General features: G+C 42.2%; 2 protein-coding genes across 10 annotated transcripts; both read right to left on the bottom strand.

Annotated features, from left to right (window-relative positions):
- Nucleotides 1-24,065: 24,065 nt before the first annotated feature.
- On the bottom strand, nucleotides 24,066-121,207 carry pleca (plectin a). 9 transcript variants are annotated; one of them, XM_080484897.1, is made up of 37 exons: nucleotides 120,796-121,207; nucleotides 120,081-120,118; nucleotides 118,005-118,184; nucleotides 111,565-111,778; nucleotides 61,162-61,223; nucleotides 57,366-57,455; nucleotides 54,969-55,046; nucleotides 54,753-54,845; nucleotides 51,192-51,358; nucleotides 47,825-47,940; nucleotides 47,622-47,728; nucleotides 47,263-47,382; nucleotides 46,804-46,899; nucleotides 46,581-46,708; nucleotides 45,907-46,000; nucleotides 45,659-45,813; nucleotides 44,849-45,185; nucleotides 44,555-44,632; nucleotides 44,087-44,248; nucleotides 43,884-43,988; nucleotides 43,700-43,795; nucleotides 42,874-42,999; nucleotides 42,536-42,688; nucleotides 42,254-42,408; nucleotides 42,016-42,142; nucleotides 41,204-41,387; nucleotides 41,033-41,053; nucleotides 40,337-40,494; nucleotides 39,979-40,157; nucleotides 39,751-39,889; nucleotides 39,313-39,669; nucleotides 39,054-39,137; nucleotides 38,861-38,965; nucleotides 38,309-38,407; nucleotides 32,543-35,890; nucleotides 25,102-32,043; nucleotides 24,066-25,007 (listed from the first exon to the last, which is right to left on the bottom strand). In XM_080484897.1, exons 1-36 carry the CDS (start codon nucleotides 120,953-120,955, stop codon nucleotides 25,840-25,842), a joined length of 14,115 nt encoding a protein of 4,704 aa, XP_080341023.1. In that variant the 5' UTR covers nucleotides 120,956-121,207; the 3' UTR covers nucleotides 24,066-25,007; nucleotides 25,102-25,839. The 9 variants fall into 9 exon arrangements, with proteins under 9 accessions (XP_080341023.1, XP_080341030.1, XP_080341027.1 ...); XM_080484904.1 differs by lacking the exons at nucleotides 111,565-111,778; nucleotides 118,005-118,184; nucleotides 120,081-120,118; nucleotides 120,796-121,207 and adding an exon at nucleotides 75,579-75,918; XM_080484901.1 differs by lacking the exons at nucleotides 111,565-111,778; nucleotides 118,005-118,184; nucleotides 120,081-120,118; nucleotides 120,796-121,207 and adding an exon at nucleotides 72,605-72,950.
- Nucleotides 121,208-121,946: 739 nt separating this feature from the next.
- On the bottom strand, nucleotides 121,947-131,356 carry eif3eb (eukaryotic translation initiation factor 3, subunit E, b). The gene is made up of 13 exons (XM_080484908.1): nucleotides 131,236-131,356; nucleotides 130,680-130,797; nucleotides 129,601-129,718; nucleotides 129,427-129,469; nucleotides 128,588-128,692; nucleotides 128,050-128,175; nucleotides 126,872-126,996; nucleotides 126,481-126,607; nucleotides 126,293-126,394; nucleotides 123,447-123,556; nucleotides 123,112-123,214; nucleotides 122,782-122,916; nucleotides 121,947-122,296 (listed from the first exon to the last, which is right to left on the bottom strand). The coding sequence occupies exons 1-13, from the start codon at nucleotides 131,323-131,325 to the stop codon at nucleotides 122,258-122,260; spliced, it is 1,341 nt and encodes a 446-aa protein (XP_080341034.1). The 5' UTR covers nucleotides 131,326-131,356; the 3' UTR covers nucleotides 121,947-122,257.
- Nucleotides 131,357-139,715: the final 8,359 nt, after the last annotated feature.

Here is a 139,715-nt window from a genome sequence, read left to right as displayed (position 1 = left end):
CTAAAGGTTAATGTTCCAGCCCTTTATGGTGAGGGGCCTCAAAGAACAAAGATCGATGTTTTGTTCTTATTCTGGTGTTCGCCGTTTCTTTATCTTATTGGTTGTTGTGCACCGAATATGTAACTCACATGTTCAGCCGTTTCTTAAACGGTACATAAGTCAGCCTGGACTTTCACCGTGGGAGAGGCATGTTCGAAGCCGGCTTCTCCTGCAGACATTTAACCATCAGTCTGTGGTCTTTTTTTCTGACGCTGTTCAATATTAAACATCGTTATCCAAACTAAGAAGCATCGTCGAAGCAGTTCTTTATCAAACCCTCCATCAGCTGATTTCCCAACATTTATGGCGTCACGAATGCGACGTGTTGCGGAGGACAGCGAAGGACGTGTGTCTACAGGTGCTCAAACAGCTGGCTCTGGCGGTGAGATTTTTTTTATTGTTTTCTCTCTTGCCTGTGCAGCTCGCAGCGGTTCTCCCCCGCTGTCATTCGCACCGTGATAACCTGTTCAAGAGCTGGGTAGAGAGTTTGAAAGAGGCTTCTTCCTAAATTGGGGTTACAAAATAAGTGTTTTTGATTACTACACTTGCTGGGAACTGAATATATGCATATTAAATTGTAAGAATAAGGACTTGAGTTTAAAGTGTGACAGGGAAACTTACACTAATAAGTTGAAGAGTTGAAAATAATGAAAATGAGCGCTGCAGTTGAAGGTTTAGTAAGCAGTTTTAGTAACGATACGGAATGCTGGTTGCGCAGTGCGAGTTTATGTGGTTAGGCGCGTTTTACCGCATTTGTAACTGTGAGACACGAGTGTCAGCTTACTCCGTGATCTGTCCAATAATGAGTGATGAAGATACAACGCATTGTGAAGTGGAGTGTGCACTTTGCTAGAAAAAGGTGAATGCATGTATAACTATGAGAAACTGAGATGGTAGGAAGCCGCAAATTTGATTGAAAAGCCCTCTGCGTGAGGCTTTTTGGCAGCAAACATTTAGTGATATGTATGAGACTTTTGCTGGCGGCAAAGCATGCCAATAGGTTAAGTGTTTGTATGAGTCGACTATGTGAGTTTTTTGTTGTCTTGTCTTTTGCGTGGATATCTGTGTTGTTGTTTCACACCAAACTTAGACATTTAGTTGCAATTGTTACAATTTTTTTACATTTGGGAAATAATAGTACATATCTATTTGTTTATAGTCAACATTATCTACATTGGGCAATTTGAGGTGAAAACTTGGCAACAGACTGACGATCCAAACTAAGAAGCATCGTCGAAGCTTTATCAAACTCTCCATCAGCTGTTCTGTTCTGTTTCAGAAGGTGAAGCTTGTTTCACATGTTTTAATGATTTTAATAAAACAAGGAAGAATCCATTTGAAGACCTTAGCCAGCAAAACACACAGATTATCAATAATTTATAGTAACATGCATTGGATGGTTTACACGTAAGCGTCCCCATCTTCACACACTGTTAAAACCGGAAAAACTGTAGATCGTAATTCTGTCATCACACTCAACAACATGTCTAATGTTAAAGAAGAGTTGTTGTCACCGCTTGGTGCAGACAATAAAGTTTGTCTGTCGATCTAAAAAAAAAAAACAGGGTGGAGACCAAGGCCTTACTCCCCCGTGGTTCGACTTGTTCTAACAAGTTTCTTTAAGGTGTGTGTTTTCTTGAAAGGTCACCGTGGGTCAGACCAATGGAAGAATGCCATCATCACAATGGCATAGAATTCTATTGAAGTGCAATGGCTTGTTTTGGTAGCTCTTCTCAACGGGAACAATTTCTCCTGTGTTATTACATTTTCGGACCTACCAGGTCATCAAACTCGCTTCCTGTTACCAAACGCAGGAGCAAACATGCAGAAACTGATTTTAAGCACCAAATATTTGGAACAAGCTCCCAGACTTCTAACTTCTAAGCCGCTGTTCTGTTTTAATGTCGCACCGCTTTTACATTTCCTTGATGTCTATCATTTTTCTGCGCATTTATTGCCTTGTTGCTGAAATGAGCCACATAGAATCAAGTTGTCCTGCCTTACAGATAACTGCATATGTCTTTAGAAATAAAAATCTACTTTGGGTGGTATCAGTCCAGCTGAACAGCAATTATTGGCATTTATCAGCGCCATAGATAAGGCTTAATAGGTCATTACCCCATACAAACAACAGGTGAGACATGATCCCTGCAGCAGTCTCTTCACAGCCATGGGGAAGAAGCTATTCTTCAGTCTGTTGGTGCGAGCTCTCATGACTCTGAGTCTTCCAGAGGGGAGGGTGGAGAACAGAATGTGTCCTGGATGGGCGGGGTCATGTCGGATCTTTGTGGCCCGTCGGACGAGCCGGCTCGAGTAGATCTCCTCTAGGCGTGGTAATGGGGATCCAATGATCCACTGAGCAGTCTTGATGACCCGCTGCAGTTGTTAATTGTTAATTAATACAAATTACCACTAACTGTGTTTGATTTTTTCTATAATTAACTTAATGAATATTAAAAGTTTTGATCTTCAAGATATTTTAGTTGCCTGTGAGCCCTATTCATCTGATCTCATACAATTAATGACACATGGTATATTATTGAGGTCAGAATACTTTGGGTCAAACTAATCAAGGGCTTTTACTTTGAAACCATTTAATGCCTTCATTGCCTCGATAACTAACACACTTCCTTTATGATTTTTGTTAGACGATTGTTGGGTTTTCTTTGTATAAGTACCTTGAAATGACCAAGGTCTATTCAGCGCTGGATAAATAAAGTTGAATTGAATTGAATGATTAGTTTTAGACTGGTTTAACCATCTATACATGATACACAGGTTTAAAAATATCCAGCTTAACTGAAACGATTGTTCTCAATATGAACTTTTGCCAATTCTTCCATTATCTGTAAGCCATAATCATCAAAATTTCAAGAAATAAAAGCTTGAAATATTTCACTCTTCTTCCTGGGGGGGTTTGTAACACAAAATAACTGAGAAGCATTGTCGTACACAGCAGAGGTTTACTGCAGCAGTTCAGTCTAACGCTTGTTAAAGTATCTCGTCAGGTTGTGGCCGGCTCGACCAATTAGAGTCGTCCTCGCTGAAGTTTTCACAGTTATTGAGAAGCAGGTTCACGTCAAGCGTGAGCATCTCCAAAGTCGAGTACCTATAATCATTAGAAATAATTAGAATAAACTTTTTAATGATATTAATTTTGTGTATATATATAAAACACAGGTTTCCCACATTGCTTAAATGTCGATATGACAATCAAGTCCTCAGGTTACAAAAATAGGAAAATCTTCTGACCTCATGAAAAGTTCTATATTAAGATACTGTATTTTAGTTTGTGTAATACATGTTCACAGTTTGAATTAACCTATGAGAAAAATATCTACAATATATTGAGGGTTTTTTTGTCATACACTACAAGTCAATGTGCATAAAAACACACAATAGCGCACATATATTTTCATAACAGCACGTACTGGTTCTCAAGCTGCCAAGTCATTGGTCGTCCTGAGTTTTGGCTTTCTTAGCACAGGAGATGGCGCTGTCCGGGGAAGTGGACGGGCTGTCGTCTCTCTTTCTCTTTCTGAACTCATTGGTCCATTTCTGTTGCAACCTGCTGGCATCTTCCTCACTGATGAGCTCAGCATTTGGTTTTGTGTCGGTGCTCCTATTCCCTCCTCCACTTTCCTGAAGGACAGAGAACTCAAAAGATTGCAGAGGCACACAAAATATACTATTTGTTGCTCAAATATTTAGAGTAAGAGGCGCAAGAGTAAATACCAAACAAAAGAAAGAACAACTGTGTCAACAAGCACATACATACCTTCATGGTGCAAGCAGGACAAAGCCAGTCTCCCTCAGGTATCGTGAAGAGTTTAGGCGTATGGCAGTATGTGTGGCAGCCCCTTTCACAGCCGTCACAAAGTAAGAGCAGATCCTCGTGATCTCCCCTGTGGCAGAACTGGCAATACTGAAAAGACAAAGGATGCAGGCAAATGAGCATCACTCCTCCATATGTAGGGACAAATTCACATGAGAAACACATTCTGTGAATCATTTATCTTCCCAAGGAGAACACATGTCCCGTCAGCTACACATCCCTGTTAAACATGAGAAATGATGTGGATAAGTCGTTGCCGGAGACCAGTCAGGTGACACTCACCCATGACAAGATAACTGGTTCCTGAACGTAGAGCGAATGCTGAGCCGAGCTGTGAACTTGACCCACGGCTTCACGACACAGTCCCATCCCTGGAGCCCCATCCTCCTCGCTGCTGTCAGGTCACACAACGAAAAACAGCAAATAAGACAATGTGTGGAACATGACAGTGCCTCTACTGCACACAGGAAATGTCAGCATTCCAATTCGATTCTTCATGCAAAGTAGAATCTATTTATCTGGCCTGGTCTGAGGAAGCAGACCTCGGTATGTACCTTCGCTTGATGTCTCTCTCCAGCTTAGCTTGGCGGGTGACGGCTACGTCCAGGGGATTGGTGGGTCGTCCCAGAGCAGACCCGGGGACGTCCTCCTTGCAAAATGGACATTTCTTAGTGAACCACATTTGAAAATAACAGGTATATTGGCTCAGCTGCTGGCAGAGTTCAGCATTACTCTATGAGGTGAAGCAGATCTGCACTGTGCAACATCACCAAAAACATTTGACATCTGGTGCAACAAGTTAGGATCTTTACTTCTATGTATGTATTTTGCGTATTAAAACACTGGCCAAGAGGGGAAATAGATGCAGACTGCAGTTACCTACCTCTGCCTTCTGAGCCTTCGCAGCTGTCATGAGCATCATGTGCTGCTTGTGTCTTTCTTCCTCCTATTAGAGCACAAAAATATTAAAGTGAAACTCTGTAATAATCACTTTAAGAGACGACGACCGTGACTTCAACATAAAGACACACGTGAGAGTTAGTGATGCATACACATTGCAAAGCTAGAGCATTAAAGAGTAACTGCAATATTAATCTGAACGTGAGCAGCAGGCATGTGTTACAACTACAAGCAAAAGGATGATCGATTCAGTCCAATCGAGAACGACATGATGAGAAACCAACACAACATCCAACTATTATATATGCCCACACAACACAGGTGGATTTTAAGGGAGCGAGGGAGGGAAAGCCATGCAGACAAATGTTGTACGACTACAGACAACACGACACTTTGCCCATTGCTACGATGGCAACCATTGACCCCAAGCCGTTCACTTTTAGTTGTTAGAGGCACAGAAACGATCATAACCATACCACATCGAGTCTCCAACTCCTGGGAGAAACAGTCGGCAAAGGATTAAGAAGTAGAAGATAAGACAAGAACATCAAATTCCAACAACATATAATTAACTACAAACAAGTACAATTGCAGACAAATTCAAAGTGAACAATATGCTTACCTGTTGCATCAGGATAAACTCTTCACATTGTCGGCTCTTTCTCTCCTGCACAAACATGATGATCAACATTATTGTAAAGTCATCAAATAAAATAAAACAACCTTTTTTTTTTTAATCTTACTGAGCTGTTTTGTATCAAAGCCTCATTGGTGAATCGTTTCTTAAACTGCAATGATTAACCAACAGGGAGAAACAGTGCAGCTGAATAATAACAAAAGAAAAAATCTAAAGATTTTAAGTCTGGCAGGGGAAAAAAATCAAGAGAGGAAGTGTGGTGGACATTAAGGACCAACTAATGAAGTTTGAGACTTTTGGCTTAAAGTCTCATAAATCCTATCTCATTCACCTTCTTTCTTTTCTCAGCTTCCGTTGCTTTGGCAATGGCTTCTGCTTCTTTTTTCTTTCTTTTCTCCTGCATATGCAAAACAGGCCTGGAGGTCACTGTACAGAAACAACTGACACTCATTCGAAACACAAACAGGGAGCACACCACAAACCAACTACTCCAAAGAGAATCAACATTGAAACAGTGTAGTAAACGCAAACAGAACAAAATCTCTCTATCGATATAAAATATACAAAATATATATTATATGCAAAATACCTTTCGATTAATATGCATGTTTAGTATGTGTTGACCTATTGTACGGAAAGCCTATGGCTCCGTGATGATATCAAATCTCACATACCAAAGTCTTGAGTAATGAGAGGATTATCTTGCCCCCATTAAAACCGTAAGACAAAATGGCCAAAGTGTTTTAGAATGAATAACTTTCAGGACCAACCTTGGGAATTTTCTGTGCATGGAGTTCTTTCTCCATACGAAGTTGCTGAAGGAGCTCGATCTCCTGGACAAAAGATAAGATCAGATGAATTAACTGTTAACTCATGCATGTTCTAGGATGGTGGAGGGGAGCAGGCTGTGGGCAGGAGAAGTATAGTGGGTCTATGCAGGTGTGGAAGGGGCTGCATTCTGAAGACTGGAGAGATTCGGAGCTTAAAATCTTTTCACCTTTCCAGTGCATAAACTCTCCACATGAGCAGAGCAGCTGCAGACAGTTAAGAGGCTCTGCATGGAAAATTCAACAATGCATGTCAAAGAAAATCCGTACCCGCTCTTTTAAGATCTTGATCTGCTCCATCCTTATCTGGTGCTGCCCGGCAGCAATTAATGCTGGAAAACACAAGTTGAAACACAGTGAAGTATTAAGTATTAGAGAAATGTTTGTGGGGAGAGCAGCTGTCTACCTTGTTGTTTCTTTGCCTCCTTGGCTGCTTCCATCATGGACTGCTTCAATATTTGCATCACTTTCATCTGTTGAGCTATTTCTACAATATGATGAAATATAAAAAATGAAACATGATATCGCTGGCGCTGCCGAGTTCAAAGCTTTAATGAAAAACTGGCCTACAGTTAACACCCGCCTTAGGTCATGATTGTCAGTAAATATTTGAACCCAAAACTTGACTGATGCAAAGCAGAATCTTGTAATAAACTGTTTTTTTTTAAAAGGGATATATTTATATAACATAGAACTTAGGGTTCATTCATTGTGTGGCCCCTGGCCAGACTAATGTTTTATTTCTGTTTTGGTATGTCTTTTTTAAGCTTATATTGACTTAATTTGATTTGAACAAGCGCCTTAATTCTATTTCTTGACAGAGGCTTGCGTTTTAAGATGAATGTACTTATTAAGTGACTTCATTTTCTATGATGAAAACTGACCTTCAGCCTGCTGTTTACACAACAGCTTGGCATCACTGACGTCTCCAGAGGTTTTTTCTCCAGCATTTGGCGGCTGGGACGTCTGTCCGACCCCAGGGGCACCACCACGGGGCTGGACCGCCAACTTGGCGCCACGGTTCTGCCTACCATCCGTCGCTCTGACGAGGGGGTCAATCTCGTCCTCAGGAAGCAAACGCCATTGTAGCCCCTGGGAGATTTGATGTGAATAGACAAAAAGAAGAAATCAAACATACTTTACTCAATTACCGTGTTGGTGTGACAGTTTCATTTCATTGTCTTGTATCAAGCCCACAAATAGTTAATGGGACTTCCATCAGTGAAGTTTCAGTTAATTATAGAATAAAACATCACCAAAACAAAAAAATAAAGTGTGTGCTGGATACAATAGAAACTCTTGGCCATTAGAAATTCCCACAAGAAAGAAGCAGAATTTACCTCTGACCCTTCTCTGGCTTCGTAGAAGTCACTGACTTTAACTTTCATCCTGAAGCTGAAGTTATCCAGGGAGAGTTCTGTGAGCCCATTCTTGACCAAGTACTGCAGACAAGAGAAAAGTACACACTAATTAAAGCATAGGTAGAGACCTTCAGCTAAATGAAATGATCAACCACTAAACAGCAAATGCATAACGCTTCACTAATGCAATTAGTATATGCAATCAATGAAAGCTTTACGTTTACTTGAATAACAAAAGCACTTTGTGGATATACCTTCTTTACGTCATAATGCCGACACAGTTTCTGCCCGGAGGGAGCAAAGTAAGCCACCTCCCCCTGTAGACGACCTTCCACAGACTTGAACCGAGTCTCCCGCCGCCACCTACACAAAGACATTTCAAACAAAAATATTAAAGCTGCAGGCAGTGTTGGCCGGGACCTCGGCCCCTGGCCTGTCGGCCTCCAAACCTGGACGTGCTGCTTTTTATAAAAAGTTCTCACCCAAAATCAAGAGGCAATCGCAGGAGTCCCTCATCTTTGATCCGTCTTTGCTTCACTGTGCCTAGATTATGACTTTTATACCAGCTTTGGTTGTTTGGTCGTGGGGGTAAAGTCTGCTTCACAGGATCCTTAGGAAAAACAAAGAAACAAGGAAGTTATCACACAAACTGTCTATCACATTACACTACTGTGGGCTGTAAATGAAGAATTTACGGTGTGATAAGTTTTAACCCATTAAATATAAAGCTCACCTGTTTCAATTTGTAAATCTCTTCCTGGAGATTACCTCCGCTTTCCTTCATGTCATCATTAACAGGTCGTACGAGCCTGCTAGAGGGCATCACAAATGTTGGTTTGGTTGAGGGGTTGATTGAACCCGGAGGTGAAGGTTTAGGAGAGGAGGACGAAAAGAGGGATTTCTTGGGGCAAGAGAGGTCAAGAGGCTGAGAAGGGGAAGAGGGTGAGCTGTGCTTCGCTGAGAAGAATGAAGGCTCACGCTTCGCTGAAGCTAAGGGAACCTCGGAGAACCTGGACCGTAGAAGACAAGCTTCACTGTGGGATTGTGGTCGGTGGCTGTAGCGGACTGCCACTCCTGTGGCCTCCATCACATTGATGTGTGGCTTGTTCTCCTCTGAGATCCTGGAGCTCTGGAGAGACAGTGGTGTGGAGCGAGGCAGGCCAGCAGGATGAGAGCAGGTCTGGATGTTTGGAGTGGACGTCAAAGGAACGTCGTCACAATGACGGTCTTGAGCTGCATTTCCATCAGCAAGGTCACGTCTCTTCTTTTCTCTCTCGTCATGTGCCGGCCACTGAGGAGGAGGAGGAGGGAAACACAGAGAAGACAGAATGTCATGTCAGCTCCTGCTGGGAAAGCCTCACAGTGGCAGCTTAGTCAGCGAACACATACATTCAGTTTGCCACACGCCAGTAGACTTGCTTTATCAAACCAACGAGCAAACACTTAACAGAGTATGAGAATTTTTACTCATTTGTCACGTAAGAAAAAAATAAATAGAAAACTTCTCAAAAAAGTTGTCTCTCTTTCATTTTAAAATATTCAATACAAAATCTAATGGGGACACTTACTGGGGCTTTCCTTTTGACGCCTGTCTTTATCTCAGAGTCTGGGTCTTTACTGTTGTTGCTCTGATGGACGTCATCATCGACTTTATTCACCTCTGCTGGACATGAACTGGTGCTCATGACAGGTTTCACTGCAGAACTGGGAGCACTCCAGCCATTTACTGCTCCATTCATACCTACACAGATTGACATTGTGCTTTTTTTTTTCTGAAATAGCCACTCTTCAGACCAATCAACAAAAGTCAAACACAGTCCACATGAATGACAAAAATGAATTACACTGAAGTATAATAACTATTTTAGAAGCATTTTAAAAGTAAATCCATGTGCATATATAGTAAGAATGTCTCAAAATGTGGATTATTATTATAGAACAAGGCACAAAAGATCTTATGGAATTATTGTTGCTATATTTCTGCTTTGGTATGTCTTTTTTAATCTTATATTTACTCAGTTTGATTTGAACAAGCACCTCTTACAGATTGACACTGACTCAGTCATGAACATATGCAAAAAATTAAAAAAATAGATGTATTGCATTTTCTTCATACATTCATCTTAGAGCACTTGGAGTCACAAGCCAATTAAAGTGAATGAAGGGTGGGAGAAAAGGTTTCCCAGAGAAAGCCCAGATTCAGCTAAATGTGGTATAGCTATTATAATTCATTCATACTAAGGTGGGAAAATCTCTGGTGGAGTTCTTAATAGAGGCTTGTGTTTTAAGATGAATGTACTTATTAAGTGGCTTCAGAAAAACACTCAAACCTTTTCTATGATGAAAACTGACCTTCAGCCTGCTGTTTACACAACAGCTTGGCATCACTGACGTCTCCAGAGGTTTTTTCTCCAGCATTTGGCGGCTGGGACGTCTGTCCGACCCCAGGGGCACCACCACGGGGCTGGACCGCCAACTTGGCGCCACGGTTCTGCCTACCATCCGTCGCTCTGACGAGGGGGTCAATCTCGTCCTCAGGAAGCAAACGCCATTGTAGCCCCTGGGAGATTTGATGTGAATAGACAAAAAGAAGAAATCAAACATACTTTACTCAATTACCGTGTTGGTGTGACAGTTTCATTTCATTGTCTTGTATCAAGCCCACAAATAGTTAATGGGACTTCCATCAGTGAAGTTTCAGTTAATTATAGAATAAAACATCACCAAAACAAAAAAATAAAGTGTGTGCTGGATACAATAGAAACTCTTGGCCATTAGAAATTCCCACAAGAAAGAAGCAGAATTTACCTCTGATCCTTCTCTGGCTTCGTAGAAGTCACCGACTTTAACTTTCATCCTGAAGCTGAAGTTATCCAGGGAGAGTTCTGTGAGCCCATTCTTGACCAAGTACTGCAGACAAGAGAAAAGTACACACTAATTAAAGCATAGGTAGAGACCTTCAGCTAAACGAAATGATCAGCCACTAAACAGCAAATGCATAACGCTTCACTAATGCAATTAGTATATGCAATCAATGAAAGCTTTACGTTTACTTGAATAACAAAAGCACTTTGTGGATATACCTTCTTTACGTCATAATGCCGACACAGTTTCTGCCCGGAGGGAGCAAAGTAAGCCACCTCCCCCTGTAGACGACCTTCCACAGACTTGAACCGAGTCTCCCGCCGCCACCTACACAAAGACATTTCAAACAAAAATATTAAAGCTGCAGGCAGTGTTGGCCGGGACCTCGGCCCCTGGCCTGTCGGCCTCCAAACCTGGACGTGCTGCTTTTTATAAAAAGTTCTCACCCAAAATCAAGAGGCAATCGCAGGAGTCCCTCATCTTTGATCCGTCTTCGCTTCACTGTGCCTAGATTATGACTTTTATACCAGCTTTGGTTGTTTGGTCGTGGGGGTAAAGTCTGCTTCACAGGATCCTTGGGAAAAACAAAGAAACAAGGAAGTTATCACACAAACTGTCTATCACATTACACTATTGTGGGCTGTAAATGAAGAATTTACGGTGTGATAAGTTTTAACCCATTAAATATAAAGCTCACCTGTTTCAATTTGTAAATCTCTTCCTGGAGATTACCTCCGCTTTCCTTCATGTCATCATTAGCAGGTCGTACGAGCCTGCTAGAGGGCATCACAAATGTTGGTTTGGTTGAGGGGTTGATTGAACCCGGAGGTGAAGGTTTAGGAGAGGAGGACGAAAAGAGGGATTTCTTGGGGCAAGAGAGGTCAAGAGGCTGAGAAGGGGAAGAGGGTGAGCTGTGCTTCGCTGAGAAGAATGAAGGCTCATGCTTCGCTGAAGCTAAGGGAACCTCGGAGAACCTGGACCGTAGAAGACAAGCTTCACTGTGGGATTGTGGTCGGTGGCTGTAGCGGACTGCCACTCCTGTGGCCTCCATCACATTGATGTGTGGCTTGTTCTCCTCTGAGATCCTGGAGCTCTGGAGAGACAGTGGTGTGGAGCGAGGCAGGCCAGCAGGATGAGAGCAGGTCTGGATGTTTGGAGTGGACGTCAAAGGAACGTCGTCACAATGACGGTCTTGAGCTGCATTTCCATCAGCAAGGTCACGTCTCTTCTTTTCTCTCTCGTCATGTGCCGGCCACTGAGGAGGAGGAGGAGGGAAACACAGAGAAGACAGAATGTCATGTCAGCTCCTGCTGGGAAAGCCTCACAGTGGCAGCTTAGTCAGCGAACACATACATTCAGTTTGCCACACGCCAGTAGACCTGCTTTATCAAACCAACGAGCAAACACTTAACAGAGTATGAGAATTTTTACTCATTTGTCACGTAAGAAAAAAATAAATAGAAAACTTCTCAAAAAAGTTGTCTCTCTTTCATTTTAAAATATTCAATACAAAATCTAATGGGGACACTTACTGGGGCTTTCCTTTTGACGCCTGTCTTTATCTCAGAGTCTGGGTCTTTACTGTTGTTGCTCTGATGGACGTCATCATCGACTTTATTCACCTCTGCTGGACATGAACTGGTGCTCATGACAGGTTTCACTGCAGAACTGGGAGCACTCCAGCCATTTACTGCTCCATTCATACCTACACAGATTGACATTGTGCTTTTTTTTTTCTGAAATAGCCACTCTTCAGACCAATCAACAAAAGTCAAACACAGTCCACATGAATGACAAAAATGAATTACACTGAAGTATAATAACTATTTTAGAAGCATTTTAAAAGTAAATCCATGTGCATATATAGTAAGAATGTCTCAAAATGTGGATTATTATTATAGAACAAGGCACAAAAAATCTTATGGAATTATTGTTGCTATATTTCTGCTTTGGTATGTCTTTTTTAATCTTATATTTACTCAGTTTGATTTGAACAAGCACCTCTTACAGATTGACACTGACTCAGTCATGAACATATGCAAAAAATTAAAAAAATAGATGTATTGCATTTTCTTCATACATTCATCTTAGAGCACTTGGAGTCACAAGCCAATTAAAGTGAATGAAGGGTGGGAGAAAAGGTTTCCCAGAGAAAGCCCAGATTCAGCTAAATGTGGTATAGCTATTATAATTCATTCATACTAAGGTGGGAAAATCTCTGGTTGAGTTCTTAATAGAGGCTTGTGTTTTAAGATGAATGTACTTATTAAGTGGCTTCAGAAAAACACTCAAACCTTTTCTATGATGAAAACTGACCTTCAGCCTGCTGTTTACACAACAGCTTGGCATCACTGACGTCTCCAGAGGTTTTTTCTCCAGCATTTGGCGGCTGGGACGTCTGTCCGACCCCAGGGGCACCACCACGGGGCTGGACCGCCAACTTGGCGCCACGGTGCTGCCTACCATCCGTCGCTCTGACGAGGGGGTCAATCTCGTCCTCAGGAAGCAAACGCCATTGTAGCCCCTGGGAGATTTGATGTGAATAGACAAAAAGATGAAAACAAACATACTTTACTCAATTACCGTGTTGGTGTGACAGTTTCAGTTCATTGTCTTGTATCAAGCCCACAAATAGTTAATGGGACTTCCATCAGTGAAGTTTCAGTTAATTATAGAATAAAACATCACCAAAACAAAAAAATAAAGTGTGTGCTGGATACAATAGAAACTCTTGGCCATTAGAAATTCCCACAAGAAAGAAGCAGAATTTACCTCTGACCCTTCTCTGGCTTCGTAGAAGTCACTGACTTTAACTTTCATCCTGAAGCTGAAGTTATCCAGGGAGAGTTCTGTGAGCCCATTCTTGACCAAGTACTGCAGACAAGAGAAAAGCACACACTAATTAAAGCATAGGTAGAGACCTTCAGCTAAATGAAATGATCAACCACTAAACAGCAAATGCATAACGCTTCACTAATGCAATTAGTATATGCAATCAATGAAAGCTTTACGTTTACTTTTATTTTATAAAAAAAAAGCACATTGTGGAAATACCTTCTTTATGTGAGAACTCTGACACAGTTTCTGCCCGGAGGGAGCAAAGTAAGCCACCTCCCCCTGCAGACGACCTTCCACAGACTTGAACCGAGTCTCCCGCCGCCACCTACACAAAGACATTTCAAACAAAAATACAACGCCTTAATCACAGCCGCTTGACATGTCATTTTCGCCATCCGCTGTCATGAGATTCCTCAACAGTCATGATTCACGTGGGGAAACCCCCTCAGCAAGCCTCCAAACCTGGACGTGCTGCTTTTAATAAAAAGTTCTCACCCAAAATCAAGAGGCAATCGCAGGAGTCCCTCATCTTTGATCCGTCTTTGCTTCACTGTGCCTAGATTATGACTTTTATACCAGCTTTGGTTGTTTGGTCGTGGGGGTAAAGTCTGCTTCACAGGATCCTTGGGAAAAACAAAGAAACAAGGAAATTATCACACAAACTGTCTATCACATTACACTACTGTGGGCTGTAAATGAAGAATTTACGGTGTGATAAGTTTTAACCCATTAAATATAAAGCTCACCTGTTTCAATTTGTAAATCTCTTCCTGGAGATTACCTCCGCTTTCCTTCATGTCATCATTAGCAGGTCGTACGAGCCTGCTAGAGGGCATCACAAATGTTGGTTTGGTTGAGGGGTTGATTGAACCCGGAGGTGAAGGTTTAGGAGAGGAGGACGAAAAGAGGGATTTCTTGGGGCAAGAGAGGTCAAGAGGCTGAGAAGGGGAAGAGGGTGAGCTGTGCTTCGCTGAGAAGAATGAAGGCTCACGCTTCGCTGAAGCTAAGGGAACCTCGGAGAACCTGGACCGTAGAAGACAAGCTTCACTGTGGGATTGTGGTCGGTGGCTGTAGCGGACTGCCACTCCTGTGGCCTCCATCACATTGATGTGTGGCTTGTTCTCCTCTGAGATCCTGGAGCTCTGGAGAGACAGTGGTGTGGAGCGAGGCAGGCCAGCAGGATGAGAGCAGGTCTGGATGTTTGGAGTGGACGTCAAAGGAACGTCGTCACAATGACGGTCTTGAGCTGCATTTCCATCAGCAAGGCCACGTCTCTTCTTTTCTCTCTCGTCATGTGCCGGCCACTGAGGAGGAGGAGGAGGGAAACACAGAGAAGACAGAATGTCATGTCAGCTACTGCTGGGAAAGCCTCACAGTGGCAGCTTAGTCAGCGAACACATACATTCAGTTTGCCACACGCCAGTAGACCTGCTTTATCAAACCAACGAGCAAACACTTAACAGAGTATGAGAATTTTTACTCATTTGTCACGTAAGAAAAAAATAAATTGAAAACTTCTCAAAAAAGTTGTCTCTCTTTCATTTTAAAATATTCAATACAAAATACAATGGGAACACTTACTGGGGCTTTCCTTTTGACGCCTGTCTTTATCTCAGAGTCTGGGTCTTCACTGTTGTTGCTCTGATGGACGTCATCATCGACTTTATTCACCTCTGCTGGACATGACACTGCAGAACTGGGAGCACTCCAGTCATTTACCGCTCCATTCACACCTACACAGATTGACATTTTGCATTTTTTTTTTTTGAATAGCCACTCTTCAGACCAATCAACAAAAGTCAAATCACACAAGATAAACTGAAGCTAAAGGTTGTCAAAAGAAATCCACAAGGGCACGCTCTGTGTTCTTAAATTTCACCATAATATAGTTTCTAGGACTTTCTGCAACGTGTGACCAAAATAGCAAAATGCAAGTGAAATAATCAAACGTAATGAACTGAAAATGATTCACACGTTTAGTTAGATTAGAGCTTGGGTCCTGTTCAATGTATTTCTCAGTTAAGTATAATGTGATAATAATAGTAAAGTGTTTACATACCACTCTGTTCGGAGGCGAGTGCTTGAGGAGGGACCGGGGAGGAGCTGGTTGAAGAGGAGGCCATGTCAAGGAATTCCATGTCGATATGCAGTCTGATGGAGAAATAAATAAAAATACTCAGAGGCCACATCTCTCTGCAAAGCCTTTGAAAGACTCATACATAAATGACGTATCACATCATCTCATCTACTACAATGAAACTAAAGATGATTTAGCCAATACACTGCGGTCAGGGACATTTGTTAGAAATCTTGCAATTATCATAAAAATCCATCATACCTCAGGAAGACACAAGTGAGGCTTTCAAAGTCTTAAAAAGAGATTGAATGATTGTAATTGACAACACAATCTCGACTGTACGCAATATAACGCAGATTAACAAGAAAAACTAGACAGTTTGCGTTTCCAAGAGAAAATCCAAGTGTGAATGTTGAAGCTGAATGAAGCTGAACTGTAACAACTCTGATCCACTTTGCATGGGACATTAATTAAGATAAGAAAAAAATTGCCATCAATTTACATGGGAATGTTTTTTTAAATAAAAGTTAAACTATTTTAAATTGTCTAAAAGATTTTATAACGTTACAACACAGCAAGAATGTCTTAAAAAAGCTTCACATTTTGATACTTGAATGGTTCGAGCGGGTTAGACTGCAGGAGCTGAAGCGAGTCAAAAAAAAGCAAACAATTCTCAGAATCAGCATTCACACAATCAAATGTCAATATCTGACTGGGTGAACGTCACCCAATGTTTGTCTTCTAGGGTTAAGAATACTAACCTTGATGCTTCTGTGTCAGTCGGTGCTATGTCTGTGTTAATGGGTGCTATGTCTGTGTTAGTGGGTGCTATGTCTGTGTTAGTGGGTGCTATGTCTGTGTTAGTGGGTGCTATGTCTGTGTTAATGGGTGCTATGTCTGTGTTAGTGGGTGCTATGTCTGTGTTAGTGGGTGCTATGTCTGTGTTAATGGGTGCTATGTCTGTGTTAGTGGGTGCTATATCTGTGTTAGTGGGTGCTATGTCTGTGTTAGTGGGTGCTATGTCTGTGTTAGTGGGTGCTATGTCTGTGTTAATGGGTTCTGTGTTAGTGGGTGCTATGTCTGTGTTAGTGGGTGCTATGTCCTTGCTTGTCTCAATATCGGCACCGTTGAGATATCCGTGTACAAAATGGCCACGAACAGAAAAAACCTGATCCAACTTGTATAGTTGATGTGAAGTATTTGAAGTTAAAACAGGAATAGGCCTCTAAACATAAAATATGGTAATTTATGATGACATCAACCTGATCTCCTTTCATCTCACCACACTAAATTTCCTTATACATTGTCTAGTGATAAACAGTTCTAGAAAAACATGTCTAATTAGTCTTTTAGACTATTTTAGATAGTAAAAGAGTAAAAGCGATATCAAAAACTTTCAACACAGCAAGAATGTCATAAAAAAGTTCTCGCAAACTCAGGCATGCGGGAATATGTCCAATGTTTCAATCAATACTTTGAGACTTCAAGCTCTACATCAGCTGTTAATTTTCAACATTCTAAATATTTAGATATTTTCAAGCATTTTATGTGCAGTATTTACAATATAAAAAAAATTTTAAACCATAATTTTCATGTTTGCTCAAATGAAATATCTAACATCTCATATTATTCATATTCAAATCTAATTTGGATACTTTAGGATTGCAGATTTTATGTGTTTCTTGAAGTACGTTCCATAAACTAATTCCTGTCACTGTGACAGTTCGTTCCATTGCTTTGGAATTGAAGCTGGGTTTTTTAAAGATGTCTGTTCATTTCAAATTATAGTGACTCTTTTTTTCCAAACCTTTCTTGGATGTTCATTGGCATGGTTTTTTTTATCGACTTTATACAAAATCTGAATAATATGAGCTATTTCATTAAATTTTAGTGACATACGTCACTAATGCAAGTGCGTTAGGGCCAATGGTTTTAACTGTCTTTTGACTGATCAGACGTGGACTCTCATGTGTGACGTTTGAGCCAGATCCGAGCGTGTACACCCCACTTCCTCTTTCCAGCAGGTGGCGCTATGTCTTATGATTGTCATTGTGACGTAGCTGCGATGAGGGCCGACCACGTGTCAAGTTTGACGCCGATCTGACCATGTTCAGGCTACTTACATTGCACTTCCTGTTTTTACACTGCACTCAGTGTTTCGCTGCGAAACGTCCATTTTTGGCCACACCCCCAGATAGTTTGGTTCCATTTTGATTCTCTTTCCTCACAAAGTTGTATTCCATCACCACGCCAATGTTCAGGTAATTTGGACTAGTTCTCTCTAGAAAATTCAATTTGGTCAAAAATCGGTGTAAATCCAATATATATATTTAAAAATGATGGACTTCCTGTTGAGTTTTCAGAATGTGTGTAGGAGACTTTTTTGTGCGTCTTGGGGTGTTACATGTGTGTGCCGACTTCCGGAGATTCTGGGGCTACCTTTTTCCAATTTTACAGGTGGCGCCGTTAAGCCGTTTTGCAAGTCACACGTGTAACTCCCCCAAATTTGCAAACTCGTCAGGTCTGGTGAAAAATTTGATAAGTTTCACAAAAAGTTATGTATGTTAAGGCCCCTCAAAATTCTTTTTGGCGAGTATTAATAATAATACTAGGATATTCAATAGGGTCCTCCTGCACTTTCAGTGATCGGACTCTAATAAAGAATTTCTTACTGGTTCAACCTGTGCAAGTATAAAGCAGCAAGGAGCCTCAGGTATCAGTAAAATCAAAAGCCCCCCTCCGAGCTGCTTAGGTGTTCACATGCCAAGTTACATAACAGGCAATCATTTTTAGGTTCTGACTTCTTCTGGTTTCTTGACGGAGACACAAGCATGTGGCGTCTCTTCCACTGCAGGACTCATGTCTGGGTTCTGACTTCTGCTTATAACTTTTCACATTATAAAATCAAGTAATGGTTTAAAGATATTCTTGAGGACTCTGAGCATGTTTGAGCTGGCATATATCCAATAGGACGCCTCTGTGGAGTCGTTGCTCTTTGTGCAGCTCTTTCACTATCTGTAGGACGCCCATGTTGAAAGTGAATAGTCATTCTTGTGTGTGCTTGCTTTCCTCATGAAGCTTTGACAAACAGAACCTGTCAACTATAATGTCTGAAGGTCAAGAAGTGGGTAGAGGGTGGTTTCTTTACGTGTTTGTAGAGGAATCATTGCAGCTTAACATTCTGAACCTGTTCTACAGATTTTCATTTGCACAATCAGTACTGTTGACTCTGCATTTATCCTGTGCTGACAGACTTCTCGGAGAAATTTTCTCTGAACTTCTGTCGACAAAGTCACATTTTCAGTTAAAAGATCTGGAAAACTAAGTCACTAGAAGAGATAATCTTTAGTTCAGGCGCTTTGCATGTATAGATTGCATCTACTCTCAATTACTATCCTTTTATTCAATTTAGGGTTGAGGGTGCTGGAGAGTGAAGTAAGAGTACACCACATACACACACATACAGTTTAGTCACCAGTAGACCTCAAACACGTTTTTGAACTGTAGAAAAGAAGCACGGTTCCTGCATGCACAGGGAGAACATGGAAACACCACATAGAAAGGTTAAAATATCTTTACAATGTGTACCATAAAATTAAATTAAGGACATTAATGTTTACTTTTTTGGTGATAATCGGTTTATATAGTTCTTATTGGCTGGAAATCTCTGTGGCGCTGCCTCATCAGTGCAGTAAAAACATGGTCAACCAACACCTTTTAATTCAGCCTGTTTTCATTGTTTCACTGTCCCTTCCTGCGGGGATCTCATTCATGTGTGTGGCTCCCTCTTCTAAAGGAAGCAGAAACATGCCACTTCTGTGTGTGGATGGGATGAAGGTTTCTTTTATTGCAAAGTGCTATGGAGGTAGCGATGTTGGAATTGGCGCTTTATTAATAAACAAGACAATCAAAGCTGGTGTGACATTTTCCAAACTCTTTGTTTGTGATCATTAAACCCATCAGGGAAGCAGGAGGAGGCTGAGATAAGGTACTGGAGAACAATCTGAACCATCTGGTTGAACTTTTCTCAGGAATTTATTTGATGCCTCACCTCTTGGCAGCTGCACAAACCGCTGATGCCAGCATGAACCTGTGTGATGAAGTTTCCACTGGCATGTTGAAGCCAGAGGGAAGGAGTGTCGGTCAGCTCGCCTCCTCCTGGAATTCTTCATTAAGCTCCAACACACAAGTGCTGAATATCAGTAAGCAGCGATGAGTTGGAGCAGGGTGCGACAGCTTTCCCCCCTCTACAGCTTAAGTTACGTTAATAGGAGCAAACCGCTTGATAGGTCACAGCATTATACTTTAATAGGCCCTTTAGTGACACCGTCTTAACTTACCTGTACTTTTAGTACAGAAGATTCCTTCAGTTTGGTCTAGCCTTCAGCATTAATAAAGAGTGCATTAACTCTGCACCCTGCTGATCGGAGGTGCAGGAGGGATTGTAATGTGAGAAAACACTGTGGAAGCAGAGGTCAGTATTAAAGTGGTTTACCTTGTATTAAAGCTAATTAAAGTGAACCTTTTTCTTCAAACGATTTCCCGAAGAGCATATCATTTTCTAATCATTTTAATCTCGTCCATCCAGGTTTCACCACCTTCTTTCAGTGTTGCCACTTCAGATATTCTCCAGCTCCTGTGATAAAACAGTTGGTAAACCTATGGACCTTTATGAGTAGTGTCAGTTATTACTGTGATTATTCAGTCACTTTAAAATTGAGCCAGTGTCCACTGGTGACACCTGCTGGTAGTAATGGTTAACTGCAGCGCGATCACCGAGTATCATCTCAATAAATTGACCCTCACGCCCTCTTTTAGCTTTTCCTTGAGTCACTTTTCCAGTGTCCTGCATTATTCACACTCATACCTTTCTTAAAGTGCAGTGGTTGCTCCCTCCTTATTGATTGTGTATTTAAATTGTATGTTCATAATTAAACATTTTACACCTTTTATTTTGATTGGACTCAAAAAAAAAAAAAAAAAAAAAAGGGGATATGGCCTATACGCTAAACACTTTATTTTAAATGGCTTGAACACGTAAAGATTAACAGTGATTAATAAAACAATCAGGTCAAATTCTTCAAAAGACAAAATTTATTAAACTTGCTAAAACATTAAGAACTTGGTGAATAAAAAGTGACTTGTACTTTATCTTAAAACAATTTCTTTAACATTTACTATTGAAAGAACCATTTGTTTTTTGTTTTTTCAAACAGCAAACAGAACAAGTCATCAAGCCATCCTGCTACTTCCCAGTGGCTTGTTGGTTATTTTGAGGCAGATGTTGCGGCTGCTGTCTGGTCGGGAGCGGCCACTGCTGTCGCGTCGGCAGCAACCGCCGCAAAGTCCCCGGTTGTGGGAATGGAGGAAGGCCATAGAAGTAATGCCTATAATTCTGACAAAGATACAACAATACGCATCACCTCTGATTTGATATGAATCGCAAATTTCCCCAACCAAAACCAAAACAATCCCAACTGCTGGCCTGTAGGGTTTAGCAGCAAGACTGACTTACGGTTGTATATGCCAGTGGCGTTTGAGCTGCGTAGTGCATCGCCGGCTGCCATCCAGCAGGTGGAGGAGGAGGCGGAGGCGGCGGCATCCATGGCATGTTGGGAAGGTACTGCCCACGTACTGGGAAGCGTTGGGGGCAAATGTTGGAGTCCACGAACGGGAAAGGGATGAGAGGCAGATGACCCGTCCGCTCCAAATCAAAGCCAGAAGAATCTGAAAGGAGGAATTTGACATATGAGCGACACTGTAATCAGTTAATCCTCCCCCAATTAAATAGGAAATTGAAAGGTTTGAAAAGCCACAGCAAATAAATCCTTTATCAAACTCCCATGTTTCACTTGTCGGTGTATCAAACAATAAATATTCCAACTAGTCCATATGTGATGAAACATTATGAAATAATCTTGTTTCTTTCTAGATACACACATTGCCGGACTCTAAACTTTTGTGACACAAAGAATAATCCATCAAAATCTTAAAATGGTTTCAAATTTTAAGAAAAAAAAAAAAAAAAAAAAAAAAGCTCTTCATAAAGCTGCTTGTTCTATGTAACTAATGGCACGTAATACAGAAATGTTGGATACCAACAGTTTCTCTGACTATCTTTACAGAAACTCAGCATTGTTAAAGATTTATACATCTCTCACCACCTGAAAACATCCAGAAGTAAAGCCTCAACACCAGATCAAAAATTTTACAGAAATAATTGATGTTTTGGCAAAATTAAATCAAGATTTGAAGAGGACATTGAGAAAATGTCTAAAGAATGATTCTAAAGTTAAACAGGATCTACACAATCATCTAATATTGCCTCTGTTCAAACTCCGATATCACATCGAGCTGGGTGTGAATTAAATATTGTAATTAAAATGCTATTTTTGGCTCGAATTTCAATTAAAGTAAAAAAGAAAAAAGGCCCAAATCTATCTCTCTCTCTCTCTCTATACTTTGCAGGTCGATGACGTCACGCACCCGACATCGACCGTTAGTATTTTAAATAAACGGCTTGAGTTATTTTCAACATTTCTTTTTACCCGCGAATATATAAAACAGTGTTCTCGTGCGATAAATAGGTTTTTGTAATTAGGGAAAATATTTAGTTTCAAAAAGGGTTATTTATATCAGGATTGGAGTTATGTAAAACAATCAGTTGATATGTATATTAATATGTGAACTATTACATTAAATAGACACAATGCACAATAAACAATTTATCAGGTTTAGATCAATAAAGTACATCTTAAGAGGTAAACTGGGGGCCATTTATGAGTATTAAAGTTAAAAATAAAAACGGTAGCTCACCACAATGAATTCACTTTTAAGAAATGATATTATTTACTTATGAGAAACTGATAAGCAGGTGACTCACTCCGAGCCGGAGGCGGCTGCTCGCCGCTTTCCAAGCCGGAGGAAGGCGCCCCTCCTCCGTCAGTGGGGGTCCGGGAAGCACCGGGGCTCCCAGGGGCGGCCGAGGCCACGGTGCCCTCAGTCAGCGGCCTGTTCGTGGTCAGATCGACTACACCGATCCCGCCGCGCGCGGCCAATTTCTGTACTTCGCTTCGGACTTTGTTGAGGTTCTTCCGGTAGGCCACGGCCCCCCTCCGCCGGGCGATGACGGCGCACTTCTGGCACGGGCAGCCGAGGAACGGGCAGGACAGGTGGCCCTTCTTCGCGACGATTAAGCCGTGGTTGCGGCACAAGCAGCACTTCGGCCTCCTCTGGTCCCCCGCCTTCTCTTTGGACTCAGACATCGTAACGTTCCCCTCGAGGGTCGACTCTTCCACCCGGCTCGGTTTATAAGCAGGTGTCCGTGGAGTTCAAGCAAAACTCGGGTTCTCACTCCCGACCTCGTCTGACAGGTGACAAAGAGCAAGAAAAGTATCTTTCGGCCGTGGGAACAGACTCGTCGTCGTCACGGCCAAACGGCCAGCTGTGTGTCATTAGGAGCTGATTGGTCTGCACACACACTTTTCACCCCATTAACATCAGTTTTTAAAATTTAATCAATTTCCAATTGTTCATTTTTGAACACATCATCTGATTTATGACCCATTCTTGGGTAAATCCGTCAATTCCTTCATTTTGAATTTAAGCAAACGTGGAGACCTATAGACGTCCATTAAGGCCCACTCCCCTATGCTGCAGGCCACCTGTGCAGGCAGCAGTTGATTGGATGGAGGCGACCCACCTTGAGGCTGATCCAATTCCCCACTTATGTATATTTAAATTTGCCCCAAAGTCTGACCAATCAGAGGGCCCCTCCACACGTGGTGCCCCCAGGCTGCAGAACACGTTTAACCTTTAAAATGAGGCTGACCGTTTCTAAAGTTGCATAAGTTTTAATATATTAACATAAACTGTGTGTTATGCTGCATCTATGAAGGTAAGATTACAATCTAGGATGCAAAACATTTAATTACATTTGAGCTGTTTTTGTACCTGATTTTAGAGGTTCCAGCCTTATTTTTCTGCATTTTCAACACAAATCTTACACACAGGCACGCACTATTTTAAGCTTTATTTATTTTAAAATATTCTAGTCATTATTTTTAAAGCTGTCGGTACAGGAGCCACTCGAGCCAGAGCCACATATGTTTGAAGTATTGTAATTGACACATTTATGTATTTATTCCAATTTTAATTCATGAAACATTTAATTATTTAATGAATTAATTGACAGATTTATATATTTCGTGCAAATTTTAATGAATTGATTAAATTATTTAATGGTGTATTTATTTACTTTTGGCATTTAGTCCTCCATAGTGTTGAGTAGGCATATTGTAATAATCTGTGAACATGTGTCTGTATTTAGTTTGTTTTTGTTTTGTACATGGTAATTGTTCAAACAAAATGTCATATATAGAACTTAAAAACAAGCAGCGAAAAAATGCTTGTTGCAGCCAACCTTTTTACAGATTTGCAGTGAAATAATCAGAATCAGAATATCAACAATAAACATTTACTCAAAATGATTAGAGAAAAAAATTGATTATGCTTTTTTTTCCAATCACTGGTTGGACATTTTTACATCTAAACTTTTATACACCTATTTTTTCCATTTAATGTTTTCCTTCTTTATTGCCCGGTGCATGGGGTTCTCCAAATCTACAGGCGATGTCTTTCAGTTTGGGTCTGGTTTCTAGAAACTACAATGATTAAAATCAAGAAATCATTTCATTTCCATGTTTATTTACACAGTATAAGGTGTTACAATAAAATTCCTTGTCACCATTTTATTATAAATACACCATTTTAAACAAGGCTTGATAACCCTCACTAAAATACATCCTTCAAACCTTTTAAAACATAACAGACAGAAAAAAATCTTTAATGGGTACAACTATATAATTTGTCCATCTTTTAAATGTTAGTAAATCATGCAAAGCAGAGATATAGAATATGAAAATAAAATGATATAGATCAAATGTGCTGCTTTACAAAGGATAAATGAAATCAGAACAAATATATGTAGTGTAAAATACAAATACTGTGTCTGGTGCAAAGCTTTAAGATCTTTCTCAAAGAGTTAATTCATGGCTTTCAGCAATAGTTTTATATCATTAATATACAGTACATACATTACTTTTGTGTGAAACAAAAAAAAAAGACTTGTATAATGTAAAGTTCAGCTGATGAATCTTAAAATAAATCTTTTTTTTTTTTTTTAGCCCTATGTGACTACAACATTTCAGAACGGTTATGTTAAAGACAATATTGTGACAAACTGTAGCCGGACTGTAAAAGGCTCACGTGATAACACAGTAATTGTTACATCATGGGTAGCATTGCTTCTTCAGTCATGCATCTGTCAGTTTACAGTAGTACACTGCACCATCTCGTAAGACTCAACATCTCAGGTAAAGTGTTACACAGTATTTTGCAGGCACTTAAAAAGCATGGTTCTGGCCTTTGAATGACTTTTGGGTTAGATGCAAGTCAAAATGCTGGACTTAGAGGAGAAATCTGATGAAACATTGAATGCAGGAGTGTGTTGCAGTGAGGTTGCATAATATCATTCATTACAGTGAAGATCACAGTCCAAATTACTGCAGAGGGTCTCTGGAAGACATCTGAACAAAGAGCTGGAGATGTGGAACTGTGAAGGTGATTTCTGAAACATAAAATGTACAAATAAATATAAACAATACGCTACAAGACTCCACAAAGACAACAAAATAAACAATTATTTATTTTTCTGTATTTACCTATAAAAGAATCCAGAGATGCAGGGACTTGAACGTGTTGGTCTTGGAGTTGGATGTGTGAAGTGGAGAACTTGTCAGTTGGTGTCATTGGTCAGTCTCATTTTGCTGTATTAGTCTGTATTTTGTAGAAGTTTCATGTCCATTTCACAAGGTTAGCATGTTGCTGGAGTTACAGGTTTTTTGACGGACCACAGGAGATGGAGCAGAGTTCACGTGTAAGGAAGAGTATACGAGGCAGTGTAGTCCAGGCAAGGAAAGATCTTGAAGCTTGGCATCCTTAAAGTATTTAAGTGTCCATCTTAGGGAAACTCCATATTCTGCTCTGCAGAGTGGATTTTGTTATCTTTCTTTAGCTGATGGTTTTTGAAAAGGCTACACATGTACATAAACTAAACTTTGTACATCTAATTTGGTTCTCTTTAACAGTGGGGCTGAGGAGGTTTTTGAAATTATTAACAGTATGTTTGTGATATTAAACTCAGATAATCCCCCCCAGAAATATCAAGTACAGATTTGTGACGGATATGTCAGACGAGATAGCATACACAAAAGTAAATGTGAAATGTACAATCAACAAAATTATTCAACCTTTAGAAAATTAAATATTAATATTCCTGTAACAACCCCATGCAGAGCAGAATAAAGGTAGTCTTCATTCCACTGAGAATTAGGCATCTGGTGAGTATTGTGGTTTTATAGCATTTGCGTATCTTAGCCATTCTTTCTTTAACTTTCGGATCAGTATCGGCGGCTGTAGCTTGGTGAACCAAAGGAGGAAGACGAGAAGGTTGTTGTGAAACTCGATCCAGTGGCATCAAAGCTTCCTCTCCTGGAGCCTGACCTGGAACCAGTTCTTGAGCCAGACCGTGACCCACTAGCAGAGCCAGACCCGCTGATGCTGTAGGGACTGTAAAGGCCTTTGCTGGACTGAGACGAGGCTTCAAGTAGTCGCAGACCAGTTACCTCCTCAGTCATGCTTCTTTCCATAGCGTCCTTGTAGGAGATCTTAAGCTTGGTTTTGGGGCATGTGAGGTATTTTGAATATGCACTAACATCTCGTAACTTCTGCGCAGTGCGTGCATCGAGGGTGCCCTTCTTCACTGCCTCATCTATAGAGACTCTGCCCGTCACATCTGGCTCCAGTAACCCACCAGTGAGATACTGGACCTCAAGGAATCGTTGTCCCGCTTCATAGTACAGCCAGCCTTTCTTAAGAGCTTGCGCTGCTGACATTTTGGTTTTAGTTCTGGGATCTTCAAATCCATTGTATGCCTTCTGGGCTAAAGTGATGCGATCAACCATGATTTTATCCACAAGCCCCTTGTTCATTGCATCTGTAACAGTGAATTTCTCACCAGTGTTGGGGTCAATGATGCCTCCTGTGCAGGCCTGAGCTTCCAACAACCTTTGGCCAGTTATGTTGTCCACAAGATTCCTGTGAATAGCCTCTGTGACAGAAACTTTCTCCAAAGTATCTGTGTCCAAGATTCCAGCCACCGGACCAGTTTCTTCAGTTGGGTCATTCCATGTGGTTGCTGGTGTTTTTATTGAGGGCATTGGGCTCATGTTGTAGGAGGAAGAGGAGCCAAACGAGGAAGATCTTGATCTAACACCACTCATGTTTCCAGACAGCATGTCTGCAAATTCTGTGATGGACAGGGTTCCTGCTCGGTATTGGTCCAGGGCTGACTTGTCAATCAGACCACTTGCAATAGCATCATCGATATCATACTGCCTTCCAGACCTCCTGTCTTTGATTAAAGATTTCACAACTCCATCAAAAGAGGTAGTGGTAATTTCCTCCCACTCACACTCCTGTTCTGCAAGCTCAAGATAGGTCTGGTGGTCAATAAGTCCTTTCTGATATGCTTCATAGACAGACATCTCTTTTCCTGACTCTGGGTCCACAATGACGACTCGTCGTTTGCGAACTGAGGACTTTGATGATGTCTTCCTCTCTCGCTTCTTTTCCTTCAGCAGTAAAAGTGCGAAGCCAGTCTCTGGGTCTCTCATACATCTTTCCATGAGCTGCAGGTAGGTGAGGTTTTCCTCAGTGTTTGGGTCAAAGAAGCCCTTTGTGTCATCAGAGGGGTCAGTGAGAATCTCGTTCATTTCTTCATCAAAGAGGCCACGTTCATAGGCTGCCTCAACCGGCAGACGGTGGCTTCCCTCTGGGTCAATTATTCCACCCGTAGCAATTTGAGCCTCAAGCAGACGGATGCCATGGTCTTTCAGGATGAGACCCTTTTTCATTGCCTGGAAAAGTGAGATAACTTTGCCTGAATAAGGGTCCTTGTAGCCTGTGACAGCTCGTTCAGCTGAGAGGAGTTTATCTTTGAACTCCTGACCAACTACGCCCATTTTAACCGCTTCAGTGACATTTAGCTTAAGGTTTTTGATGGGATCAATCACATAACCTGTGGCAGCCTGAGCCTCAAGGAGCTCAAAAGCAGTACCTGGTCGAATCATGTTCTTCTTCATTGCTTGGTAGATTGAGAGCCGGTCTTTGCTGGACTCTACATACACCCCAGCAATACAACTGGTCCCTTCAAGGTATTTCTTCAGGTCTCTGCTGACTTCCTCCACAGAAAGGGCACCTGAAATGAGTTGGTTGTATGTTTTCTCATCTATAATCTGTGACCGGTAGAGTTCATCTGCAGTGATCTGCTTTCTGAGACCCTTAAAGAGAAGCCTTTTGTCTGCCAGTGAAAGTAGCTTCAGTCCACTCTGTTTATCTAATCTGCATCTCTTCAGTAGCTGGGCATAGGACTGTTTTTCATCTGTTGTGGGATCAGTGTATCCTTTCACGTCTGCAGTAGGTTCAGATATTCTGTCAAGTGTCTCCTTATTGATGTATCCACGTTGCATGGCAACATCCATGGGAAGATGGAAATAGTATTCAGGATCCATAAGACCTCCTGTGGCATTCTGGGCCTCCAAAAGTCTCAGAGCATAGTCCTCTGGTATGAGGTCTTTCTTCATAGCCTGGAAGAGAGAAATTACTTTTCCACTGTATGGATCCTTGTAACCTGTGACAGCTCTCTCAGCAGACAAAAGTTTGTCATGAAGCTCAGGGCCGACAAGCCCCTTACGAACAGCTTCATCTACTGTTAAAAGTTCATCTTTTACCGGATCAATCATGAATCCTGTTGCTGCTTGAGCTTCAAGGAGATTCAAAGCAACTTCTGGGTTTATCTTTCCACTCTTCATAGCCTGGTAAATGCTGATCTTTGGTGGACTGTCTGACATAATGCCAGCTATGCAGCCTGTGCCGAAGAGGTGCTGCTTAACTGACGGCATTTCCATCACCTCACGAACTGTCATTTTTTCTTGTTTCAGGAGGTTGTATGTGTGCAAGTCAATAATTCGAGCACTGTACAGCTCCTCAATGGTAACTCTTCTTCTGATGACATCACAAGACATGCTTGGTTCTGGTTGTAGTGTCTCCCTTTGCTCCATGATTTCAATAATGATAATGAGCATTCTTTCCTTTGTGATTTGCCCCAAGCGATACTGCTCCATGAGGTGGCGCCTCTCCTCCTCAGGCAGCATGTTTGAGTTCATGACTTCCCAAATAGTCATGCTCCTTCCAGCAAAGCTCTTATGTGGGATGTCTGTTTGAGTATTTGCTAGATCGGTTTGTGCTTGCTCCTCTGAGTACTGGTAATCCCTCTCCGCGGGAGCGGGAGCTTCAACATTAGACAGAGGCAAGTAGCAGAGGCCGGTGTTGGGATCTCTTGTGCAGTTCTCCAGTAATTGTTTGTAAGTGACACTTTCATTCGTGTTTGGATTTGTGAATCCTTTCACATCCCCTGAGGGTTCATTGAAAGATTTGCACATCTGTTTACTGCTATAGCCACGCTGGATAGCTACTTCATTAGGGACACGGTGGCTACCAGTTGGATCAATTATTCCTCCGGTTGTAAACTGAGCTTCCAAAAGAGGAATGGCATGCTCCCTCAAAATCAGCTCTTTCTTCATGGCTTGGAATAGAGAAATCTTGTTGCCTGTATATGGATCTTTGTATCCTGTCACTGCTTTTTCAGCTGAGAGAAGTTTCTCATGGAGCTCTGGCCCAACAACTCCAACCTTCACAGCATCATCCACAGAATATTTCAGATTTTTGACGGGATCGGTTATGGAGCCAGTTCCAGCTTGGGCCTCAAGTAGTGCAAGCCCAGTGTTTGGTTGTAAAATATTCCTCTTCACTGCTTGATATATACTTAACTTTTCATTTGTATCTTTCATAGTGATGCCATCAATACGGTCTGTGCCCTGCAGATACTTCTTGACTTTTTCAGTTTCACTGACTTCCTTAGGGGTCTTTTTACCCTGCTGAAGTTGTTCGAATGTAGCCTTATCAATAATGTTGGAATCAAGCAATGAACTAGCAGTGATTGGCGCCCTGAGACCTTCAAAGCAGGCGTCTTCCTTTGCTTGTTCTTCATCTTTTTCCTCAACCATTGTTATCACAATCTTTATTAACCTTTCAATTGTTACTTGTCCCATTCTATACTGGCGAATCAGTTGTATTCTTTGTTCCTCCGTGATGTATTCTGAATTTATGATTTCCCAAATAGTAACTTTTCTCCCTTTAAAAGGTCCATACTCCAGTTCCATTGTTGCTTGGTTAAAGGCCTCTTGTGTTTTTGCCTCTGTAATCTGTTTGTCTTCTTTTGGTTTTGGGGCCTTCTTTGAAAGAGAAAGCAATGGGAGTCCAGTCTCTTCGTCAGTGATGCACTTCTTCATGAGCTGCGTATAGGTTACATCCTCCTCTGTGTTGGGATCATAAAAGACCTTTGTTTGTCCTGTGTTTTTGCTCAAGGTCTTGCTGGTCTCCTCGTCAAAATATCCACGCTTGCAGGCAACTTCATGTGGGATTCGATAGCTTTTGATCGGGTCAACAATTCCACCTGTTGAAAGCTGTGCTTCTAGCAGACGGGTGCCATGATCTTTCTTGATTAGGCCTTTGTTGATGGCTTCAAATAAAGAAACCTTTTTCCCCGAATAAGGATCTCTGTAGCCGCTGACTGCTCTCTCCGCTGACAGAAGTCGTTCATGCAACTCTGGACCAACGAGACCCGACTTAACAGCTTCATCGACAGGGACCCTCTCATTCTTTACAGGATCAATTATAAACCCTGTTGCAGCTTGAGCTTCCAGAAGATTTGCAGCCGTCTCTGGAGAGATTAATTCCTTTTTCATTGCCTGATAAAAGGGCATTCTCTCTTTGGTTGTTTCATTCAATAGTCCAGCAATACTGGGAGTTCCATGCAAAGCTTTTTTCACCGAATCCATCTCAGAGATCTCTTTCACTGTTATCTTTCCATTACTTAATTTGTTGAACAAGTCTTTGTTAATGACTTTCGACTCGAGCAGTTCATTAGAAGAGACTGGGGCTCTCAAACCATTGAACACATTGTCTTTGTTCTTCTCTTGATCTTCCACAACAGTGATGACTATTTTGATGATCTTTTCCACTGTGATCTTGCCCGTCTTGTACTGGCGGATCAGCTCTCTCCTCTGCTCCTCAGTGAAATACTCTGAGTTAATGACCTCCCAAATGGTTACAGTTTTTCCTTTGAACTTACCAAAAGGCACATTAATGTTTGATCTACTCAATGCTTCCTTAGTCTCCTGATCTGTGTATGTTATCTCACTTTGGGGAGCATTCTCTGTCACTGGTAATATCAGCAGGCCAGTCTCTGGATCTTTGGTGCATTTCTCCAGCAGCTGTTTGTACGTGATTTTCTCCTGGGTGCTGGGTTCTATAAACAATTTGCATTCATCACTAGGCTCAGTGAGTTTTTTGTTCATGTCTGCGTCAAACTGACCCTGCTTGTAGGCTGTCTGAAGTGGCACTCTGTGGCTATGGATGGGGTCGACGATGCCACCAGTTGCAAGTTGCACATCGAGGAATTTGGTACCCTGTTCTTTCTCAATGAGCCCCTTCTTCATGGCCTCATAAACAGAGATTCTGGCTCCAGTGTAGGGGTCTTTAAAGCCAGTGGCTGCTCGCTCTGCAGACAGGATCTTGTCATGGAGTTCAGGGCCAATCAGCCCCTCCTTAACAGCTTCATCCACTGAGAGAAGTTTGTTTTTCACTGGATCAACAACGTAGCCAGAAGCCGCCTGAGCTTCCAGGAGCATCATCGCCGTGTTGGGAGTAATCTTGTTCTCTGTCATGGCCTGATAGATACTCATTTTTTCTTTGGATGGGGTCAGTACTCCTCCAACACAGTTCTGCCCTTTAAGAAGAGCTTTAATCTTATCTGTCTTTCCAAGGTCTTCCACAGAAACTTTGCCCTTTTTCAGTTTGTCAAATTCTTTCTTGGTCAGGACGCCAACTTCAAAAAGTCTTTCGGCAGGAACTTTTTCTCTTATTCCATCAAAGGCAAATGGTGAGTCTCCAACCTTCTTCACTCCATCTGCATCAACAGAGCCGTTGAAAAATTTCTTTGTCGTCGTTGCCACAGTCATGGAAACCAGCGGCTCCTCAGAAACCTTTTCAGTCTGAACATCAATTTCCTTTGTCTTGGATGCACCCTGCTTTGCAGCACCTTGTAGATTCTGAAGTTTCTCTCTTAGCTTTTTGTTCTCCTCTTCCAACAGCTTTTCTTGCTCAAGCCTTTTCTTTTCAAGCACTTCCATTTCGCTCTGCTTGTTTTTCATTTCCGCTTCGGCCGCCTTCTGCTTCTTCACCGCTTCATCCATGATCGTCTGGAGCTTCTTCTTCTCCTCTTCCATGAGCTTTCTCTGACGTTCTTGTTCTTCCTTGAGAGACTTGGCCTTGTTTACTTCATCCTCAAACTGTTTCTCAAGTTTCTTCTTCTCTTCTTCCACGGCTTTTTCTCTTTTCAACAACAGCTCCTTCTCGGTGAGGAACGACTGCTGAAGTTTAGCTTTCTGCTGCTCTATTTGTTCTTGTTGAGCATTTGCCATCTGTTGGGGGGAAAAAGAAAAAGAAAAAGTTAGTAAGCTGTTCGTGAAATATCACGACTGACAATTAACCTACATAAATCTTTGAAGGAAGAGTCTCTCATCTATGGAAACACTTGTGGGTTTTCTCACTAAGAGTCCAATAAGCTATAAAAGCACCTTTTTGTCTGAAGGTGACCATAAAGTGAAAACTACTAGTTTGATCTTGAACTTTAGCTTCACAGAAACAGCAGGACTATATATCAGTGTCTCGAAGCTCAGTGAAGTGTCGTGTTGCTCTCGTCTCATTCCTGACCGTGATCTCTTTGTGTAACTCTCTGACATTACATAATATACACATTTCAGTTTTGTGTTTTGAATTACTTTCATATAAATTGCTGGATGTTACTTCAAGGCTGCAATTTACATGAACAGTAAAGATATATTCTACAATAGTTAGTATGTTTGATTGGACTATGTTAATCACAAGGTTTTACAACAGTGTTAATCCGGGTCACAATACCTCTTTGGAATTTTTCTGAAGCTCCTCAGCCTCCCTTTTCAGTTTCTCTCGCTCTTTCTCAAGGTCAGTTATGGCTTTCTTTAAGTCGTCTGCCTCTCTTGTGCTCTGCAGCCTCTGCGTCTCCAACTTCTGCACAACAACTTCTGTCGTTTGCTTTTCTGTGGTTTGTAGGCGGTTTTTTGCTTCATCAGCTTGTTTCTTGAATTTCTTTGCCTCTTCTTCAGCCTTTGCCTGAGCATCGCTGAGCTCTTTCACTCTCAATTTCAGTTTTTCTGCTTCAGCCGAAACCTCCAGTTGCCTTTTCCTCTCGGCCTCCAACGACTTCTGGAAGTCCTGTGTCTCCTTGTCAAGGCGTTGTTGGATCTGTTGTTTGTCCTCCTGAAGTTTTTTAGCCTTTTCTTGCGCCTGGTTCTTCTGTTTCTGCAGCTCCTCTGCTTCTGCTTTCAGTTTCGTAGCCTCTTGGATGGCCTGCATTTTCTCCTTCAGCATTTTCTCTGCAAGCGCCCTCTGCTCTGCCAGACTGGCCTCAGCCATCTGCCTCTGTCTGGCTGTCTCTTCAGCCTCCACACTGAGTCGAGCAGCTTCCTCTGCCAGGCTCTTCATTTTCTCGGCTTCTTCCGCGAGGAGCTTCTGTGTGCTGTCTTTGTCTTTTTTCATGAGACGCTTATTCTCTTCCTCAATCTTGAGCTTCAGCTTCAGGAGCTCGTCCATCTGTTTCTTCACCTTGGCGAGTTCATCCTCGACCTTTGCCTTCTGCTTGACAGCATCGTTAACTTCACCTTTAACTCGCTGGAGCTCCTCATCCAACACAGCCTTCTGCTTGTCAGTTTCATCCAGCTGCAGCTTAACCACTGTGAGTTCCTTCTCTACCTGAGACTTCTGATTAAGAGCCTGCTCAGCCTGCTTTTTGTGTTTGGCCATCTCTGCGTCAGCCTGCTGCTTCTGCTTGAGAGCTGCAGCCTCTGCGGCAGCTCGCTTGGAAGCCTCGGCCTCTGCGTCCTTCTTCAGCTTCTCTGCATCTTTTTGAGCTTTGGCTTGTTTAGCAGCTTCGTCTTCTGCGGCTTTTTTCTGTTTTTCAGCCTCCTCGGCTTTCTGACGAAGCGACGCAGCCTCTTTTTCCGCTTTCACTTTGGCTTTCTCTGCAGCTTGGGCAAGTTTCTTTGCATTTTCAAACTCCTCTTTCAGCTTTTCCTGAGCAAGATTACCTTCTTTATTCTTACTGAGAACATCCTGAGCTTTCTTCTCGGCAGCACTACATTTTTGCGATGCCTCTTTGGCCAAAACGACTTGCTTCTCTGCATCTTTTTCAGCCTGTTCTTTCTGTTTATTCGCTTCGGCGGCTTTGTTTTTGAGTCGCTCAACTTCCTCTTGTGCAGCTTTGCATTGCCGAGCCGCCTCCTCCTCGGCGGCAGTGCTCCTCTTCACCTTCTCCTCAGCTTCTTTCCTCTTCTTCTCTTCATCTGCTGCAAGCTTCTTGAGTTTCTCAGCCTCTTTTTCAGCTTTGACTTTACTTTTCTGCGTCTCATCAGCAATATTTTTAAGCTTCTTTAATTCCGCCTCCAGACCTGATTTCTCTTTCGTAGCTTTCTCGAAGCTGATCCTGATGATGTGAATCTCTTCTTCAACCACCTTCTTCTGTTTCAAAGTTTCTTCTACCAGGGTTTTTTGTCTTGTCAGCTCAGAGTCTGATGAGCTCTTCAGATGTGTGATTTTCTCTTGAATATCGTGTTTGTGCAGTGCAGCTTGGTCCTCCAGCAGCTTCCTCTGATAAGCTTCATCCTCAGCTTTTCTCTTGAGCCTTTCATTCTCTGCCTCCTTGGCTTTCAGGGCAATCTCTGCATCAGTCTTCAGGCGTGTTGCGTCATTGATGGCAGCCAGTTTTTCCTTGAGAATCTTTTCAGCCGCCGCTCTTTGCTTTGCTGCCTCGTCCTCTGCCATCTGTCTCTGCTTCTTTGCCTCCTCAGCAACTGATCTCAGGCGAGCAGCTTCTTCGGCGAGTTGCTTCATCTTCAGCGCCTCAGATTCAAGAAGCTGTTTGCTCTTTTCTGTATTTGTCAGCGTCAACTTGTCGGCCTGAACTTTCTTCTGCAACAGAGCATCCATTTCACTTCGAACCTTCGCGAGCTCATCTTCAAGTTGCTTTCTTTGTTTTTCTGCTGCATTCACATCATTTTTCAAGCGCTGGAGTTCGTCGTCCAACAGGCCTCTCTGCTGCTCAGCGTGGTCAAATTCGGCCTTTAAACGGATATACTCTTGTTCTGAAGACAGTTTCTGTTGTGCGATTTGTTCAGCAAATTTCCTTTGTTTTTCAAGCTCCTTCTCTGCATTCTCTTTCTGCTTAAGAGCAGCTTCTTCAGCTTTAGCCCTTTTCTTGGCGTCTCGCTCTGCTTCGTTCTTCTGCCTCTCTGCTTCATCCTGAGCCTGACTCTTCTTCTGAGCCTCCTCCTCAGCTTGTAACCTCAGGCGGAGCGCCTCGTTGGCTTTTTGTCTCCATGTTTCAAGCTCTTTTTCTGCTTCCTCCCTGGCTCTATCAGCCTCTTCTTGTTGTTTCCTGAGTTTTTCAGCCTCCTCTTGCAGCTGGAGCACAGTGCCCTTCTCTCTCTTAAGAGATTCCTCCAGTTTTGTTGCTCTCTCATTAAAGGTTGTGGCTTTGGATTGCAGCTCGGTGGCAGCAGTTTTCTGTGCCACCTCCTCCACCACCTTGATTTGCCGCAGTTTTTCCTCCTCAGCTTGTTTCATGCGTCTTTCCGCCTCCTCAGCTTGCATTTTAAACTTGTGCAGATCATCCAGGGCCTTCTGCTTTTGCTTGGCTGCCTCTTTTTCTGCTTCGGCTTTACGTTTCAGTTCATCTTCAGCATTCTTCTTTTTCTGAGTCTCCTCAGCCACCTGCTTGCGAAGCCTCTCTGCCTCCTCCTGAGCGGCTTTCCTGAGCTTCTCAGCCTCGGCGGCTCTGTCTCTGAGCATCTGTAACTCGCCCTCAGCCGTGCCCCTCTGTTTTGTCGTTGTCTCTAACTGAAGTCTGATTATGTGGAGTTCCTCTTCAATCCTTCTGCGACTGACCACGGCCTCCTCCAGCTGCTGAGTTTTGGACTTGATCTCCTGCTCTGACAGACTCTTCACCTGGTGCAGCTCCTGCTGTATATTCTGCTTCTGCTTCTCTGCGTCCACCGCCACATCTTGCCTCTTATTGGCATCCTCCTTCATTTTCAACTTCAGCTGCTGGGCCTCTTGCTCTGCTTTGGCCACAGATTGAGCTTGAGCCTCAGCCAGCTGTTTCTGCTTATCTAACTCGGCCTGTATCTCAGCCAATCTTTTCTTTTCCTCTTCTTTGAGTTTTTCAGAAGCTTTCTGTATTAGTAGAAGCAAACAGGGAGTAAAAAGACAATGAGAAAATGTTAGAGGAGTTAGATTATAAAACGTCAATATAAAGTAGTTGTACTACATGTAGGTACATCAAAATGTAAATACATGAGAATATGTTACAGTTAAAAGTTTATTATCTACCAACAAAGAATGGAAATAACTAGAGAGAGATACTGTATTGGGAAATGCTTGTCATGTTCATTGAATGTATGGCACACAAAATGACATTTTACTTCACAACACAGGACAACAGTACACTTTTGCCGTCATGCATCTGAGGGATTTTAAATGATCGGTGTTATTCACAATCAGTCTAATGCTTCACAGCACTATTTGCTGTGTTTACATTATAAACAAGTGGAAATTAACACAAAACCCTTTCCCATTATTTTCTTCAGGAATTTCTAGAGGTGTATAATGAATATATAAAGGGAAAATTGAAGCTTAATTCAGTCATTGTTGGATATTTAGGGTTTGACCACTACTGCTCCAGTAAAACAGCTTTTAATGTATAGTGTAAAGCAGAAATAAGCAGGGGATAATAATTTGGAAGAATGCAAAATAGCTGTTAAATCCAAAGACCTGAAGAAGCAACCTAATATTTTACTGTAAATAATTGTGTTATTTGGGGTTTTCCATGTCGACCATTAGAGATACAGAGTATAGTCACTTTATGGAACAGTGTAGTGATGGAGCAAACACGGCATGATTTCATGAAAAACACAACATGAGTGAGCTTGGACTGACATAAATATGAATTCACGATCAGGCGGGGATACACCAGACAACAGATACAGCCTATATGGGGGGGGTGACTTCTACTGTCTCGGGAAAAATGAGCGTTTCATATCAAAGTGATGGGACACTTACGAGGAGGGTTCAACACTTCAGACACCTGTCACACTGATAAATAACTGAGCTTCAGTTCAGGACACAGTTATTTATCCTTAATGGTCAGGAATGCCAAACTCAGTTTAGTTCAAGAGCCACATACGAAACAGTTTGATCTCAGAGGGACAAGACAAGTAAAGAGAGCCTATCAAACTAAATACAGACAAAAAAGAAATAGTTTTATGACTAATTGAAATTTTCCTTAAAAGAAAATTCTCACAACACAGGATTTCTGCAACAAGTTGGAGAACATGGTTTCAAAACACAACACTGAGTTTTTGACTTGGTCTTATGTTCTCAACTTGTCCTCAAACCAGCTTTATCTCCAGTGGACTATTAGGAGCTGCAGTTTATTTGAACACTTTAATCATCAAGCTGAATTTGACTCTTTTGCAGGATTGTTTTGGCCCATAGTCCACGTGTTTTATGCCAATGGACTACTGCCTAAAAGATTCATTGAAACCAACATAATTCACTACTATCTAAGCAAGCGAATAAACAATTTTTCAGTCGTATTTTAAGGAGTTTTACGTAATTGTATACATTTGGATAAAAAAATAGGCAAACCTTTGTCTCAATTATTTAATCTTTAGGGGATGGAAAGAATTGTTAGTTTCAGTCAACACTATAAAGGTTCATATGCATTAATGTCTTCAATTGTTTACATCCTGACGCCTTAAAGTCTTTGAAATTAACATAACTGTTGGAAAATTTGATTGAAATGTGACATATTTGCTCAGTTTGTAAAGTTGATAAAGTCAGAAACACTGGCTTTATTATTGAAGTGAAACTATTAGGATTTATGAAAGATTTCTAAATGGTCTTGAACCTTCCCTTGTTCACAAACAACACAGATCTGACGAAAAGAGGAATGAAATGGACCAAGAGGGTTGTTTTCAAATACCTGCAGCTTTGGGGGAGTTAATTCATCTCTTAAGTGCGTGACTACTATTCATCATGACAAAGCACTGGTGAGCAGGTCGGCAGGATCAAGCACAACAGAAAGTTAGAAAAGAAGAAAAGTTGGGAAGGGAAGCAAAGGTAGATTTAACTAGATCAAAAAAAGAATGTGTCTGAAGGCCGAGTGAAACCTTCAAACCACTGTGGGTGATTTCAGGAGGACATAAAGAAGCAAAGGTCAAATTAAAAATAGCCGGAGAAGCGAGTTGAGCAGTTTGAAAATGTGACTGATATCTGGGCTGATGCCCGAGAATCTAGACTAATCCAAGACTCTGTGACATGACCAGTCTAAATACACAGTGTGGGAGAATGAGAGACACACTAGAGTTGGGATGTGATGTGCTGCGACACCAGGATGAAACTGTTTGCTTCACCAGTCTACACTTCACCTGATGGTATCAACTTAACAGCCTCATTCACATTAAGTGCCGACATTTCGGTAATATTGGATGACAATTGATTTCCCATACATCAAACTAGTTCACGGGCGAGGGTGGCATTGTTACAGTTAGTGGAGAGTTTACAGTCCGTGGTCGGTTTGCATGCAATTACCTCTTCGTCCTCCAGACGGCGCTGTGTGTCCGTGATGAATTTAATGTACTGGCTGGTGAGAGTCATCAGCTCACTGTAGCGTGTTCGCAGATCAACATACTGGAAGAAATGCAATGATATGGGGAGAATGGAACAATTAAGTTGCTAAAATGATTTCTTTTATGCAAAAATGTGCGAACAGAAACAGTCAACTAAATACAATAACTGAGTTTCTTTGAAGGGCATGGAAGTTCCAGAGCTTCCAATTGTATCTGAACAAATCAAAGCTGCCAAAGATAAAACAAATTAACAATAAATCCCAAAACATAATTCGGTTAAAAGTTGTAGGGATCATTAAGCAAGACAAAGCACTATTCTTGTAATTTTACACTTTGATTTAAATGTCTGGTGAGTCTGACATCGAGTTTACAACAGTCATAACAACTGTGGAATTCCAGTCAAACGTATTGTATATATTTTTAAAATGTATTCTATTTAATCCCATCGAGACACAAGTTCCCCTGGTAAATGAATACCAGTGACTGTATGACCTTGGCACTTTGTCAGTCCTACCTCTTGAATGATATCATCAGACGCACACTCCATCTTTTGTTTTTTCATGGGAGATGCGATGGGATCCTGCAGAGCTTTGTATGTCAAAAGCTGCAGCTCATAATCCTAAAAAAAAAAAAAAAAAAAACTTGAGAAAAGCTGCGAAATATGCATTTCTTTGGTTGTAAAAAAAAAAAAAAAGCTGTGTGTGTACCTTGACTGAATCGATGTAAACCTTTGCATTCTTCTGGCAGTCCTCGATCTTGTCCTTGTTTTCCTCGATCTCGTCGAGCAGTTTCTGGAATAACAACCGAAGCAAGTAACATTTAACTTTTGATCTAATCTTTTAGCTTTCAAAATAAAGCATGGCAGGTGATAAAGGAAGGAAACTTATTTCACTTTTGACCACCAGGGGGCACAATAACACATTGTTTTATTTGCCCCACACGACTCATTCTTTCCCTTTGTGGTACCTTCTCCTCTGCCAGCTGCGCCTTGAGAGCCTTGCTGCCGCTGATGGGCACAGCGTGGATCTTCTCCTGCCTCTTCCTCGCCTCCGTGAGCCAGTGGATGAGCCACTCGTAGCTCCGCCGGTACGAGTTCATGTTGCGGCCCAAGAGGTCGAGCTCCCGCTGCCTCAGGTCCATCTGGGCGAACACGGCCTGCCAGCGGTCCAGGAGGCTGTTGACCAGCTGGCGGTAATGCTCCAGCTCGGCGTCGCGCTCGCTGTGGAGCCTCGACATCTTGTCCGTGACGCTCGTGGCCTTCCTGAGTTCGTCCTGGAGCCGGTCGAACACCGCCTGGTCGGCTTCGGCCTCAGCTCGCATCGCCTGCCAGACGAAAGATTAAAGTCATCCCCTGAGTCCAATGTGAAAGAAAAGAACAAAATACTGAATATAAAAAAAAAATACCTTCAGTTGACTACGCTGATCATCCAGCTCCTTCTTCTCTGCTGGCACTTTATTGACGTCACGCAGACGAGTCTCGTAATTCTTCGCCGTGTCTTCAGCGTCTTTGGTGTTTCTGATCACCACGTCAATGGTCTTCAGCCTGAAATCAAGGAGTTTAGAAATGTATTGGAAAAAAAAAAAACATGTAAAACTTCAGGAGATAGCGCTCATGGAGGCTGAAAGTCTCACTTGTCCAGGTAGACGGAGGAGAGGCCGTAAACGTGGTCCATCTTCTTCTGGGTGATGTCCAGCTCGGAGCGCAGTATCGGGGCAGAATTGGACTGCTGAGGAGAAGCCAGGACCTCCTCCGTCTTCTCACTGATGGAGTTCAAGTCTTTCTTCAAACCCTCCAACTCCGACTGGACTTTCTGATTTAAAAAAATAAATAAATCAAAGATAAACATAATGATTGAGCAAATCAAGCATTTACAGCTGAGCATGTTCAATAAAGGTGTAACAGAACCACATACATATGACGGTCGGCAAGAAAAAGCTAAATAACTCTCCTCTAATTCAATTTAATTGTGCATCGTCCTCTGGACGTTACCATTTGTTCTGCAGTCTTCGTGGCGCAGGCTTTCAGAGGCTCCCTGTCCACCGGCTGGCGGAGACGCGTCACGGTTCGATTCTCGCAGCCGTCCAGCTTCAGACGCAGGTCCTTGATCTTGGTCAGGTAAGTCTTACACACAGTCTCATCCTGCTCTCCTGGTTGGAACAAAACGCACGGGTGTAAATGTTTTATGTTATAGCTTGGATTATCAAAGGTGATCGAAGGGAAAGTTTTAATTTCATCATATTAAGAGTTATTTTTTCTTTTCTTTTTTACGTTTTAACCAATTTAAAGAAATGATATTCCTTAATCACAAGGACCTTTAACAAAGTTACATTCATGATTTCTGATTGTGGCTGTATTATGACGCACACACTGACTTCACTTAATCATGCGGAAATTTTCATAGTTGACAATCAGGTGTTAATCAGCCGATCGATTGATCTGTTGAGCTGCAGTGGAATCCATGCACAGAAACAGGGATGCGATGAAAAGTGAAGTTAGGAGGAACACTAAAATCTGGGAGGATGATTAGGTTGATTTGAGTTAATGCACGATGATGTGGAAGTGACGTCACAGCAGCCTTCGGTGCACACACATTCACAAACATACACACAGACACACACACACAGTTTTGTCCAGCCAGTGAAAAGCACCTACAGCACATCGACCACTTTAACTGAAACACCTTACCTGCCCTGGGTGGCTCATAGCCTGCAATATGAATCCAACAGTCAACTTACACACGAATGGCCATGACTGCATTTCAAGAGCTTTGAAATGATCTCATGATAAAATGATAAATAAAAGAAAACGCATGTTCAGGCTGTGTTTTGGCGTCGACGGCGGTAACCCAGCACACACCTTGCTCTGCAGAGCTGACCATGGTGCTGTAGTGCTGGTTGGCTCTGTTGTAGTTGGACTCCACCTGCATGCGGTCCTCAGCCGCAAACATCTGCGAGTCCTGGCTGTCTCTCAGGAAGTCCTGGTAGTGAGTCTCCAGGTTCCTGAGCGCCAGTCGGTACTCCTCCACCCGCAGAGTCTTAAACTACACGAGGTGCAGACAAAAGAGGGAAATGGTGAATGAATGTGTGACATACGTGCACTGCCTTAGCAGAAGAATGTGTTTTTTGTCCTCTCGGCTGAATCATCAGCTAAAATGATGATTCATTCAATATAAAAACTAAATTAACAAGTGAAGCTACAATTAAATCACAGAAGCTGTGATTAAAACTCCTCAACAGACAAATAGGCCATATTCAACTCCTGAAATGGATTCACATCACATTGTTTTTTAAATGAATGAAATAATAAAGGAATTTACTAATGACAAGGCAACAGATACCTTAGTGTTACATTCGTATATCTTCCTACTAAATTCTTTTCTTTTTCATATAACATTTACCAAAATGCAGGACTTTCATAGACCAAACAAAATTTAAATAATTTTCCAAAATAAATTCTGACTTAATCATTAATGTTGTCTCAATAGTCAATGTTAATGCTGACAGATCGAAGAATAACATCAACTGGATCTTTGAGTGAAGGAATCAATTTACATGATCCTTTATCCTAACAATGTTATGATGGATGGATGGATGGATGGATGGATGGATGGATGGATAGATGGATGGATAGATGGACGGACGGACAGACGGATGTTTTCAAGCTGTTACCATTGTGACGTTCCAGGTTTTGATGATGTGGACGTCTCTCATCAGGTACTGCCAGGACAACAGGCTCTTCATGTCCACAAACATGGTCTGCCACATGGTCTGCAGCCTCTGGAGGTTTCCATCCAGTCTGAGGACGGCAAGGTGGAGGTCAGTCTTCAGTGTGTGTGTGTGTGTGTGTGTGTGTGTGTGTGTGTGTGTGTGTGTGTGTGTGTGTTGTATCAATGGTCCTGGAGCTCACCCGGCCACACTGTTCACAGCGTCCTTGTTGGTGGGAGGAACCAGGAAGCAGATGGACGGTACCAGCGACTCGCTGCCTTTATCGTTCAGCACCTTCCACTTGAACGGCTGCGAGTTGTTCATCAGAGCACATTCATCTCCTCTGTGGACCGTGATCTGAAGGAGGGGGGGGCATTCATTTACTGAGTGGATCAGTCATTACTTCAAAAGCCTCTATTTCATGTCTCAGGATATTTGTTTTCATCCTCTTAAGTTAAACATTCTTTTCAGTGGGTTTATTTACCTCCATCTGTTTGAAGTCACAAACAGCCTGAATGGGCTGTTTTCCTTTTATCGGGGTCGCCGGGTTACGTGGTTTCAGCTGGATGACGGTCTTGGCTCTCCGCTTTAGGCCTTCCAGGTGAGTTTTAAACTCATTCAGCTGCTCTTTCTCATCCTGTGAACACATGACATACTTTCATCATAAACTTAAAGAACTGTAGCCTAACGAGGAGTTTGCTCTGCGATCTGTGACCACAGTTTTACTAAAGTGTAGATTAATTTGCCAAAGCACCGAACAAAATGCACTCTTCAGCTATTGCAATGTATGTATTAACAGAGTGTTGTTGCAAGTAAACCCACAGCAGCGTCTTGCAGGAGATCTTCCAGCCGTGTGACCGTGATGGAGCGCTCGCATGTGTACTTCCTCTTCATTGTGTCATGGAGCTTATTAATCTTATCCTCGGCCTCCTTCACATCGGAGAAGAACTACACGGAGAAGAAAGTGGACAAGTAAAGTTCAAATGTTACTGTGATGTAAAAAAAACAACATTTGGCTTTATGTTGATAGACTGCCGCAGTAAGTCAAGCGAAAGGGCTGCAGGCTCAGTAATGGGTAGGAGTTTTGATCAAGTGAACTCTCAGTCACTAAACCGATTACATGAACTAGAAAGAGTTTTTTTTTTTAAGAGGGAGGCGGTACATTTGGCACACAGAATGCACAAACAGTATCCATTTAGAAAAGTTGCTTTTGCAGGGAAGTTGTAAAATGATGACAAAGCACATTTCTGCCCCACACTTCACACACTGCTTCACTCATAAACACTGTTGTAGTTTGCTTACTTCTTACAAAGTATTTAACTAAGTCAGTACACCTACTTGGTCACTTTTAAAAACATGAGCACAATCTCATTTAAATGATAATTTTAATAATCAAACCTTTTGATCTGCAAACCTTCAGTGTTACATCTCCATTACCTGAGAGTAATTTATAAATACTATATTGTTATTCATCGTATAAAATTTACCACCTGGAAGCATTTTTACTAACAAAGAAATAATCTCCCAATGAAATATTCCCTTCCTCTATTTGCCGATGGCATATAATGTTAAGTTCAAAAAAGAGAAGTCGTCCACGGTTACAAAGTAGTGGGAGGAGAAATCCTCATGTGTACATGGTTGATCGTACTTGGAAGTAGGCTGTGTTTTCTTTCAGGTGTGTTTCGATGCAGCAGCACAGCTGCAGGATCCAACTCCACTGAGTCTGCAGGGCAGCGGTGAAGGCCTGAGGGGGAAGAAGAGGAAGATGGTACTTTATCTCTACACTATAATGTCTCCAGAGAGACGAGCTGCAGCAGTGCAGAGAGTCTCACCTCTATCGTCTTCTTGGCCGGGTGTCCGTCTCTCAGCAGCTTGTCTCCCGTGGTCTGGACAGTGTTCACCTTCTTCTCCCGGAGCTCCAACTCTCTCATCAAACCCTGCTCACCACAAAGCAAAACAAAGACACTCATTATCGCCGTCACCTTAAAACGCTGAGGTCACAAAAAAACAACCCATGAAAACACGACATCTGTACCGAGTAGTTGTCTTTCTTGGATGTCATGTTGGTGTTCTTTTCACTCCAGTCGTAGTTGACCTCCTCCTCCTCCTTCTCGTTCAGCCACATCAGCTCTTTGGTAGCTGCAACGACGAAGGCGTGGAGCTGGTCCAGGAAACGCAGACGGGCCTTCGAGGCGTTCTGCAGCGACACAGAGACACAACAAGACACATCTTAACCCAAATGACGGGAGAGTTTCAATGTGGCTTCGTCGAAAAATGAACATGGAATTTTTCAGTAGCTTCTCAAAGGCTGTTTCAGTTTTTCTTTTCACTTTATTGACTCATGATTCATATATCAAAGAGACTAACATGACCTCGAGGACTAATTATTAAAGCTCAAGGAGACTTATGTGTGACCTGTATTTATAGAAAAGTTTCAAGCAGCTTCGATGTCTGAGCATAAGAGTGACGACAGCTCGAGTGAAACAGTTTTTTCCCAACTTACCACCAGTTTGCTGTATTGCTGCTCCAGTTTTCCCAGATATTCGCGGTATGCAGCTTTACTGGAAGGTGAAATCTGGCTCTGAAGACGTAAACAGAAAATTAAATTAAAGTGTTTATCATCTTTTAGTTGTAAACATTGTTTGACAGCATTCAAGCTCCTAGTCTGGTAATCTGCTTCAAACACGATTTGTGTCTGAAGCAGAAGCTTCTGGCCGGGATTCAGACGTCTGCAAACAGACGGAGCAGATTTGAACCTTGGGGAAACTGGATTCCAGACTCAAGCTGTCAGTCGTACCTCGTCTGCCTTCGCCCTCTCGATCTTGGAGCGGAACTCCTCCACGGAATGGTGCAGGCCGCGGTGGCTGCCCAGCTGGGACTCCACGGCGGGCAGATCGGAGCCCCACTCCCCGTCGTCCACCCGCCGCTGGTTCTCCTCCACCCAGCCCAGCAGGTCTCGGATGTAGCGCAGGGTGACTTCATCCAGCTCGGGCCTCACCCTCACGGGGGCCTGCTGCAGGACCTGGGCGGTGGCGACCTGAGTCATGGGGATCTGGGCGGTGGTCACGCCAGACTTGAGGCGGAGGTTGTACTCGCTGCGGAGGTTGACCAGCCTCTCGTGAAGACGATACACTCTGGAGGACGAAGATCGGTTAGTTTCCAGGGATTTCAGTCAGTTGGCAAAACCAAAACCATTAAAACAAGCAGCGACATTTCTCTTTATGATAATTTGCAACCTTTGCGTGTTGTGTTCCTTCAGCGCTGGACGCCACAGTTTCATTGTTTTGTATGAGAACTTCTGCAAATCATCCTGTCAGGCAAACACAGTCTCTGTTTTTAGGATCTCAAGCTTACAGCTCTGCTGGCTCAGTTCACTCTGGAGCTTTTTCTAGCTGAGCTGCTCCAGGTTTAGGCTGCTGGGAGAATCTCTTTAATGCACCCAGTTCCTTTCCCTTTCTAGTTCTCCATAGATTCAATGTTACCATTATATGTCCTCGCTCTCTCTCTCCCTCCAATCCTTCCTCTTACTTTCTTCCAAGTGCCATGAGGTTTTTGTAAGATAAAACCAAAGAGAAGTAGGTTGTTGTTTTTTTTTTGTTTTTTTTACCTGCGATACATCTGCTCAGCTTGCAGGTGGCGTCCATCTTTGAGCAGCTGAACGTCATTGAAGAGGAAGCGGATCATTCCTTCTGCTTTCTCCAGATCGGCCTCCACCTCCCCTGCGTGCTGAGGGGGTTTACCCGAGCTCATCAGCCTCATGTCCTGCAGCGCAGAAAAAAAACCCCCACCTGTGAGAATTATTTCTTTCCTTAAGTTCTTTTTTTTTTCTTTCTAACTTAGAGGGTTGTGTCTCACCGTCTGCAGCAGAGTCTCCACCTGGTTGAGCTGCTCCTCACACACCCCCGACTCCATCTGCACCTTACCGACAACCCTCTGGAGTCGCTCCATCCTGCGGGGGGGGGTCAAAGGTCAGAAAGCAGCTCAAGACATTTTATCCATCACGTCACAAAAACAAATTAGCAGATGAAGCATCCGGGAGAAAACCTGAAAGAACTTACTCCGTCTTTTCTCTGAATAAATATTTAAAATCATATCCCTGTTGCATGAACGCCATGATGTCGCTCCGTTTAATCAGTGCATGTGAGTGAGGTCAGTCGCACATTCTCCACTGCAGAAAATCAGAAGCTACGCCCTGCCCATCTTGTGATTATAAAACGCGTCTATGAGCCAGTATCAAATGACCATAATATTGGGGAATTGCTACCATGGCGATGGTTCCGTTGTCATGTGTTTGCCCTAATATGATTTTTACTTCTCGTCTGACAAAGCCATCTCAGTTTCTTTTTCAAAACCAACATGGAAGTTGTCATTAGGAAATGAGTCATCGTCGTGGTGGAACAGCAGCGGATTCTCACTCCCTTGTGGGTTTTTTTTGTGGTTTTTTTTTAACTGGAAAAAAAAAAAGAAAAAGAAAAGAAAAGCGAAGTTTATGTTGGCAACAGAGCGAGTCATGAGGTTTTAATGGTTACCTCTCAAATTCAGTCCTCAGGAGGCGCTCTCGCTCCAGTATGGCGACGTGCAGGCGGCCCCACTCCTTCTCCACGTCGAAGGGATGGAAGCCCGGCGGCACTTTCACTTGACCGGCCTGGACTGCACCCTGAACAGTGAGAACACGTAAACTTTATCCTCCGCTGGATTTGCAGACTTTGACGACCTCTGGAAAGACAAAAAAATAAAAAAATAAAGAATCACCTCAAATGACTTGAAGATGTGTTTGGAGCGGTTCTTGTCCGCCTCTTTCGCTGGGAGCTCGGTTTCCTTGAACTTTAGGAACTGACGCCAAAGAACCTGCAGGTAAAACAAAAAAAAAAAGACTTTCAGACAATTTCTCCACATTTCTAACTGATATTGACACTGATTAGTCCGTTTGGCTGCTTTCTGTTCTCACAAAGAGTCGTTGTAATTTGCATTATAGTCTTGGCTAGTTTCTCTGCTGTCTCTCTGTACTGATTACTGTTCGATCTGGAGCTCTGTTACTGTTCCACTAAACTCCTTTTGACTGAAACAATTAAAGCTTTGAGCAACTTTATTTAGTCTACATCTACTTCTGCAATATAATACAGTCCGTTGCCTGCTTGAAGGCCCCTTTAACATTTTTGCTGAATCATCATTATTACTTTACATCCATCCAGTCACCTCTGATCCACTCACCTCAATCTCCTCATAGCTGGACGGGAACTTTCTCTCCTCGAAGACGAGGATGTGGTGTCGGATCCACTGCAGCAGCATGGTGACCAGCTCGTAATACTCCTGCCAACGCAGCTCCAGCTCCTGCAGCACAGCAGTTCAAAAAGTTTGGATTACCAGAGTAGATGGAGGAGACGACTTTTTAACTGCGATCTGCTTCTCCCTTTAGACCACGATGCTGTTTCCTGCTTGTATAGTGCACAATGTATTAAAAATTGGTTTTATATTGAAGAAAAACCATAATATATGAAATACAAATTCCTGCAAGGATCACAACTGTCATTTCTTCTCTTTTGCTGAAAGGTTAAAAACACGACACTCACGTTGGCTGTGACGCCGTCCTGGACGTCGGGGACCCGGGGCATGGCGTCGTACATAGAGGACACATATGTGATGATGGATTTCTCATCTGGATGGGGAACGTCCACGTCTGCAGGGACAACAACACGAGAAACAAACACGATGGTTATATCGCTGGAAAATTCAAGAAGAAAGAAAGACGCATGCAGGAATCCTGCCGTTTCACCTTCGGGGTCCAGCAGCCTGGTGACGCCCAGCTCTCTCTCTGCCACGCTGAAGGCCTGCTCCAGGTTCTCCTGGTTGCTCTGTCGATACACCTGACTCATGTCGATCAGCGTCGGCCTGCGGGAACAAATCACACACAGCCGTCAGTGGAAGGGAATCATGACACTCAACTTCACATTTTCTTGATATTTATTCAGAAATAGTAAGATACACAAAAGGTATCGACAGCATAACATCTGCGTTTTGTTTTAATTTTAAGTAATATTATCATTATTATAACTACACACTGATGTTTCGCAGCAGGAGATTTACCTGAGTGTATCAACATTTTTAATGTTTTAACTTTTAAAAGATTCATATGCGGGTCTATTCTATTGAATATCAACATTGTCTTCTATTCCAATCTATTTCTTTCTCTCTTACATCCCATTTCATTTCAGTTTCTATTCAATTATTCATTATTATTTCATTACAATCTATTGTATTTTATTTTGTATAATTTATTCAATTCAATGATCTATATTTTTCTCGTCCCTTTCATTGTCCATTCAAGTCAATCCTTTATTATTATCTATTGTAATACATTCTATTGTTTTTTTATTCCATTTCACTTTCTACTAAATACCATTATCTACTCTAAACCTTTGTTCAACTATAATTTCAATATTTTTATGTAATTTTATTCAAATGTAATCAATATTAAATGTTTCTATTTTACATTGTATTACATTTCACTCAACTATAATCTATTTGGTCTAAAACTTCAAATATTTGAGTGCATTGCTGATCTCTCGCTGGCAGGTGACTCCATCAATCTTAATTAGTCGACAGACATGTTGGAAACGTTTGCTAAAGGGCTGGAGGCAGGTGGATCAGAATTGGTGTTTTCTCCACTGATACCATGAAGGGCAGGCAAAAACACGACCGACTGCAGAGCAGATTAAATTCCCTGATGGGTTTTCACACTGACGTGACAGACACGTTGCCTCTGAGTGTACTCTGCCACAATCAACACAGTCCAATGACGTGTGGGAACAGACGTCTCTGAACTCTCAGGGGATAAATATGCATTCACAAAAATACCGAAGTGAAAGAACAGACCAGAAGAAACCACAATTAGTTTTAGGGTTCATACACTTGCACCACTTTGTGTGTGTAGTACTCCTGTACTTGCTCCCTGTCCACATAGCAGGCCTGCCGGCAGGCCAGCCTGCCGGGGCTCATGTGGATGAGCCGGCGGTCCGAGCCGGAGTCCTGCTCCTCGCTCTGGGAGCCCCGGCTGGATCGGGCTCCCAGGCTGCGGGAGCTCCGGCCAGAGTCCATGGAGTATCTCTCGTTGGGGATTTCCTCGCAGAACATGATGACCCGGTCGTCCAGGTCACTGACGGAGCCGGCGGTGCTGCTGGAGGCGCTGTGCAGACGCCTCTTAGAGCCAAACTTCCTCTTCAGCTTGAACATTGCTGCAGTGAGTCAGTGCCTCCTAACGGTTTCCAAGGTACTTGAGGTTACTTTGCAAAAAAAAACAAAGACGTGGAGAAAAAAAAAAAAAAAAGAACAATTGAAGCAGGGGGAACGTGTAATTCTTTCCAAGGTCGGCCCGTCACTCCTTTTGGCAGCGAATCTCCTCTTGGTCCGTTTGCTCGCTGCAGTCCTCCGCACATCCTTCTCCTCCCGCTCCGTGGAAGAATGAGAAGTGTTTTGCAACAACCTGCCGAGCGTCCAGCGAGCGATCCCTAAGGCCAGCCTCTTTTCTCTCTTTGGTGCGATACTCCCACATCGTGGAAGAAAACGCCCTCCACATCAACCCCCCCGCCCCCCCCCCCTTTATTTTTCACCACATGTGCTGCCAGCTCGGCTTCCACATGCTTACATTGTGTTGCTCTGCGAGCGATCCCGCAAGACTCGTTTGTGCAAACACAGACTCAAAGTGGCACTCCACCCAAAATAAATGTTTTCAGTTTTAAAGTCACATCCTGAGCTTCATGGGGGTGGCTGCCTCCCAAAGCACTGAGCCGGAGTTCATTTCAGTAGTCATGAACAGCACGAAGAAGAATCGGCGCGTCTGGAAGAACTTAAAGGGAAAACTCCTTTTCTTTGTTTGCTTCAGTTTGAGATCTTTAGAGAAAACCCAACAAACAAAATGGACATTTTTTCCATCCGATTATGCAACAGGAAAAGTCTGAGAAGCTTCTGCAGCCCGTCATTTCAACTGAGAAGTTAAAATTAGATTATATTTCAAAATTACAGAGTGCAGGAGTGAGCAACAACCACTTTGCACTCAAATCCCTGTTGAACAGCTTTGAATCTTTTCCAGTTGACTTAAAGATTTCTTCATGCTGTTTCTATTATATCTATACAGTTCTTCTATACACATTGTTTTCTTAAAGTGCTTCATAACAATGTTTAGATAAGTTAAATACAAAGATAACTGTTTTTTTTTACTGACGTGTATGTCGCTCTAAACATTGTTAAGCTGAGCTCAAAGCGAGTGAGGCAGACGGACTAGAGTTTCTTTTGAGGGAGAAACAGGTGGGTGTGAAAGCCAGAAAATCACCAGCTGACCTCGATTCATCTCCTGAATTCTTTCGTGCTTTCAGGCAGACCATATAATGTGCCCCAACAGGAACAAATTGTTACTCGAAAAACCTTCATTCCCTCTGAAATGAGTGTTTAACAGACAAATCCCAGTTTGTTTGTTTTTAATGACTTTTCATGACTACTGTCCAGTTAGTTTTTTTCCCCCCAGTACATCCTACCTATTTAATTATTCGATTCTATTAAGCTTAGAGTTTTAACATTTTCAACATATTGATGAAAAGTGATGTTTTGATGTTTGTGTCCAGAAATAGAGAACGCAAGAAATCTACAAAGGAATAAATAAAGATGTTTAAACTGAACTAAACAATGGATTTGCTGATGTTCTACTAAAAAACTATTGTTAAATAATAAATGAACGGATGGGGGGGGGGGGGGGGGGGGGGGGGGTCTGCTGACGTTTATTGTGATATTTGATTTAAAGTAGCCATTCCACCTTTTTGCCCTGACAAGCCAAGTGAGCTCAAGTAAAACCGTAAATTATGGCATTCCTGCTCTGAACTCGCAGCAATAAATAATAAAAAATACAACAACATGAGACGTGAAAAGGGCCAAAAAGAAGACCTTTTAAAAAATGTGAGTAAAATTCATGTCCCGCAGTGCTACGAGCCTCCGAGTCCGAACACGTCCCTCAATCCAGAAAATCTGTGAGGTTTGAAAACCACTTCACTATTTCCTTTTAAAGATTAATCACAGCTCCTTTAGAATCCCATTCATCGCGCTCGGGAGGTGTTAGTCCGCCTGCCCGCCTGCCCGCTGTGGCCGGCGCTCACCTGTGCTTGTGTATGATGGCGTTGAAGAGCTTTCCGTCCCTCCAGCCGGTGGTGAAGTTGTCGCAGCGCAGGCCCTGGTATCCCTCCACCATCCGCTGAGACCACAGCAGCAGCTTCTCTTTGGCCGTCATGTCGTCCGACTGGCCGTTCACCTGAATGTCCGAGATCTGGAGGAGGGAGACGGGCAGCTCGTGAGAAACGAGAGCGAAAAGGCCGAGCAAGTGAAGCCATTCCTCTGAAGAAGCATCTGTTCCAGCTGCTTTCGCGTTTCTTTTCTATTATCAGGGCAAGACAGCTTTAATTGGATGGCACATCTGTATATTTAATTTATTTACAGGTTCCAATTTGAGGAATTTAGTTTAAGGCAATGATGGTAGAATGCCAAGAACTTCCTGTTTCCGTTTCATGAATAATGATTTATAGAGTTATAATTACACTGCAGTGTGTTTTGCAGATGTATGTGCATATTACCATCAAAAAGTCTGCTATGCCTTTAAGAGACACATCGTGTATCAAAGTTACTCTTGTACTTGAATACATTTAAGAACCTGTACTTTTTCAGGTTGACATAATGACGACTGAGCGGCTTTGAAAGATATTTTCACTACTTAACAAAGATAAATGACTTTCTCTCTTGGAACTTGCATTTTTATGTGAAATATTAAACATAGCTGTTATCACTACTTGAGGTTCTGACAGGGAGAAAAAAACATCTTTTTCCACTTTGTCCTGCTGATTTATTCCACATCTAGTCAATGAGTCACATCTTAAACCGCAAATACCAAACAGCACTTTGCCTGAGCGACCACATGACATCCACGAAGCGCACCGTTCTGGAGACGAACGCCGAACAGAAGCTCAATCTCCTGCCGGTGAGTCACCGGTATCACAGAGACGTGCCAAGAAAAGACTTGAAATAACTCATCAGGCAACTATTAAAGAAATGTTGGACCGTGTAACAAAACCTCAACTGGCAGACGTTCTCAGGGCCGCCAGGCAAAGCCATGACTCACGTTTACACACGGATGAAAATCCACATTTTTTAATTTTTGTTTTCATGAAAGAGAAAGTGAAAAATAAAAAAAGAAACGTTAAGTCGACACATTTATTTCTGGATATCAGACACTCTGTCTGAAACCTTCGCAATCAAAAGAGCCAGTTTGACCTTTTACCCAAAAAAATAAAAGTCCAGAACTGCAAGTCAAACCAAAACCAAACTACTTTTATGTGTCACTTTGGTCTCTCTGTACCGTCTTTTCTTACACTGCTGACGTCTCTGTCCTACAACTCAGAACAATAACTATGAGATAACTTTCAATACGTTTTGTGTCTATAAACAAACCATCACCATGGCAACCTGGGACCTCAGTATGACTGTCAAATCATAGACAAGATTTATGCAGAGGAAACACACACACACACACACACACACACACACACACACACACACACACACACACACACACACACACACACACACACACACACACACACACACACACACACACACACACACACACACACACACACACACACACACACACACACACACACACACACACACACACACACACACACACACACACACACACACACACACACACACACACACACACACACACACACACACACACCAGCCTCATATTCAACATAAATGAAAAATCAGAAGCTCAAATTCATCTACAGTCCTGAAATCACGATAAATAAAGCGGACAGTCTGAATGTAACTCAAGCGAGTGCTTAAATGTGGTTCAACATGTTGCAAGACTTCGCTGGAAATGCTGATACAAGATCAAAAGATTCCATAAAATAGTGCATGTGCATTACATTTCACTGTTTATATTGTGAATAGTTTCATTCAGAGTAGCTCTGTGGAACAAATCTATAGTGAGATTTATGAACGGTCGGTGTTTTAATGTTTTAATGTGTGCGATACAGCAGTTTTGTACATTTCTTCTTACTGGAAGAAGCAGAGTTTCGTTACTAGTAAATACTGTTTGCAGTGGTTTTGGTTGGTGCTGATGAGTCACAGCAGAAGTAAAGATTTTCACTTGCAGACATCTTTTAAGAAGGAGGGGGGCAGGAAAGGGTGGAGAAGGGAAAAAGAAGGCATTTCTTCTTTCTGCTATTTTTCTTTTTGGAGGGGAAACCAGGGAGCTGCGATGTGGACGCGGGCACGGTGTGACTCAGACGCTGGATGGAAACGGGACCGCCGCCCTCGCAGCGTTTTTAAAGAGTTCCTCCACTGCCGACACGGAGCAGCCCCATTATTCTAACAAACAAACAGTGACCTGAGCCGGGCGGAGCCGTGGGCTCAGAGGAAGCTCGCTATTGTCTGTGAGGACTTATAAGTGCAGAAATGCCGAGATGATGGGTTTGTTTTGCTTAAATATCAGCTGCAGAATGAATCAGCCTGTATAAATGTGACTTTTCGTGTTTTCTTTCATCTGAACATCAAACGGGATGGTCTACAATACGCACTGCCTGCATGGGATCATTTTTTTCCGAGCTGCCACGCCCACGCCCCGCTGCTGGCTTCAACATGGGAATCACTGAGTCACAGCGAGCGGCGAGGGAAACATCCCACATGCACATCCCAACAGAACCCTCATAGTCATTATAGCATCAAAGAATCTCCATGGGCTCCCGCTCCCTTTCCTCTGAAATCTACAAAAAAAAAACATCTGCTTGAAGATCATCCACACATGCAGCCACCCCATGAGGAACACATCAGCCTGCAGACAAATACCTTCCTCTAGTGCAGCCTGCACTGCCACGGGTGGCAACAACAATTCTTCATGGTTTATATTACTAAATCAGTCTCCTCTGTTTGAGTTAAACCTTCATATTTTAGGCTGGCTCCAACTAACAGCTGTGCAGTACCAACAATAAAGACAACGTTTAAAAACAAACAAACCATGAATTAACTTTAAAAATGCATGAGCAGGGAAAGATTTCGTCTCCATGTAAATGAGTGCCAGCGCACATTCAGGAAATGTGACTCAGCTGTTCCCCGCAGATATCAGTCACTTTACTTTTAATACTTATAACATGCATGCAAATGCAACCGGAAATGGAAATCTTGCACTGCAGTACAGCAAGTAACACCGAATAACGACGTCAGTTAAATCAGAAAGCAACGACGAAAGACTTATTTGAACCTTTGAGTTGTGTAGAGAATTTGAGTTTTTATATGTCTATTTATACAGCAGCTGTGAATAAAGGCCTAATATGTCATCCAATACTAGTTAATCACATCATGCACAAGGATTTCTGTGGATTTTATGATGATATTTTTTGTTGATTACAGTTAAACCTCCAACTCCCGATTGTCACATCTGACGCTCTGTTTATACCAAACCTATTACTGTTACTAATGTTCTACTAGTTTTGCAGAATTTGTTGTTAGATGCTTTATCTGCTGCAAAACACAAGTTTTACAGTTATTCTGTTCAAGCTTATCTAAAAAAAAAAAGAAGCATTTTTTAGCTAAAAAATGTTGGTTTAATTAAAATACAATGCTTAAATAATTTTAATGAAGTCATGAAGGTCTGGCATTACCTGGAAGTGAAGGATGATGGTCCATATCAGGCCCAGGGTCAGCTTGGGGTTCCCATCTGCAATGTCATCATTTCTGATGTTGACCAGTTTGACCTGAAAATGTGTGACAGACGATAATTTCTCAGATGAAACACGATCCAAGCGATTTCTTTATGCAGGAAACGAGTGTGGGGATAGAATTATGTGAGTAAGAACCGGTGTGTTTCCTGGACCGACCTGTCTGTGCTTGAGGAAATCCAGGGCGATCTGCACGTTCTGCAGCTTGTGGAAGCGCATTCGGCCCTTCTCCCGCGGCTGTGAGAGACCGGAGGACAGCCAGGGTCAAAGAGAGGAACCTCGCCAGTATTAAACCCTCAAGAAAACACTAAGCCCCATGACTGAGGCGCAGGCGTCTCTGTGTCCAGTCACACCGACATCTACACTATACACGTCTGTGCAGTCATGGTCTTCAAAACTAAAACAAAAGAGCAAATTTGAAGCGAGATTCAAATTGTGCGTGGCTGTGATTGAAGCGTTTGGCCGGACCGTCGACAGGCCTGACCCGGCATGACTCCGAAGTGCATTGAGATCCAGCCAAGATGTCTGCAGGTGAAAGCATGATAATGGATGATACACATTCTGAGTGATTGGCCTCATCATCCGCCACCACACCTCTTCCCTTCCCAAACCTGACAACAACTCTTCTCTGCTTCTGATCGGAGGCCTTGAAGTTACACTTTCCCCTGTCAGCCGACGCCTGATAAGTGATGGTTTTAGCTGAGACACAGAATCCAAGAGTTTCTACACGTTAACTGGATTCCCCAGCAGTGATGGTCATGACATGCACTGGTGCTCCAAGTTGTAAGCTTTCAGCCAGTCACAAGCTTGCTTGCAGAATAAGTCATCAGAACGTCTTGCAGTGATGGAATTCGGCCTCTTCAAGTCTTGTTTGACCCTAGACTTCATTTCTAAATGTGAAAAGGACCATACCAGTACATTTAAAGGGTTTAAGTAAGTGAGATATAGTGGCATCTTGTGGTGTGGCTGCACACTGCAAACAGCTGCAACCAGGGGACTGCTGCTTGGATCTGAATGACACTTCTTTTTTTTTTTAAGTTGTTTTTGAGAGGACATTTTTAAAACGACTGCATTACAAGTGATTAATTTAACTTTTTATACCCTATTTCCACCCACATATCCAACTCTATGCACAAGTAGAAATCACCAAAGATAGGCTCCCTTTAGCTAAATGTATTGTCATTGTTATATCAACATTTGATCAATATTTTGTGCGATCAGATGGAGCACTACTGCACTATATTGTGTTGCTAAAGATTATTTTGCACTTTATTGATTTGATAATATATCATACCTACAATCAACAGGCCAGAAGCACGACAATTAAGACAAAAATACTGAAACGCTGCTGGTGGGAACTGCAGATGGACATGTGATCCAAAAAAAAAGAAAAAAAAACCACATTGCAGATTCTTTAATTAAAATAGGATCCTAAAGATCATTAGAAGTACATCAACATCATAGAGTGAAGTGTTTGTATGGACAAATTATTTTACGATTGCATTATTCAACAACATTATTGCATGTTTAAACAGTATTGTGCGGCTCTAGTTCTCCAAAAATAACTCCCCGAGACATTTTCTTTTTCTTTATCAAATATACATGGTCAATGAATAAATACATTTACCAGGTAAATTCATAAAAAAACATTTTTTTTTTTTAAAATCACCCGCAAATAAGACATATTTATATAGTAATTTTTTTAATTAAGTCTCATATCTGAGGTGTCAGTTCTTTTGAAAATATATGATATGGTCCTTTAAGTGGATGGTTGTATAGAAATTTGATTGGTATCTTATATTCTTTTTAAAAAAGGTGCCTGCTTTTTTATTAAAATCCTCATTAAATAAATCTCTCACAATCTTCAGAAGAATCTAAATCAACTCCGACCTCGACCTCTCGTCGTCTGAACGCCACTTGCGACCCCTCCCAGCTCGCCGATAACATGAAACAGGACGATGTTGACAGAACAAGAGACGACAAACGGAGTGCAACTGTCGACATGCACAACCCAGCAGCCACCTGGGGTGGCGACGCATGCGGCCAGCCGCGGTCCGGGCGGCACTCACCAACCGCACGTTCCTCACAACGTCACGTTCCCTCGGCTACCACAGCAAGAGCATCGCAAGAGAGGAAGGCAGAGGCACAAGGGGAGGGGGAGAGGTCAGCAAACAGGAAGTAGATCAAAGGGGGACAAAAACCAGGGGTCAAACAAGTCAGTGCAGAAAGGTTACAAGATGGAAGCAAAGAATGAAATTAGTGTATTAAGGCGACATCACCAGGAGGTGTGTTTCCCAAAGACCGGTGCTGAGGTAAGTAAAGTAAAAGAGTGCGCACAGCCTCAGCATGTACTGAAATGTCTCAAAGAAATCTCTGGCGTCGACACATGCAGAGGTGAAGACGAGAAACCCACAGAAAAACATCTGGCTCAGGTAAACATTTAGAGCAGCGACATCAGGAGACACGCGACAGAAAATAAAGTCTGCAGAGCGGTGTGGACAGCACAGGGGGGGTTCACAGCAGGGGTCCTGCGGGCAAAGGTCACCCGACGCTCACCAGTGTCTCTCCAGAGAGAACCTCCAGCAGGGAGATGAGGTTGTGGCCATCTCTGAGGTCCTCGTACAGGTCGGTGATGTGTCGCTGGGCCTGCACACACAGAAAAGACGAGACGACGTCGTGTGTCATTCCAACGCACACACAGATCCAGATCTCCACAATGACGGCAAAAAGCAATATCACAACATTCACAATCGCATCTTTAATGCTTAATCTCACCAAAAGAAGAAAAGAAAATCAAAGTTAAAAGAAAAATGTGGACACACAACAGCACAGGACTGCAGGTTCTGTTTCCCTTCTGCACTGAGGTTTTAAATGATCTTTACTCTTTTGATAAATCTACAAACTAAAGTCTGTATCATGTAATGATTCACATTTTTGTGAGCTATAAACATATTAAATTATATGTTTGGAAGTGCTGCAATAATTCTGTGTATTCAAGTGGCTCTGAAGACTTACTTTTATTTCTTAGCAATTGTTTTTCTTCAAGCACAAAATACTAACGTATGAAAAAGAGGTTTTATAACACAAATGCGAGCAAATTAAAGCTAGGTAAAAATGATAAAAAAGCAGTATATTTGTTCGCAAATCACATCTTTAATTTAGAGCCTTAATGACACTCATGTGAGACTCGAATGATGAGGGTAGTAAAGTGCTAAAATTAACTCCTTGATGTTTGATTTAGAGTTTCAGAAGCCCCAAGTTGATCCATCCCTGGAAAGATAGGGGTATTAGTCTAACAATTTTCCAAAATATGACATCAAAATCACATAAATCCTATAAAATTAGCTGGTCGCATGGCAAGCAAGGCATTCTGAGCCGACGATAGGAGCCGGAAAGCTGGTGCAGCTTAAACCACACTGTAATTGGTCATTTCTTGCTTTACGCTCAAGTGTTAGTGGAGAATATAGTACGACGCCTTCTGTTTACACTGAGCTGCGTTTTGCTGGGATTTTCAAATAGGAGAAAAAAAAACAAAAGGTAAGCAAATGGAGATTTTACAGCTTATTTTAACTTTTAAAAGGAGGAAAAAAAACTCTTTGGAGTGGAAAAAGAGCAGCTGTGCACAGCTGTAAAAGTAAGGAAAAAACAGCAGTATAGGAGAGTGAAAGTGGCAGTAAATATCGCGTCACAGCTGCAGCTAGAGGTAAACAAATGCTGAAGTCCACAAATTACGGGCCGAGTCCTGTTTTTAAGCTGAGAAGTTTTATCTTCCCCATCGTATCTCTTTAAAAACACTTAAATCACCCAGACGTTGTCTTGTTACTTTGTGATCGTAGTTAAAAAAAAATAAAAAATTCCATTCACAAGTACCGTCTCATCAGCCAAGAAAGTATTATATTACAAAAAAATAGTAGTTATACTAAATTATACTGATGTATTTTAGTAGATTTTATGGCTGAAGCCCTATCGAGACGACCCTCTTATGTAAGACGGATGTTGCAGATGCAGAAATTGTAGAGACAAAGTCTTAAAGCGCTTAAAAAGACAGAGGTGAGCAGCTGAGGCACGGAGGTGAGAGGTGAGCAAGGGTAAAAAATGTCACCACAGACATGCAGGCGGAAATGAACATGAGTCCACTCAGCACTCTGCACCTACCTCTGTCTTCCAGTGCTGAGCGGGAAGGACGCGAGGACAGGGTGAAGGATGGAAAGAAGAAGGAGATGAAGGAGAAGACGTGAGAAGATGGACAACCTCGGGACTCGGGAGGAGAGGAAAAGACAAGGACTAGGGTGCTGGGTGGACTTGACAAAGACAGTGGGATGTTTTCTTTATTTAATCATTAAAAATAAAGTAAAACATTTTGAGTTGGTTTAACCTCAATAAGATGTTCAGTCTCAGTAACCTGAAGTGAGGTTTGATCCTAACGACTGAGTCATGAAGGGCCGTCTCAAATCTGAGGGATTTCCCAGAAAAACTGACGACAAAAGCCCGTGAGTCATCTGAGAGAGAGGACCGTGTCGCAGGGCGACGGTTGAAATTCCTCACTACAGTTCCCGTGAGAAAAACAAGGATTCATGAGCTGCGGAGACCAAGTTCGACTCCAGCGATGCTGGTTCTGTCATCTGCTGACACAACACTGACTGAAGCTTTTTAAAGAAACGTCCAGAAGCTTCATTAGTCCCAAATGTAAACGCTACCGGAAGTTTGCTTGGTTCGAATCTCACTGTCCCCTTTTATTTTGCACAAGACATTTTATAGATTTCATTAAGAGAATTTGATTTCAACACACACATAATCAGGATTCAGACTATTTGTGGAAGTTAAGCCTCATTTCTCGTGATGCCAATCGCTTCATATTGTTCTTGGTATCTTAAACTGTGAGATCTGTGCGCTCTATGATGAATGGAGACAACAAAGTCAACAGACTTGTGAGGAATGTGATTTATTGTGGAAATCAGGAAATAAGCAATAGGCAGATTCCCACTGGCAAAATGTCATTTTTATAATATCAAAAGTAAATACCACCATGCAAAGTAACAAGAGTCATTCCCATGACATTTTTCTTTCTCCTTTGCAGAGCAGAAACATCTTTATTCATGAGAATAACTCAGGTTTCACACCGGATGCTCTTCATGACGGCAGTGAGGAGTTCAGGCTGACCTGCGGGATTCAAACCAGGGAACTTCCCACGTCGCAAACTTGCTTCTCTAACCTCTCGCCCCCCTTTGGCCCCTTTTGGGTAAATGACTTAGAGTTCGTGAAATATCTTAAGGCTTTGTTGGCTAAACAAGCAAATTGAAAGCATGGCAGCGGGTTAAAAAAAAAAAAAAGAAAACGAGCAGAACATTAAAAGCAGATTTTCATCTGTGACATAAAATCACTGGATATTTGCTTATTAAACTTTTAAAATGCTAACATGCGACTGTCTTTTGGGTTTCTGCAGTTTGAAGCGGTTTTCTTTTTCACTGTATCATAACATATGAATCATCCGTCGGCTGGAGGAATGGCCAAAGGCAAAACTGCAAGTCGAGTTAAAGGAAGTACATTATGATATTATAATTACTCTGCATGTAAACCAGCGTTTTCATAGTTCAGGACACATAGTGGGAAACACATGGGTGGTGCATCTTTAACACACAAACCCTTAAAAATGGACTTTTGGGGGATTTTAAGACAAATACAAACTCAAACAAGCTTTTATTTCTGTATATCAAAATATATTTGTTACTGCCGCTGCAGACTCATTTAACATTGGCAGACACATGTTGGGTTGTGGAAGTAGAAGGTTCCTGTTCCCCTGCAGAGCCCTGAGAAACACCCCCCCCCCCCCCCCCCCGACATTGTGTCTGGGTCCCAGATGTGAAACCTGAGTGTGCCGCGGCCGCAGAGCGCCAGCCTAAGCGAGACCAGGTGTTCGTGACTCACTCCCTCACACGTATGTGGTGAACTCAAATGGCACGGGTGTTTTTTTTTTTTTTAAAAACTCAAGAGAGGCGATTGGCACAACGTCTTTAACCGTTTCCCAATCGCTTCACTCTTTCGAAGGTCTGCTTGTGTTTTGCAGCGTGAGCTTGCCTGTGCATCTACTCAGCGTTGCGTTCAGGTGAAGATCTCGTGCGGGAAGTTTCAATCGTGTCAGAAAGAAAAGTGTGACTTGAGATTCAAACGGAAGAAACTGCAGGACTTTCACGACAACAGTAGAACCTTGAGGGTGATTTAAGGACAACATGCTACCCCCCCTTTTTAGTTTTAATGCACCACGTGGGAGGAAGTACACATTTTTATTAGCGTGGTGAACTTTTCAAGTGAAATCCGATGTAAGAACGAATGAGTTGCCAGAATGGGATCTTACCTTTATCAAATGTTTGTTGACCCATTTTGTGAAGGTCTTTTTCTGAACTCGATCCCGTTCGTCTGTGGAGAGACAGAAGCTCTGCTCAATCAACAGGACGTGCACATTGTGTTCACTACAAATCGATTATTTCCACAAACACCGAACCTTCCAGCAGCAATGAAAGAAAAGTGTGAATCAGAGCAGGTGTGAATGTGTTTGTCCAGCCTTGTTCACCAGAACGATTCCTGCAAATCCCTTCAGGGGAAAATAAATGAAGCTCAAGTTGATGAATGGACTTTAATCATAATGTGCATTGTGTTCAAGAGGTCAGCCACAATCATCCATTCACACACGCCAACAGGGAAACTATTAGGACCAACGTCGGGGATCAAACCGCCAACCCTGGGACTGGAAGACGATCCACTGTACCACCTTGATTAAACTAATCCAAACATCACTCATTAATGTTTCCCAGGAGACAAAAAGATGCTGCAGGAGTCAGAGAGGAATGTCTTCCTGTTTGTGTTTAGTACGACAACTAAAATTCCGCAGGCGTCCGCTCAGCTCCGCATCTCTGCTGAAACATGTTCCACCTTGTGAACTGTTGCTGTTTTGGCTTAGATTTCATTCTCTGATTATTCAGAAGAAGAATGTCACATACCAGCAGGTCCTCCACACTCCGTTCGGCAAAGATTTATGAAGCAAACAGCGACTTTGTGGATTAAACCACCGAACAATCGCCGACTAACATTCGGCTTCTATAGGCGAGGATTGTGGAAAAAAAGGGAAATGGAATCAGGAGGAAAGTCATTATGTTTGTCGATTTACTGATCTGAGATTAAAGCTTGTGAAACAGATACAATCAGATGAAGACGGAACAGAGAAACCAAAGAAAATGATGTCGTGTGGCGCCTTTTTTTTTTTTTTAGGTTGGCATTTTGGCAATGACTCATCGACACTCTGATGTCTGTTTCCTGCGTCAAAAACAGAGAAGTGAAATGAATCAAAAAGGAGAAATAGTATTTCTGCTGCGTTTTTTCTTTTTTTCTCTCAAAGGCACAGTGTGAATGAAACAGGAATTAATTTAGTTTTTCACGTTAACTCGTGTGCCCTCTGCTCAGGACACGAAACACAATGTGAGGAATGGCATGAGGCGCTAAAAGCTGCAAAACTCACACCAGCATGACGAAGCAAACGTCCCTGATCCCGCTGACAAATATCAGGTTGGCTGGCTCATTGTTTTTAGCCTGAAGCAGCAGAAACACAAGAAGTAGATAAAGTGGTAGATATTAAAAAAAAAAAAAAAAAAGAAATAAAAAAAATTGTGCTTTCAGAGAAGTGAGGCAGGTCAAATATTTGGCCAGAAACATTTCAATCTGGTGTGGAATTTAGCAATAAGCACTTCAAAATATTCATTTTCATTGTTCCTCAATATATTGAGTGGGATTTTTTACTTTTTTTTTTTTTTTTTTTTTACTTTTTTCAAAGTGCCCTTGAAAAAAAAAAAAAATCCGAGGTTTGTTCTGTTTGGGGAGTCGGAGCAGCTGACCAATAAAAAGAGGAAAAGAAGTGACACATAAAGGGGTGTGGCCCATTCGATTAAAAGGGAGGCAGCAGACCACTGCAGTCAGAGCTGGACTCTGAGCAAATATGAAAATGATACGATTTGAATCTAAACTCTCAGACTCACCCGTTGAATTTCCACGTCAGTACAAAATGCTAAAACACCGAAACAAACAGAAGCGCAACAAACTCTACCTTTCTTGTGATCCATGGACTTGAGGATCCCCTGGTAGTAGGATTCTTCCAGGAAGACCCCGTCACTGCCCGTACTGTCAGAGGAGTAGGTCCTGAATCTGTGCTCCATCCTCACGCTGCTATCAGCTCATCCAAACCAAAACACAAGCCTCTGCGGGGTTCGCTTGTTTTCTACCTTCAAGACTTCTCGCTGTTTTCTGAAACACTGCTGCACAGTTTAGAGGAGCTAAGTGGGAGTGTCCAAGCCACCGATTCAGTTCCTGATCGTCCCCCCTTTGCTATCTCTGACATTCAGGGTTTTTTTTTTTTCTTCTTCACCACCTCTTGCAAAATGCCTGCCTGCGGGCGACGATGTCAGAAGCAGTCATTCATCATGACAGAGTGCTCTGCAAGTACAAGAGGGGAGACTCTCCTCCTCCTGTGGCCCGGCCCTGATATCTGCACCCACACCCCACCCACCACATCACACCTCTGCAAAAACTAAAAAAAAACAGCCCAGCACCCAACTAAAACAGGCCGCCGAGGGGATTACATTACAAGGCTTATGTGACTCCGACTTTGTTTTGCATCTTTAGTCGCTCTGAAAGTGATGTGCTGCTTTAACACACTTGAACAAGCTCTAAGAAAACACGCTTTGTATTGCAAATATTCAAAACCATTCTCACATGATTTGGTCTTTGTAGACGACAAGAGGAACATTCACTTATGGGGAAACTCCAGGCAAAAAACGAGGCGTTTTTCCACCTTAATTCTCCACCTTTTGCTGCTGTAAATTCCACCTAGTTTTTCTGATGTCCTAACAATGTTCATCCAGATAAAATGTATGTAATGCAATTCAATTTTTTTTTTTAAGTCACATCAGCACAATACAGGTAGCACTCGTGAAAACAGTTACATTAACATAATCATCGATCATTTACTCCAGACAGTAACATGTTTATTAACCTGGTTAACCCGTTTATGAAGTGTAATTACAGACGCATGGAATTCCTTTAATGTTCTTTATTTGGGTGTCTATTGATAATATGTGTAAGAATATTCTTGAATATGAAATAGAACGTTTGAGACATAAATAAATAAGTCATGTTGAGGAAATGAAATTAGGATTATACTTCTTTCCTTTTTCCATATTTCCTTTTTCTTTGTTTGCTTATGAGCTTTGGATTCTTCATGTTCTCCCTGTGCATGTATGTGCTTCTCTTGGCACTTACAGTTTCCTCCCACATGCATTTGGAGTGTATTGTTTTTTTCTCTAGTGTGTGTGTGGGTGCGTGTTTGTGTGTCTTGTGATGGACTGTGACCTGCTCAGGGTGTGTCCTGCACCGCCCGCTGTCAGCTGGGTTCTCCTCCAGCCCCACATGACCCTGAGCTGAATAAAGAAGTACAGAAGACGGATGGATTCTAGTTTTCAGAAACAGATGGGACCATTGTTGTGATTATTTTCAGCCCTGACCTCAGACTAATTGAGTTCACGCTGAATTGTTTCTCATCCACTTTTAACTGAAAATTGCATTACCAATAAAAGCCGTTTCCTAGAAGTGAACTCCTGCGTTGTATCAAATGTGTCCATTTCATGACTAAAAGTACGGGAATGGAAAATGATGTAACTCTACAAAACTCAATAATCAGAATAATGCTGCGCTCCAGTTGTTTGGGAGCACAATATTTCAACTCTGAGTGACGCCACTCCCTTGGAAAAATCGAGCGTGAGCGTTGATCACAAAATCGCTAGATGGAAAATTCTATTAATGCATCCAGGAAAACGGGTTCTTGTGTTCGCTAATGCTGAGCATAAACATGTCAAACTACGTGTTGAGATATGGAAATGTAAAGATGGTTAAGTTTAAGGGGACAGGAATTTTTGAGTTCCAACGCCTCAACTCAGAAAACCATTTGGAATTGGGAAGACAACTAAAATACACTAGAAAATTCACATAGTCTTGTTTGTTAAGTTTCAGTTTATATTCAAAACCGAGAAAACTTTTATTTGGAAAAACTTAAATTGGTCTTCCAATAACAATTGGATGTCTCGTTAAACAGCAATCTTGCCCTCGTGAACTTAAATTGGTAACAAAAGAAGGACATTTAAGATACCGGGCTTCATTTAAATCTGCAGTTTAACATCAAACCGCACAGAGCTTGGTTTCCAGAACCGTTAATCTACAAAATGGAGCATTCTCCAATTCAATTCCAGACTGTACAGAAACAAAGCAGTGGAGCTTAATAACCCCAAATGAACTCCAACAGGCCGAAGCCATCAGTCGTCAGTGTGTGGTCGGAGGCGGGACGTGTCGCACAGCATCTCCGAGACTCAATGAGACGTCTGTTTCCCGAAACACAGAGCCAAGCAGGGAGTCTGCAGAACAAACGCCCTCAGCCGCATCTCACCGCGGACAATCACCAGATAAACCACAAGCTTGAACGCTTGCTTCCATCTGGACATGATTAGAAAGAGACTGAAGGCTTTTTATCCGTCAATAAGACTGAGCAGACTTTTTTTTTCTTTTTCTTTTTTTTTTTTTTTTAAATAAAGGGATTTTGTCTATAAGAGAGAATTCAGCAGTTGGACTTGTTTTCTTAGATGAGCCTCCAATCATCTTTTGGGCCACTTCAAGACCTCAAACTGGAAAAAGGATCGGCTTTCAAAAACTCTTGAGAGTCTTTAAGCTGCTGCAGAAAATGATCCCAGACACAAAGCAGCCGTTGTAGTTTTGTGTGGAAGGACTAAACAGTGTGCGTCTGTGTGTATAATGAGGAGTGTTTGCATCCATTTCCATGCAAACATCCATTTAAACAGCTACTGTCCGAGGTCCTGCAACACAGAGACTTTGGATGGACTCCAGCCTCGCAACTCCACATATATGTGCACATAACACCTAAATACCTGCAGCACCTTTCGTCTGCAGGAACATCAATTTTGCGTGCCATTACTGACATACGTACAACTGCAGAGAGAAGACATTTTTTGGATGCTTATAGAGGGAAGTGGCTTGTTGGGACCTGAAAAGTGAAAGGAGCTACACACCTCCTGCAGGCCTTCAAAGAAACCTAAAGGCTGTGGCGTGGCGAACGTTACTAGCAAAGCCAATCATTATTTGAAACAACACCAATAAAGTGCTCATGGATTTGCGAGGATCTCTAAAAATCTGCAAAATACTATTAGATTTACTGCACGACCAGAAGGTGTGGAATTTGCCACATCGGGGTTGGAAAGAAGATCCAGAACATTTGAAGGGGGAAGAGTATTTATCTGCACACTTGTGCATTGAAGCTGCACATATTCGCCAGCAGAATGTTATCTTTTGAATTAATGCATTTCTGCATCTGCTTGCATGGGTTGTGCTGCAAAATCACATTGTGCAAAGTCCTTCATTTGTTTGTATGTAATTCAACATTGCCAAATAAGTAACTCAGATATTTACATTTAACAGCAAGGTAAAGAACAGGAGGTTTTTTTTTTGTCTGGTGATTTTTTTTATGATTGCTCCAATCAGCCATTGTCCAGTACACACAGAGCAGCAGTGTGTGGATTGTGTGGAGATAAATCAGAGCCGCCAGAGCTGATAAGGGTTTTATGCTGACAGGTTTGCATCAGTAGCGTGAAGGTCTCGGCATTCCTGGGAAAGGCGCGCCCACCCTCCTCACAGACAGGGGGAGCCGCCTCTCGGTGATAAAAAAAAAAAAAAAAAAAAAAAAAAAAAACACCCCCTCGGTATGTGCGAGTGACGGCACGCAGCGTCGATCCAACAAACGACAGGAATGCGAACCAACACAGCTCATCATCTGGCCTGCAGGTTCTGATGGGCTTTGTGATGGAGGGACGATGGTATGTCGGAGGAACCATGCCAAGGTGAGGAAAGGAAAGCCCAGGGCATTATGGGGCAGGTCCAACCCGAGGCTGGTGATGAAATTGTCACAGAAGCACGCAGGGCTGTCACAGAACATGATGGCTCTGTGTGTTATTAAAGCTTAATGGAATTTAACTAAAGCAGGTGGTGAAAAGAAGATAGGTGGAGGGAGAGATGACTGATTAAAACAAATACAATAAAAAAAACAAATACTGTCCTCTAGAGTTGTACATCAAGTTGAGTTTTCACATAATAGGAGCAGATCGCTCCAGCGCACGTTTGCAATACAGGAATACTTTCCACACTTTGTGTGTAAAAACACATGTAATTAGCCCCACATGGTGCTTACAATCTTGCGGTTACATAAATACGAGACGGGTGTGATTATGGGATTTATGGAGTTCAGGTGTGACAGCTGAAGTCAGTCTGAGAAGAAGAAAAGCTCATTGCTCTGCACCGTTTGTCTCCCTCTGTTGGTGGAGAGGCTCCAGCAATAAAGCCTTGGACCTTTCAAAGCTTTTTATTTATACTTTACTAAGATCCTTTTAAATGTCAACAGGTAGCCGATAACCTCCTTTTGTGCTGAATCTCTAATGGCAGCCGAGACTCCTGTGAAGCCAGCCCGAGGTCACGAGGGGCTGAGCAATGTTTACACACAGCTACGACCAATCACTTTTAACTATGGGAAGGCTGGTTTGTGTAAAGGTTGCCATGACGAGGCAGCAGCAACACACACCGAAGCTGAGAGTCTCAGCCGTTCAGGACCGAAAACCTCTGCAAGGCTTTGAAAAAAAATTAAAATAAAAAATGAAAAGAATTCCGGGCAGCATTTGTCACACACTCAGAGGGAGTTTTCAAGTCTGTAAACAAACACGAAGGAAAGTTTCCATTCACTTCGACTATTCTCTCTCTGAGCTTCCCGCTCCGACTGTAGGAAAAGGAAGCGTGTATTAAAATATCAGCATAAGTTATCATGTTAAGAAATGAGAAGGCAACAAACAGTTTCCTGTCATAAAACATTGTCAAACCTTCCTACAATAAGCTGTAGTACATTTTAGCCAACATGTGGTGAGTAAAGTTACATGCTTAAAATGGGAACAATACATCTGTACATGTTAAGTCTACAAACAAAATTGACTTTCAAAATGACATATCATTGCTGTGCTGTTTCATACGGGGATTACACCAGACTCTTGCTGGTACGACTTGTCTGTTCTTTGTTGTCATGCGAGCTTTCCAAACATCAAAGTGGGAATTTCCCAAACTGTAACATTGAGATTTCTACTGGAAAAACCATCATAAAGTAAAAACAAGTTTGGCAAACATCTTAAAATGGACACATAATTTTAATTTTTTTATAGAAAACTATATATTAGGAATAAAGCATTTTATTTAGTGTTATAAGTTTTTTTGTTTATTTATTTTTTATAAATTAATGAATCCATTTAAGGATTAAAAAGAGCCAAAACTAACATTCAACGCATTGGGGAAGCTGGAGGCAGACAGGTGTTTTTTAAAAAATTTTTTAGATCTACTCAGTTGCAGGTGAACAAATGAGAAGTCAACATTGTCTTTGTTTGCACTTCAACAAAAGAACCAACAAAGTGAAAAGACCCGCTCGCCGACTGTTTTGGCCCTCGGGGCTTGTTGTATGGAGGGGTGGAGGAAAGGAAAAGGTTAACGCCATCACCATCAGCACCCCATCAGCCCCTCCCAGCCCGAGCCTCCTCCTATTACCGCTGCCGGCGAGATGGAGAGAGACGGCGGTGGAGCGCGCCGTGTTGCGCGCAGCGCAGCGGAGCGGACCTACCTGCGCAGCACATTCGGCTGTAGAGATGAGAGCCCACTTCCCCACAGCTCATTTCGTGGATGTAATTATTTCGTCGATACGCGTATTCCAGCTCCATCCCGCCGTACCAGGACGGCGGGGCAGCCCGCATAGTTTCCTCCGCTCCGGCCATCCTGGTGTGCGTAAAAACGCACAGCGTGCTGGAGTCGCTCGAAAACGCCCCCTCCAGAAATGCCTCGCGTGTGTGGCTGCCGCTTCCAGCCCTCAAAACTTTCCCCTCCACTCTACCGAGAGCCACATGGAGGAGGAAAAAAAGGGTCGTGTCAGATTGCAAGACACTGTTGTCTCAAGCCCGGCCCACTTCAGAGTCGTTCAGTGAGATGAAGCGGAGAGGAGAACGCGCGGCTGCTCCATCCTGCTCCTCTGCTGTCGCCTTCATGCGCGGAGCGCCATAATACTGATATGGACGTCCCTGAAATACACACGAGAGCTGTATACACTGCTGGAAACTAGTACACGCCATGTTCCCAATTTTAGCAGGCGCGATATCTCTCCCACGGTTGCATAACGCCGCAGGCCCCCAAAATGCAAAACAGAAACCAGAATAACTTGAGGCAGGACGCGCTGGTCGAACTGACAGAAAGAGGAACGCTCGTTTTATTGTCTGGCGGAGGGCAGTGACCGCTCACAGGACAGAGTGCAGGCTTGACATATTTAAGATTTCCCTGTTTCACATTCCCTCTTTTTTCTCAGCAGCTGTGGGTCATAAATAATCTCTGACAGGGGAGTCATGTTTTCTTTCTTTGGCTTCTTTGTGAAGTATTTCACTTTAACTGAGCATGTACATGCCGTACATGGCGCTCCTAAATGCTGTTTACCGTGAATACAATCGTTATCATGGCCGTTAAATCAGTTTTACTGGAGGGGAGTGGTTTGTCAGTACAATGTGGCTTTAAGACCTCAGCGAAGTAGTGCAAAAACTTTCCAATGCAAACATCTGCTCATTTTTTTTCAACCAGTTTTTGCCACAAAATAAGGGTGGCAGTTATTGTAGTGCAAACAAATATTTTCAATTCACTAATAATTTTTGACCTGTTTTTGTATTTTTATTATCTTGTACAAAATAATTGAGGGGAAAACATAAAATTAAATAATGTGATAATATCAATAGGTTGTGAATGCAAACGTTAAAAGCTTTAAAACTAATAATAAATGTACCATTCCAGTGTGAACAAACACCTGCAAAGTTTCATCTAAAAACATAACTTATATATCCCCACTTTTGGCACACAACTGAACTGAAAGTGACATTTTAAACACATGGGTGTGAACAGGTGTGTGTCTGTAAATGCCCAAATTCAAAGTGATAAATAATCTTAATGAGGAATGCACCTGCTTATCTGGATCAAAACAAATCTGTGTTAGTTCGCCTTATTCAATCTTTGTGGCACGTATAAAGTACAACCTTCCAAAACCTTAGCACAAAATAGTCTATTAATGACTCAAACAATACATTTGATAAAACAGAGTAACCATTGGATTAATATGAGATGTTTGTGTGCAGATCATTGAATGGAAATCCCAAATTATTTCAAATATTTTCACATAACATGTCCAGGAGTCATGGTCGCTGCAGTGGGGTTCCCCCTTTAACGTATGAACACAGTGTTGTATTGTTTGTATGACCTAACAAGCTCCCAGTGCGGTGTTTACCACTGTCAAGCTTTAAGTTACATTGGGTATTGTGAAGGGCATGTAGGGACATGGTGGGTGTGCATTATTCTGCAATGTTTGGTGTCCTTGAAAAACATCATGTTTTTTTTCACTTTGTAGTTAAAGCAGAGGGGGGGGGGGGGGGGGGGGTTGGCTGTCCTTCCTCATCAGTGTGTTATTACTGTCTCAGTAAAAGGCGGCAGGAAAGTGAGTCACAGCTGCACACTACCAGCCAAAACCTAAACCCCAGCCCACTGTGTGCTACATGAAGCCTGCGGTTTAGGCAGACATGGCCGTTAAATCTGCAGGGTCCTCCATGAACACTGCTGCCTTGGGTGTGGCTTCCTAAAAGCCTCAGCCATACTCGGCGCTACGGCTGGTATTGTGGTGCTTTTTAATCCTGTGAGCCTTTAGAGACTTTGAAACTAAATAATTAGCGGAAATCTCCGAAAACAAGAGATGTTATCAAAGCCTGTTATAGGAAGGTCAAAACCAAGAGAAGCTGCCAACACAACTGATAATGGTTCATGATTTACAGAGACACATAATGACTCGTCACTCATCTGTGCGGCCATACGGCACCGGGATTCCTTTAAGGGTCTGAGGATCAGCATGAGCGTTTGTTATGACTGTATCCAGGATACACAGTCCACCGTCCTCAGTGTCGAGTTTACTACCTTCAGCCTCGTGTGCTGCTCACTGAGCTTTTTTTAAACCTGGCACTGGGTAAAATCCCCTTTACCTACTTTCGCCTTCCCTCCCGCCAAAGGCACCTTTGCTCCAGCAAACAATAGGTCAACTTACACAAGTAGGACCTTTTACCTCGCCTCTACATGTTTAGTTTCTATTGAACCGGTGATGTAAACAATGATCACACATCCAGACGGATTGAAATCGATCGTGACAAGTCCTTCCTCTGTTCGAGTTACATCACAAATGCAGTGGCAGACATTTGGGAAGAGGGAACGTGATCGTTGCTGATGTACAGGGTGTAACCTCGTCTGCACTGCGGCAAACGATGAGCTGAAAGCACATCTCCTCAAAAGCGAATGAACGAGATATTGACAGAAGGTGGAGATAATGCATGGCCCAGTTTTGCAACGCAGTGTTTGCCCACAGGTTCCCGGCCAAACGACGACTCCACGCAACAGCCCTTTGATCAGCGCTTCAGCTGCATGCAGGTTACAGAACACGTGTTGTCAAACTGCACCGATAGATAAACAGATTTATTTTTGAATCTGCACTCCGTTTGTGAAGATGTGCGCACATCAGCTCCCTGCATAAGTTACCTTCGTTTCTAAAGAAAAACTGTTTTTTCGGTTCTTGCCACGACTTTAAAAGTCATTTATCAAACCATAGCAAAGGCAGAAACATGAAAATTCCTCATATACACTCAAGGTGTGTCCGTTTACAACACCGCTCAGACAGGTGGGAGTCAAAAGTTATACTATGTCTTAAGTTTGGCAAAACATCAAAACAAGTATAAAAACAAATATCAGTGCACTTGTATGCTAATTGAGTTTAGTTCCATTCGAGTTGTTGAAGGTTGTCTCATTGTTTTTTTAACCAAAGTGACTGTGGCCAAACAGGTTTCTCATATCTTCACAAAATGCTCCCTTTTGCACACTATCAGGAAGAGATCCTTTAATTTGCCTGCAGGTGCGTCACCTGCAGAGCCGGGCTTGACAGCCACCAGTCGGACGAGCTGTGTCAACAGCATGATGAGCCCGTCTGACGTTCCTGTGACATTAAAACCACCGATGGCTGCAGGTAACCTTCAGGCTGCACAGTCGGGTCACATTGTCTAATGTTTTTTACCCCCTCTGGCATCGGGAGTCTGGGAGGTTTAACAATGAAAAACTATGCCAAGATCTTAGAAGAAGTAACAGGTCGAACAAGCCTATTAACAATACACAGGTGACGAAGGCTTAAGGAGAGCACTATGAATAGCCAGGAGCTTAAACTCTAAGGAAAAACACAAGTCGGGCCAGCTCTCTGCAGAGACAAAGAGTTTAAAAAGCCTGAAGGTGAAGTAAAACCCGGAAGAGAGGTGAACCTGGAGACGGGGTGTGAATGAGAAATCCAAAACACCCACAAGAATAGTCCAGCACTCCCTACGTCATTACATCTGAGTCAGCACTTACAGGGTTAACGCAACATCTCCACACCACAGGAAGCCGAGAGAGTGAGGGAAAAGAGGGGGGCAGTGAGGTAGAGAGAGAGAGAGAGAGGAGTGAGCGCCATGAAAACACACAAGACGAGTGAGAGCAGAGACGGCGGATGAGGACGTACCGGCAAGAAAGTATCTGAACAGAAAAGACCTACTTAACTCGAGCGTTCAAGACTCTCTTACCTTGCTTCTTGCGTATTCTCAACTGCCAAACAACGATTAAGGTAACAATGTGTCCCACAACCACCAGGGCTGGGAACACATTTCCAGGGGGGCTTGCCGGCATCGGGCCTGGTACAAAGTGGAGAGTCCCAGGCTGTGAAGACAGGTGGGAGGGCTGGGGCGAGGGGGGTGAAAGGTGAGGGGGAGTGTTGGGCAGGAGGAGGAGGAGTAGGGGGGGGAGCGCCTAGGGGTGTGGTGCCATCCCCGGACTTTAAAACGAGCGCTGCAGCCAAGTTGTCCGTGACTTTTAAAAGAGGCAGAAGAGCGAGGGCGCACCCCTCCCGCTGCTCTCTCTCCTCGGTGACTCAGTCCTCTCGCAGAAGTGGCTGATCTCTCGCTCAGTCTCTCCCTCCCTCCCCCTTTCCTCTGTACTTTACTCCAACAATGCCTCTTTATTGTCAATATTCACTCCTGTCTGTTGTCTAAAGTTGCACTGATCTCCAAATGAGTCAAAAGCCTCCAAGCACAAGCGACTTCACAACTCTGACGTAGTTAAAAATAAGTTTTGCCCTCTTCCACAGCTCAAGTGACTCCACTGGTTTTGCCCTACTGGGATTGGCTCTCCTCGCTCGCTGCAGTCCTGCTGCAGCAGTTAATAATATATGAGGCTGTTGTGTGTGACACACACACACTTACACACTCGGGTCAGCTTTGATAAGAAACAAACGAAGAGAGATCCACCTTGAGTCAAAGTTTCCAACTCACTCACTCTATAAGATTTCCTTTTACATTCTGAAGCTCATTTTCCACTGCGGTGAATGAGTCATAGACCGTCCAAGGACAGCCCCTTCCTCTTTTTCCAAATATTTATATTGAAGCCATGCCTCTCTATTTAATTTTTCCCTCTCGTATAATACCACACTCGCTATCAAGCCTTTATGTAACTCCACTGTGTTCCCCTAATTGCTACCTTATGCTTGGACGGTACCACAATTGTACATTTGTTTCCCAGAATCTTTTTTTGAACTGGATTCTGTTTTACCAGCAACTGCATTTCTACCCTCTAAATCATAAAGTGCTTTTTGTTTCTGTTGCACACCAGACCTGTGGTTAGACCCCTGAGAAAGTCTTCAGGTAAAACGTTTTGAGCTGCTTCACACTGACTGAACGTCTTAGACCTGTTGAACCTTGTCAACCTGCCGTAATTACAAGGGTCTGCTGTCACCACGCGTTAACGAGTGAATTCTTCTGTGAACGCTTCACTTTTCTTGCAACGCAAAAGGGGCAACACACCTTTTTGCACTCTATATCAACTCCAAACAGAAATCCGTTGGTGCAAAAATACCTCGTTTGCATCACGAGCCCGTCGCTGCAGGCTGAGATGTCACCGCCAGTGTTTCTGTTGTTAGAACACCGGTGGAGGATTATTAGCTGGTGCGCTGCCAGCCGCTCAGAAACCCAACACCAAGGCCGGTGTCACCATCGCACATTTACAGCATTGCAATGTCGCACGCCGCCCCGGCTCCATAAAAGCAGGCGAAAATAGACGACGCAGCCTAGACCTTTGGTACGTGCACGGGGGTCAATCTATAGAAAGAGGAAGAGTCAGAAGAGTCCTGTGATGTTCAGGCCTTGTGCCGGCTGAAATACACTATTATAAGTTTGGGCAGAGTTGATTGAAAGCATTTAACCCTTTACAGGTTACTCACATTTACCAATTCAAAAGTAAAAAAAAATAAAAAGTTCAACTCATGAATGAATGAGTGAATGGATGAATGAATGGTTTATTTTGGTTACAGTTGCAGTGCAAAGATGTAATTTTGTGCATTCAGTTTATAGTGCTTCAAAGTTCATGCACACATTTTTTTTTTTTCTTTTTCACAATTTCTGTCGCCGAAATGGGTATAGGCTGAAACCAAGGCTTCAAGGCCTAGCCCTTAAAAATCCATAAAGTTACCCAGGACACCAGTGATACAAGAGAAAAAAAACGAATCCTAGCAGAAGTAACACAAAAGAAGAAAAAAAAAAAAAAACTTACTCTAAGTTATTCTTCCGAATCATTTCTGATTTCAATCATTTTTCATTGTAACCATTCATTATTTCAGAAGTACAATTGAAATTTACACAATTTTAAGTTGTCGCTAAGTCCATTCCAATATATGAACTGAAACACATCTATATTTAACATTAGTTATCACAACAGCAATTTGACTTATTTTTCTACAGTTTTATGCGCGTGGAACATTTGATCAAACGTGTCACAATCGCAAGGAAAAGATTTGCTGCATCACTTATCGTTTTTGAAGAAATGCTCAGAAGCTACCAAACACAATCTCTTGGCAACGAAAGGGTTAACACAGCCTCCGACTGCCAAAATCAGAAGCCAGAGTGAACTTGCAATAAAGAGGAGATTGGTCACTTTAGGTGGGTCTGAAGAACTGGCAGTGGATTGTGAGACCTTATATGATCCCGGTTTCAAAACATTGACCAAATCCCAAAAGACTCAGAAACCGGCAGAAGAATTTGGCTAATAAAGTCCGAGAAGATTGAGCAAGGGGAATAAAACGGACGTCTGGAGTAAATTAATTCCACCCCTCCTTCATGGGAGGAGCCAGCTCACTCCCACTTTCCTCACATGGTATGTGCGTCCTGCTCAACCATTCCCATATTGTGATGCATACTTTACATACTCCCGCGCAGGCATTATAGTAACACATTTCACATCGTAGGAGAAGTTAAATTGTCTCAATCGTTGCTTAAAAGCATTTCCCCACCAGCAAAGGTAGAGTCAAGTGAGGAACGACAGGAATGCCAGAGATGCTTCTAATCTCACAAGCTTCAAAAACAATTCCGGTGCTGGGAGTGGCAGTGTCCTCAGATGCCATGCGTATCGCAAGAAATTCATTTCTGCATAGTGTACTTCTACTGCAGCATCCTCAAGTGCATAATGAAGAGTCCAAACATGTATATTTCTGACAAAATAAATCACACCTACCCAGGCGAGGGCGTCGTAGACAGAAACAGCAGCAGCACCGGTTCATCCTCTCTGAACCGTCTTTCCGACTTTTAGAGAAAATAGAGAACTGCCAGGGAGTCAGAGCTGACCTCACGACATTGTGTGCTGATCAGAACCAGGGGGGCGTGCAGAAGGAGTGAGGGGAAAAAAAAGGAAAAGAGGAGAAGCGGAGGCACGGCGGGGAAGCAAAAAAAGAAGAAAAAAAAAGTAGACGGCGTTGCGAGTTTGATTTAATTCAAGAGGCTTTCCTCAGTGGAAACTGCATCTCATGCCTGGTGGTTTTCTGACGAGCGCTGGACTGAGTCCAGGCGCAATGCTCCAGAACCTCCCAGGGACACATTTTTTAACAGGATTTCAGACAAAGAGCGGAAAACATGATTTTTGCCAGCAAGCTACCATAACAAAGGCTTCTCTGTGGAAGTCATTAAAAAAAGAAAAAGGAAAAAGCTGGAGACGTCAAGTCATTGCCCCGACATATACAGGATATGGATGAGCCTCAGTGACCACAGCAGCTCTGACTTTGATTTAATGCTCAGACGGAGAGATAGAGGACATTTTGCATCAACATATTGGAAACATTAACACAGTGCGATACAATGGCAGCGTTGTTGAATATAATTCTACTTTTGAGTCCTTTTTTCTAATCTTATTATAACATAGCTGTGCTGAATAGTGCGTAAACCAATATTAACCCAGGGCTAGTTGAAACTCTTAATTTGGTTTGTGTATAACTTGAGCATTTAAGATAGTCGAGGATGAATTTTTCACTTTTTTCACTGTCAAAAAAATGTATTTGTACTGAAATCAATTATAAATACATGCAGACAAAAGTCAAATAGAACATCTTTTGCAGGGAACACACACGGTTTATCTTTAATTGTGTTATCTGTGCAGCCGTGCATTACTCCTGAATTACTATTTTGTGCAAGGAGAGATGTGTGCCAGCCAGTGAGGGGCCTTGCTGCAGCCCACACCCCTCTGCTTTTAACAGCAGGAAACATGATCCCAGACACCGCCAAGGCAGCGTGGGTGGTGTCGAAGCTCAAGGTCTCCACTGTAAAGTTATAAACTGTAATTTTCTTCACACTTCTTCTCCAAATAAGCACTTGCAGTTGTCCTGTGATCAGAATAAACCGGACACGAAATGTTTAACTTGTTGGAAAACACTCTTAAGAAGGCCTGTGTTAGATTAATCTCAGACAAAGCTCTATCCTCCGTTGTTATCTGATACACTGACAGTGAGAGACACGCCCAAACCTGCTTCATCCTCTGTGGTCCTTTTGCACAAACTCAGACCCGGCAGAAAGCATTTCTATGCTGACACCTTTTGGTAAGAAGACAGAACTGTCCCGACTTTAAAAAAGCTTCCTACCTTGGCCGTGTTGAATCAAAGCCTCCATGAAGTCTCTAGAAAATTTCATTTCCATCGCGGCACAAGTGGATTTGTGCCGATTTCTCCTCACTAAGTGAATAATTCAACATATAGTAGTGCGGTGTGGAGCAGCAGATCTCTGGCTCTGTGCTCTGCTGTGGCCAATTCAATTCAAGTACAGTATGGTCTTTTTAAATGTTGGAGTTTCTGTTCAATGAAGGCTGGGCTGAACTAAGGGGGCAGATGAAAGGTGGCAACTGGCAGCAGATGTTCTCATCCGGATTTCGTTGCTTTGCCCTTCTTCTGGAGACACGGGCAGGAAAAGCTGAGTGTGGCTCACATTTCCCAGTCTCTGCTGAGTCACGTATCACTCCTGACGGTGGAAAAGTTCCCCGGCAGACAGCATGGTAAGGTAGAGGCTGGTCGTTTCAAATGATGCAGACGCAACGAGTTTCATCAGCCTCACACAAAACGTATTCTCTGGTCAATGTGATGAGATGATGAAAATATTGACCGCAATAAATCTTGCATACATCTTAATATAGTGATTAATACGAACAGAATAGCATCTACAACACCGGTGAACAAAGTCTTATTCTTTTGTGTACACAACCTTATGGTTTTAAATGTGAATGACGAATAAAGCCGGCCTATAAAGTTGATCGCACGTTCCCCAGCAGATGGCAGAATAAACTATGTGCATGTTCAAAATGTATATTCTGTAGATGCAGTACAATCCCAGAGAAAAAAAAAGTGTCTTGTACGTTTGGAAAATAAGCAATTTTATGCTGAATTTCACACCATACAATATTAACTTCTGATTTTCAAGCTGATATTAAGATCTCAACAAATCAGACCTTGTCTTATGTATGTGTATTTCTTTATATTCCTATCTAGAACCAGAACTAATCTACAATTATATAAAGCACAGAGAAACTGTGATGGTGGGCTGCTAACTCACTTGGACATGTGCATTGTAGACTCAGTATTTAGACTATAAATACTTCAGGATAGCTGCCTGCTCTGTGCGTCTGTACTCACATGGAAAATCCATATAGCACCACTGATTGCTAGTCTCAGTCTGTCAGAAACAGCAGAGGCATGAACGAGGGGCACGGCGGTCAAGTTTCAGTGAATATCTAAACATTTTTAAGATGGAAATCACTGGTTTCAAGGAGCAAATCCAAAGCATAAAAAGCTACACTAAATACATTATATACAACGTGGAGCTGAGCCTATATGTTCTATTTGAGCCTAAAGAAAGAGAGAGACAATAAACCTGCACAGAAATACTGGCTCGGTGTTTATTGTTACACACAAGTGCAATCATGATGTATCTTTTTATAGAGTTTAGTTATGTTGAGTTGAATAAAAACTAAATATAAAACCTTTTTAAATCCTGTTGAAATTGTAGGTTTGTCTGATTTATGTGCTTTAGATTAGCAACAGATTCAGTTAAACTCAACTAAATCAATTTACTGCTCATGGAAACAACCCAGTAAAATGACACCTAATTGGCAGTTTGTTATTATTTGGCCATATGGAAACTGACAAGACCATCACGCACACCATTAGAAGAACCAATTATCGTTATCTCGCCCTCCAAAACAGTAGCCGTGCCCATAGCAACGTTTCGATAAGCTCTACAGCGGCCAACAGAGGAGGAAAGCAGAGCGGGAGGAGGAAACTCCAACCTGCGAAGTCGTTCCAGATCTTCTCAGCCTTCTGCTTCTTGTCAAGCTCCTCCGTCAGATTTCTACACCAGAGGAGAGGCTGGACACGTTGATAAGACTACGGGTTCAATGGCCACAGTGGGGGAGGATTGTCTTAGAATTCTTATGCAAAGTCATAAGTGGAGGAAAATATTTACATATTTGCTTGCTGCTCAAAGCAGGCAGAAACAGTTTTACCATAAATCGCCAGAAAATAATGGTCGATTTAAGTCTCTTCATCTACAGACAATCTCAGTGTTTGAGGCTCATGCGCCACTTGTACAACCAGGTTGAATGCATGAGGAGGAGGAAGGGAGTTGACAGATAGAACATGAAGATAGGCAGCAGAGATGACCGGCGTCTAACCATCAACAGGCCTGATGGGGAAACTACCAAACACACAAGAAGAACACAGGACAAGGAAACCTGTGTTGGGTTCTCCTAACATTTTGGTTTGAATAAATGTATGGTTTTATATATAGAAAACAGCACTTATTCAAACTGCTGAAGGTGCATAATGTAATATACTGGAACTAATTCTTCCCACTGCGTCTTTTGGACTAAACCTAAAGGTCACGCACTATAATCTCTGGTCTCCCTTCTTTCTCCTTCGGTTGACACAAGGAACCCAGCCAAACCTAAATGGAAAACCATAAAGTCGTTTCTCTTCCCAAAGGAGCAGACAATTGTGCCGTTGTTCAAGCTGCTGTTACTCACCATCTTCTGACTGACGGTGGAAAGCATCATGGAGTCCAGCAGCACTGCAGCTGCCCAGAGGGTTAAAAATACAAACAGGAGGTTTGGAAAAATGTTTGCAGGGGATGGTGACTTTTTTTCCCCTCGAGTTTTTCCTTACATATCCCATCAACTCCCACCGCCTCCGACAGCTGCATGGATTAACTATTATTCTTTAGGTAACACGAGTTAGAAGCACATCTGGTAGTTGCCCTGCACGGACTATTTGAGCTCCCCAGATTGATGCAGAGCAGCATGAAGAAGTGAAAAACTTTGCACATACAGCAGCAACACATCTGTCACAGTGGTGTACAGTATATAGAGAATGCAAACACCATATAGAAGGACCTCCAGTGAGACTTTAATGGGAGCTATTCTCACTGTGACGCAGGAGTACGTCAAGAAATTCATGGCGGAATGATTTGAATCCAGCGCAGCTCTCTCATGGCCGCCACCTTTCTATGTTTGCATGTTCTCCCCGCAAAAGAAAAACCCCCAAATTCCCCTGATGGAGTTTGTTTGATGCGCTGGTCAGACTCTCAACTCCCCTGTCAGTCTATTTATAGATTTCTGTTGCTGACCTCAGGCATAGTGCAGCAGCGTGACACAGTCTCTGGAGGCTTGAGGATCCTGCGGAGTCAAAGTCAGTAAAACTTTGACACTGTGAAGACACGGACAGACACAGAGTTGGAGTGTTTACCAGGCTCGTCTTGCTTATTCATGGTTTGATTCCAGACTCAGGGCCGTTCGGCATGGAAAATGCATTTTCTCATAATTCAGATGTCAGCTTGGTCCCTTTATCCTAAATCACAGTGAGTTTCATTTGGTTAATTCTTACGAAAGACGTGGAATATTTTGACCTATTTACGCACTTTCCTCCGCCGCACCGTCTTATTGTTTGTCAAGAAAATAAACGTGAAACAGATTCCTGCTGAATCAGGAGAAATGTTTTGTAAAAAGTTTCTGGCAACAGCACAAGGCACATATCTAGTAGCAACTCCTTTTGGGGTTGTCGCACATACAACTTCAAAGATTTAATCAGACTTTTAACATTTGAACAGAAAGCCTCACAAGGTTACGATAGTCGACAGACCTCCTGTCATTGTTAACTTGTTTCAGGCTGTGAACTTTGCGGACGGAGATAACCAACATTATACCAACGACTGCAAATAATATTTGCACCAGATGAGGATCGACGGGGCAAATGATGTTCTGCCAGTTCCTTGGTATTTTCATTGCCTGTCAGTGGATCAGGAATTATAAACTGAAGAAAAAAGTGAAGATATTTGGAGGAACGAATAAGAAATCATGGACATGGCAGACTATGCTCTTTGCTGGCATTGATGCGTTCTTATTGTTTGGCAGATACAAACTTCTCCTGGTAGAAGAAAAGACATCTCTCACAGGGCAAGAATTTAGTGGCATTGTGATTTATCAGAAACCCGAGGGCCGGTTCCCTGAACTTTATCTCCAATGTGGTCTTCATCATCTGTCCCGTGGCGCCAAATCAAACAAAAGAGCAGCAACAACAGAAGTTTATTTGGTTACCTCCAGGAAAAAAGAAACACAGGTGGAGATAAATGAAACCGCCTGTAGATCAAAAGAATCAAACCCCCTGACTGCTTCAGGTCTTCACTAAAGCCAGCTTTATAATCAGTGCTGGCACTTATAACTAACACGCCGACGCTGGTATAGAGATGATAATGTATCACAGCAACTGTGGATTCAGGATAACGTGACGTTCTAGTTGGAAATCTTTCCATATTCTGTCCGGAGGACCGAGTTGAGAAGCTGCTCGTCAGGGGTCACTGATTCACGGGTTCTTCTTCTGGTTTGTTACGTTTCTGTTTCATGTCTTGTTTTCCATGCATTCTCATTGAATGTTGTGCCCTCCAGTACCTCTCCCATCACATCAGGTTGTAATTTCTCCTCTGTGCTCTCTCACCCTCGACTCCATCAGCTGTGGCTTGTTCACGCCCCACTAACGCATGTTTCTATACGTCTTCCTCAGTCTTTTCAGTCGACGGTTGATTTCTCATGTATGTGACTGAGGGGTACCGACTAAAAACAAACTAATCATACTTTGTGACCCCCCTTGTGGAATTTCCTATTTTATTTCCATATTGACGAAGCCTATGTCCAGGATGCTGGGGTGCAGCCACATCACGGTGCACCGGGGAGATGATGGAGGTCAGGGGTCTCGCTTAGGGACCTACAGTGATAACCTGTCGGCTGTGGGATTCAAACTTGCGAACTCCCAATTCCAAGTCCATTTCTCAAGTGTTCTTGTCATAGTTTATCTAGACCAGGGGTCTGCAACCTGTGGCTCTGTTGCCACATGCAACTCTTTGGCTCTTCCACAGTGGCTTTCTGAATGTTTCACAGAATAATACCAACAGTTTATCTTGTTTTCATTAAACAAGAAATGGGGGGAAAGGTAACTCTGCTAAAACAGCTAAACAAAGAGCTAAAGTCAAGTGTTTCCCATCCTAAATTGTAATTTTAACTTCCGAAATGCAACATAAGAAACAGCTTATGTCCATATAGCAAGACTATATATTAAACTTCGGAAACTGTCAGCCTCATTTTAAAGATTAAACATGTTTTGCGGCTCAAGTTGGAAAGTGAGAAAAACGAATCCTTTTGTCAAAAAGGTTGCAAACCCCTGGATCTCGATCATATTCAGACCCTGTTTGAATAAACTATCTGTATGTGTGTATGTTCGGGCCGTGTGCTATCCAACCATGTCAGCATAACAGTAAAAAACAAAAAAAAACCTGCAATTCAATAAAAACAAAACAAAAGGGTCGATGGGGGGAAAAAAAAGAAAACGGAAAACATTTTAAGTTCTTCCAAGTTGGATGCCAAAGTGAAACATGGGCTTTACCCCCCCTAACCTCTGCTTGGATAAAAATAAAGAAGTTGTTTTATTGAGGTCCTCTTTAAGCCACGATGAAAGCTCATTGCCATGGTGGAAGAGGCAGACGACGAGAGAATGAAGGCAGCTGGAAGTGGCAGTTCAAAATAAACCCATTCAACCCCACTGGCAAATAAAGTGCCCTCTGAATTCCACTACTCACTTTATAGCAAGTAATTTAGGATACATGGTTGTCTTCCAAGTCGTTAAAAGTCTGCATCTTAACATTTTGGAAAAGGAGCAGTGGGAAAATGCTGGGAGGGGTGTTGGGTAAACGGTACACAAACACACAAACACACAAACACACAGAGGTGATACTTTTCACAACTATCACCGATCAACACGCAGCCAAAATGTCACTCAGAGGAGACCTGAGGCCATTTCTGTCTGCAGTGACAGAAAACATAATAGTTGTGGACGTGTACGTGTGAAAGGGTGAGACTTCTTTTTCCCTCCTCACTTCTGATTCTAACACCAACATCTGTCAACTGGATTCAAGTGAGTCGACTTTTCTTAAATCACAGTCAGTCCATGTACAGTCCTGGCAACTCGAAATTGATTGAATAATGTGTATGATTGTGAATCTCTGTGTTAGCCCTGGGATGGAGTGGTCACCCCTGTACAATGTGAATATCTCTGGGACTTTGTAATCCTGGCTTGGATTAAATCAGCTGCAGAAGATAGGTAAATGGTTATGAGATGATCCTATATAGGTCCAAAAATGGCTTATAACTTAAACTTATACTAAACATATAATAAAGATCAAATGGACATATGATAATACATTGACAGTGAGCACTAAACAAAGTAAGACGTTAAAGATAAACAAATACATATTCTATAGGTCTATATGTATACATTTATGTACGTGATTGTATTTGTAATAGTAAATCTTGGATAAAGAGTCTCAGCTGGCATTGCAGGAGCCACTCAGATTATAAATGTTGTTTTGTATAAACGCTGTGAAAGACGAGGGTCCGTGAGGGATTCGCACTAAAATGGCTGAGACAATGAGCCGCTAATGGATGGACTGAGCACCACAACCCCCGCAAAGGAACTAAAACTGAGTCTTGATGAGGAAATTGGAAAGCAAAAAGCCGCGGCAGTGTGGGCAAAGCACCGTAAAACATTTAGAGTGTAAAAGCTACTCGGAGCTAAGAGGCACAGCTCCGTTCTGCAGGAGCGCGAATATAAAATGGCTGAGTTGGAAAGCAAATGGATGAATGTGCTTCTTTCTTTGCCAAATCATATCATCCCATCATGTGTGGTTGTGTGATTAGGAGGAAATGTAGTGTTTTGTAACAGAGAAGGAAATAGACGAGCTTGTGTGGTGTGTGTGTGTGTGTGTGTGTGTGTGTGTGTGTGTGTGTGTGTGTGTGTGTGTGTGTGTGTGTGTGTGTGTGTGTGTGTCTGACCACTGCGGTGACTCATCTAAAACCCATGGTCGGGTGCGGCCGGCCAGGAATTCCCGTTGCCATGGCGATGTGACACATGGTAGAAATATGAGTGGATCCAGTGCAAAGACAGATCGGTGGTCAGAGGTGATACCGTCGCCTCTGGCAACACTCAAAACAAACACACTCCTCCGAGAAGTTTCAGCCACCCATCACAGCACCACCTCAAAACGTTTGGGTAATAATGAGAAAAAAAATAAAAATCCATTGGATGTGATGAGAGCAGTCTGGTTTGGACTTTATTTTGGAGATGCAACTTTTTTCCGTGTTGCTGAACAGACGCACCTGAACGAACACCAAGAACATCACTCGGCAAATTCCAAGAAATATTCCAGCCAAAACACCAGCAGCTGCTGATCTGCAGCAACTCGTCAGCATTCACACTCACGCACCTTCTCAAACACCCAAAGCAGAAGAAGCCTTTTTCCACTGATTGATCATCAACGTGGCCACTGCCTCTTCTCTACTGATGCTACGGGCTTTAATCACAGAGCGTCTCTGTGCTCATTGGCTGGAAATTCAGTCACGCTTCATGAAGATCTCCCATCTTTCAGACCGTCAACATGGCTAACTCACTGCCAGCCAGAGGAGAAGGATGCCTTGCACTGTAGTCACTGTGAGGATGAACCTATAGGAGTCCAAAGCACTGGGTAATATATTCACCGACATACAATGGTGTGTTTGGCTGCCAAATTAACAAGGACAAAACTCAAAGGCACTTTGACTCCTGTAGCTACAACTCACTGTGGACCAGGAAAAGCTCTGCGGCTACTTTCTGTCAGCATGATATGTGTGGGGTGCCATTAGAGGAGGCCTGTATATCAAGCCTGTCCTCCTCATAAACCCCACCCTGACACACCGTGAGAGGAGCGACTTTAAAATAAACCCACTGACTGAGAGCTCCACTCCGGCTCTGTCCTCATCTCGCCATCTCCTCCAGCCTTTCTCCACATCGCTCCCAGACTCCACAGCCTCGGCGGAATATAAGGCACATCAGAAGCCACAATCTTCTCGGGACAAAGTGTCAAACTATGAGGTTGCAGAAGAAGAGAGCAGGGCTGCTCGTCCAGCAGGGCTGCCCTGCCTGCGGTGAGGGCTGGCAGACAAAGGCAGCCCCTGCAGCGTCTATAACTGCACCACATGCCAGGCAAGTTCTCAAAATGGCACAAGCATGGAGGCTTCATAACTTACAATTACTGACTAACTTAGATGTCGGTGTGAATCACGAGATGGAGGCAAGAGATGCAGAAATAAAACTCACACCGGGTAGTTACAGGGGTAAAATATAGGTTGAAGCACATGTAAAGGAAAAACCACGTGAAAATTATTTTTATTCCTCTTCAGATTTTCAGACGCTTTTGAATAAATCCACCAAAACTCGAATGTGGTGTGGTCAGATTTCAAGTTAATTTAATCATGAGATAAAACAACTGCAAGGAATGCAGTAATGTAACCCAATCTGGATTAATACATTTGCAAAATACTGAAAAAATATATAATATATATTGAGTGTGCATGTAGCGTTAATACCCTTTATCCTGAAAGAAGACAGATATGTGCAAATTAATTATGATTGAAAGTGTTTTAGAGACAAAACTCATTTCTTGGACTTTAAAATTCATAACTGATAAACGCTCCACAAAATTTATTATTAATCTTGATAAATGAAGGCAGAAAATTAAGTGTACACATACAGGTACTGTATATGTAATTTAATATGATCTTAGACTAAATATCTTTAGATTTTCAGGTAACATTTTCTGTTGCCTAAAATGTTGTGGTGACTAAGATTTACATAATTGTGCATCCAAAAAAACGATTTGATGACCGACAATGAGACAAATGAAGAGGCTGAGCATGAGTATCGGCCATAAAGTGGATCAGTGTAAGAGATGACCAACTTCTAATAGCTGCATGTCTCATTCCCTGCTTATTATTCACTTGATTTGATCATTGAAATCAATGTAATGACCTAATATGACAGACGGGAACTGATGCAGGTGATTGAGGAATACAACTCCCACTGTAATATTACTTTATGTGCAGTATAGTGTGCATGAACGCATGAATGTAGTGTAGAGAAAACTGAAATAGGACATTGTCAGCTAAATGGATTTGAGTTTTTTGGGGGACAAAACTAACAAAAGTGGCTTTTGCTTGGGCTTTAAAAATGTGTGATGAGCTTTTTTTCTTTGTTGTCTTTTAAAAAACAATTTTGAGCAAATATACTAATATGAGACTGAATCCAGGAAAAGTTTCCTCAGAATGCAAGAAATGACTTAACAGCACATGTGACTTGTTCTTCTCTTAACAGAGAAAAAGATTCAAAGCAGAAAGACGAGGCCTCGAGCTCCAGATGAGGTTTGGATAAATGTCATGGCCCGATATCAAAGCAAAAAGACATTTTGACGCAAATCCCCTGCAGCTCTTTCATATCGCAGAAAACAGCAACCGAGTGTTACAAGTGATCTATTATATGGAATGAAAAGCTACTTTCATAAAAAAAAAAAAAAAAGACCACGTCACATTGAAAGATGGTGTGGAACAAGTGGAAGATAAATTAGAAACAAACAGTGACACCAACCCGAACAGAATGATGACACCAGGCAGCATGGGGTGTGTTTGATCTGCTCACCCTGCAGCCTCGCGGGAGCAAGTCAACACCTCAAAGAGTTTCAAAACGGCCGAACAGCAACTTACCTAGAGAGAGACAGAGGAACAAAATAAACACAGTTAGAGAAAATGATGCACGGCTTCAAAAACACACACAGCTTAAACTTTAATAGGCAGTAAAATGGACCAAATGCACTTTAAAAGTTGGGTTGAGCTTGAAACAAGAATTCTTTCTGGGCTAAACGTTTGGCAGACAGAATCTGCCTCTAATGGCCGAACGCGGAGATGAATGGTTCGACCACAAGGTCACCTGAGGCAGAGCTGAAGAAAAACAAAAGCCCAATATAACAGTAATGGCTCCAGAAAACTGTCTAATTGCACTTAACCGCAGACTCATTATTTGTAGTGGCTTCACTCACAGTGCCCCCTGCTGGTCACTTTAGGTAAAGCTCAAACATGTCTCATGTAATTCATCTTAAGAGTCACCTGGTTTCAATCCCCTCTGTTCCCCCTTTGACAAAACAAAGCACGACGAGTGTAATCATGCAGAGGATTAGAGGAAGGAGTGCAAGATTAGAGAGGATGTGTCAAATTACGCAGACAGTCGGCCCTCTGAATTGCAGGAAACTCGAGGTTAATGGGATTAAGTAATCAAATCTCAGGAGTTACGAGGACACACAACATGGCCAGACTTCTCAGCCAGCATGACTGACGGCTCCAGCAGGATTAAACAGACTCTTATTGAGCCAAAGCCCACCACAGATTATACTCACACACTGAGTTATACACAAGAAATAAAAAAGTTTTCCTATTGATCACAGGCTGAACTGCATATATCTGCTCATACATTAGAACTTTACGTTTTGCCGAGCAGAAATGCACAGTGCATACAAACATCAACTCTGATCTGTATATTATGCATGTTGACATCAGAAAAATACATTTGCAATATATAGTGTGGCCCTAGTTTCTTCTTTTCTCTTCGTTATAATTTAGATATTCATAAATTTACAAGCCATACCTCCTACACGTATCCTTGTACTGCATGGTCACATGTTTATGATTTGATAGGATGAAGGTTTGAGGCTCACAATCATCCTAGTTGCTCCTTCATGCTGAAGCATAACAACTCATCATTGTCACAAATGAAAATAAACGTGCTGTTGCAACAACATTATAGGACATTGACTTTATCAGCACTTCTCTGGAAGTAAAGGCAACATCCTGCTGTGGAGAACAGAGCTGCAGAAAGTGAACCAAAACAACAAACCTGTGGGTTGTAAAACCAAAACAATAAGCTCAGGAAGCACACACACACACCCACTTACACACACACACACACACACACACACGCTTTGATGTTTATTTATTTTTCAGTCCGTGCACTTTGCACACCATCACAAAATTTTCCATCTGGGACTGACTTCTACTCCCACAAATAGGTGAGATATTTGAAACGAAGCCACCCACCGATTCCTGCAGCTCAAATTGCGCCTCAAGCATCCGAGTGCGACTAAACACCGGCACTATTTGGGATCAGAAAAGTGACATCTTAGTGCACGAAATGCAGACAGGATGTGGGCATCAGCGACATCCAACAGACGCAGTGAATGAAGGAAGCCACTCGATACGTTCCAAGTGTTACAACCGAGCAGAAAAATAGCTGATAAACATCTAGATTTTCACACATACGCTCGGTACATTCATGAGGATCAGATATCTTAAACTGCCCGTCCCCCCCTAGTGGGGCGATGTTCTCTGCGTTGTCTGCACAGCAGCAGCAGAAACTTAAATTCACTGATCTGATGTTGGGCTTATCGGCAGATGTCACCCAGAGCAGGACTGCAGATACACATGATGGAAAATCAATAGCGAACACTTATTCATTTTCAGATGTCAAAGTCCAACCCAAACCACATCTATGTCCCAGGGAACTGCTGTGATGTTAAACATACTCCTCAAATATGGTTGAGCTCAGCTCACATTTAGTTTATTTGTCTGGATGTGGTAATAAAGCCTGTAGATCAAAGCCTCGGAGGTAGGGGGCGCCACACAGTGCATGAAGAAAGTAGTTCACTCCTAATATTATATATATATATATATATATATATTATTGATCATTGTTTTGCCAGTCAAAGCCACATTGTACAGTTGAAAAATACATATGAAGGATATCACAGATTTAAGAAATATTTTGATGTTTTTTATTTGAAGTTTTGGACAATTTGGATTAGATTAAATATTTTCAAAAACTATTTGCTTCTTCGACCACACAGCCTGTGAAACAGTGTTCAATGTTTTAGAGCTTTTAATGTCTTTTTTGTTGTTGTTTTTCTGCACTTTTCAAACAAACAGGTAAACCGGTGCCACTGACAGTAGAAGCATGAGTGAGTCTGTAAATGAAATTCGATTTTCCTCTGAGACTTTCCTTTATTTAGATTTAATCATAAAAAAATGAACTAGGTAAAGTGAAAGGCAGTATGCAGGAGACATAGTGAATAGAGATATATTTGTACATGACAAACTATTGAACCAGTTCTTTACTCTCAGTGTCACATTAGCCACCTTGAACTTCAAAATAAGAGTCATTTTGAAAGATGGTCTGGACTATAGAGCCACATGTTTCTCCAGGGGCCGCAGGTTACAGGCCCGTATTCTGTATATCTACTAAATTGTAAAAAAACCCAAAAGAACAACCTCATAAGGATTATAATCAACATTATTAATAAACTATGATTTATTTATTTTTTTACATAATTGCGTATTCTTTAGTGAGAAGATTTCACATTGCCTTTTAGAGCCCAGTGTTTATGAATTTCTTTTAGATCGTTTTTCTGTGATCCCAACCGACTTGCAGGATAAAAACACTGCAGAGGAATCTGTCTTGAAATAAAATCTTCCAAATGTCAGAAAGCTGCTTTACCTTTTCGCCCTGCACGTCTGCAACGCGATTCCTGTCGGAGGTCAAACGCGGCGGCTTCTGACCTTAACTCTCTTTTTAACGGGACATACCGGGTTTGAACCCGACGTCTCCCCTTTCACCAGCACATAACCTTCAGAGAGCATAAATCATAACAGAGTGCTATTTGTGAAAACACACAGATAAGGGGTCGACAGAGGCTCTGGCACTAACACTAAAAACTAAAGAGGCACAGACACAACAGGAGTGATAATGTGCAGGTGAAGAAGGTAAAAGTCAAGCTCGCTATTGTCTTGTATTTACTGTTCAATTCTAATGAAAACAATTCAAAATGTGACTTTTTATTTTTTTTAGGTAACCACCAAACAAGTGGCGGCAGCATTATTATGAATAATAATAACAATGTAAAGATACAGCAATAACGGGTGTGATGGTTACAGATTATACATAAAGACCTGCTATGAATTTTAAACCAAAAAGTCTCTACATGTAAGAAAATGGTATTATGAATTCAAAACAGTTGTTAATGGAAAGGTGGTTGCATGAGAGAGTGAGGCATAAGTTCATTTCATGAGCTTATTGGGTTAGTAGCTCTACTTTAAATAGATTAGAAGCTTTTATAAAAACAGGACCCCCTCAGATGTGAGCAGAAAGAAATCTCTACAACAAACGGCATTAACCAGTGTGCCAATCATGCACAAATATATAAAAGTTACTCATCAAATAAAACAGAAGAACATCAGTACTAGAATATATGTATATGCAATCTTTACATCCTTCGAACACACAAATCCAAAAGCAATCCATTCAGTCGCCTAAAGCCGCGCCGTCAATCCACCGACACATTTCATACGCCGTCACTCACAAACTGTACAACGAAGTCAGTTCACAGAATAAATCAAAATATATGATTTGGGGGTAGAATCTTCACAGGAAAACTCAGTTTAAAGGGTCAATCTCGATGTGAATTCGTCACCCTCCTGGATTTAGTAATCTTGCCTACTGCGGCTTTTTAGGATTTAAAATTGTTTCTCCAAATATTTGATTCATGGCCAGGAATGGGTTGGTAGAAAGAGGAAAAAACAGACAGGAATGCTATGCCCCGTCTTCCCAGGTGAATACTGCTGTTATTAACAGGCCACAAAGGCCACATTTCAGTGTTGACTCTGCTTGTCTCAACACATACGAGTCTCTACCGACCCCGAAAAAAAGGGAAAAAAGAAAAAGTGACAATGGGAGTAATGGTCTTGAAGTGACGACGTGCGTACAAATGAACTCGGTCTGACTGAGTAAGCAGCAGCAGACTCCAACACATTAAGTAAGTCCATTGGGAGCGCTCAGTGAAGCGAGGGAGCTTTTGTCTCCCGAGCCCCGGGGAAAACATTCTCCGCCGGTCCGAATGGACCTTCAGATCTCCTCTCCAGGATCATTTAAAGGCCTTCGGCACATGGAAAACTCCTCCAAAGTGTTACCACAGTTGGCCAGGCCGACATACTCAGTAGGGTTGGGTCCCGTCTCCGTAAATTGGAGGCTTTCATTTTGCTATAAATGTTACTGGGGCTTTTAATCTTCTAATTAATCAAATGGAAAAAGCACAGTCAGATGTATAACTCTAAAACCTGTTAAAGTATGCACATCCTAACTGAGCAGACTGGACCTGCAGGGTGTGCAGAAATGAGTTAAAAAAAAGAGGAGTAGAAGTTGAATAAATTAATCCAGGTATGGCTGGAGCCAGGTGGGATTTTACCCAAATGTTGTTCTGCAAATTAAACAAATGCAAATGACATAAAAGACTAATTAAAACAGACTGAAGGACTTTAATCATACAACCTTTGTTGGACAGTATTGGGCAGTGATGTTTAGGCCAAGAAGACGTGCAGGAACACATATGAAAGAAATAAGCAGGACAACTCCTCACTTTTACTGAAGGAGGCAGACACTTTGATCCAAATGTCTTTAATCATACCGTGAAAGAACACACATTTATCTTCACCTGCCAAATTCTTGGACGGACTGGTATTAAATTCTGGGACATGAACTCAATGCAGCATCAGAAAGGGAGAGTCCCACCAAAAAAAACCTCTTCTGGAGGAACGCTTTTGTAAGAGAAATAAACTATTTCGAAGCCACACAGGAGGAAAGCATGAGTGTAAACAGGGCATATGAGGAACTGATCTGTTCAGGTTGATTTCATCCTGACAGATACGGAAAAAATATCTGCAAATTCATTGAAAACTTGTTAATAAAGTTTATTGAGATGTTGCATGTGACTTTTTCCTTAAAGTTTTTTTTTTTTTTTAAACTGTTTCAATCTGGTGCATGAATAAAGTTCGTTTAAGAAAAAAAAAAAAAAAAAAAAAAGGTAAAAAATGTTTTAATTTATGGAATTTTGTGTTTGTCATTTCATTCTATCATTTTCTATTTGACACCATTACACACTATTTCTGACACATTTCAGTCCATAACGAAACACAGCAAAGGTTTGCATCTCAGCTCATCTCCATCAGTGATAAATGAGTCAAATAAAATAAGACGTTTCCTCTCTGCCTTTCGGATTCTTGTGCCGCTGCCGTGCAGTGAAGTGATGATACATACAGTTGCAGGACGTAGTAAGATGAAGGTGGGAGGAGCACACTTGGGGGTGTAAACACTCTATATAAGCACTGAAGTGAAGGCCTGAGAAAAGCTACACATGATAAGCCCCCCCCCCCCCCCCCCCCACACACACACACACAGAGTTTCCCCTTCACTCTCTGCACCAACAGTCCGATCCCTGGCTCATGGGCAGGGCAGCACTTGGTCGCTGCTGTTACCGCGGCGATGCAGCAGCCTCTCTGCAGCAGCTTCTCTGCAGCAGCCTCTCTGCAGGTCCCGGCGCAGACGCATTCAACCTGCCGCATCCTGCAGGACCAGCGGCAGCACTGCATCTCACACACTGCCTCATAAAACACACCATCTCAGCACAATCGCTGCCCTGAACGCCGGCGCCCGACCGCTGTGGCCACAACGGGACACAAAAGGGAAACAAAAGCTTTTCATCCACAAAAAAAATGCAGCGAGCAGGAGGATTATAATCCCTCTTTCTGGTTGCCGCTTACTGAAACCCCTCAAAACTGAACTTTCTTCGTGCATCGACACGCTGAAGAAGTCCGCACCACAGAAGGATTGTGGGAAAACGAGGCGGTCCCGATAAAGCATTCGATGGCGATGACAAGAGTCAGGCAAGGAAAAGAGTGGGGTACCTTTCAGAGAGCTGATCTCATGCTGGATGGACCTGGCAGGATCCATGCTCGCCGCTGCCCGAGGCTCCAAACAGTCGAATCTGAGCTCTGCAAGGTCAGCTCAGCAGCAAAACACCACGCTGGAGGATGTAAACCTCTCTGTGCGAATGGCAGGCTTTCTATCCCTCTCTCTCTCCCTCTCTCTCTCTCTCAGCACTCTGCTGCTGCCACAGGAGTTGGCAGCTTAGTGTTTTTGTTCACTCCCTTTTCTCCCTCTCCTGCCCGCTTGCACACAATCCCTGTCAGCAGAAGAATTGTAAAAGAAAAGCATGCACACACACACACACACAGAGCTCCCTCTTCCCCACCTCCCACCCCTCCCTGGTGTCGTCCTGTCTCATCCTTGTGGTTCTTCACGGCGAGGCGCCTCGACCGGCTACAGTCACGCTCTGCCGTCACATCACAATAGAACACAAAGCTGGTGGAGGGCAGTCAATGCAGATGTCAGATGCTTTCTCTAAGACGTGGTGGATGAAGGGGAAACTGCTTGAACAGATTCGGCGAAATGAAAATGTGATCAACTTCACACCAGCATCTGTGACTCAGCTGCTTTTCCCCCTGAAGTACTGCGCTACAACACTGGAGGAGCCACTTTGTCAAGACAAGGACTGCAGAGAGCTTTGCATGACAGAGCACTTTTCTTTAAAGGAAACCAAACCTTGTAATCTTAAGTCAATTTCATGATGCAAAAAGTCATTTTTTTCCTCAATAGTTTATAAATAATAAACAGAAGCACCGTTTGCAGAGGTTTAGGTTAAAATAAAACTCATACTATTCATGCATCAGGTGTGTGAGTTATTAAAATCATTACTACAGATCAAATTCATCCATTAATCCCAGAGAGTCACAGGAAGCAAATACAAGCAGACATAAAGTGAAAGGCTGGTTTCACCATCGACAGGTTAGAGTTAGACACCTAATACAATAATTCAGCTAAGACCATTATTTTGGAGGCCAAGCGCCAGGGATTTAACAAAGATCTTCTACTGTGACGCAAACATGCTAAACATTACACCACTGTGCATCAACGTGCAATTTTCAAAGTATCTAACTTCATAAGGTTTCAACATGATGAGCGGCTGCATTTATCGTCACATGCTTATTGCAGACACGTAAACACAGGAAGAGTTTGGATCATCTGAGACAGGAATATTTAAGAAGACAGCGAAGTTATGCTGACTTTGACTCGGCAGTCTCCTGCAGCCTCCAGCGACTGGCTGACCCTGCTGCGTTGTGCCTGAAGTCAGCAAGACAAACCTATGAATAGACTGAGTGGGGACCCGGTGGTCTGAACGGGTACGTCACACAAACACTTCACTTCCCCCAGAGCTGCTAAGGACAGTCTTTAGAGATCATTACAGACAGAAATAAGATAAGAACAACCGGTAATGTAAGAATGGCCATTAATGGAATTCCTGTCAATAACGCAATGATTTTGGCCTTTGTCAATGTGATAAAGCAAATAATGTATTTAATTTCATTCCAATAGCGGGACAGAATATTTGATCCATAATCGCAATGACGAGATTAAAGTATCATTAAAAGAAAATATTTCCAAATTAATAACTGCAGCCAATATTGAAATATACATAAATATGACTGCATTTCTTAGAAATAAACACTTTTTCTTCCAGGTTAAAATAGGAAGAGTGGATGGAATAGTTCATTCATAAACTCGATGCAATTCTCTCTCTCAATCATGGTTATAAAAAATCTTTTACTATCTGATGACATTAATGACAACTTGTTAAGCTATTTGCCATTAATACATTACTGGTTGTTACAGGGATGTTCAAGGCAAACTGAGAAAAACACAGTTTCATAAGATCCAACTATTATTTTACATTTGGATTCAACCCATTTTCAGTTGTTTTTATTCCATTTGAAAAACAATGTCTGAAATGTGTTTTCATTATTCTTGACACACAGGTAAAGATTAGGTAGAAAGCCGCCTCCTCAGTTGGAGGTAAAACCCATGAGTCACTGACACAAGCCGAGGCAGATCTTCATCTTCATCACAGAGCCTGAGATTCAGAAGGCGGCTAAATGTAAGCCGCTTTTGTTTCTGAAACTATGACATGCAACAAAGGAGCACAGCTTTGTCTGTTTGTGTTACGGGATCAGATCGATTTCCAGCTCGACTGGAAAGACGATCTGGGGATCTGGGGATGTGGGGGGGTGGGGGTTGGGGGGTGGGGGGTGGGGGAGGTGGTCACGTGCAAGAGCCACTAGCAGTCAATGCCATATCCGGTTGATGCTCCCTAATGAAGTGTTTCGCGGGCAGACGACTTAAAACCAAACCTTTTAAAACAGTGATGAATGTTGTACCGTCTGAAATATTCTCCCGGCAGCCGCTTTTCATAACAAAAGATAAATAGCAGAGATATTTCACATTGTCTCCAAACCAAGTACAGATACTAAATCCCAATCAAAGCAACTGGAAGAATCCTGAAAGTACAGTAACACAGATAAATGACTAAAGATGATCATCTTAAACTGCTGCTGCAGCAAATCAGAAACCATTGAGCTCAAATGTGTCGACAGACATGAGGAATAAAAATAGATTTTCCATGGAAATAAAAAAAAAACAAAAAAAAACACATGCACAGCTACTGTACATGTTTTCCCAGCTTTACAAGAACCACCTGGCCCACAAAAATCTATTTTCTCTTCTAACAGAGTGCTGCTGAATTCAACAGTCCGACTCAGACGTTGCACTGCTTCACAGTTCACTTCCTCGCGTCCCGACGAAGACGTCGAGTGTGAGAAAGCAAAGCTCTGCCATCGTAGGACACCTGCATAACAAATAACACAATGTTGGCACATTTCAGCCACGGCTGAGTTACGACCTCGTCCTGCAGCCCGGCGGTTATTCGGGGAGGGCATAATGACCACTTCTCTCGTCAGTACAGGATCGATAAAAGCTTGTCAGGGTGAAAGTGAACCAGGGATCTTATTTCAACTGCAGCAAAGTGATAGGAAGTCGTGAGGAAGTCTTCAAATCATAGCAGTCGGACAGTGTAACGTTCATTCATAACTGCCTCGACAAGCTCACACAATAGAAATGTGTTTTTTCCCCCAATAAAACAGTTTTATTTGGGGTTTTTTCTTTGCTAAATCCGTTGAATAACAGTGAATCATCTCTATATTTCTGTATTTTATTACTATATAAAACATTTGCAGAGCATCAGGTTAAGTCTTCAGACTTTAATCAGAGAGGACCTGGGTTTGAATCCCAGTTGTGACAAGAGGGACCTCTGGTGAAAAAACTAGTGCAGGAAAAGGGCTGAGCCACACAGTGACATGCTGCAGCAACACTATGTAAGTGAAGAGCTTCCTTCTCTGTGAGCAGTAAATTAAGTCGCAAACCCAGTGAACGCCGAGACGTCTCATTTCAGAAAAGGCATCCATTTAACTAAACCATAAAATAAGTTCTGTTTGTTTAGGTGATCCGGGATGGACAACACCAGGATGCTAAAGTTACCAGAGTAGCTCTTCTCCCATCCTATTTTAATGTTAATATTGTCTGCTCCACTTCTGATGAAGCCAAATGAGCCATTTCACTGGTCCATACTGACGTATTGGCACTTCTTTAATAAGAAGTATGTTTTTGTATATTGATCAGCTCATTCTGGATCTCAGAGCCATCCAATTATTGGAGTTATGATGGTCAGAATACCACTTATTAAGCTCAAAATGCTGTTTTAAAAATGCATTGAGAGAAAACGTTCAATTGTTACAATAATAGGCACAATGCATGCTATAACAATTGTGTAAAAGTTTTCCATTTTATTTACTTTTACTTATTTAGCTCCAAGTTTGGACTTGGATGTAAAAACAAAGAAAATAAATCACACGGTTTGGTTGAATTTACAATAATCATTGTGAAATTGTGCACTGTTTATGCAAACGAGTTGATGTAGTGACTCAGTTCCTGAAACTGGAGCCCTTCTGCTCTTAGATTACTGCTTCATGAAAGTATGTAAAGAAACATTTGTCGCGAACATGGAGTGCTGCAGTCCGGAGTGGAGCAAAGGTCACCACAGAACTCCGAGGAAATTTAACCGCTGACGAGGAACGGAGGTAAAACAGAAATCGACAGACCACATCGGAAACACAAGTGTTTGCTCAAGCATCCATGCTTCTTTACAGCCGTCAGGAAAAATGTGAAGTTGCAAAATGTAGAATCTACTTCAATCAAAGAAGTTCTTCAGCTATTCTCACTCTTCTGGACTCATGTTTGTATTAGAGAAATGTTAAAAGGTGGAGCAGCAGCGGCGTTAAGCATTTGTAAACATAAGTCACACACCTGATACTCTGGGATGTGTGGAATTAGGTTACTGTGCCAAACCAAACTTACGCGAGACCTGGAGAATTCGCCTGCAGACGCTGGTGCCAGAAATCAGAAACGCGTTGTGTTTACGTCTCATAGAAATGAAAAATAATAACGTCTTTTAGGTTTTCACCTTCCAACCACTGCTGCTTTTGTGATTTTATCCTTTAGTTAACTTTCAAAAATGCAATTTTCTTTATTCTCCTAAAAACAAACAGTAGATCTTGTTGCTCCACAGTATTTGAGAAATTGATGTTTCCCGGTAAAGAGTCGTCGCTTTTAAAGCCACCCGACTCCCCGGGCCGCGTCTTGTTTCTGTGTCCATGCAGCTGTTCGGTACTTTGGTGTCAAAACTCTGTGAGACGCAGCCAGAGTCGCACGCCGCTCTGGGTGGAGGGTCTGATGCTTCGCCTCTCGCTCTCCGGGGTACGGTGAATCCCACTGTGGACGTCAGCCGTCACAGGCTGGAGTTGATATACTCTCAATATACAGTGATGGTAAACTTCATGTGCAGTTGCTCATCTATAAACACACACACACACACACACACACACACACACACACACACACACACACACACACACACACACACACACACACACACACACACACACACACACACACACACACACACACACACACACACACACACACACACACACACACACACACACACACACACACACACACACACACACACACACACACACACACACACACACACACACACACACACACACACACACACACACACACACACACACACACACACACACACACACACAGTAATCTAGATCAAACAGTAGTCAAAAGGTTCATTTCCATCAGAAAAGACTGACATCTGATTAAATGGATAAATGCCTGAGAGTATAACCAGTCATACTTTATTTGTTAACATGTGCAATTCTCCACATTTCCTTCAAACTAATAATTGTACATTGATGACATTAATAAAATACACGATTAAATTGTGACACTAAATAGTGAGATGGACACTGCTGTGGGTATGTTCATCTAATTGATGTTGTTAATGTGAAAATATTAAAAAAAACACCATGAAGAACTGTGCTCGAGTAAAGGACTATAAACATGAAATTAGTCTTCAGGTATTCTTCCAGTGTATTCAGAGTACTTTTTGCCAATGATAGATTGTAGAGCAGAACAGTGATGCGCAAATTCAAAGTATCTTTAACATTCAGGGGCTTTTTTTTTTTTTTTTTAATCAATGTTGGATAAAAGGTTTGGAAAAAAAAACAAGTTGGATAAAAATCCATAATGTGTCTATTAAGTTGTTTTGTCTTCATTCCTGGAGAAAGACAGAATACCGTTTCGGGTTAGACATAGTAGTAGAGGATATAAATGAAAATCAATGCAACGTGTGGAGACTGATGAATACATGTTATATTTTGCATGTTTTTGAGAGTTAACATGGTGTGTTTTAAAGTTATCATGGGAAACTTCGCTGTGATGGTTAAAGTTTATACCAGTCCAAGGCTGGTATAAACAAGCATGTGGAGGTCTGCTATTACGTAGACTTGTGGGGCTTGCACCACAGCGCGGGGCTAATTGTGTTGCATTTTCCACGTATTAAAGGGGTTAGGGTGCGGTTTTAGTGCTGAAGTTACAACTGGGTTAGGAGCTTTGGAATTTGGCATTTAGAACCAATGGAAATAATCTTCTGAAGCACTGCTTGTAATTAACGTTCTAAAAATGATTGCACACTAAATTTAAGTGAGACGTTAATCTGACTTTCAAACATGGAAATGATCAGGAAACACAGAAATTAGCACATTTTTAAAGCGAGGAGGTGATAGAGGATTAGCACAAGGTTATTTGGTTGAGTAGTATAGTCATCATTAAGTTGGAGTAGAAAACGGTTTTAAGTCCCAAAAGACGTTAAAACAAAAGCATGTGCATGCGTGTGTTGCACCCTCTCCACGGCACCAGGAAGCAAAACACCATCGGGGGAAGAATTCACAGAATGTGTCGTGGTGAAAAATGTTTTGAGGCCCGCCATCTATCAGATCTACAACTCTGAAAGAGTCACATTCACAGCATCTCCCTTCCTTTTGTGCGGCTCTGTCGGAGAGCCACGACAGGCCGTCCGTCCTCAGGCCACCCGGAACAGCAGTTTATTAACAAAGAACAACAATCCCATTCAGTGTGGATGGTGTTACTGAACACTCACCTCTGACACAACTGAATAGAGACGGAAAAAAAAAAAAAATGAGCCACTCAACACAGCTAAAGTGAGGACGTTTAACACAAGAAGACTGGTGTTTTGACAAAAACACAAAGTTTGAGTCTTATGTCACTTCATACGCATGTACAAAGGTACTCCAAAAGAAAGTTTAAAATGCATTAATATGAAGAGGTAAATACACAAGGTCTGATAATCTTTATTCTGAAGTGATTACTCTCAGTTGTCTGGTCTGAAAAGGCACGAGATTTCAGATTGTAAAGTTCGGACTGTGCGTGTGAGGTTGGTGAGTTTTAAAGTGGATTCATTGATGTTTGAAGTTCAGACACTTTCTTCTTCCAAACAGCCTGAAAACACTTAAACAGTAAATTAATAATGTTATTCATGTGCACGTCAGGTTTTCTTCGTGGACTTTCATCATGTATTAGTTTCACAGTGTAAACATCAGCACTGCTTTCTGCTCAGCTTATCCCGTTTACATTTTCATTTGAATTCCACGTCTTGCTTAGATGAGCCGATTCTCGATCATCGATCAGTGCAAACGAGGTTACTGCTGGAATCCTGCAGACCCATTGTGATACGAGTGCTATAAAAAGTGAGCGGGGCAGCAAGGATAAGTGGAAAATCCAGCTGTGATTCTCAAACCCAGGGACCCTGCTCATGATGAACACCAGGCCAGAGCCAGTCGGATCAGCGGCGACATTCCTGGCATCAGTCTGGTTTACTGAGGGAAGCCACAACTCGGGTGTGAGCGCCACTGTTTCTCACCGCAGCACCGGTATTAGGCAAAGTTTAAGGATGAGGGGATCACCAATGTGCTAATACTTCCTCGTGTAGCTGGAGCGCTGATGAAATAAGACTTTGTCAAATATCTGGTGAAAATATATGCCCTACTGGGAAAGTTAGGTTCTCGTCATATATGAAGCAAACATGAAAATCCACATTGTGCATTTCTCAAAATGCACAACTACAGTCCATCCCTTGACTCTCAAACTCCATCATGGACCACAAATCACTGCCCACAAGTTGGAATGATATTGTGGTCTATTTCTGTATGCACTGACGATCTTTTATAGCTCGACTATGCAGAACAGTCAGGAGGGATAAAATGACAGTTTGTATTGGGCCGTATCCTGGAGACTGAAATCTCCCTGCAGGTGACCTCATCCTCACAGATACATTATAAAGACGTATTTCATTGTGAAACTCAACAAAACGTCACACACACCGACATCCCCATGTTAAGTAGCCGAGATTAAATGTTACAAACATCACTGATGAAGTTTCTATTTGAGGCAAACTGAACAGGAAGCGTAGGAAGAGCGGGGAACAACCACTTCTCTGTGAGCTGGAAAATATTAGTAAAAGCAGTTTAAAAAGTCCCTGAAAGGAAATTAACAGAATAAAAATGCAACCTTCGCCACATTTAACGAAATTAAAGAACCTAAGAAAAACTATTTGATATGTTTATAAGAAGAATAGAAAGAAAGAATAAAGTATATTTCAGTGATACTTTGGCAAAATTACTTTAACCTTCTGTAATCTTTACTACACGTGATGGGAGCGGGGGACCCGGGGTCAAGGTGTTGCTCAAGGACCCGCAGTTTCAACAGTGAGATTCAAACCTGCAAACACAAATCCCATTATCCAGCCAATGACCCTCAAACAACGAAAACATTTAGTTATCGTTTCCTCTGAATTTAACCTTCGGCATGCACAGAATCAGCTGAATAAATGTCTTTTTTAAAGTAAGTTTGGGACTGAAATAACAAAAAAAGTGATTTTTTTTTTTTAATCACTTTAGTTACATAATTAATGTCAGCTGTTATTCCCTGCCTGGCTTTAGGAAGATACTAATCCTTTGCTCCAACACAAAGCCCATCTCAATTACAGCAAACTCTGGCCGGCCGAGTTCAGGACAAACCACAGACATGAAAAGAATTATTACATCTTTCTGTAATTCAACCTAAAGGGGGATATGAACTCCCTGAAACAACGTGAACTCATTCATTACTGCTGGATAAAGTAACTGGAACGACAGGAACCGAGTCACCAGCCAGTGTTCACGCAGGAAGATAAAGGTGTGAGACTGGCAGTGAATATCACACCTGACAAAGTCATTTTTGTATTTTCAAGAGTCTGTCTGCTGCGTTACCTGTTATTTTACACGACACACTCCCTGCTTCCACTTTTAGCCACTACTTTGTCTTGCTTTTGGATGATTTCTTGGTTCCCGTCTCTGTTTGTTTTGAATGTGGTTTGGTTTGTTGCAATGTTTATATTTGTTATTCAGAACGAGAGCCCTCGTACAGTTACATCAACCCACGTACAGACACACAAATCACGTAGAATACTCGCCTCACAATGTTTCAGCAGCACATGTGAACAAGCAGACCAAACAGGTCACCTTACAAACTCATGTGAAGAAGCAGACAGGCGAGAAAAGCCCACCGACCTACGGATCACAGAGCCGTCCTGTTGGTGCAGCGCTGCAGGATGGAGCGGAGGTGTGAACATATGTGCCGATAACATACGAGAACGTCCTCTGTCCGCGGAGGTCACCGTGCTGGGACGCCTTCAATGCATGACAACGTGTGTGTGACCTCAACTTTGACTGTCGTCATTCAGTGTTTCACTCCTGGAAAGCTTTTTCTGCTGAGAAACCATAAAACCTACACGGTGGTCAAGCTGAAATGATGATTCTCTCTTTGGAATCGCTACTTTTCCCCGTCCTCCACGCTTACGAGGGACCATGACTGCTAAAATGATTTCTTGAACTCTATTGAAAAGGGATGTCCACACTGCACCAGGCACTGCAACCAAATTCAGATCAATGAATGAGCTGCACCTGGATGGATGCACAAAACAATAATCCACCAGTGTGCAAATATACAGCTGTTGATTTCATTCATTTTTCACCTGCTGACACAATTAAGATACTCGGTAAACAACAAAAGCTAAAAAGCTGGATTCCCCTCTGGTGCCAATATCTTCTATAATAAGTCTATTAATAGTTCATCAGTGCTCTGCATTTCATCAACAAATCTCCCCTGCTTCATGTTTTAGAAGCACTATATGAAAATAGTGTGTGTGTGCATGTGTGGTTAAGATTGTGCATGCATAGCTTACGGACTATTACTATTTTTGAATCTGAGCTCAAGTTGCAGGAAAGTGATCGGAGGGGAGTGCTGGAAGTGAGCAGAGGGTTTCTGGGCAGGTGCTTAAACTCAACACTGATTCACAAGATAAACTTGTTGGGAGTATTTCTACAAGTTATCGACGGCAGCCGACACACGCACGCACACACACACACACACACACTTTATGTCTTAACAGTCCTAAAACACGCCTTTACCCAACAAAGTAATGAATTCTTACATTACAGTACAATGTACACAACATTACAACTTTAACATGACCACAATCTCTGTTGCCGCGGTGACGTCAATCGAGTCCCCATTAATCAGTGCGCATGCACACACAAACACACACATATAAGTTGTATTTATGCTTTTCAGAGATATTGCATTGACTTACAATCATTTATAAAGACTTATTCTAAACTTAACCATAACTGCCTCATCTTCAGTCTCACTCAGATTCACACCAATAACAAAATGTCCAAGGGGAAACTTGAAAGACTGTTTAACTAAAAGACAAACACATAAAATATGTCCATCCATCTTTGATTCTACTTTATCTAATATACGGGCTTGTGGTGCCAGAGCTGATCGCAGCTGACCGAGGCTGAGGGACGGTCCATCATAGGGCAACAGAGAGACGTCAAATGCAAATCTTTGGACCGAAGAAAGAGGCTGGAGTTCCCATAGAAAACCAACACCTGGACCGGGGAAACATGCAAACTCTTCACAGACATGTCCCTCAGCCTGGACTCGAACAGGAGGACAACAGAGCTGACAACAACAACAACAACAACATGCACTTGCTAAAACTGGTTCTCTTCTTAGAATTTAAAGACTCGCTTCATTGAAACCTTGATTTCTATGCAAGGACATCAAGTTCCTCAAATTCTGAGTCATGATCACCAAAAACTATCACGAAGGGAAATCCAAACTGGATGGTCCAAAAAAGCATCACAGAGTAGCACTTTAGAGGATAAACACAACAACGAGAGCAGTAAAATCTCTAAAAGCTTCTGTCAGTTTTATGAAGCCTCGGGCATGACATCAGAAACCAAACCTCTAATTTGTCATTATGAAAGTCACTCAGATGTTAGATTTAATGTGCTCGCATTTTCAGATCTTTAATTATAAGAATTGCTTTAAGAGATTACTTCAAGCAGCAGATATTGGCAGCAAATCCTCAATAAAAAGAACCTATCAAGGTCGATGTGAAATGAGCCGCTATTGCTTCATTTGAAGGACAAAATAAAAAGTGTCTTCCAGCCTCGCAGGCCTCCTGCTTTCTTACTTCAGACCTGCACATCAATAACTGCTTGACCTCAGAGCTTCGCTCCTCAAAAGTAAGTACATCCTCACTGCAAACTTCCAGAGCAACGTCGCTTTGAGATAAATGTCAGGAGTCATTTTAGTTTGTCTTTCAACCAGAATAACTTGGGGACTGACGCTCGGGGTTGATTTGCAGTGAGTATTTAAAGCGGAGCTGCATGTTTCACACTAATAGATTTGTTCTGCAGCTATTCTCACACACGAGCTGCTCCCAATGCACGGCTTATCATTCCCACGGGGAACCGGATTTCACCTGTTGCAATTACCAACGCCATAGCTCGGCAGGCAGGAACAACAACTGTTTCGATGGGAAATTGAGCCACAATCATGTGACACGGGACACGATGTATACAGAAGCTGCCAATTAGGAATACCAGCGAGAAACTCCCTGTGGTATAAATACAAGCTGGACAAGAGGGATCGCTTTTCAAGATCTGTTATCTCTGTCAGGAGCGGCAGAGTTTGAACCTGTGTCAACACTCAAACTAAAAGAGGGGCGACAAACAAAATTCTTTTTTCAAGACAATAATAAAGTTAAAATTAGATGGTTGTGAAATAACTTGAAGTGTTTCTATTCATGTTTACAAGCAACTGAGGATCATTTATCAACCTCAATGAATGTTTTTGGAGTAAACTGAAGTAACCAGAGAAAATACAGACATCACATAAAACTGGTGCAAAAGGACAGTATATATATACATATATATTCTGCAGTAATTCACAGATACGTGTCCAATTTATAGAATTTTTCTTAGTTTCTTTTTTTTTTTGGTGTCGCCCTTGAGTGTTTGAAGGTTCAAATCATGACTAGAGCAATGTCTAAAGTGCCATTTGCAATAACTTCCCATGGAAGCAGCTGAATCAATGCTTTCTCTTCTTCTATTTTATTGTAAAAAGTGAAGCACCCTGAAACATCATCCAGCAACACTTCCATACAGTGTCAAGAGTTAAGTGGTTTTAATGACGGACTTAAAATTTGTGTTTCTTCCGACCAGAACACTATCCAAACAACGCCATTTCTTCTTTTTCTCTTGTACTTAAGCAGATGTGTTTTCCACATTTCCATTAAATTATCTGAAACAAATATCTTCTAATCCATTTGAACACAACAGGAAAGAGTGACAGGAAGTGAGGTCTTGGCAGAGGGGTGATGGGAGGTTATGACGGCGTGGAGCTCCTGACTGGTGCCAGAGCGACACGGCAGCGCTGCTGCCCGCAGTGACACACACACAGTAGGAAACCACATGGCAAGGAAATGATCAGACGTGTGTGTGACTGTTGGAGCAAGTCTGTTCCCAACAAGCACAGACTGAGAGGGAAGTCCATTCAGTGATGCTGCTGAATGAGCATCAACGGTTTGGCTTTGATTTATAACCTTTGAAGGAGAGATGTTTGTGGTGCCTTAATTCATACAGGTAAATATACAACAGTACATGTATGGTCTTAAGACACTAAATGCTGATTCATTCATTAAAAACAACTGTCACTACAATAACAGGTTATGTGGTTGACATGCAGTGATGTAAACTTTGTAGTAACACTTCACTGTGGCAAGTCACTATTAGAAGATTTACACTATTACAATTATTCAGGTTTAAAACATTTCGCTGGTTAAATAAATATAGTTGTGAGGCTACTATGTCATTCTGATCTGCTAACTATAATCATATTGACTCACTTTGTATTCAACACCTTAGAATTATTTTCTCAATATCACTGGTTGTGTTTTTAATTCTTCTTTAGGTGTGACTGCATTGCACCGACTTGCTGATAGTACTACCTGCAGTGGGTAAAATCTCTGTTAAGTTGGTGATTGATGTAATTTGCAATTTATAATTTCAGGGATTTATTGGGGTTTATTCTCCCCTAATCATCTGCATCTGCTCAATACCTCTATCCATGCAGCAGAGCAGAGCATGGAAACTATATTCAACCTGCAGAGATTGTATTTGACCGCTGCTAACGTATAAAACTGTGCAGACTCTTGAATGAAGTAGGTAATGCAGACATGTCGACTTCAGGAACAAAAATAAACCTTGCCGTACCAGAATTTATCAAATATAATCACGTGAACGTTCTTCTTAATGTATGTGGCACCTTGTTGGCTGAGGGCTCTTATCGTTCATGTTGCCCTCTTGGACCTGTGCCATTCAACCAAATGTCTCCTGTGATTCACATGAAGCTGCCAGGCAAAACAAAAAACAAAGCAGGAGTCGACCTTCTTTAACTCGCACTCAACCTGTAGGAATGGTTCAAACTCATCTGAATCTCAGACACATCAACTTCCCTCACAGCCTCAAGGTCCATCAATCACCACAATATCAGGCTGAGCTTAAAATGAGTCTCAAGCACCACTGCGTTTAAAATGTCAGTTCACCTCACGTACATGTCGTCCCTCCAGCAGAAATATCACACTATGTGTTTCTGTAGGTCACACCGAGCCCCTATGAAAGAATATACCTCAGCTCAAATCAATATGGAGCCAATCGAGAACATCAAGGCGACTGATTCTTAACATAGTCACTCAGTGAACACACCCACCTCTCACTCTCAGCATGGACATAAGTTTGTACAGTTAAGTCATTAGAGAAGAGACGAGGTTTGGGGTGTCGTTACCTTTGTATTTCTCTCTGACGTTCTCATAGGCTTGAACATAGTCCTGCTCCTCAGGCAGCCGCTGACCTGGGTCAAACATGGACATGGCTGATACTGGGTCAGGGTGAGGGCAGCTTCCTCTCTGCAGACTTCTTTCCTTTTAAACTTCCCACTGGCAGTGTGCACCCCTGACTTTGAGTCCCCCCACGTCCCCTCAGCGCAGATTAAAGCCCTTCAGGCTATCTGTGCACCTATCAGTCTGACCCCACCTTCTTCCTCACCCACTCTCAGTCACAGTGCTCCCCACCAGGCTGCACATTTCATTCCAAACCACCACCACTCCCCTCTTCTGCTTGAGAAATACCCACACACCCACACATCTGACCCTCCTCTTAAAGGCACAGAGGCGAAACCAAACCACAAACAGATACCATTGGGAGGGAAGTTCAGGTCCCGCCCCCCCCCCCCCCCCCCCCACACACACACACACACACACACACTGCACTCCAGCTCCACCCTTGTTACAGACACACATGTGTGGGGTTATCTGAGTTTCTGCTCGAAGAGAAAGAAGTGAATCCAATATGTTTTTATAACTGTTACTCTTAAAATGAAATTTACACTTCAAAAAGTAAATAACAGCATACTATTGAGTATCCAGACAGCCACACCTTGTCAGCAACGGACAAAACAGTAGATCAGTAGGTCTCATACATACTCAGGCCAGCCAGAGCTAAGAACCTCTGAAGAACTTCTGCAACACAGAGAAGCTGATTTTTAGCTTGTAGATTATTGGAGATAAACCAAACCAACTGAAATCCTGTTTTGGCAAACAAAACACATTTTAAAACACACTAATAGTGCACAGCTGACACACTACTCATTATTTAATCAATTTAAAATAAAATTAACAACAAATTTAAATAAATGTTGTAATTAACTCGAAAAAAGGTCGAACAATGTACATCAAAGCCTAAAATGGTTTTCCCATCAATTCTGACCCGTTTATGCATTTTCATGATTATTTATACCGCAAATAACTCGATCTATAGCATCCGCTTAACCACCATGAACATTCACAAACTTGATAGATGTAAATATTGAAACTAGATCCAACAGCTCTCTGAACTGGGAAGTAAAACACTGAGGAAAGCTTCTTTTGCAGGCCCGACTTGTAATGAGCCGCTCTCACTGTTTGAGAGGTTAAACCAGGGATCCTGCAGCTCTGGGCACATGTGTGCGCCTTATCACTTTCTCACAAATACGCAGCCTGTATTTGCTCAGCTATCAGGAGATCGCCATTTGCTACTTGCAAAATGCATCTTTCTACATCAAGATGTGAAAGATATTTCAGCACTCTGACTAAAGTGGATGATAAATTGGAGTGTTGCAACTGTGAGTCACGCAGCGACGCGCTGAACGTCTCGGGCCGCGAGTTACTAAAACAATCTGGAAGGGGATTGCGTGCAACAGTCATGAGTTACACTTACAACGGGATTTTTATCTGAACTTTCCATTAAATAACAATCAGAGAGCGGAAACACATCTTAAGAAGAACACAAACCTCCCCCTCGCACCTCACCATCTACAATCCTCTTTTAGCGGACGCACTGACGTATATCTGGAGGACGTTGTCTGGTCACCCTTTCACGGCTCTAAATAAAATTAGTGGTTTAAGTGTAGTAAGAGTTGGATAATGTGCTGCACAGTTACACATTACTGTTATGACACCATTATTCAAACTGTTATTCACATCCAGAGGAAGCCGCCTTCCAGCTTTTGTCAGATTTTTTTTGCAAGGGCATATTTTAAAATATGAAAAAGAAAATAGTTATACATTTAAAAAAAAAAAAAATGTTAGGGCAAAAAGTTTTCTTGGATTAGAGACGTCAACCTAAACTAAAGGAAATGGACGGAAAATATTCCTAGAATACTACTGAAACTGACTTTGGAAAAAAATCAATGTGATTTCAAATAATAAGCATAATAATGAGACAAAACAACCGTTCTGGTGTCATCTCTCTCTTTAGTGACATGTTGCTGGTATACCTACCAAAATCAGCACGTTGGAAACACAAGACGACGTATGGAGTCACACCAGCAAGAGGAAAAGTTAACGCTGCAATGGCCGACGGTCCAGGATGCTATGCTGATCTATATTGTACGCAGGTATACGATATTTTCCACAGGAACCCATCTGTCTGAGTGTGAAGAGCAAGAAAACGAAAGGACCCGAAGAACCAAAACTCGGAAAGACAGACAAAGCATGGACTGCTACTAAGGTGACTCAACACTGCCACCCAAAGTTCAACAGAGGAATTGCGTACATTTTACACAGTGACCCTTTAAAATATCTTTGAATCCAATTTTAATCATTTTTATCTGTTACTTTTTAAAACATGTAAAATAAAATATGCATTTCCAACTGGAAAGCACATTTTTCCCGTCCTCACTTGAACATGTTCCTAAACAACAAAATATCCTAAATGTGACTTACGAGATAATCTTTAAGACTTTCAGTCGCTCTGGGTGCATCTGCATAATAAACAGGATCATAAAGGGTTGAGATTTCCTTTTGATTCATGTGCAGTAAAATATTAACAGAGTAAGACATGTTCTGCTAAAGACGTTGAGGTGTCAAGTATTGTGGCATTTGTTTATATTGAGATATAATTTGTTGAATGTATTCAGTGTTTGATGGAGTGTGTGGAAATGTTCTGTGAAAATATTTGCACCTACGTTTTACATATATTCTTGATCCGTTATAAAATGTTTTCAGAAGCACAAAAAAGAGTATTCAATTCAATTCTATTTTGTTCCCACTGTTGGATCCAATGTAAAGGTACCGAATAAAGGTCAGTAAATTTTATAACTACAATAACTCCTCCTTTCAAACATATATATATATATAAAAAAAGGAAACAAAAAACCACCAGTGTGGCGCTAAGAGCAGGAAAGATCAGTGAAAATGAATCAGAAGGTTGCAGACAGGATCCATTTCATACTGTCCTCTAGTGTCCAGCATGTATACTGCACGACCTCCTCCACCTTGTCTCATCACAATACATGAACCGTGGAGCTAAAATTGAATTAACTCAAGTGATCTTTACTGTCTGCAAACACCTAACGGTGAAAACAGAAGATTAAAGTTGTTCGATGACAGAGGAAACTTCTCTCTGTTCCTCAGCAGGGAGTTGATGCGTTGAGAGACAGTGACAACTGATAATCCCGCGACGTTCGCTCTAATCTTCAGATAAGTTAAAAAAAAGGGGGAAAAAAAGTGAGAACATTTAATCTAATAGAAGAAAAAACAAATGCCAATCTAATCATTACAACACTCGTACAGTACACAAGATTGTTTGTCCCTAAAATTGTGTTTTCCAAAGAAAGTAAACACCCATCAATCTGGTCGAGACGTGGAAAGATTCATGTGACATCTTCCTGGGAGAAACTTATTTAGCTTGTAACCACAAAAAGTGTGGTGAACTTTTTATAAAACGTTGTTCAAAACAACAACAAACACTGGACAGATGATGACAGATGCCGTCGGAAAACTGTAACGATAAAAAAACAACAACAATAAAAATAAATAAAAAAAATAATTCCATAACTCGAGGGAAAACAATCCTTCAAACGTCTTTTTCGAGCTCGGCCAGAGGAGCATTGGGGGAAAGTCAAAGAGACTGAGAGCGAGCTTTGTGTTTTAAGACGTTGCAACAAGCTGAAATACCAGAAATATCAGCAGACGAGCAATAACATTGACACTGCTCATGCAAATGTAATCATTAAAAGCACAAACACCCGGGGGGGGGGGGGGGCTGAAGGAGGTATTACTGCATACTTCTCACAAGAAGACTGGGTGATCAGTTCAGTTCAGCGATGCATAATCCCTTAAATTAAAACACTAATTCACTTTGAATCAGCAAGATTAATTACATATGATGTAGTTAACTACTGCATGTGACTTATTGAACTTCTCTGGGACTGTTGCTGTTACTAATCAAGGTAAATAAATAAATAAAATAAATAAATAAATAAATGTTTTGTATCAGCTGTAGTCATTTTCAATTGATTTATAGTTTTTTTCATTTACCTTTGGTGGGCCAGACTGAGTGAGCCATCGGGTCCCACAATGAAAAGGTCCGGTCTACAATAAGGACGGCGTTTCCCATAATGTTCACGGATTAACTTCTAGCAAAAAAAACTCTGCTGTATTTGCTTTGTTGGTCCAGTTTCTCTTTATTTTTTTGTGAATCACTCAAACTTTCCTTTCATGTTTGGAATTCTGTCACTTTGAATTTGCAGAGCACGAACCCACGGCGGCTGAATTGCGCTAAATAATGTTTTCATGCGGTCATCTGTGACGTGGATTTCACACGTTGACACTGTGATTACGATAACTTCTTGAAATAGTGTGCAGGCGACTTCACACACAAATGAAAGTTGTTACACGAGTTAAAATAATGACAAGCAGCACTAACATCCCGAATAATTGTGAGCAGAATGAAAGTACTCTTTGTGTAATTCTATGAAATCTGGAACATTTCAGTATCATTGTCACCGTGACTGCTTCGTAGTGTTGTTTTACTGCTCGCACTGTGTACTGATCGCTATGAGAGTGATTGTCACCAGTGTATCTGATCGATAAACTTCAAAGTCGGAGAGCTAGAAAAACATTGATAGTCTCTCCGGCGTCTCATTCGGCGTTCGTCTGCCTCTCGAACTGTCTGCAACTTGAAAACAAATGGTCCCGACACAATCTGTGCTCAGATAAACCTGCAGCTCGGCTCGATTAATGAGTGGAGTCAGGGCCGCTATGGCAGCGATCCAACACTGATACCGTCACCCTGATCCGACACATTTCATCTGGTTTTGATCCGCTGGAGAAAAATAACCTAAACCGTACGTTGTTAACAAGCTCAACTGTTCATCATGTAACCAAGCTGCTTCTGTCGAGTCTGCAGAGACAATAACACCCAGTCACACTGCAGTACCCCACCCCGGCCAATCAATATCACAGAGGAGAGGATGGGGGGGAGTGGGTGGTCACGCTGCTGTTTATGGTCCGAAAAGACAACCTGAACCCAACAACCACCACAGGAAGTGCAGAGTCAGCGGATCGTTTAATCTGATCCTCGCCTCGGTATCCAGTCGACGAGCAGCAGAGTGAGGATTAGACACTGCAGGAGCTTGAGACCCCAGCAGGGGCATGAATGAGCACAATGAGAGGTGTTCGGCTCCGTTTATGTATTGACCCGAGAATCTTAAGTGCAGAAAATGTGTAAAGAACAGCCGGGTCACCTCCCCGCAGCACTGAAACCTCACAGGCATCACAGAACTCGTATTGACCCGTGGCGGCCGTACCTGCGATGCGGATGACGGCTCTCTCTGCCGGGTCCAGGACGTCTCCGGAGGCCGACTTGGAGCGCTTGATGCGATGGTGCTTGGGCAGGTTCCAGGGCAGCGTGTCCCCGGGAGACGGCGCGAAGCTCACCGAACACAGCTCGCTGGTGCTCTCCTCGGACGCAGCTCTCACCAGAGGCCTCCGCTTCCGCCTCTCCTTCACCTCCTCCATAGTCTGAACGGACACAACGAAAGGATCTTTACAGCTTCACACAGTTTAGGGTCACCTAGAGCCAAATTCCACAGTTCAGTCATAACAGTCGTGGCTCCCAAACCACAGTGAAGCTGGGCAATACATGAATATTTGAAGGAAGGTGTGAGAGAAGACACAGTCATCCATGTTTTAAAATCATATTACATTATTTAATTTCTTCAATGATACAAACAAATGAGTTTATTTTCCCTCCGTATGTCAGCTGGGCTCAGCTTGCCGTTACAAGCTTCATCTAAGTTAGGGTATGAAACACAGATTATTGAAAGCTACTCAACTAAACTAACTAAACTAATTAAACGGTCGTATAACTTGCTTTTACACGCTTTGTCAATATGTGAACATCACTCAATATTTGGCAAATGCCTCGCTGTGTACATAACCTGTGAACACACATGAAGCCGTCTCTGTTATGCCAACACGTCAGATTGCTCGCTTCATAACTAATACTTCCAACTCCACTAGATTCTGTAGAAACACACCAGTAACTCATTTCAACGTATGTTGCACATAAACACAGGGTATCGTGTATCCACAGAACTTTCATTAACCGCAGTGGTGAATTAATGAAATGTCGCAATCTCTATGACTCTATATTTTAGCAAAATGATCAAATATGCAACGGCACTAAATGTCCCAATAAAAAAAGGAAAAACACACACAAACTTTCCACAAAGACAATCATGCAACAGAAAAGAATCCCAGAACAATCTGAAATGTGATATTTGATCGTACCATCTCCACAAAGTTCTACAAACTTAACGAGACGAATTCTAAAGCCCATTAACTTTCCTTGCGCCTCAGACTTGAAACAGTTTTTTTCATTAAACCGACACAGATCATCGTGACATTGAATACTTAATTAATTTTAAAATCCTGCTTAAATACTTTCTGAACAACCAACATTACAAGATTCCACAGCAGCTTCTGAGTCAAAACGTCAAATAATTTAAGTTATAAATATGAAATGCAATTCAAATGACAATTCAAGTTTTACTTGATTTCCGTACGTTTTTCCCTCTTTAAGTCTTTATTTTTCCAATATTTATTTACTTTTTCTCCTCGGAATAGTTTTGTTTAGTGCTGCTCGGTTTCTTCCATCAATTCCGTCAGATTATTCTTGAACGAAGGATTTCATCGTAACTAATATCAAGACGATGAAAGCAGATGATGTCCAGGTGAACAATCATTTCGCGAATCGAGTGTGAGGACATTTTATTGAAATGTGTAACTTTTCACTTTTTACCCTTATTATGGCCACAATTCGGCACGGGATTATTCCTAATAGACTAATCCAATCATGTAAAAAAGCATCCAAATTTGATCAACTCACCAAAACGCAGTGTTTCCCAGCTCAACATCTTAGTCGAGAACAAACCCAATCTGGCAACACTGAGACTGAGTGCCGACGGCTCAACTAGAGCTGTGAACATCATCAAAAAGAAAAGCTCAAGTTATTTCTTAAAAGTAACTAAAATGACTGCTAATGTCTATTTTGGAACTTCTGTGGTGCGGATAACGGGACAGAAGCTCGGCGCTGCAGCTCAGCTTTCACACTGCCGTCTGGGGTTGGTGGGGTTGGTGGGGTTGGTGGGGCAGGTGCTGCCGTCGCACGGTTCAGCGTCACCACGCTCCCATGCAGCTTCATTTCAGCTGAGTCACCATCCAGCAGACAGGATGCTCTCCACAGGGGCGCTGGCTGCACTGCCACAGCCCCTCTGATTGGACGGGAGCATCGGTCCCAGGAGTAACTTCCACAGGGACACCGAATCAGATCACTTCAGGTTATGACTTTACGAAATGATATTTATGGCTGCTGCAATGCTGGAGAACCACATCTTCCATATCCGAAAGAAGTAAAGGGATTTTCTGATTAAGTGACCTTGAGCTTCGGTGTATTTCCTGCATGACGTCAGCTTTCAGTCTAATTCAGGACAAAATTAAGAGAAAGGAGTGATTCATCATTTTCTACAAGCGCTCTTATTGTGCATACTTCAGTATATCCCAAACTGATAACAGATTGAAAGTAGAACAGTGACACGTCATCCTCTCTTGTAGAATAGAAACAAACTTGAATAGAAGATGGATGCACACTTGCAGGAAAATGCAAACTGAGCATGTTCGGAAAGGTTACTGAGTCGAGTTAAATATTCATTAGATTAAAGAAAAACAAAAAGCTCCTCTCCACAACACAGAAGGAGTTTTTCCTTAAGGCATGGATCCTACAAGCTGTGAGTGAGTCAAGCATCTTCTAGTGGAGTCAAGTGGAAGGTCAGAGCCTCAGACACAGGATCCACTATAGACACGTTAACAGTCCATCACCAGAATAGAGAGAGAAACTACCAAACACACCTGGAGGTATAATAAACCAGCAGGCTGGAGTACTCAGAGAAAACCCAGGTAAACACAGTGACAACATGAAAACCCTAGAAAAAGAAGAAAAAGCCAACCTGGAGGGGAAATAGAGCCAAGATCTGTGAAATCCACCTGTTTATATCTCAAGCTTCATGAGACTGCAGCTATTCAATGGCTCTACTTGGATCAAAAACATCCGCTGCTTTTCTCTCCAGGACAATGTGCTTTAACACTTTTGCCCCCACAACCACCTCTGTGCACCAAGCGAGGACTTTTCAGCGTGGACTTGTCCTCTGGTTTGGCCTCCATTCAGGCAGACTGAATGTATAAGGATGAATATAGTCACCAGGCAACCCCGAGGAGCCTTTGAGAGCATGTTAATGGAACTCTGAAGATTTGGAAACAGAAGAAAGTGAAGCGGTGTGTGCTGGTATGAACACACACACACAGTGGGTCAATCACCCTGACAGCTGACACACAGTGTCCTCCTCCAACTACAACTCGTTCTCTGCTATAAACTGGTGGACTGATGTTCAGTCCAGATCTTCAGCGGACTCCTTAATGGGTTGCAGGTATTTCGAGCTGCACTGCATCGTCATGCCAGAAACCAGGCTCAGGTCTGGTCTGCAGTGACGACAGAGGCGCACCTGCAGCAGGTCTGAGCAATGACGTGCAATCAAGGTTTACTTGATCGCTTTCAAATCGCAGCGGCTCGTGTGATCAACGTCAATGCGGCAAAAATCATGAATAATAAATCGACGGTTCTCCCGGTGTACTCACGCCAAATATATCCAGGGTGACTGCGGGTTTAGTTCACTGTAAACAATCAGAAAATGCGCTTCAGCAGCGGTGCCGGCAGAACCCGATCCGATCAAACTTAGAGAGCCCTCATCATCCTCCTCTTCATCCGCAGCGGGAGCGCGCCTGCGATGCGTTGCGGAGATGCTCGGGCTGATCCGACGGGGAGGAAACTGCTCCTTCAGCCGGCTGCCTGCATGCCTGCCTCCTCTCTGCTGCCCGCCTGCACGTCTGCCTCCTCTCTGCTGCACAACTTGTCGCAAAGCAGCGGGCGCGCACCGCACTGGAGGCTGCGTTCGCCGCGCGCGCTGCGTTGCGCCGCGTGTCCGCCCGGCGCGCCTCCGTTGGTCCGTGGCTTCCTCACGCGCTTTTTTAAAATACTTTTTTCTATTATATGGGCTATTATATGTCACATGATCCCCGACATGTGCGGGTTCGGCTCAGGTGAAAGGCAAGGCGGCATAATTCACGTGCTTCTCCTCTTTAACTTCACAGGAAATGACAACGAGCTCAACATTCATCCGTGGAAACACCTGCTGGGACTCACCTTCACACCCTGACTGACTTCTGGGTAAAAAATGGGATTTCAGTGCAAAAGGAAACAAAGTTCTAAGGGCAGCAATATGAATATATCTAATATATTATTTTACATGCTCAAATACCAAATTCCATGTAGTACGATTTTGTCAACCTTCTAGAAAAACTGTCTGCCACTTTATACCAAACACACTACATAAACAGCACATGAAAGCAGAGACTCCGCAGATTATACCATTATGACATTTGATACAAACATCGAAAACAAATATGACACCTCACGTACGATTTGAATTCAGGTAGGTACTTCGCATAAAATTCAATATTTGTTGTCAGTGATTTCAGAAAGTGAAACTTATTTTATATAGATTCATTACAGAGTGAAATATTTAAAGCTTTTATTTCTTGTCATTTTGATGATCATGGCTAACAGATAATTACAACTTAAAATTCGGTGCATCAGAAAATTTGAATATCGCATAAGACCAATCAAATAAGGAGGTTTTAAGCACAAATGTCAGGCTTCTGAAAAGTATGTTCATTTCCATACTCAATACTTTTTGCATGAATAACTGCATGAATGCGCCGTGGCATGGAGACGATCAGCCTGTGGTACTGTGTAGGTGTGTTTTCTGTGGGGTTCAGGTCAGGGGAGCTTGCTGGCCACTAAAGCACAGTAACACCATTGAACCAGCTTTTGGTACGTTTGGCAGTGTGGCAATGTGCCAAGTCCTGCTGGAAAATAAAATCAGTATCTCCATGCACCTTGTCAGCAGAGGGACGCATGAAGCGCTCTAAAGTTTCCTGGTAAGTGGCTGCGTTGACGGTGGACTTCAGAAAACACAGTGGATCAACACCAGCAGGTGACATGGCAGCTGAATTCATCACAGACTGCGGAAACATCACATTGGACTTCAAGCGAGGTGGATTGTGAGCCCCTCCACTCTTCCTCCAGACTCTGGGACCTTGATTTCCAAATGTACTTTCATGTGGTAAAAAAAGACTTTGGACCACTGAGCAACAGTCCAGTTGTTTTTCTCCACAGCCCAGGTAAGACGCTTCTGACGTCGTCTCTTGTTCAGGAGTGTCTTGACACTAGGAAGCATCCCAAGGTATCCCATGTCTAGGATTGGTCTGTGTGGAGTGACTCCAGCCTCAGTCCACTCCTTGTGAAGCCCTGTGACAATCCTCTCAAGGCTGCGGTTATCCCCGTTGCTGGTGCACCTTTTCTACCACACCTTTTCTACCACACCTTTTCCTTCTACTCAATTTTTCTGTTAGTGTGCTTGGATACAGCACTCTGTGCACAACCAGCTTCTTTAGCGATGACCTTTTGTGGCCTACCTTCCTTGTGGCAGGTGTCAAAAACCCGAGATGTGAAAAGTGAACGTGTCTTAGCATCGTACAGAAAAATAGGTTTTGAAAAGTTAAGTTTATAGCTGTAAAGCAAAAACAGCCTAAATGACATCTGTTTGTTTGGTTTGAGACCCACTCGGGACCCCAGACAGTTTCCTATGGTCTCTGATGGGGGGATGAGGAAGTCACAGAGGAGGCTTTTTGATAATGTTAGTCTAAAATGTAAAACCATGACTGTGCAATTTGCAGCTTTATTTAAAAAAAATTTCTCCCCCCGAGCCGACCTCTGCCTGCACTTCTACGTGATGGAAAATGCTGATCGGGGGATTAATTAAGAAATCTCTTCTGTTTAGTCTCCTCTTGCTTTGTTGTTTGTTCTCAGGATTCCCTCTTTGATCCAAACGAGGCCAACTTGTCGAATTAAAAACCACCATGCTGAGCAATTACATAATCACAGCAGCATAAATGATAGATGGGTTGTTTGTGTGGCCTTGCTGCATGATTAGTGTCCCACTAGTGGAATGAGCCCATGAGCACGGACAAGCCGGGGGAGCTGGGTGGGGGTGGGGGGGTGAAACGTTGGCTCGGTCCCGCACAGAGTTCCTTCTTGTATTCCTAAATGATGCGTGTCATCCGCCCTGCAAGCGTTTCTCTGCCAGGCCTGCACTCATTGTATTGAAGGTTTGATCTGATCAAGCAGGAGCCCAGCAGAGCAGAGAAACTCCACATGTCAGTGTAGTGTGATCACAGTGGTGAACCACGTTTATTGGCACGGTAAATCTTATTTTCTGTCCATTCTATTCTTTGTAGATTTGGTTAGTTAAAACACTGAGCTCCCGTCATTTAAAACTTCACCCATCTCATGTATTATCAGATACACACTTGGCTTCTCCTCATAGGCTCCCACTCAGATCACTGCAACAATCAAAACTAAAATAGTGGGGTTTGAAGCTCTCTGCACAGTGGGAAAACGTTTGACTTGATTCATCATTGTGAAACTGAAGAAAAACCTTCGATCCTAAAAAAAAACCAAAGTTTTCGTTTCTAAATGTCACACAAAATGATCTCGAGTTTCCAAAGTGTCTCATTCAAACCAGAGGAAGTGGAGAAAATGTCTCGGAGCGGTGTGGAAAGGAGTCCTCACCTTTTGTGTTGAAGTCACAGTTTCCATTCCGGCCTTTACTTTCAGGGGACGCCTCTTCCTCTTTCTCGCTGCAGGGCCGGGCGGCGGTGGCTGTCCGAGAGACGCAGACTCCTTCGCCGCCACCACCGCTTCCTCCGACTGGACAGAAGCAGGCGGCTTCTCTTTGGGCTTTTTCTTCCTCTGAAATGAAACGCTGGCTTTAGTTCTTTCACTCTAGTTGTTCATGAAGCGACTTTAGAAGAGTTCAGCCTCCACCGGGGGACGTCAGTCAGGTCAGGATCCCCGAGGAAAGCTCCTGTCTTCACTGTAATTATGATTCACCTAAACAAATGGGCTTTTTCTCTTCACTGCTGCTGGAATTTACTAAAAGGGGGACAAAACCTCAAAATCAATGCTTTTCTAACCCATGAAGCAAAACACTGATTAGAAAAGCATGTGCAGAGTGTTTACAGGCGTCTTCCTGCAGTGTGTCAACCTTCAATCATTTTCTCTGGTTTGAATCTTATCAGGAGATATTGAATGGACTGATTGTACATGCCTATGAAATACTCAGTGGGTATGACCGACATCTCATTGTCCGACATAAAACAAGAGTCTCTTTCATTCCTTCAGTGAAAAATCACATGCTCACCTCCATCATGGGATATTCATGATTCCACGTTTAACAGTGTGGTATTGTTTTCAAAGAAGTGGCCAAATTACAGGGATTCTAATTTGACTCAATTCATTTCTGACAGGAATAAATGCAGATATTGAGGATGAGATCACTGAAGCCTCAGTTAATTAAAGAGCCGCTGTCTACATTAGTTTATTCTGCTTTCCATAGAGTCTGGAGGCTTGATGACCGCTGGTCTCTGCATTGGAGCGGTGGATGTACGCAGCTCTGTTCACCAGACTGAGACCTCACGTGTCTCTTTGTCCACCCACTTGTCGCTGCAGAAGGAAATGGACCTTTTGGCTGGCGCGTCGGAGGCGATGGGACAAAGCGCTTCACTCATGTAGCCGGTTCAGAGAGCCTCTTCCAGCTTATCTCACACAATGACCGCACAGTGCTCCTCCGCCGTGTCACAGCGCTGATACAGACGGGGCCAAAACACACCGAGCAATGCCAGAACTTCCCTCGGTGAACCTAATGAAGCCACTGCAGTGGGATAAAACCGCCGCTGCTGAGAGGTCGGACTACAGGACTCAAGTTATATAGGAATGAGCTGCAGGGACAGTAGATGGGAGAGATCAGTGATGCAGTGGAGAAAGTGAAGCAAAGTCGCATAGAAACATTAATGCAGCAGAAATTGTTTATCCTGAGAAGCCTCGGGTTTTTCACCAACATTGGCCCGAAAACAAAACATGCACCAGAGAGGATTTTAGTTCAGAACCAAATAATTTGCAAAATATCTTAAACTTTCACATGCAGGCACTTTACTGCATTTTGCACAAGAATCGTCTGAAATTGCCTTTTTTTTTTTTTTATTTAAAAATCTTAGTCAATTCAGGTTTTGTGGACATTTAATTAAACTGACTTTTCACATTTTACTCATACTTCTTTGTAATAAAAGAAAGGAGTTGTTTTTGGTGTATTTATTTTATATAATGCTATTGTTTTACAGATTCCTTCCAGTTGAGATTAAATCAGTTTTTCAAGAGGCCCCTGAACTAAAATGACACTTTTATGGTCTCCATATTACACAATCTATACAGTTAGTGGTGCCAATCAGCTTATATTCAAACTTATTTAGAAAAAAGTGCCTTTTTGATTTAGAGTAAACAGGTTTAATCAGTAATGCTGCTTTGATATGTCCTTTTCTGATCACATCTGACTCCAGCTGATAAAACTCATCAGTCCATAGCTCATGTTCATCTGGGGGCTTGAAAAGTGCAAGTGAACGAGGACCTCTGAAGTCTAAAGTGGGAATTACAAGCAGACAGAGGGAGTACATGATGTGAAAAACGAAGAGGGGGAACATTTTGCTGAACTCTCGTAAAAAAGAAAATAAAGTACATGAGCTGAATATAAAGAATGAGGTTTTGAAGTAGTAAATACTGCAAAATGAAGTGCATTTCACGAGACTTTCTCACCTGGGATGACGCTTTAGACTTGGGGTGCTTTGCAATCACTGTGAGGGAGAGAAACATTGTTCAGAAACCTTCAAATAGAGGAAAAAGTTAAAACCCTTATACGGCCCACTGTCATTTGGGAGCAGCTCCATGGAGCGACTGATTTGTGGTCTGTGGTTCATCTGAGATGACAGAAATGACCTGAGCTCACTTCACCATCAGCAGGCAGCGTGCAGGAACATGCAGCTGACCAGGACTCTGCAGCTGCATGTTGACCCATAACATCAGGTCCATCCTACAACCTATGACTAAGTTCTCATCCTGCAGTGGACAACAGGCAAGTATTGTTCCACATGCTCAATTTGGGCAGAAAAGGATGCCTGTGTTGGCTTAAAGCCCTTTAAAATAATCTTTTATTGTACTTCAGAATATGAAAGAGCCATTGTGTCCTCTCACATGGGGAACAGCACATTTAGGCAGCAATCAGAGCAACTAAAACCACAAAGTGGAGCCAAAGCCAACACGAGCTGGCAGCTCGTGGAAAATGTGGATCCTGCCGTCCTGGAAAGGAAATCCTGCCAATTTATAATTACTGCATTTGGAAGAGGGAAAAAAAACAAAAACATTTCCACTGAGGACTGAAAAACTCTGAGTCGAGTTGTGAATTCATTGTGAGCAGCGTGAGCTGAAGCCTATCACAGGCCTCCACACACCCACAGAGGAGAGGCCCACCTACCTTCCAGGTACCTCTCCAGGGAGGACGACGAGCTCTGGTTCCAGCTGTAGCAGCAGAAGAAGAGCAGCCACACCAGGAAGGTGGCCAGCACCAGGGCGAGGACCCAGAGGAGCCGGGCCACAGCCGGGTTAGTGACGGCCCAGGCCGTCAGGATGTCCATGCTGAGGGTCGCTCAGCACACTGTCTCAATCGGTCTGGTCGCAGCGTGAGCAGCACAGCTCATGAGTGGGTTGCAGTGGGCCGGGTGGTGTCCTCTCGGGGCAGACACGATGCCTACAGCAGCAGGAAGAAGCAGCAGCCAGAGCAACGGCAACCACAGATGGATACCAGCTGTTGCACAAGGAGCCCGGCTCAGACCTCAGCCCACGTCAGCTCTCAGTGTGTGTGTGTGTGTTGTGTTTTACACAGTCCTGGAAAAGTGTGAGTGTGTGTCTAAGGAAAACAGATTGGAGGAGTGGCCTGGAGTAGTCTGCAGCAGCTAACTGAGCTGTCAGCCACTCCCAGAGCTGCACATCACAAGAAGTCGTCTCACACGGAGACGGAGTGACGGTGATGTCGAGGGGCGACTCAGAAATGCACCCGGGGCTTTTTCCCCTCGCTCCTTGAACACCTGCCAGCTGGGACTTCGGTAATGACAGGCCTCCCTCACGTCATAAAAGACGCTTTGTCTCTGCGTCGTCTGTCATTCCTCTAAATCAAATCTTTTTTTAGACCTTAAAAACTTTCAACCCCAACGAGAACGACTAAGTACCAAAACAAATTAAAACTATTCTAAACCAGTTTTACGCTTCTTCACAGAGCCGCACTACAACAGTAATGCAGTAAAAACTGGTTTTACGAAGCATTTACACCTGTCAAATATTTACTGAGAAGATCCTGAAAAGAGGTGGTGTCAGCATTAAAGGTGTGGTTAAACATCAACACACACCTCCACCTCACAGGAATAACAGAAAGACAATAAGGCCGAAAATGTGAGTTTTGTGAGGCAGCCTTTCAGGTTGGTTGACTTCTAAATACTAGTTCACATGTTATTTACATAATGTAAATAATTATAGCTTAAATGGATGAAATATGAATGTTTTTTTTAACAGCAAAATCCAAAAGTAAACCTTTGGTGCCATCTAGTGGCTAAAATGAAAACAAACTTCTTTCACAGCAGCAAAAATGTTTAATTGACAGCTTAGCGTCACATCAGCAATTTTAGAAGCATTTATTATTGAAAAAAAATGAACTTGACCTCAAATTGCAAATATAACAGGATAAATAAAACAAGAGTCCATTTGAAGTAAAACATAGATCCAGTGAAAACACGAAGACAAACTAGCTGCCCCTCCGGAACTCTGTTGTATTGCACAAGTTAATCTGGGAGCTCCGACGAATGTGGATGAATAAATTAATTTAATAATACAATAAAAAGTCTCCAGGTCCCAGGAGCGACCTGCTGCTTATTCACGCCAGTGGCTCAGTAGAAGCCGGAGTCCTGAGCCGCCCAGTTTGGCGTCTGAGGAAACAACAGAAGAGCACAAGAGGAACATAAGAGGTTTATCGCTGGATGCTTGAAAGCTGAAAGGTTGACAATTAAGCAGGTAGGTGATGTCGGTACCAAATCCAACAGGGTTTTTTTTTTTTAAGTGAATAGGAGCAGAATACTTGTTAGACAAGCAACTCAATGTTAAAAACATCAAATTCGAGGTGAAATAAAATCACCACCACCACTCTGATTTAGTGCCTCACGGATATTTGGTCTGATAACTTGTAAAGTACATAATGACTAATGGGACCAGTTCAGTGAAGCCTTTTATACAAGTAAATAAAAGCGGAGAATATCAACAAGCTTCTGGGCAGCGATTGTGTAGAAAATTAACATTTGGCTTGACGATTAACATCAAATAGAAACTGAAGGATGTTTGTCACGTTTTCATATTCTGAGCGGAGTTTGGTTAGTTTTTTTTTACGTTCAGTCCCCTTTCACACGGTTTACTTTACCTCGTTCCTGTTGTTGTGTGCCACCTTCTTCTCGATGTTCATCGCCAACATCTGACTGCGGAAAGACAAGCTCTTCGTCTTCTCGATCACCTGCTGGTACGGTGACACGGCGTTGTTTCCCATCACGACATGCCCCTGAAAGCCAGTGCCAGAAAAAAAAGAAAGTGATTTTCTCCTCCTATAGTATCCCACACACACACACGCTGAGCTTTTCCCAGTCTGACAGGAGCAAATAAAAACACTGACACGGTGCTATTTCTCCAGTCAACACTGTTTATGCTTAACCGAGTGATTGGAAGCTCTTCTGGACGACTGAATGTGGAAACTCACCAGTTTGGAGTCGATCTTGGCATCAAGTCTGGCGTTACGGATGAGGTTGACGATCCACCTCTCCGCCTCCTCAGGCGTCATGTTGAGCTTGTCTGCCAGCATGCTGAGAGGAGAGAGAGTCAGCGAGGAGGGACGCTTCATTTAACTAAATATCCTTCAGGAGAATTCAGGCTTCAAAGCTTTTTTTTCTTTTTTTTAAATACTGTTAATACTCTTCAAAAACTAGGACACAATGCAAGAACTGCAAGAAGTTAAAATATTAAACATTGAAATAATCAATGGAAAACTTTACCTAATTGTCTTTGAAGTCAAACGCTGTTTCAGACTCCACCCACCTGATGCTGATGCACTGATGGATCCGACAAAACGTCTCAAAGATGAAGAGTCGAGCGTTTTCAATAAAATCCTCAAGACAAGCGACCAAGAAGAAGTCGTTCACGAGAACCTGAAGAAGAAAAACAAAACAAAGAAACACCACAATACGGTCAGCATTCACTTTGAACTGTAATTACAATTTACTTTGCAGAAAACTGCAGATAAGAAGGAAAAGTCTGTAATTACGGTGTTTTTCGTCTCGGTGATCATGAGGCTTGTTTTCCAGTAAACAGAGTCATCGTCAAGGCACAAGTTATCAAAAAGGCCCATTTGTAACTTCAAAAACACTAAAGTGAGTGTTTCCAACCAGCATGAAGTTTACATAACAACCACACAACATGTGCAGGCACAGAACTTTTAACTATTGGCTGAAACCAACCTCACATTAAAATGTCTTAGTGAGAACAAACCAACAATGCAGGATGTTTATTTCAGAGCTGCTCTGTATTTAGATCCTGCTGGGGATTATGGGCTTTTCCTTCTCTGTCCAGTGAGTTTGGCAAAGCGTCAAAACAGCCAGAAGACACACAGTCACACAAGAGTCATCGTATTAGTGGGAATAAAAAGCACATGTCCCACTTTTCTCATTGAAAAACACAAATCAACTCACTTTTCCTTGTAATAAAGTTAGAAAATAAACTCTTTATTGTCACTGCACTTTAACAATGATGTGCTACGACATCGATCCAACTAATTCCTCTCCCGGGTCATAGTTTCTACCGTCATCAAAGTTAAATAATAGAACTTCGCCTGCAACAGGTCACATGCTACATTTTTTCCTCCTGAATATATCTTTAATTGTGTAGTCAGATTTACACACGATGGACAGTAAACAGTAAGATTATGTCTCGTCTGTAACAACTTGCCTTGGCAATCAATCGTATAATGTGGGAAAGCCTGTTTATTCCCCTTTACGAGGTGCGACCATTTTAACAAACATGCACTTGTGGGATGAGCGGCATAGTGGTGTATCACACATTTTTCAATGTAATAAAAACAATCTGATGATTTCTACATTACTTTTTCATTTATTAATTTTTAAAGTCTCCTGCTCTGACTGTATTTAGTGGCGAGTTTTATGTGGCGTTGGCCTGTTCATTAACATGTACTATCCTTTTTGAAAATAAAGAAAGTGGAATATATAAAATATTCATGTCATATGCTACAACACTGCATTCGAAGGGACTATTCGACTGGCTGCAACCCGTATATATATGACTTTAAGTTAAAAAAAACATTTCCAATGTCGAGAATAAATATCATTTCGGTCGACACAGATCCAAATTACCAGAGGTGTACTGAATCAAAATACAAAAAGTAAAGGAATGTGTTACTGATACTGTTGGGATGCCGGTTTAGTTCCCCTTTAATGGGTTCCACATTTGTAATGCGCCGAGCAGCAGAGCAGAGGATGCAGGCCGCAGAGAAAATCAAGTATTTCGGTAAATAACAAGAAATCTAATCCCCAAGAATGTTGCAGCTTCTGCAAACATGAATCACTCAGCTCTGTAAAGTTTTCACCCAAACTGTGGAGAACATTGTTAGTACCCAAACAAACGGTGTTGATTTTAATATTGAGCATCTTTTTTTTTTTTTCTTTGATATGAATGAAGTCAGTGACAATTCAGAGAGCAGCATTTTAATGAGATCTGTCTGCAGCCTCTCATCTCTTACCGCCGCGTCACACAAACAGCATCGCGACCGAACAAAGTGCCACAAACAAATCAAAGCTGCTTCGGCGGAACACAACTCTTTACTTTGCAGCGTCAAATTTGGTTCATTGTAGTAAATCCATCTCCAGGCCAATAATCCAAGAGTATTAAACGAATAGTGTTGTAGATGTAATGTTCAAGAGTTGTTTAATTAAAAAAGTCGAAGGATATCCCCGACTGTACTCATCAAGATACGTTTCTTCGTCATCCTCTCAAAGACATGAAACCTACATGAAGCGATCTCGACAGCCGAACACGAGCTCTGAAGAGCTTTACTCCAGAGATTATACGTGTGTGTGTGTGTGTGTCTGGTTGTTGCTGTGATCACAGCAACATGAAATAAGATGTTTGTGCCACCTCAAAACTCAGGAAAGAGCTTAAATGCATGAATATATTAGTGACCAGGGTTTTGAGTAAAAAAAAAAAAAGAAGAAAAAAAAAAGATGTGTTGCCAATATTTCATGAGAAACTTCAATCAAGTGAAACAGCAAACTAGGAGTGAGTCAACACTCACACTGGAAACGCACCAGTTTAGTTTTTATTACCAATGTCTGGAGTGACGCTTTAGTTTAAAAACAAATTACTGTTCGGGTAATTAAAAAGCACTGTTAATCTCATGGGGAGTTTTTTTTTTTTTTTTTTTAAAGAGCAAGACGGCTCCTCCAGAGCTGAAAGAAAGACTTTCATTCTTCTATCATGATGCTCACACACTGACGGGGGGGGTTGAAGCTGTGTGTCTGCTGCATCAATGACACAAAGAGGCTAAAAGTCAGTGGAGGGAAGAACTAAAAAGAAAGTGTCAAGCGGTCCCAAAGCACGGCTACCAAGAGGCAGTGGAGAGTTTCTTACGAGTCCCCAAATCTGACAGCTGTTCCGCTTTGACAATCAAACTCAATACAAGTGAGAGCCAGCAAATCAGGCCAGACATGGATTTACTGGGGCTGGAAAGCTGCAAAGTTAAATGGCGGGGACTCAGGAGATCAGCGCACCATAGCTGAGGGGAGCCTCATAGTCCTTCTCGGTCCCGGGAGGCAGACCAAACCTTTATGGAGGGACGGAGGCGCCTGCAGCAGGACAAACACACTCTTCCTTACCGACTCACACTCCCGCAGCTTCTTCTGGGCGCCGTCAAAGTCAAAGTTCACGTAGAGACACTCCACAAATTCGGTGATTGGGTCTTTGTAGGTGTACGACTCCTGCGGGGCGGAGGGACAAACCATCACTCACGTGTTTATTAAGTCCTTCGGGCGTCTTGAATACGAAGGACTCTTTAAAGTCTTACCTGTTGAATGACTTTCACTAAGTCCTTGAGCACTTGCCGGCGCTTCCGCACATCTTTGTTGGTGATGACCGCCGTGGTCAGGTACCGCAGGATGTGTGGGCACATCGTCTGGATGGCATTCAGATACCTGGAAGTAATAAAAAAAAAAAAAACAGCACACAAGTAAAAATCAGCACATAGAAATAAATTCATATTCATTAAAAAAAAAACACAATATTGAAGTAAAACTTTAGGGCAGCCTTCAGCACAGTAAAAACTAGTCAATATTGCTTAAAAGGTTTAAGAAGTTTAAGAGAAAGCCTCATAGCCATTTGTCCTTGAAAAAGATAAGAAGGTGAAAACATGTCTTTCTGTAAGCTGAGAGATGTATATAAGAGTATATGTGACTCACTGCGGCTGGTAGAGGAAGAGCTCGATGATGTTGTCCCTGCCTTTGGGGTGATTAAAGAACACAAAGAGAGACCAGTGGATGAGCCAGGTCCTCTGCTGGAGCGACTGCAGGGGGGAGCTCACCGACTGGAAGGACACAAAAACAAGAGATTGACAATAAACAGCGTTCAGGAAGACACTGAAACTGAACATTTAAGAAGCAGCAGAGTCACAAATATGGAAATGTGACGCAGTTTTGTAATCATTATTAGTCTTCGGGTTTGTTCACTGTCATGTGAAATACTGCATAGCTGATTTAAGTAGATATTTAATACGTCGTAGTCAATACTTGGCTATTCTGACTGAATACAGGGGACCAGTTTATTGGTTTGCAAACACTCTGATGCAATTTTCTCTTAGTTTGACACGTTTCTACTTTCATCAGAGAATCCGGAAACATTTTGTCAACGGACAAATGTAGTGAGAATTTCTCCAGTTTGAGTGACCTCCGTGTGTGTATTTTACTCTAGGAGTAGTAGAAATAGTAGTAGTAGTAGTACTGAACCCAGAGCTGCTGTCAATAGATTTACCAAGCGTGTGGTGAAAGTAAAGAATTCCAAATTGTCATACAAATGTAATGTAGTAATTTTGGGCAGCTGCAATTTTATGAGTATACACCCTTTAGTACATTCTGCAATCTGCTTCACTACATTCAAAATACGTGCGGAGACTTCTGTAAGTATATGATTACTGAGTCCATGTTCTGTGTTCGGTCGATTGGGGGAGTTTCTCTGTCAAACTTCAGCAGAGTTCGGCTGAACTTTGTTCATACTTCCCCACCAAGAACCTCTTTCACACGGTGAAACCCACTGAGGTAAAACAGGTTTTCATTCAGAAGGAAGCTAGAAAGTTGCCTGCTGTGTGATTTCAAACAGCGAGCCGAGACCAATCAAAATGTACCTGTAAGTACATGCAAGTAACTCCACTTTGCTTTCTCACAGAACTCGCTTCACCTCCAGTTGCCCCTCTGCTGCCACCTCCTGCGGCAGCAGAGGCAAGAAAAATCGATCAACCATCCCACCTTCATTCACACACACAGCAGAGCAGAACAAAGCTGAAACAAACCGGCTGTGAGAGAGAGTGACTTCTCGCTGAACCAAAGCTGCCGAGAGCGAGGACGCCAAGAGGAAAGTTCCTTACGTTGTTGTCGATGGTCTCCCGTAGACGAGTCAGGTCCTCCATGGCTGCCTCCCAGTTCTGCATCAGGATCTCAGAGGCCAGTTTTCCCCACAGAGAGCTCAGAGCGTTCCTGTCGGTGGACGGAACCTGAGCAGACGGCGAAGAACTCAGGTTCAGCATCATAAACTATTTTGATGATCACATTTATTAAAGGCCTACTGCACACGACAATATGCTTCTTGCTCTCTGTACAAAGCTTTTCCACCCTCCTATCCTAACAGTTGAAACCATCCACCGCCGAGTCATCAGAATCCATCTACCCCTCTATTCCTTTTTGCCCCTCTCATGTCTGATGACTTTTATTACTCCGTTAGTTCTGTCTGTATAGTCTGGGGGTGTGATTAAGAGTGGGAGTGCACTTTTGTTTATTTAAGTCTTGTCTGATTGTTCTTGGAAATGAGATGTTCCATTTCAAGGACTAATGTGTGGAAAATAAGATCTCCATTCTGTGAATTAACTGTACATATATCAGATTCTGCCTCTCTGTGGAATTTCTTACCAAGACCCGGAAGAAGTAGAGATATTCAGCAGCACCGGAGTAATTACCACACTCATACTGGAATTTGGCGTATCGGTACAAAGTGTCCAGGTATTCTTGACGAAACTAAAGAGCAAAAAAAAGAAAGAGAAAGAAAAGAGAACACACTCGTCAAAGCTGAACACACAATGAACAAGGGTCAAACTGGACAAGCAACCAATTATATGGAAAAAATGCTCAACTTTCACTGAAGGGTTTTTCCATTACGAGCGGTGATTCAGCTGACAAAGAGTCGTTATGAAAAACATTGCAAATTATTAAAGTTAGAATAAAAACCCGAAAAAATCTGGAGCCACGGCAATGCTGTCATTTTTCAAAACGCCAGCACCTGTGCCTTTTTATTCTCAAAGAAGCTAATTGGATGGAGCCGACAGCATGCAGCCGATTAGCGAATTCTGCCAGCTTCCTTCGTCGTTTCAAGAAAAACAAAGTCTGTTTTTTTCAAGCTGAAAAGTCTTTTTTTTTTTAAACTGCACTTGATGTGACCAACACGGCTATGTGTTTATATAACAGAGAGAAGCGCAATTCATTTCCATTAGACTGAATACTCTCCAAAACGTTGTGCCAACACTGATTACTGAGCAGGTAATGAACACATTGGTGGGTGTTGTGGGATGTTTGAGGATTCACAGATTCAAAAAACACAGTCCTGCTGACTCACAGTGGCAGCTGGTTGTTATGGAAACAATAGCAGTAATAATGCCACCCACTTTGAGATTTAAAAAAAACAAAAAACAAAAAACAAACTTTAATACAGTAAATAGCAGCATGTTTACACTGCTGCTATTTTTAAAACCTACATTGTGCTTTTCCGACAGGTAATCAAAGAGCATCCGTCCATCTCTGAAGAAGGAAAAACAAACTGAATCAATAGATGTCACGCAGCCAGGCGACTCTTTAAAGGATCTATATACGATTTTCTAAGTGCAATAATACTGTCAGTGTCGAATGACAAAGAGACATTTTTCTCTGACCTTGTGGACTGCATCTGCCGCGTGGTCTCCGGGTCTTCAAACATCTTCACTATTGGCTCGGTCTCTGACTGGAGCTGCTTCAGCTGAGCCACCACAGTCGTCCTCTTCTCCCTCAAGGCTGAAATAAAGAAAGCACATTTCCTTCAAACACAAAGGTTCAAGTCAGTCCAGCTTGTGTTGTACGGCGCTTATTTAAACAGCATTTCTTCATGGAAATGACACACGGTAATCACAACGAAGGCAGTGCAAAATAATTTAAACAGGTGAAAATATATATATAAAATAGAGCTCATTAGATAACACAAGCAATTATCTCAGATGAGTAACAAAAGCAACTGTCAGATGTCCTGTATGTTATTTCATGAGTTAAGTGTTGATTGAAAGCTTTATCAAAAGAGACAAACCAACACAATCCATCAGTCTGAGTTAAAAGGCAGAAACTGCAAGAAAAGCTGCAGTCTCACATTTACTTTACAAAGTTAGAAAATATGAGACTTTTTATGGCAATCTGAACATTTTAAGGGTTTACTACAGCAAATGGCCACGAGACAATTGTGTACATACCAACAATGATATGCGTAGACAATTCAACTAATCTTGTATAAGTATAATTAGCTAAACTATGGAACGAGATCCGATTTGGTTCAGTTTGTTTGTGCCGCAGTAGAGGTAACTGTTTAGCAAATTAAGTTGAGAGGAGCAAGGATTGATCATATTCCACACAAAGCTTAAAACCAACACAAACGATGCAAAATCAACATTCACCCTTGAAATAATGGTAAAACAATATAAAAGGTGTAGTCATTTTAGATTAGGACACGTTTGGACATATAAAACAGCTTTAGAAAGAATGTCCTTTTCAGGTTATTGTAATTACACTCTCGGGTGACGGAAAAGATAAGTCAAGGTATTTTGCATGTGGCTTAAATCTTCTATCATTCACTTGAATATCATAATCTCATATTGTATAATACAGATGATGAAAAGGTTGTCCATGCAGGATAGATTCAATGCTTGAGGAAGGTAGTTTTTTTTTTTTACAAGGATATTACAACAGGACAAGACAAGAGTGATCTTACAGTGTGGGATTTCCTTGTCCGAATACAGGTTTTTGTACACATCCATGGCGAAATCCACCATGTTTGTGTCGCTGAGGAGGTCCAGCTTTCCTTGCAGGAGTTCCTTCTCATTGTAGATCTGTTACAAAATAAAACAAACAAACAAAAAAAAGAGCATCTGATCATTTGAGTTTGAAAGTGAAGAATAGATGGACGGGTGGTTATTAAAACAGAGTAGACAACAGTAGAGCTGATTTTAAAATCAAATAAAGTGAACGTTAGTCCTGCGTCTCGTTGGATGGGCGCGATCAAACGCCTGCGCTGCGCAAATAACGGATAATTAATTAGCGCACGTATCGGCATTATGTACACACAACGTTAATATATCTACATAACGATTGTGAAAGTGACTCAAACTGATACGAAGATAGCATTAAGAAGCTGAACAGCCGGCTGAAGATGACTAGAGATGCCAGCCAAGCCGGTTAGTGGCCACAAACTCATTCTAACGAATAATAACAAGGCAAAATCAACCCCTCCATCATTTCTCGACACTTGTAATATGCAGGATAGGCACCTCTTTCACGGACAGAAACTCTAGCAGAGGAAAGACCAAATGCCGGTCCAGAAAATGTGCGATCTTGGTGGTCAGATCGTACTCCGCCATGTTGGCTGGCTTCAAAACTAAACTTTATTGTTCACACCGGAAGTGTGAAACGGACTGGTTGGTTGTGCGCATGCGCCAATCAGTGACGCCGGGCCCCTTGACGGTACTCAATTTCCCTCCACCACTCAGTCATTCGTTCATTCGTTCAATGAAGCGGTTTACCGTCATGTTTACACATATGTATGGATCTAAAAACCCCAAGCAGTGAAATGTGCTGCATATGTAGATAGATAGATAGATAGATAGATAGATAGATAGATAGATAGATAGATAGATAGATAGATAGATAGATAGATAGATAGATAGATAGATAGATAGATAGATAGAGTTGAGGTCTTGCAAACCTTGTCCAAGTTCCGTATTCCAAATGTTGTATTTTCTTTCTTTCTTTCTTTTTTTTTCTTTTTTACAGAATGCACAAAGAATGAACCCCAAATAGCTCTGTCAATTTCACTGTGCCTTTGTAAATGCTTCAGTCCCAGAAATGTACAAATGGTTTTAGGAACTCCAGCAGTGTATTGGTCTGTATTAACACAGATTCAGATGATTTTCTCTGCAGCTATTAGAGAAGTTCCAGAACACGTTGCACAGAAAGTCCCTGAGAGGTGTATTGTCCAAATAAATGGAGAACAGGATTTTTTTGGGGAACCTTGTTATATATTCACTTTCCACGATGTCACTGAGGCATCCAACAACTGCAAAGGGCTGCTGAAATTGCACTGAGAACTCATGTAAAACAATTTAGGTCCAACATAAGGAGGCAAGGAGTCTTTGTACCCGGTGTGCATGTTGTCGAGCTGAAAGAGTCTATTCTATTGTACTGACGTCCCTGAGGTCAGAAGAGAGAGCCGTCGGACAGGTAGCAGCTGTCCCCGCAGCAAGACTGCGATCGCTGATGTGGGACATCGAGTTCATCAGCAGTTAATGAACAGGAAAAAAAATCTCCACGTCCTGCCGGGTATGTTACCGCCTTGAGGCCACTCTGATTGGAGAGTCAATACCCATGGAGGGAGATCCATAGTGTTTGAGGCGGCAGTATCGGTCGTTTCCTGAGTCAAATGATCTGCATGAGCTGTGGAGGCTCGATCACACACTCAGTGCAAACTGCTTCAGGAACCTATTTTAAAAAAGTGTCACACTGGTCAAAAGAAATATAAATGCGAAGAAACATGCGGCTCTCTTTAAAAAGCTATTGAAGTTCAAAATATAATTTCAGAGCTTTGTTCGACTTTAAAAGGCTGAAATTCATTTTCGTCACGTTTCAGGAACTGAGATTCTGCTCACTGTTGTTTGTCACTGTGTCTGCACAGACGGGTTTAGGAGTAAAATCAAGGTAAGAAATACAAATAGCTGCATAGTACAAGTCTCACAATCTGCCCTCTCATCACTTTGCAGTTCTGTGAGACTGCAATTCAGCACAGACTCTTCCATTGGTTTTTTGACTAGGTAGGCAATAATTCTCTTACAAAATCTCTATAGAAGAGTGTACGCATTATCACACACAAAAGCCTGGACGGGAGTAAACGTTGGTCCCACCCCTCCCTTTTTCTGTTCTCCCCTTCTTCTCTCTGTGTCTGTCCTCGAGGCCAGGACATATCCCAGATTCAATCTCAGCGGCTGGCTGCTTTCCACATCCACTTCTTTTTATAAGAACAAGAGCCAGCTGGAAGTAAAGAGCTCGACAGAAGAAGGCAGACATTCAATAAAGACACAAGAGCGAGAGACACAAATTAAACTGATTAATTAGAGACAAAAAGTACTATAATAGAGCATGTAGTGCATCCTCCCTCAGATGGTAATTCAAATTCAATCCCCGTCTTGTGAAATTTATGCTCTCAACCAGGTGGTGTACTGTACCACAGCTCTCCGAGCCACTGAGGATCGCAAGTGTCAGAGTGAATGAATTTCCATGTTCTGACAGTAAAGCGGTGGAAATAAAACAGCAGGATCAACAGTCTGTCTGGGGGACTCCTGCCTCTCCCCGAACATCAACTTCCAATTCAGTTTCCACTCGGTTTCCTCGCTGAAATAGTCTGCTGGGTGATGTGTGTGCATGCGTCAGTAGAAAACAAGCCCAGAGATGACTTGTGGCTTGTTAGGTGTGCTGAATGTGCTGCAGTCACCAGGCAACAGTGGTGAGACACGTCCTCCCACTGCCCATCCCAGAAAATTGAAGTCTTAAATGACAGCGAAGATAAAACGGGGAGATCAGTTTGATAAGTGAAATTACTGCAAATGCCTTGTTTTATGCAATTTTACCCATAAAATATAGTTAAATCTACTCCAACGTCCTTTCCTCCAGTCTTTTGTGTTGAAGCGTCCACATAAAAGAGCAGGTAGACTACCGTAAATCTTCAAACTGACCAGACAGACTATAATCTGATGTGCTGTAAAATGTGTATTACAAACCCAGTAACTAAGTACATAAATTAAAAAAATAAAAATAAAAAATCATTCTACAGGATCAATTCGTTTCTCCATATAAGATGCAGCCTCAGGTTTGTCGTAAACCCAGTTATGACAAAAATATTTATGTCCTGAATGTCATATTGATTAAAGAGTCAATGGCAATGCACCTCAGCCTTCTTGTTTATTTGTGTGTTGTTTTTGTGTCCAACCGTGATAAATCAATGCCAACCTGCCCACCACCAACAATAAGTAACTCTCGGGTCAGGGAAGCGTTCAAGCAGGGGAAATTATTACAGACTTCTCATGGCCAGGACATAATTTATTATTAGATTCCTCCATCTGGTGGGAGCGGCACAGTGAGGGCAAGATATGTGTTTCTCTCTTATATGAACATTTAAAAGCAGAGTGGACAAAAGCAATTGATGTGAACCAGAAATACTACACATCGACTTTCACAACTGCGGGAAATATATTGCTTGTTTTTGAACTCTGGGAGGAAACCAGAGCACTCTGAGAAACTCCATGAGGAATATTCTTGCTGTGAGGCGCAGTGCGAACCACTGCAGCACCATGCCAGCCATAAATAACCAAACAAATAATAAATAGAACTATTCATTTAAGCCAGGTGTCTTGAAAGTACAAGCCCACACACTGGCCCCTGGTCTAATTTGTATGAAATACGTGTATGTACTATACATTTACTTGTAAATGTGATATTTTTAAAAATATATATTTATATAAAAGTTACCTTCTGTGCATTTTTTTTTCATGACTTCCCCTTAAAAATGAAAATGAAAGCTCTCTGTATTTGAGCAGCCTACCAGCAGACCAGCACAATGGCAATAAATAAAGATTTTCACGCTGGCAGGTAAGAAGGCCAGTAATAGATTCTGGCTTCTCTTGTTCCTTGTTATAAATAAATAGCTCATCTATCCACGCTTCCACATAAGTTATGAATGTCATACTAATATTATTAGACATGAAACTCTCCATGCAGTTTGACTCTCTTTAAGCTGTCACAACCAGCAATGTGTCTGTTCACTGCATCTCTGCGTTTACTGACACTGCTTGATCTTTGTTGGCACTTTAAATCTGCCTTTTCAGAGTTGAAGTGTGCTGAGAGCTGCAAAGTTAAGACGTCATATTCCTTATGTCAATACACGGCACATAGTTGACTTCCTGCTGATTCCAGTTATGGGAGCATTTTACAAACGCCCACATGCACAACCAAGGTAAATGTGATACTGCAGGTAGTCACACCGCTCAGACTAATTTTCCTTAAATCCTTTTAACCTCCGGTCACAAAGATTATGTTGCTTCTCGTCACCCGAAACTGAAAGAAGCTGCTGGTGTCTCTTTTTCTTTATTTCTTTGCAGAAGACTAAAGACATCTCGGAGGTGTATTATCCTCTGAAAACTGCACAAAGTTTAAATCTTGTGATTTCTTTCTTTCTTTTTTCTTTTCTTTTTTTACAAACTGTGACCCAGATGGAGCTCAAGCAGACAGCAGTGCAGAGGCCACGAAAAGCATCCTGTGATGGATCGTGTGATAATCATGCATATATGTGAAATCAATATTGTAACGCTAATGTACTGCATGAAAACATTTGCGGTGGGTCCTCGAGGAATTCTGTCCCGCTCATAGTGTTTGCATGAATATTGTATGTTTATGAACATGGAGCAAAGGGCATTACAGCTTCAATGGTTGAGGCTCTCGGCCATATGTTATCACCGCCAAGAGCTCAGCAGACAGAAAGAGCACAACAAGCAGAGTCTGTGATGTGAAAGAACAATGTGGATGAATAAAAATGAAATCAAACAACTTGGATTCTGTCATCAGTTTATCCTCAGGTGTACACAGAAAATCAGCAGTTTAGACATTTTGATTTCCATATTAGAAATGACCCAGCAAATGGAAATGAGGGAGTTTAGTTGGATTGATTTAGTTTCATAACGAAGAACAACAAGGTGTGTAAAAGTTGATGGCAACAACATGAAGATATCCAGCTATTTCAAACCAAAACAAAGGCAAATATCACACAAGATATAAGCCAAACCGATTCAACATCTTGAACAGCGCCAAAGGACTGACATAAGATTGCCGGATTTTATCTGCATTAGTGTGTAAAGTGCAGATTTGAAACTAATAAAAGCTTCTCGTATTGCCTGTAGCGTTTTTTTATTTTCTCAGAGCATATTCCGGGGAAAACAAAGCGATTAGACTTCCTGAAAAGGGCCACACTGACATGTTTTTACTGAGACAATCTGTCCTCACATGTTCTCCATGGGGAATCACATAAAGTGAGCTTCTTGAGACGTCGACACACGCTCACATTGTGGGGGTGAAGGAGGGGAAACTGCGGCTCAGACATTTTGTCATCTTCTAATGTCGAGGGTTTCTGCCCAAGGAAAACTTGTGTTCAGCACTTTGATCCCAAACGCTGCACCAACCTGACGTCTTTACCACACACACACACACACACACACACACACACACACACACACACACACACACACACACACACACACACACACACACACACACACACACACACACACACACACTGAGTGCTGTCTGTTCGGTTGGGGTAGAAAACCAGCTTGAAGGTGCGGCTCTGTTGAAGCCGAGGCTTGCACAGGCCTGAGAGGATGAAATGCAGACTGACCCTGGCTCTGAATGAGTTGCAGTCACTGTAAGTGGCAGCTCGCCAATTTATGAATTCTTCTTCCACATACTTACATTAAAGGCTGAGAAATACATCTTTCTTTTTATTCCTCTCACTGGTGTGTTCTCAATCATTTCAACGTCCTCTGCAAGTTGTGACCACAGTATTGCAGCATTGTTGTAGCCTGAAGGTCGAACTATTGTGCACTAAACATGAGAATGGAAATCGGTCCGGTGTGGTAGTATAATAGTACAGAAAGCTCAGCTTGGCAGAATAATGAGACCCCTACCGTATTTAAGACCAGAGCTGTGAAAGCCTATCACAGCTTTAATGACTTAAAATCAGTAACAATTGATTTTCTTTTTTACTGGTCCAGGGTTGCAAAACAAGCCGTAAACATGGTATTGATGTATTATCTACCATGATATAAAGATTAAATGGTGAGCTTCTTTTCAGACACATTTACATTAAACAGTCAGGCAGAAACATTTACACTTTCAATTGAAGTCTTGAAAATAAGATTTTTATATTTTTTTCCCATCATCCATACCTATTGATCCATGCTATGTGTGGCGTTCTCCACACAAAAATAATGAGTTCACCACAGTGTCAGATGTGAATTAGAAGTGTATTCTCCAAAGTGCATTTTACTTTAATTTACTCCCCAGGGCTCATTATTGGACCTTAAGATCAATATGTCTGTTTTTACACATGTGAAGGTCACATGGACTTAATCGATGTTTAACAATAACCAAAAAAAAAGATTCTTGTCTGGTTTTCGTTGTGCACACTGGTATTTTTTAACAGCAATCTTAACATTTATGCACAGCTGTAAGAAGGTTTTCTGCATATATGAAAAATGCTGCAATGCAGACTGCTTTGACAAATAGAGGTGCAAATACACATCGTCTGCACAGGCAACTTCTAATTAACCTTGAACACTTTGCCATAGGAAACGGGAGAATTCAGAGAAAATGCACATGGAGAAGAAGCAAACTCCACACAGGAGGACCCTCAAGTCAGGATTCAAACCGAGTATCTTCTCAGTGTGCGGCAGCGAGGTTAACCACGACAATTAGAGAAGTTTGAGAATCCAAAGTATATGAAATCAACATTTTGTCTTCGAAATAGCATTGAACACACTTTCCCAGTCTAAAGAGGAGCTGTTGTTCTAGACATGTTGGATAAACAAACACATTATTTGTTGGAGGAGGATGGCTCTAATGAATCTTCATTTAATCAAAGACAGAATCAACGATGTCGAGATTTAGACTCTGCGGTGGTCCTGCTTCCATTTCCCTGCTCATGCAAAATATAGTTCTTAATGACAGTGGTTGTATGTTTAGGAATTGTTGTAAATGATTGTTGGTTAAATTGGTCTGAATGATCATTAAATAATAATTTTCATTTCTTTATCTGCATGAAAACCAGAATAGCTCCCACTATATTGCTCTGTGTTGAGCCTAGATGCAATTCAGTGCATGTGGAATCATTGTGTTTATGTTTTAACCTGTTGAGAATTCATCAACAAGACTAAACAACACTGGTATTGTTTCCTCCACTGCACACAAAAGAGAATCTATGCAGTGTTTCTGAGGCCTGTTCTGTTCGAGCGACAAAACAATGCTGATGTGAAAAAGAGACAGTTTCTTCTATCTCCATCTGTTGAGTCATCTTCTAAGCCCACTTTATCCAACTAAGACTCATAAAAGACCTGAGTCTATCCTACCATTTCGCAAGAGGCAAGACACACCTGATCAGTGCCAGTCTGTGACAAAGCTCACACAGAAAGATCCTGATGATCAATCTCTCGCATACCATGAACAATTCCTCTCAATCTTTAAAAAACTTGATTGGCTGCAATTGTATAGCAGACGGGAAGCGCTGCCTCACGTCACATGAAATAATGCACTAAGTAATTAAATATGTAATGATTAAGAATATATAAACTGTAACATATAAACTATTTGTACAAACTCTAACTTGAATGATCAAGCCATGAAATACAACATTTTAAATGGTAGCGCTTTGCCACTTTATGCCAGAAATATAAACTGCATGTAGTAAAAGTTCTAAAGATCATGACAATATAAGGGAATATAATTTATAAACAGGAGCCCAAAAAAGGTACATTTTCAAGGGCTAGAATCACAAATAAAGTCAACAAGAAAATCATTGGTTTGTAGAAGCAAGGACAAGTAATGAGATTTCTCCCTGTGTAAGTTCCACCAACTCCAGCATTTTTCTGTGGGGTTAATAATTCAGATAAACTGCTTTTGATTTGACTTGTTTTAGATGGTGGAATTTAACTTGTCGGTCCCTGGTTTGCTTGTCCTCCACCTACAAGTCCAGTGATTTGGACACTTTTAGTCTGCACGTTGAATCCCTTTAATCTCCACGTACCTCCCGATGAAAGGCGAGCCTTGCCTGAAAGCTCTGTTAAATGCTGGTTTGTGAATGAATGAAAGCCGGACGTGCTTTGAGACCAATGAGATGACAATGTGGCGTTCAGTGGAGTTATTAAACCTGCTAAATTGATCACTGACAGGGAGATGAAAGCCGATACACTCTCTCCTGTGAAAATGACATTGAATCACGGTATTACCAAGTATTCCGTGTCAGGAGAATCAAGGGCACAGCAGCACACAGTGGCATTGTGTCACCCCCGAAGGAACAAAAAAAATACTTTTTCATTTTTCTAAAAGTGATTTTCTCGATAACACAAAGGCTACACAGATCTCTCGCCCAAGTTGTTGTGTCAAGGTTGCAGAGAACAGATGTTCTGATCCGAATGAAAGCACAAGGGCTCTATGAAAAATTCTGAATGGCGCAGTGAGTGAACGTCCTCAGCATCATCAAAAGTCATTAAAAAAATGTCACATTTGAAGCCTTTGGTCTCCCAGAGTGACATAAATCTTTTCGTGCGTGTTTTCAACAACTCTCCCATCGTCCCTGAGGTCTGCACATTGTGTTTCAGCAAATTGAAAACAATCTGGATGAAAATAAACCTAAATCAGCCCACACAGAGAGCTTCAGAGTCATAGTAAATAATGGCTCCTGTGTACAAGCAGCAAATTAATTTCCTGTGTTTTTTTTTTTTTTTTTTTGTGAGGAGTAATTTCACAAAATAGGAATGATTTTCTGACTCACGTCAAACCATTTACAACCGAGTTCATGTAAAAAAACAAAAAAGAACGAATGGAAAACTAACAACCTAAAATTATTCTGTCAACAAGTCATGTTTTCTTCTCCATCTGCATGAGGCCAGAAGGAGATAGGAAGGCTAAAAATACAACATGACACCTAATAAGATAG

Source organism: Lipophrys pholis (assembly GCF_963383615.2).
Source record: "Lipophrys pholis genome assembly, chromosome: 17".
NCBI classification, from domain to species: Eukaryota; Metazoa; Chordata; class Actinopteri; order Blenniiformes; family Blenniidae; genus Lipophrys; species Lipophrys pholis.
The sequence above is the reverse complement of the archived record's forward strand: the minus strand, read 5'-3'. Positions and strand labels throughout refer to the sequence as shown.

What these genes read in the sequence shown, in the direction of transcription:
- pleca (XM_080484897.1), bottom strand. Translation starts at nt 120,955, where the DNA reads ATGGACATCCTGACGGCCTGGGCCGTCACTAACCCGGCTGTGGCCCGG. An exon ending in TGGAGACTCTGCTGCAGACG is followed by an intron (nt 45,814 to 45,906) that starts GTGAGACACAAC and finishes TCTGCGCTGCAG; the next exon opens with GACATGAGGCTGATGAGCTC. An exon ending in TCCTCCGTCTACCTGGACAA is followed by an intron (nt 39,890 to 39,978) that starts GTGAGACTTTCA and finishes CCTTGATTTCAG; the next exon opens with GCTGAAGACCATTGACGTGG.
- eif3eb (XM_080484908.1), bottom strand. Translation starts at nt 131,325, where the DNA reads ATGGCGGAGTACGATCTGACCACCAAGATCGCACATTTTCTGGACCGG. An exon ending in AGTTTCTGTCCGTGAAAGAG is followed by an intron (nt 130,798 to 131,235) that starts GTGCCTATCCTG and finishes ATTTTGTAACAG; the next exon opens with ATCTACAATGAGAAGGAACT. An exon ending in CACACAACAACAGGAACGAG is followed by an intron (nt 122,297 to 122,781) that starts GTAAAGTAAACC and finishes TTGTTTCCTCAG; the next exon opens with ACGCCAAACTGGGCGGCTCA.